The following is a 125012-nucleotide window of genomic DNA, read 5'->3' as shown; positions in this document are numbered from 1 at the left end:
GTGATTCTCAGCCTCATCATTGGAGTCCACTTTTTGGGAAAGATAGGATAAGAGCTTGCACCTAGGTGATTCATATTTGAGGGGAGGGATCTTTAGTCTATGTGATACCATGATCCCCTGAGATAATTTGTAGCTTGTGTGGCATTGGTTACCACTCCATGCGACTTTCATTAGCATATGTGGCAATGGTCTCTATGCAATTGGTCATTAGTCCCCAAATCCCAAGGGGAGGTTTTTTGGGCGTGCATACTTTGTCCTATGCACCAACTTGTGGCATGCACAATCCCTTGTTCAGCCAATAGCCTATGTGGCATAACCCATGTGAGAGCATGTGTAGCTTTACACCTAGGATGTTGATGCATTTGGTGATGTATTATCACATGACATATCCATGATGTCACCCTCCTTGAAGCCTATAAAAGAGGTTTGTACTTTCCCTTTTCAAGCAGCATGATCTAGTAGTTTTACTATGTGTTACATTGAGTCTTGCTCTATTTCATCACACACACACACACACACACACACACACACACACACACACACACACACAAACACACACACACACACACCATGAATGTGACACTCTTGCACCCACCATATATCCTAACAGTATGTTTGCGACAGTCAAAGTAGCTCCATTGTACAAGTGTAAAAATGCAGCTTCAAATGGGCAATGGAATCAATTAGGCCCTTGAATCTTCCGCTTTGATACCAATTGTTAAAGATGATCATTCTAACTACATCAACATGAAGGAATCCATTGTGTAAGTATGCCATAATTAAGTGTAAATAAGTTAACACATGTTTATTAAAAAAGACACACTTCCATAAAACAAGAAAAGGCTACGTGGCTAAGTGAAAGTGCATTTGCTCTATTACTACGTAACTTAAGTACAAAAGGAAAGAGGACTCTTATAGGAGCTTCCTATGGACAGTCACACCCTACATAAAAGGATCAACTAAGAGGAAATTTAGTGTGTTGCCTAGTAGAAATGAAAGGGTGCAACTAGCCAATAGAAAGCTAAGGGTAGGTGGAGGAGCACATTATATACGGCCAAGGCTAAGAGGAAAAAGCCTATTAGAATAGGTAAAAATATCATGGCTTGTTAATGCTTAGGGATCTTTGCATACCTAAAGATTAACTAGATTTTGGAATTTAAGGTCCTAATTATTTAATCTCTAGAAAAATTTGTCACAAGATCACCATAGACAAGCCAAGAAGCATGCAAGAAACCAAATGCAATAAGAGTGGCTACCTCCTAAAACACAACCGCATACGAGTGTCGTGTGCATATACACATGCTACAACCACCCTTAAAACATGTATGTCACCTAACCATTCTATACCAATCTTGTACAAAACTCTATTTTAAAACTCGTACCTTTACTTGGACAGATACAATGTGTGTGTGTGTGTGTGGCTATGCACACACATTGTGCTAAGACTAGAAGTAAATCAACACTTTAATGAAAGCATCTACATAGTAGCACCACATCTTACATACATGTTGCAACAAAACCTACAAACAAGTAGACTTTGCATGCCACCAATAGCTATCATTTGAATTGTTTCTCACATGGAGATGCCAAGTATTAATTTTTTTTTAAAAAGGAAGTAAAACCCTAAGATATCTATTCAAGATATTACTGGAATAACAACAACCAAACTTAACATTGGTCTCAAAAATGCATGCGCACATTAACATGAATGAGACAAAAACACACTAGTAGAAAAACACAACTAATCACTTTGAACGAATGAGATTCAAGATATGAAGCTCATAACTCAAGGAATATAAGAGAATGAAAGAGAGAGACAAGAGCTTGTATGGAGGGAGGGTTAACACACTTAGGGAATGTCCTTAAAGGAATTTCTCATAGCTTCTTTTACAAGAACAAATGTACATAGATAAAGAAATACGAATGTGCAAGTAATTGAGGAGGCAAAAATGTGAGTACAAAAGAAGGAAGAAGAGGTTAGCGTTTGAGGGTCTTGAAAGAGCTCACTTGTTGTGGAGAACTAAGAGCTTCATTCAACGCACTAGCATAACTCCCTCCCAAAAACTTCCACATTCAAGCGCATCCTTGAGTATTTGCCTCAAGATTTTAACAAATACTTTTTCCAAGCGCTCATCAAGGGTCCTCAAATCATCCCTCACTTGCAAAGGCAACAAGTGAGCACTACACTACTTCTATGCATTGCATCAATACTCAACACAATACTCCTCCCTCGAAGCTTTGCTTGGGTGGAGACAACAAATGAATGCATAATGGAGGCAAACATCTTGTCGCTATACACATTGGGATAATTCTTAACAAGGAACACCTATTGAGGTTTTGAAACACTAGATCAAGTTGTAATGGGGATCAAGAGGGACAATTGTAGAGAACCTATAGGCCTCTATCAAGGAATCACTATTCCTCTTTATCTATAAGTCATGTGAGACGGTCTTCAACATTATGGATGTTAGCTAGTGGGCCATAAAAGATCCCCCATTTAATTTCCTAATGAGAAATAACACATTATGCATATTTCTTCACTACAACTGATAGAAAATTTTAAAATTAGGCCATTTTATTTTCACACATGAATCCTACATGTCAAAATCCTCATTGGCTCAAACTCCAGAGCATCTACTTCAAAGTTGTATTTCTTGACTATAAGCACACCTAAAGATTAACTAGATTTTGGAGTTTGTCCTAATTATTTAATCTCTAGAAAAATTTGTCACAAGATCACCATAGACAGGCCCATAAGCATGCAAGAAACCAAATGCAATATCAGTAGTTACCTCCCACTCAAACACAACCGCATATGAGTGTCATGTGCATATATACATGCTACCACCACCCTAAAAACATGTATGTCACCTAACCATTCTATACCAATCTTGTACAAAAATCTATTCTAAAACTTGTAGCTGTACTTGGACAGATACAATGTGTGTGTGTGTGTGTGTGTGTGTGTGTGTGGCTATGCACACACACTGTGCTAAGACTAGTAAATCAACATTTTAATGAAGCATCTACACACTAGCACTACATCTTACATACATGTTGTGGAAAAACCTACAAACAAGTAGACTTTGCATGCCACCAATAGCTATCTTTTGAATTGTTGCTCACATGGAGATTCCAAGTATAAAAGGAAGTATAAAAACAACTTTAAAAGGAAGTAAAACCCTAAGATACCTAGTCAAGATATTACTGGAATAGAGTGTGGTACAACAACCACTGAACTTAACATTGGTCTCAAAAATGCATGCACATGAACATGAATGGGACAAAAACAGACTAGTAGAAAAACACAACTAATCACTTTGAAAGAATGAGATTCAAGATATGAAGCTCATAACTCAAGGAGAATAAGAGAGTGAAAGAGAGAGAAGAGCTTGTATGGAGGGGTAATACACTTAGGAAATGTCCTTAAAGGAATTTCACATCGCTTCTTTTACAAGAACAAATGTACATAGATAAAGAAATACAAATGTGCAAGTAACAGAGGAGGCAAAAAGGTGAATACAAAAGAAGGAAGAAGAGGTTAGCGTTTGAGGGTCTTGAAAGAGCTAACTTGTTGTGGAGAACTAAGAGCTTCCTTCAATGCACTAGCATACCTCCCTCCCAAAAACTTCCACATTCAAGTAGACATAGGCATCCTCGAGTATTCACCACATGATTTTAACAAATACTTTTTCTAAGCGCTCATCAAGGGTCCTCAAATCATCCCTAACTTGCAAAGGCAACAAGTGAGCACTACACTACTTCTATGCATTGCATCAATACTCGACGCAATACTCCTCCCTCAAAGCTTTGCTTGGGTGGAGACAACAAATGAATGCATAATGGAGGCAAACATTTTGTAATGGAGGCAAACATTTTGTCATTATACAGATTGGGATAATTCTTAACAAGAAACACCTACTAGATCAAGTTGTAATGGGGATCAAGAGGGACAATTGTAGAGAACCTATAAGCCGCTATCAAGGAATCACTATTCCTCTTTATCTATAGGTCATGTAAGATGGCCTTCAACATTATGGATGTATGCTAGTGGGCCATAAAAGATTTATTTTCCTAATGTAAGTATTTCAACCTTGAAAGAAATACCCCATTATGCATATTTCTTCACTACAACTAATAGAAAATTTTAAAATTAGGCCATTTTAGTTTCACACCCGAATCCTACATGTCAAAATCCTCATTGGCTCAAACTCCATAGCATCTACTTCAAAGTTGTATTTCTTGACTATAAGCTAATCACCACATAAAGAATCAATGTCAAGGACTACCTTCTGTATACTTCTTTATGTAGAAGCAATGATAGATTCTCCCCATATCCTTCAGAATTCATGAATCCATCAAGCTTGCGGTATCATTCTCTTGGTGCCTTGTTTAAACCATGAAGTCTTATCTTATGCTTATACACTTTTTTATCCTCACCTTTCTAAACAAAAACATTTGGATGTTGCATGTAAATGTCCTCGTGAAGATCGCTATGTGAGAATGTGGTCTAAACATGCATTTGAACTAGCTTCACACCCTCTCCAACAACCAAGTCAAGAAAGATATGTAGTCATTTTGACAACTAGAAAAAAGAACTCACCAAACTCTATAGGTGATTTTTGCTATCCTACACCTTATGGCTTTTTAAGGATAAGAAGATAATAAAAAAGGCTCACTATCCCTGCGTACACCTATTGTTAAGGGGACGATGGTCCTACACTCTTATAGAGATCACAAGACCTCACGAGGAGAACAAAATAAGAAAATTGTGGTCTATGTATGCATATCAAACATCACCTCTTCCCAACAAAACAAGTAACATTGGAAAAGAAAAAGCTTCTGTGTCATTTCAAGTATAACACCGCCCTTTGTTTAAGCATGTATGAAATCTCTCTAAAACATTTATGTCTTCAGATTTGAATATAACACCCTCCTCATTTCAAATATAACACTGTTTAAGAGTGTTGACAATGTCTATATAACATATCCATTCCTTCTCTTCTGAGGCAGTACGCCTCGCTACTACTTTTCTGTCTCGTGAGACGTCTTAGGCAGCGAATAAATAATCCTCAGAGTTCCTGATACCTGACAAGACGTTTTCTGAAAAGGTTTATAGCTGATAATGTCAAATAACCTTCAAAGCATGGCAAAGAAGCATACCTAGCCTTGGTCACAACACAAACTGAATCTTCTCTCTTTGATGCGACCCTTCAGAGCTAAAGCTAAAACATCCAATTCTTCAACAAACCACATTTCATTGATCACAGCCTGCAAGCAACATTGGCTCAACTTAAAATCCCTGAAACTTTGTGGCTGTGAATTAAGAAATATGGCGTTCATATGACAGTTAATTCAACAGCTTCATTGTCAAAAGATGACTCCGTCATTATAGAAAACAGCAGCCTGCATTCACTGATACAATTCCAAAGGTAACGGGAGTGTGAGCGCTCGTTGCTGCTGCTACCAGCTATTGCCAAGGTCAAGTGCTGGACTGGTCTAGTGGTCTAGCGCCTAGCTTATCCAGTGGTCAATTGTCCCCGCAGTCTAGCAGGTCAAGTGGTCTAGCAATCTAGCAGGTCGACTAGTTCAAGGAGGACAACTATCTGGGCACGGAGCTCCTCTCCCCACTAAGTTCGTTAGTTCATAGTTTGCTCCAGTATGACAATACAAGGCAGTCTAAAGATCATTCCAGTCCCCTCAAGAGTCCTCTGCGAGACTCCCACAGAAAGCGACAACCCTTCTTACCTAGTAGGAGCCCTCCACCCCAGCTTTCACTACCTCCTAAGGCATCCACCTCTTCGCCACCCTTGTCACCTCTTTTACCATACACTTTACAAGCTCTTCCGTTCTCTCCAGAGCCAGCTCTAGAGCACACTGAGCCCGTAACAATGGTTCAAGACCTAACCAGCATTCTTGCCAAAGTCAATATTACAATTCCTACCTTCAGCAGTTTCTCTGCAGAGGATGCACATGACCAGATTAGGAGGTTTGTTTCTTTGTGTTGAAGTCGTGGCATCAACCGTAAAGATGCTTAACTGGTGCTATTCCCTTCAACCTTGGACAACTGAGCACACAAGTGGTATACTCTGCCATGCTGTGTAACTCAAGTAGATATAGCCCAAGACATCTCTGATCCTCATAACTCATGACCCTAGAGAAAGGACTGAAACCCTCTCTGAATAAGCAGTGGAGACGGCTCCGTCTCTCATAGTACACTATGCAATGACATATGTAATGTAGCTTTGTCTCTAGCTCTAACTGGCATAAGCGACATATCCTGCTGTCTGCTGGTATCCCTCTAAATCTACCAGTCTCAATCTCCAGCTGATGTGAGGATGTGCGTATCTGAACAATGGCACACCGCAAACCATGAGACATATGTGTGTCCATGTAGCTGGGTCGAATCACAAACCCATCTCTTGTGAGGTGGAGAAGATGCTCTCTATGGAAAGCCATCTTCGTGCCCGCCACAGCCCAACACCTGTGGCGGCTCTATCCATATCCTCCTGGTATCCAGCTGGATCAGGTCCTGACGAATGAGTCTAGTAATCTCCACCCGTGTAAGAGACATTGGGGGTGCATGAAGAGAGTACTGGAAAGGGGGCAGCCTGTCCACGGTGAAACCATGCGTCTGAAACCATGATGTCATCTGTGCATACCAGCATGAAGTGTGCCCCTGAAGAGCTAACTATATGGAAGACTCAAGGGCCAGTCTAGCATATCTGTCTCTAGTAGTATCCCACAAGCTGTGCACAAAGGAGACTGATCTGGTAAGCGCCTCAATCTCCATAGGAGGGGCAGCTAGCTCTGCTCAAATGATAGCGTGGGGTACGGAGGCCTTGGCTCTGATCAGTCGAGAGATTACAGATACCAAGGGACTCTCCATATGTCTCCAACCATCCTCGCCTACAGAAGGTCCCCATGTCTGCACCCCCATACAACATAGCTGAGGCTACTAAGGTATCAAAGAGCCATTACTTTGTCCGAGGTTCCTGGAACTGAACCTGCGAACACATCCTCTCCAAGCCTCCCAAGGCCGCAAAAGCTCTAGTCAGCCTAGTCTCTGCTGCTCTCCCCAAAGAAAACCTCAGCCCAATGAAGACAACCCCAAGGTAAGTGTGTGCATATGTATACTCTACAATCTCTTGACCAAATGTGAAAGTCGGTGCTGATCTCATGATCCACTGTGGTGTGGTGTTAAACACCATAACCTTGGTTTTACCAAGGTTTACAGACAATCCACTATCCTCTGCAAATTTGTGTAATGCATCCGACTGTCGCTGCATACCCTCTGGTGAGTCAGAGATCAACACAATATCATCAGCATATAACAACAATGGGATCCACCTCCCTGCCAGCTGGGCACCTCTATCACCCTCTCTGTCAATGTAATCAGACACCTCATCAACATACATACCAAATAGAGTAGGAGACAATGGGCAACATTGTTTCACCCCAATAGTGGAGTGAACTAAATCAGATATCCCCTCCGGAGTGCGTACATGTCCCATCACTGATCTGTATAGAGCCATAATCCCCCAAATCAACACTATGGGCACCCCCATCTTCTGCAGTTTGCGCATCAATCGAGCTCTCGGTACCATGTCAAATGCTTTGAGGAAATCCACAAAGCTACAATAAATCCGTCTCCCATGTGACCTGCCCTCCTCAATGATGGCTCTGAGTGTTAGAATATGATCAAGAGTGGAGAAACCCCTCCTGAAACCTGCCTTTGGACTTGGTGAGCCTATAAAGCATCTTTGAATTGGAAATCAATCTCCTTTACAAGATTTAACCCACACCTCAACCTCAGCCTCATCTGAGTTTGACTCCCCGTCCAAGCCAAAGCTCTCATCTGTGTCTCGTGGTGAACTACCCTTCACCAAGCTTCTTGGGGGTGGGTTCCAACAAAAAGATGCTGCCTTCAGCTTGATGAGACACCAGATCATGAGGTCTCTCTACTCCTAGACGCGGCAACCTTTTCACCTACAGAGAAATCTTCAGCAATGCCATATCCGGCGGACCTAGTAAAGAAGACAACTTCGGCGGCTTGGATGCACACCCGGTGCTACTAGACCAGGTGCAGAGTAGACAATCCTAGTGGCTGTGGTCTATGTCACAGAAGATAAGATTAGAAGCTTTGGAAGTTCCAGAAGAGTCAAGACCAATGAGTGTGAGGCTATCCGATCCTCCCATTTCGAATCATCATTCCACAGAGAGTGTGCTTCTTTCAAACTTTGGAGCAGGTGGGCTTAAGCTTCCTCCACCTAATGATCTCTATGACTTTATTGAGGTACCTTGTGTACTACCAGAAGTGTTACCAGATATCGAGGTTAGCATAGAGTTATTTGGTGTGCCATTTCACAATTTGTCATCATCAAAGGAACACCTGCATTTCCTAGCCCTCTTTCCCTTACCCCTATCCACCCCCCTCACTCCCTCTCTCCTCCTCTTACCCACCCCTACCCTCGTCCCTACCCACCCTCCCTCCCCCCTCTCGTCCCTCACCGCCCCTCCCCTTGCCCCTACTCTCATCCCCTTGTCCCCCCCCCCCCCCCCCACCGCCCTGCCCCTCACCACCCTCCCTCCCCCTCTCAACCCACAACTCCCCCTAGCCCCTACCCACCCCTCCCTCTCCTCCTAACCCTACCCACCCAATCCCCCCCATCACCTATCTGGCCCCCCAACCCCCAACACCTATCTACTGTGTGTGCAGCCTTGCTTGGTGCGACGGCTCGGCCTTTTGGATCCATTTACAGCTGCAGCCTATTCTTGGAGCAGTTCTTGACCGTTTGGCTGCATTTACAGTTGATGACTATTCTTGGTGCAAATTGCTCAACCTTTTGGATGAAGTTACAGTAGCTCTGTGACTTTGTAAGATTTTGTTCAAGCTTGACCTCACTGCGGTAGGGTTGCCTGAGGCAGGTTGCCCTACCTGTTCAATTTCTGGTTTCTGTTCATCCTCCTTGGCTGTGGCAGGTTGCCATAATTCTTCACAATATTCTGCAAATCCCTCCATTTCATCAATTCTGCTCCACACAACTTCTTCTTCAGTCGAGTTGAACTACATTATTTACTATTAGTTTCAGTGTCTCTCTAGTTCAGTATTCTCTCTCACCGGAACGGTGAGTGGTCTTGTGGCGGGCAACTTGTAGCAAGGCTACAGTGTCATTGGCGCAGGACAGGCAGTTAGTTTTAGTTGGTCAAGAGTTCACACTGGACGAACTCTTGCCTGGCCAGTGACACGTGGCAAGTGTTATGGATGGTGGTCTAGTGGACACCGTGGCAGATCACCACCACCTCAGTTTGGAGATAGGCTTAGCTGGATTGGGATATTTGCTAGCCGTTGGTGACTCTTTAGGAGATACATATGTGTGGCTGGTTCTAGTCATCGGACTCTATCATTATCATCCACCTTGTATGGTCATTTGTCTTGAGTCTAGCATCTTGAGTTCATGCACACCACGTCGGCACCATCCCTGCACATATGAGCCTCGACACCCCCATTGTACCTGTGAGTTCTGGGCTGGAGCTGAGTGTGTTGCCATGGTAGAGTCTATACTGGTTTCTTTGAGCTAGTCGAGTCCCATGTTGTTCACGTTCTATTGTTGAGTCGTTTTGTTGTTGCCCATTATTCATTGTCTTCTGTGTATTCATTCTGTTGGAGTGAGATTTCACGCACGTGGACAAGCTACAGCACGACAAGGGTTTAGTCAGTCCAGTCAGTCTAGAATAGGAAGTGATCTGGCACTTTTGTGAGTCTGTTTGCAGAGCGTGCATGCCCAGTCACTTAGTATAGATGCATATCCTCTGGTTGCACACAACATGATCATAAGTATTCCCATCAAAATCCATTAAATTCCATCAGGGGAATTTTCTAGTGCATTTAACTTATTTTACCTATTTTTGACATTTTTCACTTATTATTTTTAAGTGACTTTTGTTGGAAAGTAGGTAGGGCAATTTTGCTAAGTTTGTATATAAGCAAACTAGAACTAGCACTATTTGGCACAAGAGGCAACAGGAGCCAAGCTCAGCAGGCAACTTCTCAACAAGACCTTGGTGGATTCCCTCCAAGCCAGAAGAACCCTTGCCCCTAGCGTTTTTCTCATCAACAGATCCTCGCCAGAAGAAAGTTCCAAATCCTAGCGTTTTGCATCAGATTGCTATCGCCAGAAGACCCCAGCCAACTAACGTTTTTGGAATGCTAAAACCCTAGCGTTTTTGGATTTCCCTAGCGTTTGCAGATTCCAGCATTTACAGCCTTCAGCCCGGCGATTTTCAGCATTAGAAGACCATCAAGATCAGCCTTAGAGGTAGCAGATTCAGCCCGGAAAGACCATCAGTTTTCAGCCTAAAGACACCTCTGTTTTCAGCCCTAAACCTGCAGATTTTCAGCGTCAAAGACCCACAGGAAACAGTCCCCAAATCAGCATTTTTGGACTAGTCGTAGATTTCAGCCCATAGCATTTTTGGACGGCAGTAGAAAGATTGCAGATTTCAGCCCTTAGGTCGACTTCATCATCACCGTCATCATCGTCGACATAGCCTAGACTTGCATCAGTCACATGCATTCCCATTGTACCAGATTGTGCAATCATAAGTAGACCACTCTCGCCAACGAGAGTGGGGCCTTCGGAGGAGGGTTTTACAAAGTCTCTGGTGTCATATCTCTTTTCTCTCTCTATCTCTCAGTCTCATTCACTTGCATGCACAGTGTCCATTCACTTTGTTTGTGATCATAGCATTCTCTCATTAAGAACGGAAGGCTCTACCTTCCATAAGAACAAAAGGAACCTTGAGCACAGTTCGGAGCACTCATCTTGAGCAAAGCGTAGACATTCATTCTGCTGCACCTAACATTGTTATCAGAGCTTTGACAATGTTGTGTATCACTCAAGGAAAGAACCACAAGAATCACAAGAATTTTTTTTGCTTGTTGAGGTCGCACGAATCCAAGTTCGCTTGGGCGTGTTGATTCCTAATTGTGTTTTCAAGAGTGACAAGAATCCCAGGAAAGAAGGGCTTGTCCAGCCTCCCCTTGTGCCTCTTTTCTCACAGTCAGATTCGCACATCCTCACACGTGCTGGAGATTGAGACGGGTAGATTCAGAGGGATACCACCCGAGTCTAGGATATGCCAACTATGCGATAGAGAGCCAAAGACAGAGCTACACTACATCTATGTATTATGAGATACGAGGGCGCTTCCATTGCTTATTCAAGTAGGGTTTTGGACCCCTAGATAGAGTCATGAGGTATCAGGATCAGAGATGCCTTGGCTTATATCTACTTGAGCTACACCGACATAGAGATAGTCTGCTGAGGAGACATGGAGTACGACAGTCACAGAGACAGATCACACACTTCTTTGGATCGAGGGAGCCAGGAGACCAACCACCAACACAGGGTTATATCCACATTCATACCAGAGGCACCCTCATTGACAAGGCGACTGAGCTCGGGAGATCGAGACGACCACAACCGAGACACAGGAGCACACTCCATCGACGCAGACTCCAGCAGAGGATCAGAGGCATTCTGGCACGACACCCAGAGTGTCATTGAGGGCCTATTCTACATTTTCACATTTCGCATTTCACATTTCACATTTCATTTTCACTTTTCATTTTTACATTCAGCACTTTTTGTACTTGTACTTTAGACATTGTATTAGATTCACCACTTTGTATCTGATGGTCTCATAGGTCATTTTGGCCTTTTGAAGACGTTAATATATCATTTCATTTCTCTCTCTCTCTCTCTCTCTCTCTCTCTCTCTCTTCCATGTCTCTATGTCCCATGGTGCCCTTATAAGCCGCGCCTTCGCAACATCACTGACCTCCCAGCCTGGAATGTGATTGTCAAATTCCCTCCCTCCCTCTCTCTCTCTCTCTCTCTCTCTCTGCAAAGGATTGCTGAGTGCGTGAAGGACTGCTGAGGGCGGGAAGGACTGCTGATGGCGTGAAGGACTGCTGAGGGCGGGCTGCTCTTTGCGCGTGTGAAGGACTGCTGCTGCCCCTGCTCTTTGCGCGCGTGACAGAGACCATGGCGGGCTGCTAATTCCCCTGCTCTTTGCGCGTGAGAAGGAGACCATGGCGGATTGCTCATGCCGCCCTGAGGCTCGCGCTCACACTGCCCTGAGGCTCGTGCTGCACGTCTGTCCCGCGCAGTCCTACGCGTAGCACGTCAAGCTATTCCACGCGTAGCAAGGCCAAGAGTCACCCCAGTTGTTCTACGCGTAGGAAGTCAAGATCCCCTACGTTTAAGTTTATTTCAATTTTAAGCCCTAAGGTAAAGTTTAAGTCTAAAGAGATTTTAAGCCTTCTCTTTGCGTCCAATTTAAAGCGATTTAAGGCCTTAAGGTAAACTGGTTAAGTTTGCTATACTCTCAGTCCCTCACCCTAGTACCCTAGTACCCTATCCCAGATTTGGAGCTCGGGTTCGATGGACCCGCCTACCGAAGGGGAAGGGCCGTGTGTAGATAGCTACACCACCCCAAAAAAAACAATAGCTACTTTCAAACGAAGAAACAAAGATACTGTACTATCACCAGGATCCTTACGCGTTGGGAAAACCTCCACGATACATGATGAGCTACTGATGGAGAAGGTCCAAGTGATGCTCAAATCAGAGCTAAACTATATGAGGGATGACATAAGGAAGGAAATGCACGCGAACGCCGAGAGCTACAGGAACCATGTATGGAGACATGATGAGAGAATTAAGGAGAGAGATCTGGGGGATACAGAATGAGGAAATTCAGATTGTGAAAACGGAATTACGAAACCTAATCAAGGCCGAAGTAAATGTAACAGAATGCGTTATGCAAAAGAAACTCGATGAGGCAGTAGCAAGTTTTGAAGCATGGAGAACAAATATGGAAAAGCACATGGAGGAAAAAGATGCAATAATCGAGGAGCTAAAAGGAGAACTTGCAGCTTGCAAATCTGCCACTAAGGAGAAGGGAGACGACCAACCTTCGGTGCTGAAGGAGCTCGAGGACATGAAGGATCAGACGAAAGCTCTACAGGAAGGAGATGTACAGAAATCGAAAACGGCATCTTCATGGGCGGAACGTCTTGTTAAGACACAAGAAAAGGTTGACGAAGCAGAGAAATGGATTGAGGATGCGAAGAAAGGGAAGGCCAAGATGCCTGAGACCACACCTACCTCCACCATTATTAATATGACCATTGAGGAAGAGCAGAAAAGGAAGAATCGGGCTCTGCACGTGCGGGTCACAGGAGTCAAAGACAAAGAGAATGTAGATGAAGAAGTGAGGGAGCTGCTACAACGCATGGGCATCACAGAACCTACTCACACAAGTGCGTGGAGAGTAAGCAAGAAAGGAATCGGGCTCTGCACGTGCGGGTCACAGGAGTCAAAGACAAAGAGAATGTAGATGAAGGAGAGAGGGAACTGCTACAACGCATGGGCATCACAGAACCTACTCACACAAGTGCATGGAGAGTGGGCAAGAAAGGAATCGATCAGAAAGGAAACGTAAAGGAGAGGGCACTTATTCTCCGCTTCCCAAATATAGAAATAAGGAAAGAATTTCTAAAGAAGAGGCCAACTCTTAAGAAAACCGGTATTTTCTTGGGAGATGACCTTACATTGGCACAAGTGGCACACATGCAAGAGTTGATGCCAGAGATCAAGGCAGTAAGAGAAAAGGGGAAAATCGCCCTTTATAGAGGAGGGAAAGTAGTGGTTCTGGAAAAGTGCTCATCATGACGGTGCGAGACCTATGGGGCGACGCTCCGGATAGCGGCGTGGAATTGTAATGGATCATATAGGCTAGATGTAGGTGCCTTTGAAGACAGATTTAGGGACAGAGACATAGTTTCCTACTCAGAGACACCAGATACCGGGACAGCTTATGCCACATGTGAAGGGGTATTTATGGGAAACAGCTGGTTGACCAGACAAGAGATCTCTACGAGGTAGCCAGGGTTCAGAAGGAGTAGCAGTCTTATTTAAAGAGGAGCTGAAACCACTACTACAGATTATCAGGAAAGATGAACAAGCAAGGTATATGTGGGTGAGAATGAGAGCTGAGACAGGTAGATTTCTATATATCGCTATATGCTACTTCCCTCCAAGTACATCAGTCTACTCCTCACCTAAAGGACAGTCCCCTTTCTCCATATTGAATAATGACAAATGGGAGTTCTCTAGAGATGGAGACATCGTTCTCTTAGGAGACTTTAATGCCAGAACGGCCAACTCTCAAGCAGTATTCTATGATACTTTTGAGGAAATGCTCAGAGAAGTGGATTTATCACAGGAGGGGCTTACTAGAAACTCACAGGATAAAGAACACACTGAATATGGGAGACATCTCATGGAGATGGCAACTACACATGGTTTGGCCATACTTAATTTCCCTTTATCTGGGGGATTCACATGCTTCGCGCACAGGCATGGGGCCAGCACAGTGGATTATGTCATGACTTCACCAAGATTTATTTCTAGTATCGAGGACTTTAAGGTGGGACCCAGACAGGTTGGGATTGCAGTGGATCATGCTCTCTTCACCTTATCAATCTCCTTCCAATACAATGCCTCTCAAGTACAAAGGAAGAAGACGCAGACAAGATATACTTTCACACCAGAGACTGATTCAGTCTATGTGGAACAGATCTATAATAGGATGTGGGCAGCCGAGCCAGTATATACTATAGAGGAGATTACTTCTGAGCTAACAGAGATACTACATGGAGCAGCACAAGAGGCATACCCACATACTCAGCCTGATCAGAAGAGAGGATCTGGGAACATGCCTCAAAACAGTTGGTACGACGAGGAATGTAGAGAGACGAGAACCCAGGTCCAGAAAGAGCTTACACTTGGGATCATCACATATAAGCACTCTCGGATTGCTCTTCGGCGTTTAGTACGTCGCAAGAAAAGGGCATTTTTAGCCAAACTGGAGAAGGATTTATATCAGCTCTTCTCGAGTCAGGACTCACATGAGGCCTGGCGTTTATTTCACGAGCACTCATCGCCTCCGACAATTACTTCTCCTGAGATTTGGGGTCAATATGTAACATCATTGTATATGGTATCTGGACAGCCTCCATTACCAGATCTGCTAGAGCCATGCCCTGCTACTAGTACTTTCTTTACTACGGAAATGGTGGAAAAAGCCATTGATAAGATGAAGACAAGAAGAGCATATGATCATGAGGGTCTAGTAGCAGAACATCTGATCCATGCAAGGGATCTACTTTCAAAAGTCCTTGCTCGTCTGTTTAATCGGGTCATGTGTGAAGGATTACCTGAATCTTGGAAATTATCTACTATTGTACCTATTTTCAAGTCAGGAGATCCTATGATACCCGGGAACTACCGTACCATTATGGTGGGTCACACATTGACCCAACTGTATGCATCCATTCTGGAACAAAAATTGAGTAGATGGGCAGAGAATGAGGGCATAAGGGCAGCAGGACAAGCTGGATTCAGGAGGGGTTATTCCACTCTAGATCATATTCTTACGCTCAGAGCCATTATTGAGGAAGGAAGAGCAAGCGGGAGAAGGATGTATTGTTGCTTTGTGGATTTTCGGAAAGCTTTTGATACAGTACCAAGGGCCAGATTGATGCGCAGAATGCAAGAGTTAGGGGTCCCCAAAGAGATTATCTCGGGGATCATGGCCTTATACGGGTCAGTAACTGGTTATGTACGTACTCCAGAAGGGGATTCCGACATTGTTCATTCCACCTTTGGAGTAAAGCAGGGATGCCCACTGTCCCCTACTTTATTTGGTATGTATATAGATGAGGTATCAGATTACATTGATAGAGAGGGTGACAGAGGTGCTCAACTTGCAGGGTCATGGATCCCTTTGTTGTTGTATGCAGATGATATTGTATTGATATCAGAATCACCAGATGGAATGCAGAGGCAGTTAGATGCATTACATGAATTCGCGGAGGATAGCGGACTGTCGGTGAATTTGGGTAAAACCAAAGTTATGGTGTTTAACACCACACCGCAGTGGGTTAGGAGATCGGCACCTACATTTGCATATGGCCAGGATACAGTAGAGTACACAGATGCATACACATACCTTGGTGTGGTATTTACAGGACCGAAGTTTACTCTTAAGAAAGCAGCGGAGGCTAGATTATCCAGAGCCTCTGCGGCCTTGGGAGGGTTGGAGAGGATGTGTTCACAAGTGCAGTTTCAGGAACCACGAACAAAACTTTGGCTGTTTGATACCGTGGTGGCTTCGGCTATGCTTTATGGGGTCCAGATTTGGGGACCATCTCTGGATCAAGATAATTGGAAGCCAATGGAGAGACCGTTGGTATCTATGATTTCCCGAATAACTAGAGCCAAGGCCTCCGTACCACATGCGATTATCCGAGCGGAATATCAAGAGGCATGTCCATTGATGAAGAGACATGACTCTAGACCAAAAGTTGCATCCTTTGACCAATAATTGTGACCAGTCATTGTAGAGACATGACCATTCGCTGTAAGGGTGCAGCCATTCGATGAAGAGGTATAGCCATTAGGTGAAGAGATGCACCCTTTCGAGGTCAAGGTGTCCATCTTCGAATTTGTATCAAGACTCATTCTATGATGTAAAACATAGTCACGACATCGTGACAAAGACGACTCCACAAGTGAGAGACTGTCCTCAAGGACCCACAGCACTTAGTAATACAGGCTTGTCTTTTCTTTTTTTCTTTCTTTACAAAAGGAGCTTGAGCCTATGGTTTGTATGGCGGGCCCATTGCTACAAAGGTTTTGAGGGCAAACCTGAACCTCCAGCAGTGACAGTCTTGTGCCTTTTAAGTGGAGCTGATACACACTCCACGGCCAATATGACAGGATACAAGGTAGCTCCAACAAAGCAAGAGACACCGCCAAGCTTTCATATGGCTGTTGCGGTCAGGGCCCTTCTTCACAGCGGGCCAGTGTACCCACTAGCACTATCGGCCACCTGTATGGCTCTTCACCCTTCCTATTTTTTGATTAGTTCATCATATTTTTAGCATGCGAGAGTCTCTCTTACTCTCTTGTACAATGTTCTTGCTATGGGAGATGTAGCCCATTGGGAGTTTCAAAAAACTAATACAAGGATCTTTGTCACCCCCCCCCAACCCCCCCCCCCCAAAAAAAAAACAGAAGAAAAAAGGTAACCTTATAATTATGTAGTTCCGTGTTGAGTTGTGAAACCAAATCCTGAAACACCACATGCAAGCTCTGCGTAATGTCAAAGCAGATACCAAATAATCAAGATTGACCATTTTGTAAAGCTATGTTTATCTAAGTGACTTGCCATGCCTGACTCATCAAACCTTGTCTGAGTTTGCTTTCACTGGAGGGCCTAGTAATCTTGCAAAGGATGTGTGAAGCATTACCTCATTGTACTGCATAAAAGAACCAACACAAGAACTTGATTAGCACTTCAACAACGTTTGACGGCAAGCAAAGGAAAAGAATTTACAAGTTGTTTCACAGGTGCATGGGGCAGATAATTTTGCAACTCTTTCCGGATTACAGCAGGATCTGTGCCATTCAGAACCTGAAGTCAAGCATCAACATGCCAAAATTACTATATCTTCATGTTCAGATACCTCAGCGTGGTTTAGATTCAATAAAGATCCACCTGCCAGCAGCCAAGCAACACCCCCGTCGATGTCAAGACTACTCTCTCCAAAACAATAGAGAGCTTACAACACCGCTGAGCCACTGATTCAACTACTCGTGCCTCCTCATTTACCTAGAGCACAGCACAAGACATGGCCAAGTCGCTTTCTGCTACAAAACGCTTGAAGAGAAATGAAACTACCAATAAAATTTTCTTTCAACAAGACCCAAACACTTGATTAAACTCCAATTTATACAAGCATCTTTCTAAACTCCTAAACCTCTTCAAAAAGCAGACTACCTCCAAAGGTGTTGCCAATACAGGTGCGAGATGGTGAGATGCATGGAACATGCTAAAATGGTAAAGATTTGAATCCTGATACCACACATCTGGACAACATTTTTAGAAGTACAAGAGAGACCCTTTTGAAAACAAATGGCCAGAATAAATCATAACAAGAAAATACCTCTTGGGAAAAATGGTGCAACAATCTTCCTTACAACATCCCTGTTTGATATGTAAGCCTTGGCATTAAAAAAGCAAGTTAATTGTGTGGCAGTTTTCAATTGATAAAAAGGCAGCTGACAACGTACGAGATAGGTTTTGCATACTGGGGTTCCAGGTATAACACAACAGCCCGGACTGCAGGATCAGCGGGCTGCTCCCAAGAGCAATGTCAACGGTATCAGCCTCTGTATGCATCAGTTTGTACCCTCACTTCAGAACATACTGGAACTAGTGATGTACCTTTAAGATAGGCTCAACATTTCCATCTTTCAGGTTGAAGATGTCTGAGAGCTGAAGAAAAGAACCAAGGACTTGAATTCAGTTAATGTTTCTCGAAAGATAACCGTCGCGTACATGCAATTTGTTTTAACGTCAAAGAGTGGGAACATGCGTGAACAAATACCCACTAAAAGAAGATGAGTGGCCTTTGTTAAGTAAATAAACTTTTTGACCCCAAACATGCTCCCACACTCACTCTCTCGACATGAGACGTAGCCCGCAGAAAGAGAAGAAAAAGAGACACTGTAACATCGTAGGAGCAATCCCGAGAGACCTCATAGATCTATGTGATGAGTCCACAGAGAGAGAGAGAGAGAGAGAGAGAGAGAGAGAGAGAGAGAGAGAGAGAGAGAGAGAGAGAAAGAAAGAAAGAAAGATTTTTAACGTCTATGTCAGGCCGAAATCGGCCTATGAGACAAATCAAATGTACATGGTGTGTATGTCATCCGTCTATCGGAAAGACAAATGAAACAAAACTGATATAAAACTGAACTGAATGTAGGTAGTGGAGTATCTGAGGAGGGATGGAGCTCTATCTCTAGGGGTATATGCATGTCTATATGCTCAATGTAGTACAATCATGAGAATGCATCAAGCTATCTAGCTCCATCCTGTACTAATGGGGGGATGTAAGATGTGGTACATGGGCGGGTCTGGTGCCAAGGCTACCCGGATGAAAGCTGTCGGGTCGGCCCTCATCTGAGCCACTCGCTCCTCAGTGGCGCGGCGCTCCCGGGCTCGGATCTCCTCGATCTGTCGGTGGTGGGAGCTCGCGCCCCTGTAGCCTGTGACTCGTGGTCGTCGTCTAGCTCAGCTCACCTCCACCTGTGGGAGTGTCACTCCCCTCTGAGTGTCTGGTGAGGGAGGGGCGGCAATCCTCTGAAAGAAGTCTGTGAGCTGCGACTGTCTCCCCTCTGTCTGTGTAGCTGTGTGTGGCTGTAGTAGTGTGTCCCGATGGCTCTGTATCTCTAGTAAGAAACGTCCGAGCTATCTCTGATCTCGAGAGTCCATGATCTCTCGGAGAGTGGGCTGTCCTCTGAATAAGGCCTCATACCTGCCTCTGATCTTAGTGTATGCACATCTACATACAAAGTGCTCCTCACTCTCCACCTCCTCTGTGCAGGCTCTGCAGACTCGCTCCTCCCTGGGAACACCAGTATGTCTCCCGATCTCAATCTCTAACCTGTGTGAAGCCACTCTCAGCTGACCAATCGCCACCCGTGAGCTATGTGGCATATATGTGTCCATGTAGCGTGGTCTCTGTATGAACCCCCCAGACAATATGGTGAGAAACTGGTCTCTGTAATCTGACATCCTCGTCCCCAAGCCAGGTGACTCCCAGACTCTCCTAGTGTATAGCTGCCACAGATCCTGTCTCAATACCAAGTTCCTCTCACTGCGAGAGAGGTGAACATATGGTGAGTGGGGGTCGTACTGGAATGGTGGTAGGCTCTCCATGTCAAGACCGTGTCCCTCAAACCATGCTCTGACCTGTGAGTACCATGCTCTCTCATGCCCACTCTCTGATAGCTGTATAGCTGCCTCAAATGCTCTATGAGTAAGTCTGTCAGGAGGTAGCTCTCTCATCCTCTGGATGAAGCAGACTGTCTGGAATAGTGCCTCTACAACCATAGGTGGTGTGGCGAGCTCGGCTCTAATAATGTCATGTGGCACTGTCTTCTTGCTGCGGAGCAAGTGTGAGATCATACATACCTGTGGCCTCTCAAGCTGTGTCCACTGGTCAGCTGTCAATCCTGGTGCCCATACTGCCGCCGAGTACATCAAGGCCGGGGTGACTAAGGTGTCGAAAAGCCACCCCTTCGTGCGGGGCTCCTGAAAGTGTGCCTGGTGGCATCTCCGCTCTAGCATGGCCAGAGCTGCATATCCTCGGGTGAGCCTGTCAGCAGCAGCCTGCCTCATAGTGAAGGGTCCTGGTAGGCTGGTGAATGTGATGCCAAGGTAGACATAGGAGGTGACTACATCAACCTGTCCTCCTGCTGCTGTGAAGGTGGCAGCGCTCCTCACTGCATTGGATGTGTGAAAGATCATAACCTTGGTCTTGCCAAGGTTCACAGTCAACCCCCTGTGTGTGCTGAATTCGTCCAAGGCCTCAAGATGGCGTTGCAAGCCCTCGGGTGACTCTGAAATCAACACAATATCATCAGCATATAACATGATGTGGACCGGAGTACCTGCCAAGTCGCTCCCCTCTCCTCCTGCTCGCAGTATGTAGTCGGAGATCTCGTCGATGTAGAGCCCAAAGAGTGTCGGGGAGAGTGGGCATCCTTGCTTAACACCAATGGTGCTAGCAATGGTCTCTCAAAAACCGCCTGAGCAACGAACTCGACCCGTCACCCTCTCGTAGAGAGCATATATGGCCCAAATCATCTCTGTTGGTACCCCAATGCTGTGAAGGCGCTGGAAGAGTCTCTCGCGTGGGACTGTGTCAAAGGCCTTGCGGAAATCCACAAAGCAGCAGTAAAGCCTCTTCTTCCGCGCCTTTGCCCCATCAATGAGGCAGCGCAGAACGAAGATGTGATCAGTGGTGGAGAAAGCTCGTCTGAAACCTGCCTGGCTTGGAGCTCGTAAACCCTCGATCTCTGCGTAGCAGCTGAGCTGTGCCTCAAGTACTGCTCCATATAGCTTGGCCATCGTGTGGCCAATCATGATAGTCCTGTAGTTCCCTGGGTCCAGGGTGTCGCCAGATTTGTGGATAGGCACTATGGTGTGCTGTGTCCACTCCTCTAGGAAGCCCTCCCCTATAGCCCGGTTGAAGACATGTGCAATCAACGGGGCTATAGTGGAGGCCGCATAAATGATGTGCTCACTCTGTAATCCAGTATGGTCAGCTGATCGTCTGTGCTGCATGCGGCGTATGGCCCTCTCTACCATCTCTGCTGTAAAGAAGGAGGAGCACGTGGGGCGTGGCTCGTGTGGCTGTGGGATAGGAGGCTGCCCTGGCACCTCATAAAGTCGCTCTGCATAATCATGCCATATTTGTGGATCCTCAATAGCTGTAGTCGGACGTGGCTCGCGCAGGGTGCGCCATGCCGTCGCGCTATCCATGCTCATGAATAGGCGGTATAGCTCAAGCTCCTGTGCCTCTTCGAATGCTCGCCGCTTTTGGCGTATCAGCGTCTTCATATGCCGTCTGGCCTCTCTCTCTGTGATCTCTCCTAAGGCTCGCCGTGCACGGAGGCGTCGGTATAGCTCTCTGCACTCATCATCATACCAGCGGTTCTGAGGCATAGTCCCGGGGGGGGGAGTGCGTCCTGTGTGAGTGGTGTGTGGAAAAGAGCTAATAGCTGAAGTGTGGAGAACGGAAGAGATATGTGATGTGAGAACTGAGAGTGGTGTGGATGGGTGAAGGAGGCATAGGCCATGCTCGACCTCGGCCGAGTAAAGAGAGGCTAGCTCATGTGTGAAATGGATGGTGGTGTGTGGAGTGTGTGCTGTGGAGCTGTGTGGGATGGTATCTCCGGTGATGGAGAAAGAGAGGTATGTGTGGTCGGCTCCGATGGGTATGGGTGGAATGGTGAAGGATGTGATAAGGTGTGTAGCCTCCCTGGGTCCCAGAATATAGTCGACTGTACTCCCCCCTCCCTCTGCAACTCCATGTGGCATACAAGTCAGGCCCCCTGAGGTGGGCCACTGGACCATCCCGTTATAAATAACGAGACGGTGCTGGGAGCCAAGTCGAAGTAGATGTCGTCCGTAGGCTGTGACTTGAGCTCTGTCTGCTGTATCTCTCATAGTAGCCTCCTCATCTAGAGTGTGTAGTGCCTCTGGGTCCTCGTGGTCATATGCCTCACACTGCTCACTGCGCGTACGAGCATTGAAGTCTCCCATAAGGAAGACTTCACCCAGTCTGGAGTACTCCATAATCTCCTCCGTGAGGCATGCGTACGGTGACTCCTGCTCAATAGGGGCGAATCTGGAGCCTGTGGGAGCAAAGTAGCAAAGGGCAATGTAGACGATCCTGTCTCGTGAGAGCTCGAGGCGAATCCACATGTAGCGGGCCTGTGGGTCCCGGGCAACAATCTGTAGTCTGCTGTGAAGCCCCTGTCTAAAGAGTATGGCCACTCCTCCTGAGCCGCGAGTGGTGTGCTGGCGCATACATCCCCGATGTAGAGACTCCCACTGGAATCCATGTATCCGTGGTAACCCTCTCTCTGGGCTCTCGTGTGTCTCTGTAAGTAGAATGATGTCTCGACCTCTCATCACCTCCTCAAGTCTCTCTGGGTGTGTCCATAGGTCTCCATTGCAATTCCAAACCGTGACATGAATCTCCTCGTGTGTCCCACAAGCCGCGAGTCCCTATGCGATGGTCTTGCCATCAATGATAACCCTACCATCTCGATATACTGCCTTCTTCCCTTCTTTGCGGGCTTGGTGGACTCCAGGCATGCACGCGCGACGGTGATCTTGTTGCATCTTTGTGAGGTCATCATCAAGATAAATCGGGGGGCCTTCTAGCCCTCTCAAGATGACCCTCTTTCGGAGGAAAGAAGTTCGAGACTCCTCGGAGGCGAATTGGAGGATGAGAGCTCTCTTCTTTGGATCTTTGCCGGCTCTCCAAACTTTGGAGAAAGGGATCTCTTCTTCCTTGTATCCCACTTTCTTGCATAAAGCTTTCCCATCGCTCTCGGGTGTAGACCCTTCTTCTTCTTTGATGCCGGTCACTCGCACATTGAGACGGCGAGCTTGTCGCATCTCCTCCTCCTCGATGGTTGTGTGTACGATGAGTACCTCATCTTTTTGGGCTTCCTCTCTTGCTACCTTCTTGATGTTCTTTTTGACCACTTCGACCCATCCTTCTTTGGTGGCCTCTAATTTGTCCTCAATGCTTGCGGTGAGGGCTTTGGTGATCTCCTCCTTGAGGGCTTCCTTAGCCTCCTCTTTTATCTCTCCTTCCTCGGGGGTGAGGGATGTGATGGAAGCATGAAGGAGATCGATTTGTGCCTTCATCTCTTCTTGCTCTTTCCTCCATCTCTCCCTCTCCTTCTCGTTCTCCCGTTCCCTTCTCTCCTTCTCCTCTTTGAGATTTTGGATTTCCGCTCTCATGTCCTCCTTCTCTTCGTTCCATAGCTTGATGAAGGTGGCTTTCTCCTCCTCCCATATCTCTCTCTCCATCCGCCATTCTTTCATGTCCTTCTCCAATTGTGCAAGCCTCTTGTTCGTGAGCATGAAGGTTGTCTTCATTGTCGATGTCGGCGTCTTGATGATGGGGGAAGACATGGTTGTCTTCGTAACTACCCTCTCTTCATATTGTGAAGAAGAGGGGAGAAGGGGAAGAGAGGGAGTACGTGTGTGTATGCGTGTATGTGTGTAGTGTGTGTGTGGGTATGTATCCGTGTGTGTGTGTGTGTGTGTGTGTGTGAGAGAGAGAGAGAGAGAGAGAGAGAGAGAGAGGCTGCGTGAGAGAGAGAGAGAGATGGCTGCGTGATGGGGAGTGAGGAGGGGCTGCGTGAGAGAGAGAGAGAGAGAGAGAGAGAGAGAGAGAGAGAGAGAGAGAGAGAGAGATGAAATGAAATGAAATGTTATATTAAGCGTCTTCAAAATGCCAAAATGACCTATGAGACCAAGCAGATATAATCCTCGTGGATCTAATACAATGCTTGCGTACAAAATCAAATGAAGTAAAATAAAAGCTAAAATGAACATAGTGTCCGAGGATGTACTGCATTGGCCGCTGAAGAATATCGTCAATGTCCGTGCTCAAAAAGAGAAGAAAAAGAGACACTGTAACATCGTAGGAGCAATCCCGAGAGACCTCATAGATCTATGTGATGAGTCCAGAGAGAGAGAGAGAGATGAAATATGAAATGAAATGTTATATTAAGCGTCTTCAAAATGCCAAAATGACCTATGAGACCAAACAGATATAATCCTCGTGGATCTAATACAATGTTTGCGTACAAAATCAAATGAAGTAAAATAAAAGCTAAAATGAACATAGTGTCTGAGGATGTCCGGCATTTGGCACTCTCCGAGGATGTACTGCATTGGCCGCTGAAGAATATCGTCAATGTCCGTGCTCATAAATAGTCATACTAGACATCTCCCATGCCGTGCTAAAATAGTCTTGATCCTCTTATGGAGCCGGACTTTGAAATCTGTTATGAAGCTTGCTCATTTGACTGTTGAGTCTCTGCTCTAAAAAAAATCAGTGATTTCCCTTTGTGAATGTCTCCTAGCGCTAGCAAAAACAACCCGAGGCATCTTTGATCCTGATATCTCACGACTCTAGCCAATGGTCCAAAGCCCTCTTTGATAGACAGTGAAAGCGGCCTCATATCTCATAGTACACTGGACAATGACATATGTGATGTAACTCTGTCTCTCGCTCTATATGACACAACTGGAAAATCTTGGCCTTTGCTGGTACTCTCCAAAATCTACCAATGTCAATCTCTAGATGGTGCGATGATGTTTGCATCTGACCAATAGCACATCATATCCCATGGCATAAATGAGTGTCCATGTAGAAAGGTCTGATCATATATCCCTCCTCAGTGAGCTGGAGAAGATGCTCTCTATAGAAAGCCATCTTCGTGCCAAGCTCTCGTGTCGGCTCTATCCATGTCCTCCTTGTGTCTTGTTGAATCAAATCCTGTGTGATGAGGCGGGTAATCTCAGTCCGTGTGAGGGACAAGGAGGGGTAGCGAGTACTTGAAGGGGGGTAGTCTGTCCATACCAAAACCATGTACCTGAAACCAGGATGTCATTTCTGCATACCAACAAGACGTGTCTCCCTGTGAGGCAAGCTGTCAAGAGAGCTCTAAAGCTAGGCGAGCATATCTATCTTTGGGGAGATCCCAAATACTGTGTATAAAAGAGACCGATCTGCTAAATGCCTCTATGACCAGCGGGGGTGTAGCAAGCTCTTCACAAATAATCTCATGTGGTACTAAGGCCTTGGCCCTAATCATCCGGGAGATCATAGAGACCAAAGACCTCTCCATACATCTCCATCCATCAATACTACCAGCTCAGCTATGATGGTCTATTAATGGTCCCCATATCTGCACCCCATGAAGCATAGATTAAGTAACCAATGTGTCAAATAGCCAAAGATTTGTTTGTTGTTCCTGAAACTGAATTTGCGAACATATCCTCTCCATCGTCCCCAAAGCTGCATTTGCTCTCGTCGGTCTGGTCTCTGTTGCTCTCCTCAAGGAGAACACTAGCTGTCCTATATAAAGCCATGACTCCCCACATCAGCTTTGTGGATACTCACATCTCCTGTAGTCTTTGCATCATTCAAGCTCTAGAAACCATATCTAATGTTTTGCAAAAATCCAAAAAGGTACGGTAAATCCTCCTACCATGTGATCACTTTCCTCGCTAACAAATCTAAGTGTCAATGTATGATCAAGAGTTGAAAAACCCCTCCTAGAACCTGCCTGGACTGATGCCCGAATGCCTGCTCTCTCTGCCCATCTACTCAGTTGCTGCTCAAGAATGGATGCATAGAACCTAGCTAGTGTGTGCCCAATCATTATAGTACGGTAATTCCCCAGTATCATGGGGTCTCCTGCCTTGAAGATAGGCACAATAGTAGACATGCTCCAAGTTTCCGAAAAACCTTCATACATGGCTCGGTTGAGCATTACTATAAGAAGCCCTGCAAGCATATCTCAAACTGCTCCGCCATCAATCCATGAGAGAGAGAGAGAGAGAGAGAGAGAGAGAGAGAGAGAGAGAGAGAGGTCTAATTAACGTCTTCTACGGTCTGAACTCGACTGCTCCATTCAAATCTGCCCCAAAGTTTCCTCCCGTTTGGAAAATGGACGTTGATCTTTGGGCTGTCCTTGCTACTGCCAACCAAAACCGTACCTGGGACATCTTGCAACCTTGCCTGCCAACCACCATTTTGTCCGTTCCAAGTTCATCACTGTCTGTCCATGGCCCCGTATGTGTGTTCCCTGGCCCTAGGCTACCGTCATATATCCCCTTGTTTCTATGGGGAGATTGGCTCACCTTCGCTCAAACCGATGCATATTCTTCTCAGAGCTTTTCACCCCACCCTCATTGATGTACACCATCTTACACTCCCACTATGATACCGGATGAAGATAGATAGATTAGGCACACCATGCATTGTATACCTGACACACTTAGTTTGCATTGTCAACCCCTAGACAAAGTTGTACCACCCTCTCTCAGCTATTGTGTTGTCTACTCCACTAAGTCACCCCACTGAGGTCCAGTTCTAGTTTCTAGCTTTTATTCTATTTTTGTCATTCAATTCGGGATGATAGATGAGCTTTAACAGTCGTACGTTGATATGTCTCATACATTTGGGCCTATTTTCACCAAGTTTGGGGAGACATTGGGGCCTCCCCATAGCCTACAAAAAGGAGGGCTCGGCCAAAGCCTCCTCAAGATTCAATTGCCCTCTCAGTGCTCAAGCTCTCAAGGTTCAAGCTCCCTCTCTAATCTCTCTAATTGTCTCAAGGCTCAATCCTCTCACAAGCTCCCTCTTTAATCTCTAATTGCTCAAGCTCGCTCTCTGTCTTACAATCCCTCTGTAGCAAGGCTACACTGTCACTGGCACAGGATTGGTAGTTAGTTACAGTTGGTTAGTTCACACTGGACAGACTCTCGCCTGGGCAGTGACACATGGAAAGTGATACGGATGGTGGTCTTGTGGACACCATGGCCAGATCACCACCACCTCAGTTTGGAGATAGGCTTAGCTGGATTGGGATATCTGCTAGCCGTTGGTGGCTTTTTAGGAGATACACGTTGTTGGGTGCATTTTTGACACTATAAATTTGTACATATGGACATGACGCCCAATGTCAAAAGGGTGTGTGGGATTTCTTTTCGTGGGGTTTTTCAGAGCAAGCACATGTACATGCAGAGCAAGTCACTTGCATAGCGTCAAGTTTCGAGTTACTGTATGTGCCTACTAGTGAGTTTTTTTGAAGTGAGACTTGTATATAACTTAAACTCATGTAAAAACTTAAAAAAGTTCAACCAAACTCCAGAATTTGCAGGTTTTAGCTCATTGTGTCTCCTTGATGGTTTCTGATGCAGTTTTTTCTCGCCTTGTCTACTCTACGTGTAGTCGTGTCAGGACAGCTCTCTGTTTGCGTCAATTTTGCATGTAGCAGCGTGTAGATTCGATTTCGGTCATCTTCAGCTTGCTCGCCAGCCATTTTCAAGCTTTTCTCAAGATTTAATGTACCCCAATTGGAGTTGTGCTCCTCAAGTTACGACTAGTTCTCTACAGGGTTATGGATATGGCAGCCTAGTGGCCAATTGTGTGCAGACAGAATGGGAGGGCATGTATCTGTGAATTGTGGAATTGATGTTGAAGTTGTGGGTTTGTGATGTTCAATTGTGAAAGGGGAGGCCCTTGTCTTCACATGCATTGGTCGGCATGTGCTGTAAATTCATGCTTTGACAAGGTTTTGTTCCTGTGTGCTATGGTCCTTTGGGTGGGCATGTGGCAAGGGAGCATAGGCCTTTTGGTTGGGGTTTACTAAGGGTGGTTTTGGTATACGTTTTGGTGTTGAGATTGAAGTTTCAATGCTCTTGGGCTATATAGCTATAGAGGTGTCCCACTTTTCTTTTGCCAAACAGAGTTTTGGTGCCCCCGCGGAGGAGTTACTTCAAGTGACCTTCAGTTTACAGGTTTCATTGACGTGATGACAAAGTTTCCGAAGTTTTATGGACCTTCAAATTACAAGTTTGATGGCAAAGTTTCCAAAGTTTTATGGTCATGTAGATGAAGATGCTTAGAACTTCATTGAGAAATTTGAGTTTGCTTGTTTGAATGAAAATAAAGAAGATCCAATGCTTATGCTGAATATTTTGTTCTTTTGCTTGAAAGAGGATGCAAGGACATGGTATGATGAGTATGAATCTTGGTTGAAATCGTCTCAACCTTCCCAAGTGATGACTTATAATGAGGTCAAAAAGGTTTTCCTTGAGAGGTTTAGGAAGGTAGAGGACCCAACGGATGTATGGTACTCCATTGAAGGGCTTGTACAGAGTGACAACCAAAGAGTAGATGCCTTTGTGCAACATTTCAATGATCTGTGGAAGAGATGGTGTGTTGCTTTGGGCAATGAGGTTCCTCTTCTTATGCTTAAGAAGAGAATGTTTATACAAAGCTTAAGGGCTGAATTGAGATTGAAGGTTGAACTTAAAAGACTAAAGACATTTGAGGATGCAGTTAAGGTTGCAAAGCATAAGGAATGGAAGAGAGATTGAGAGAGCTTGGATTGCAGGGTGATACGGAGCCCAAGGTTTCTCTATGCATTGATGTGGATACAAAGAAAGCCTCTAATGTAATATTGTATCATGATGGTTCTCTTGGGAAAGAGAGGAAAGCATATAATGAGGAGAAAGATGCTAAGATGAATGTACACATCATGCTATCCTTGTTGTTTATGCCACCCAATAGTGTTTTCACATGCGAAAGATGATGTTTCTACCAATGTGAAAGTTAATGAGAAGGAAAGGATACAATTAGTGAAGTCTTAAAGAATGATCACGATGAAAATCAAGTTGTGGATGCCAATGTTGATGTGTCCAATGTGAAAGATGAGCACGTAAATGATGTGAAAGTCGAAGTTAAGTATCCCTCTCTTTTATGTGAAGTAGTTGAGAATGATTTGCAAGTCAATGAGGATACTTATATGGAGTGAATGATGTGAATGAAGAGCTCTCTCAAATGCATGCTATTGTTGGGTCTTTTCTGATAAATGATGATGCTATTGAGCATCTTGTGGACCTTGCTAATGAGGAGATTGTCCATGAGGACTCTTGTGATTGCATTTGTAGTGATATATGTGTCCATCCCTTGGTTGATAAAGAGAATATTGAGGTTTTAGAGGATATGAAACATGATGGAGATGCTTTTGCCATGCCTCATGTGAATATGGTTGATGCTACATTGCTTGATCCTCTTGTTGAGGAGCCTAATTTATGTATGAAAGATGGATTACCTATCAAGCATGGTGTGGTTGAATCGATGGATGGAAGCTTGGTGAAGAGTGGGAATAATGAGATGGATATGCATAAGAATATCCAAATGGCTGAGGTAAAAATTGAAGACCTTTTGGGTGAGATGTTAAAAGCTTCCATGCATGTTGTAGTAATGAAAGGGTGTCTTTATGTGGTATCTCTTGAGAGTACTTTATGCTTAACAAGGATTTGGATTAAACATATGGTTTATGCTTTGATATTTGAAGTGGAAAAATTGATTTGGCTGATGCTTTATCATGAGTTTTTTGCTTATGTTATAAGGCCTTTTGATCCAGGCAGACAACATGTTTATGCGCCCGCTGAGCATGAATGCTCTAGCAGACTGAGGGTTTGGAAAACTATGTTGGGCGCATTTTTGACACCCCGTTTTTTGTAAATTTGGACATATGGACATGACGCCCAATGTCAAAAGGATGTGTGGGCTTTCTTTTTGTGGCTTTTTTTTAGCTTAATAGCTGCCCATGTCTCAAGGGAGGGTTTGTGAGTGTCTGGTCTGCAACCCTAGTATGCCACGTCACCAAGTTGTGACATTCACTTTGTTTGTGATCATTGCACTCTCTCTCTCTCTAAAGGACGGAAGGCTCTCCCTTCCGTAAGTAAAAGGAACCCTTGAGCACAGTTTGAAGCACTCATCTTGAGCAAGATCAACATTCACTTCCGTTGCACCTTACATTGGTATCAAAGCTTTGACAGTTTTTTGTATTCAAGGAATTCACATTGTTTCCTGATTGTCCGTTTTGTCAATCGCTTTTACATGTTTCTTCCTTGGTATGACACAGTCTCAGAAAGAGCACGAGCAAGATTATACATCAAGCATCGGCATTTCCGTTGTGATTTGCCACAGTTGATAGGTTTAGGTTGAAAGGTCAAGTTTCGATCCCACTTTTTGCGTGTGTTTGGTGAACGGTTTGGCACTCCGTCACTTTGTTTATATGCATTGCATGCACAGTCATTTAGGAAGAATAGTATTTTTCCAGTTACTCTACATGGAATGGGTATGATTATGATTTTGTGTAGGAAGTGGTTTCAAGAATTTTCCTCCTCGAGTTCTTCTAGTACGCGAAAAAACTGCGCGCTCGCTTCTGCTGTGCCTCTTCGCTCCCCCCCCCCCCCCCCCGTCAGCGCTGCCCGTCGCTGTTGGCCTCCCAGCTGGCTGCTCCCGCCTGCCCTCAACCCCCACTACCCCCCCTCAGGCTGTCCTTGTCCGCCCGCCTTCAGCCCCTGCTGCCGCCCCCACCCTCAGCCCCCGTTGCCGCCGCCCGCCCTCAACCCCACCTTTTGTGCACTACATACCCGCTTGCATCAGCCTGCCATAAAAAAGAAAAGGAAAAATCCCCCCCCCCCCCCGCCTCGGCCCGTTTGTCCGCCTGCTGGGGTCCTTCCCTCGATTACTCCTTGCAGTTCGGCACTTTCGGCAGTGCTTCAATTCCTTGGAGCAGTGTTGACACGCCCAATTGCAGTGCCATCCCGTCATCTCTTTCTTACGCCACAGCAGTAGACACAGATGGAGGCTCCAGCTTCACCACAGAGGGACTCGCCAGAAGCCCCCTCGCTCGACCCCGCTGAGCCCACCATTCGACTTGCTCTCTCGACTACAGAGCAAGCGAGCCTTGCCGCACAGGTAGAGCGATTACAGGCGACCTCGGTCATCTGCAAGATTCTCGGCACCCGACCTAGCAGAGGAGAGCTACGAGACCTTCTCGAGGCCCGCCTTCTCGCAGAGGTGGGCAAGATCTTGGATGTCCAGATTCTCGGACGGGGGTACTATTAGATCGAGTTCGAGACCTCCGAGATGGCTTCCAAGGTCATAGCTATGAGTCCACTGGCCATTCGAGCATCACGCGCCCACTTTCGACAGTGGCAACATGGTTTTGACCCGACTTCGGATGTTCTAGTAGAGGAGGCAGACATCTCCATCTCAGTCTGCTTTCCGGGTTTACGGAGGGAGTACCTACCACTTCTTTCCAGGATTGGCTCCGCCATCGGGACTGTCCTGGAGACATCTCGTACGGCAGCATCAGTAGCTGCCAAGGCGGCTGGCATCCCCTCAGTTCGAGTTTTGGTTAGAGATACCCACATGCTCCCGAAGGTCATCCTTCTGCCTGAGGTGAGTGGGGGTTGGTTTAGACAGAGTGTGGAGTACTCGGGCCTCCCGAACCAGTGCTTCATTTGCCGACAAATGGGCCACCTTGCGAAGGCCTGTCCACGGAGGAGGCCACGACCTGCACCTCAACCTCAGCCCCAACCTGCCAAGGCTAGGCCGCAGCCTCAGACAACGGCACAGCGCACAAATTCAGAGCCACCCCCCGAGCCTGGGGCTCCAGCGGAGGAGGGGTGGCAGCAGGCTCGTGGCCGTCGACGCCACGGGCCACAGCGACAGCCTGGTACTCAGAGTGGCCCTCAGGTGCCTACTCAGCAGCAGTGGGTTCCCACGGGGAACCGCTTTGGTCCTCTTGAGCAAGAGGAGTCCCCTACGCCAACCTCCACCTCCGCTTCACCCTCGACAGCCGCTCCCCCTTCAGAGTTCCCCTCCTCCTCATCCTCCCTCCCACCCTCTCCTCCCGTCGCCTCTCCACCTCGCCCCTCTACCTCTGTCACCCCACCCCGCTCGTCTTCTCCCGCGCTCCCCCCAGCTCCTTCCCCCCCCCCTCCTGCTCCAGTTCCACAGTCGACTCAGGAGACTGGTCCCTCGCCGGCGGCTAGGAGATCTCTTGGCAGCGCCTTTGCCACGAGTCGCCTAGCGAGAGAGGGTCAGCCGTTCTTGCGGCCCCCTCTGCAGATTCAGACATCTTTCCTTGCAGCTATCCCTCGTGGTCTGACGAGCATTGACCTCCGATGCCGTTGGGACTTCTTCGACTACGGGTTCACTCGCTTTCTCGGCGATCCCGCAGCAGACCACGAGGCAGCCTGCTTCAGGGTCCATGCTTTGTTCCTCGCCGCTAGGGGGACAGAGGCCTTGGACTCAGCAGTTGGTTTCTCCTTCCCCCTCTGTGGTAGGGCCGAGACAGAGTGGTCCCTTGACTCAGTTGTGGGATGGTTACACAGGTTCTCGAGTTCTCTCATCACATGGGAGAACTTGGAGTTACAGATTTGCTACAGACTTTGTGGCCACTGGCCAAGTTTGCGGTGACACCCCCAGACTCAGCAGGATGTAGGCACATTGTGGTGTACTTCTTTGCTGATACGCAGTGTTTGCCTTGCTATGTATACATTCATGAGGACTCCTGGACATAGGAGGTTGCTTTACGCACGGCTCGCTCAGCTTGGGCTTGGGCTAGGCACTCATTGCAGTCTCGCCTATCTAGAGGACGCTCGGATGCGGATTACTCCCCATCCAAGCCAGCCTCGAAGCCGCAACATTTTGACTCTCTCACACCCCATGAGGATCGTCTCGTGGAACGTGCAGGGACTAGGCGGGCCCCAGTTTCAGCGACAGTGGGGCCGATTGCGTCAGGAGCTTCAGCGTTGCCTTGTGGGAGGAGAGATTGATCTCCTTATGCTTCACGAGCACCATCTGTGTGAGAGCCGCATTCGGCGATGTGGTCAGATTTTGCGTGGACGATATGATACCTTTTGGTCAGCTGCTTTTGGACCTGGAGGCATCCAGGGTGGGGTATGTATGACTATTGTGGATTCATTGCAGCAGGTCATTGTGGGCAGAGGGATTATCGTGCCAGGCAGGGCTCAGTGGATTACTATGCAGGTTCAGGGTGGCATTGTGGGCTTCCTGAACATCTATGCGCCCAATGTGGCGAGTGCTCGTGCAGAGTTTTGGTCACAGATTGTTGAGTCTTTGCCGCAGGCTGACCATTGGTGTGTAGGAGGAGACTTCAACATGTTGGAGGACCCTTCTGACAGGATAGGAGGCAGCCATGCTACTGTGCATGGAGTCGAGTTAGCAACTTGAGAGAGGTTGTGTATGACTTTGAGAGTCTCGGATACATGGCAGCACTCTGGCTTTGTGAGGCCTCCAGCTAGTCTTGCCTTCTCTAGATCGGACCGCAGAGTGGGAGGAGTGAATCTATCGAGGATAGATCGCTTCTACACTAGTGACCACTTCAGTGACTTGGGGGGATCAGTGGGCATCCTGGCAGGGACATCCTTCTCGGACCATGCACCAGTGATCCTCATAGTGGCAGATAGGCAGAGGAGTGGGAGCATGATGCTTCGCATCCCAGAGCAGGTCTTGTTGGACTCAGCACTCAAAGAGAGGGTAGAGGCTCTCTGGACAGAGGGCATGGACAGCCAGGTTCTACCTGCAGACAGAGTGGCCTTAGGCCTAGCTCAGCTTAGCCACTTTTTTCTCCAGGAGTCTCTGGCTCGCCGGGCTGCAGCGAGAGAGGAGGAGCAGCGTCTCAGACGAGGCATTGCTTCATTACAGAGGATGCAGGAGCAGCATCCAGACAGTCCATGGTTGGAGGAGCAGTTACAGCAGGCTCGACAGGAGCTTGCTAGCACAGAGGAAAGGCGTCATGAGTTTGCCTTTCACCGATAGGCATCTCAGTGGACTCAGGTGGGTGACAGAGTGACAAGTGCTTTTTTTGAGACAGTGGGACCTCAGCACTCGCATGCCAAGGTCAATCAGTTGAGGAGACCCGATGGGTCAGTTGTTTGTGAGCCCGAGGAGATGCGTGCAGTTGCTACTGACTTTTATCGTGAGTTACTGTCGACTGAGCCCCAGTCAGAGCGGCAGGATGCATGCAGGGAGTAGGTTTGGGCACAGATGCCTTGTCTTGTGACTGAGGAGATGCGCCAGAGGCTAGAGATGCCACTTCAGCTTGAGGAGCTGCACACGGCTCTTAGGGCCCTCCCTCGTGGTAGCTGTCCAGGTGAGGATGGGCTGACTCCCAGCTTTTTCTTGGAGTACTGGGACCTGCTTGGCCCAGATCTGTGTAGTGCCTTCCAGTACATTTTGCACACAGGAGTGATGCTTGATAGCATGAGTGAGGGCCTGATTTACCTCATTCCAAAGGAGGGTGGCTCCTTGGATGAGATTCGACAGTGGCGCCCCATCACCAACCTCAACTCAACCTACAAAATTCTTGCCAAGGCTCTGAGTTTGAGGATTCAGCCACTTTTGGAGAGCCTTATACATGGGACTCAGACAGGTTTTGTTAAGGAACGCAGTATCCTTGACAACATCTTCACTTTCTGGGAGGCTTCTGCCTTGGCACGGCTCCGTGGGGAGGATCTTGTGATTCTTCTTCTCGATTTTGAGAAGGCATACGACAGAGTTGACTGGGACTTTCTAGAGGGCACTCTACGCAGGATGGGCTTCTCAAATGCTTGGATCAGAGGGGTGTCAGCTTTGTACAGACAGGCTCACTGTCAGGTGCTTTTGGCAGGAGGTAGAGGTGAGCGCTTCATGCTCACACGCTCGGTCAGACAGGGTTGTCCTCTTCCCCCCTTTCTCTTTCTGTTCTATGCGGAGGCGATGAGCAGATTTTTGGTGTCACAGCAAGTTGGTCTAAGGGGCTTAGCACTCCCTATTCGGGGAGATGAGCTACGGGACGCTGAGTTTGCCGATGACTCAGCCTTGTACTTAGAGGGCCAGGAGGCCAATCTTCACAGATGTGAGCAGGCTTTGGAGACCTTCTGTTGTGCATCGGGCACACTGATCAACTGGAGAAAGACAGTGGCTTTCTCGGTTGGCAGTGCTCCTGTGCCAGGAGAGGGTTTCAGATGGATTCCCCCAAGGACTGCAGTTCGGTACTTGGGTTGTCAGGTTGGTTTGGATTTATCCTCCGAGCAGCAAATTGCTCCTCTTCTCCTGTCCATCAGGAGAAAGCCGCTACATTGGAGCTCAGCACGACTTTCGCTGGCTGGCAGCCTGGCAGAGTAGTAGTTGCCAACCAGGTGTTGTTGGCGACTATGTGGTACATCACTTCTTGCTGGATCTTTTCGAGTTCTTGTATCAGCCAGGTAGAGAGGCTGATCAGGAACTTCCTTTGGTCAGGACGTGACACTCAGATTGCCCGCCGAGCCAAGGTGGCTTGGTCTCATCACACTTCCTTGTTCTCAGGGAGGGCTTGGGATCATTGATCCAACACAGCAGAGCAGAGCCCTTCTTGGGAAGTTCGTAGTAAGAGGACTTCTTCCAGGAGAGGAGCCCTCGAAGGAGTTCTTGCTGCAGAGGCTTCGTGCCAGGGTGCCTCAGTCAGGAGGCCCTTGGCAACCTTCGACCAGATGGATCTTTACAGAGATGCGCCGAGTTGGTTTGAGCAGGAGACTGGAGGACCGCTTCGCTGTGAGTTTGCTTCGATCTTGGGAGCTCTTACGGCGTGTCCTAGAGCAGACACAGCCGACATGCACGGAGGAGCGCCTACGACAGCCCCTCGTTTGGAACCCCATGGTTAGCACTCAGAGAGGCCACTTGGTTGGTAGTCGGCCTCATGTTTCTTGGGGTCCCATGGCAGCAGGTCCAGCACGCTCTCTAGGTGACTGGCTAGAGTTCACAGGCTTGTCAGAGGAGGTGCAGGGTTTCCAGCTCTACAGGGCATGAGAGGGGTGCAGAGCATGTGTTAGGACATCTCAAAGTCAGTTCCAGCTGAGTGGCTCACGCCTCTCGAGCCAGTAGCACCCCGGTGGATGGGAGCCTTCACACGACTGGAGGTTCTCATTTCAGTCAGGGCCTGCTCAGAGTCTGTCCCAGCCCTGTTCTTCGAGCTTCAGGGTGGGGGACGACTACAGCGAGTTACAGTAGAGGCCCCGCAGGTAGCAGAGTGCTGTTTTCAAAGGATCCGAGTAGTGGGCATCAGTGGGCGGACCTGCGTCATAGACCCTGACCCAGCAGTTCTTGAGACAGGACATTGGAGGCTATGGGCTTGGGAGTGTTGTCCGTTGGCACGAGTACAGTGGGATCCTGGTGAGTGGCTATGGAGGGACCCCCTCTCTTCTGCAGACCACCCAGGAGTCCCGTTCTTTCAGTACACTGTTCGACTGGGACGTCATATACTAGCAGCACAGAGAGAGGCCCTCCCCACTACAGCACGTCATTGGCAGGAGGTTCTTGGCAGACTTTTGGGAGAGGTTGTGGGACTCCAGACAGCCAAGGCGAGTCACCTTGTTTCAGTGGCTGGTCGCACACAGAGCCACAACAGTAGGGAGCTGGCTAGTGCATTGTGTTCTCTCGGCCACATGTGCAGCTTGTGACCATTTGGTGGAGAGTCAGCGCCACTGTGTTTGGGACTGTCCCTCGGCCCAGCAGGTGTGGCTACGAGTTCTTCGGCTGATGCCTGCTCTCTCCACGGCTCGACAGTACACTTGGGGGGCAATGGCTTGGTCCACCCTCACGGGCCCGGCACTTCAGTTTGAGCTATCTTTCACCAGCAGGAAGATAGTGATACAGGGGGGGCGACCTACACTCCAGCCTGCTACAGAGCTTACTCCACAGGAGTGGTGCAGTGAGAGAGAGGAGTGTTGGGAGCTCATCAGTGGCCTGACACTTTGGTTCATTTGGCGAGCCCGCTGTTTCCGCATCTTTGAGGCTCGCCCTGTTCCACCAGCAGAGATTGTTCGTGACTTTTGGCTAGAGCTGATCCATACTCTCAAAGGACAGCTTGAGGGACTACAGGGCAGCTCCGACCGCATGCGGGAGCGCCGCGAGGCTTTCCTTCGACTCTGGCACCCTGGGCCTTTCTACACCATAGTCCAAGGGGTGCTCAGATGGCACTACTATCCACCTGTGTGGCTCTTCCCTCCTCCCATCTCTTGATTTAGCCTCATTGTATATATGCTGTTTTTTCATTGGGAGAGTCTCCCCATCATGCTTGTTGTAGCCCTCTCTTGCAGAGGTGGTTGTAGCCCTATGGGCAGTTTTCATTAACTAATAGAAGGATCTTTTTCTCGGAAAAAAAAAGAATTTTCCTCCTCGGAGATCCTTGAAGAAGGTGGACCCACGTCCATTGAAGCAGTTGGAGCATTGAAGCCGCCACAGATCACTTTGTCGCTTTCGGCGCGGCCCAAAGAAGCAAGCATTGCAAACCTTCATGAAGTTCAAGTATCGCAAACCTTCATCAGAGTGGGCCGGCGAAGGGTTCTTCGCACGATTCCAGGAGTTGTTGGCGCACTCCCTCGACGCCATATAGCTCGGTACCAGTACCTCACTTTGAAAAGGAGGGGATGTCACGTGCACAACTAGCCCTATGTGCATGTGGACAAGCTATATCAGGTCTAGGGTTCAGGTCAGCCTAGGAAGTGTTCTGGCACCTTTGCGAGCATGTGCGCAGGCCGTAAACCTGGCGTTTTCTGTAGTAGATCAGCCCTAGGTTTTCTGGCGTTTCCTGTAGCAGATCAAGCCTAGCGTTTTGCAGTTCCACGACGTCAGATCAGCCAAGCACATCAGCGTTTTCAGTTTTCAGCACTTAGCCATTGCAGATTTAGCCCATAGCCTCGCAGATCTCACCTACCCGCAACAGATCCTCGCCTACCGTCGAGTCAGCCAGCGTTTACAGTTTCAGCCCGCTGTTTTCACTTTTCAGCATCTGCGTTTTGAGCAAATCATCGTCGAGTCATCGTCATCACCATCCTCGCCGACATAGTCGCAGAAGGTCAGCAGTTTGCAGATTTCAGCATTTCAGCCCTAGCGTTCTCAGTTTTCAGCCCGTCCTCGTCCTCGTCGTCGTCATCATTGTCGTCGACATCGTCGGCTAGACCATTGTACCGGATTTGTGCAATCTATAGCATAGACCTCTCTCGCCATACAAAGGAGGGCCCTTGGAGGAACCGCCTGGTGTCGTATTCTTCTCTCTCTTCTCTAGATCTCAGCACTTCCACTCACAGTAGCATTCACTTTGTTTGTGATGATTGCACTCTCTCTCTCTAAAGGACGTAAGGCTCTCCCTTCCGTAAGTAAAAAGAACCCTTGAGCACAGTTCGGAGCACTCATCTTGAGCAAGATCAACATTCACTTCTACTGCACCTTACACTCCTTTACAGGAGTTTACCCACACCTCAACCTCAGCCCTTGACTCTACGACCTCGCCTCGCCTCGCCTCGCCCCTACCCTCCCCCTCTTGCCACTCACCAACCCCCCTCCTTGTCCCTACCCTCCACCCTTCCCCTCTCGTCCCTCACCACCAAACACCCCCCCCCCCCTGCCCACTCCCTTCCCCCTACACTCCCCCTCTCGCCCTCACAATCTCCCTCCACCTCTCAACCCTCCCCACCTCCTCTCGTCCCTCACTACCTCTCTCGCCCCTACCCACACTCACCCTCGCCTGTACCATACCCTCTTCCCTCACCACCCCCTCCCACCCACCCCCTCTCCATCTCTATCCCCTACCCACCCCCTATCCCATATCTAATTTTTGCACATTTCGGGAGTTCTCCTCCATGCAGACCACTCTCGGTAGCCACTAAACCCCGTTCTCGTCCTTTTGGCTGCATTTCCACTAGCCTCCTGAGATTTTGTTCATACTTGGGCTTTCTTCAGTTTACAGCCTATCTCATTGTGCCATTGTGGCAGGGCTGCCCATACTTCTTCATCATCTTCTGCAAATATCTACATTTTATCATTGGTCTCTTCTTCCTCCTTGAAACTCAATATCTTCTGCACACAGTACCTCCTTCAGTTGGATTGGGCTGCATCTTTTCCTATTAGTTTCGGTGTTCTCTCTAGTTTCAATGCTCTCTCTCACCGAGACGGTGAGTGGTCTTGTGGCGGGCAACATGTAGCAGGGCTACAGCGTCACTAGCACAAGACTAGCAGTTAGTTACAGTTGGTTAGGAGTTCAAACTGGACGAACTCTCGCCTGGGCAGTGACACATGGCAAGTGATACGGATGGTGGTCTAGTGGACACCAAGGCCAGATCACCACCACGGTGTCTGGTGGACACCATGGCCAGATCACCACCACCTCGGTTTGGAGATAGGCTTAGCTGGATTGGGATATCTGGTGGCTCTTTAGCAGACACATGTATGGTTGGTTCCGATGGTTGGAGATATCATCATCATCCGCTTTGTATGGTCGAGCGTCTTGAGTCTTGAGTCTTGAATCCAGCACTGCACATCTGCACCCTCCCTGCACATTGGAGCCTCGACACCCCCATTGTACCCTTGAGTCTTGGGCTTGGAGCTGAGTGTGCTGCCAGCCAGAGTCTATATGGTGTTATGAGTTTATAGGCTCCACTGAGTTCTGAGTGTGTTGTGCTTTGATTTGTTGTTCCATTTTTGTGTGATGTTTTCTTTTGTTGGAGTGAGGTTTCTTGCATACTCCACGGAGGAGCACCCATTGGAGAGAGCACGACACACTTTCCCTGTTACACCCTCTATATACTACATAGTATCTAGATAGATCACAATGTTCTTTCATCCAGAGATTGAGCAGAGACGAGACCAGCCAAAGAGGGATACAGGGCACGCGCACATCACTAGCAGACGTATGCTGAGTGATCGAGCATAAGCACATCTCGGGAGATCCAAGAGGCCCCATGAGGGGATGCTCCCATGGAAGGAGGAGGTTGCAACAGAGGATCCGATCTATATTGGCGAGACATGGGAGACACCCTGTGTAGACTCTCACCATGGAGGACATCAACATGATCATGCAGTGACCGTTGCAATTTATCTCCACATTCTGATACACATATCCACCATTTTGTATCTGTTCTTTGAGATACACACCCACTTTTTGTATATGTACCTCTTGATACCCACCTTTTATAGCTCTAGAGTGTTTCTGTTTAGTTAGCTTCTTTCTTTCTTTTTATCCACACCTTGTATCAGATTCACCATGATGTAACTCTCTCGTCACATAGGTCAATATGGCCTTTAGAAGACGTTAATATAACATTTCATTTAATCTCTCTCTCTCTCTCTCTCTCTCTCTCTCTCTCTCTCTCTCTCTCTCTCTCTCTCTCTCTCTCTCTCTCTCTCTCTCTCTCTCTTTTTGCTCTTAACATTACTTCTCACTAGTACGGCCCGAAGGCGGCCTCTCTCTCTCTCTCTCTCTCTCTCTCTCTCTCTCTCTCTCTCTCTCTCTCTCTCTCTCTCTCTCTCTCTCTCTCTCTCTCTCTCTCTCTCTCTCTCTCTCTCTCTCTTACGCGAGCATCTCCTACGTGAGCTGGTCCTCCTGCGCGTCGCGCGAGCAAGTCCTCCTATGCGAGTTGGTCTCCTACGTGTCGCGCGAGGTGTGCTGCAGGCCGCAGGGTACCAAACTCTGCATGGGCAGCAAGTGAAGCATGTAAGGCAAGCAGCGTGAGCAGTGAGGCTCGTAGGGCTGGTGAGGCCCGGGCAGCATAGGCAACGCAGGGCAAAAGCCAAGGCACACGAGGCTAGGGTAGGATAAAGCCTTTTTAAGTTTAAGTTAAAGTTTAAGTCTTGCCCTATTCTCAGTCCCCCACCCTAGTACCCTATCCCACATTTGGGGCTCGAGTTCGATGGATCCGCCTACCGAAGAGGAAGGGCCGGGTGTAGATAGCTACACCACCCCAAAAAAAACAACGGCTACTTTCAAACGGAGAAACAGAGATACTGTACTATCACCAGGATCCTTACGAGTTGGGAAAACCTCCAGGATACATGATGAGCTAATGATAGAGAAGGTCCAGGTGATGGTCAAATCAGAGCTTAACTATATGAGGGATGACATCAGGAAGGAAATGCACGCGAACGCTAAGAGCTACAGGAACTCCATGTATGGAGACATGATGAGAGAACTAAGGAGAGAGATCCGGGGGATACAGAATGAGGAAATTCAGATCGTGAAAACGGAATTACGAAACCTAATCAAGGCCGAAGTAAATGTAATTGAATGCATTATGCAAAAGAAACTCGATGAGGCAGTAGCAAGTTTTGAAGCATGGAGAACAAATATGAAAAAGCACATGGGGGAAAAAGATGCAATAATCGAGGAGCTAAAAGGAGAACTTGCGGCTTGCAAATCTGCAACTAAGGAGAAGGGAGACGACCAACCTTCGGTGCTGAAGGAGCTCGAGGACATGAAGGATGAGATGAAAGCTCAACGGGAAGGAGATGGACAGAAATCGAAAAGGGTATCTTCATGCGCGGAACGTCTTTGTAAGACACAAGAAAAGGTTGATGAAGCGGAGAAATGGATTGAGGATGCGAAGAAAGAGAAGGCCCAGATGCCTGAGACCACACCTACCTCCACCATTATTAATATGACCATTGAGGAAGAGCAGAAAAGGAAGAATCGGGCTCTGCACGTGCGGGTCACAGGAGTCAAAGACAAAGAGAATGTAGATGAAGAAGTGAGGGAGCTGCTACAACGCATGGGCATCACAGAACCTACTCACACAAGTGCGTGGAGAGTAAGCAAGAAAGGAATCGGGCTCTGCACGTGCGGGTCACAGGAGTCAAAGACAAAGAGAATGTAGATGAAGGAGAGAGGGAACTCCTACAACGCATGGGCATCACAGAACCTACTCACACAAGTGCATGGAGAGTGGGCAAGAAAGGAATCGATCAGAAAGGAAACGTAAAGGAGAGGGCACTTATTCTCCGCTTCCCAAATATAGAAATAAGGAAAGAATTTCTAAAGAAGAGGCCAACTCTTAAGAAAACCGGTATTTTCCTGGGAGGTGACCTTACATTGGCACAAGTGGCACACATGCAAGAGTTGATGCCAGAGATCAGGGCAGCAAGAGATAAGGGGAAAATCACCTTTTATAGAGGAGGGAAAGTAGTGGTTCTGGAAAAGCACAAGAGAACCACCACCGCCAGCAAAGTGCTAGCACACCTATTGCATGAAGAAGGTCATGAGGTGAAGTTTTGCACACCACTAAGCATTTAGAGGACGAGGCAGAGGTGCAATCTGATCTCAGCCTTGATAGCTTCGACTTTCAGGATATTGAGATTCATATTCCACCTTGTGAGGCAAGCACTTCCAGAGCTTGATGTTTCATTATGGCATTGTGCACCCCACCCCTCGCTAGTTAGGCTTTAGCCTTTTCTTGCCTCTATCATTTGGAACCCTTGAGGTATGTATGTAGTGTTCATTATGCCATCGATGTGTATTGGTGTATTTTGTTATTATGAGTCATGTTTTTCGTTAATTTTGGTGCAATTCAACTCTCAAATTGTTGTTAGCTTTATGTGACATACAAGTAGTTCAAAAAATTCAAAAAAACGAATGATTTTTATTTTTGCCATTACGTGCACCGACCCTGTTCCCTAACTTTTGTCACCTTGACCCACACCTCAACCCCATTCCCCATCCCATGTTTTTCTGAATCTCTCCCCTATCTCCCTATGCTATCTAGCTCTATCTATATAAACTCTCTAGTAAAACCTAGGTGTGCAATAGTCTAGTGCTCATTGTCTACTAGCTCATAAGACTCTCTTTTTTGCGTAAGTGTGATTCCTAGCTATGCAGGTGAGAGGGAGACTTCAAGAAAAGAATTGGGATGAGCTCGAGAAAAACAGCGAGGCGTGGTGTACCACCACATAGTAGCCATAAGCACTTGATTGGACATTGCAACCCTACGAGCCAAAGAGAGCCTTGTTGATCTCTAATGTAACTGTTTCCTTCTAATAGAAAGGAGGAGAGCAAGCAGTATGTGTTCTATAGACAGATCTGAGCAGACCTGATAGCCCAAGCAAGGTATAGAATGTCTTTGAGGAGATCCACCTGAACAGACTGAAGCGAATCAATATCTAATAAACGCAAATCTTCACTTCTTCTATAATTGTTTTCGAAACAAAATGTTTCATTTTACTGATTAATCTGTTTTATTTAATTAAAATAAAACTTCTTTTTTTAGTTCTTTTCTTAATAATCATGGCTTTTGTTTTGTCTTTACTTTTTAATTAGAGAACAAAAAAACCCTTATCTGCTCCATAGACACAAGTTGTATTGTAGAAAACAAACTTAAAAACACAATAAATATTCTCTCTTATATTAACAAAAGAGCTCCTTTCAAAGCGTCGCTGCATCCTTCTTCTTTTGACGCCGGTGAGGCCGGTTTACTAATGTTATTCTTATCTTTTTTCTTTACTTCTTCTTTTGCTTTTTGATTTTGTAGCTTATATAGATAAAAGCCTCTATCTATGCTAGCATTAGCTTAGCTTTTAGACCAGTTAACGGAAGATCTCAAGAGTAATTGCCTGTCCACCGAGCTGGCTGTATAGCATCTTTTGAGACAAAATCGCATTGCCCTTGGCGGATCTGCGACTGACAAAAATGAATCATGCGCCAGCTCTACACACACTTGGCCCCAGCAATTATAACCATATACACATTTACGGTTGTGTGTACTTAGCGCGGGGCGCAGAAACAAGCATAGGCTTTTGCATTGGCTTGGTTATGTTTCTATAAAAAAGAAAATAATGATTAGTTTCCGATTAGCGTTTTGCCGTTTCCTAATCAACGTAAATAGAGCTTGATGGGTCCTTGGCCCACTCTAAAAGGAACTGCTAAGGTAGGAAAGAAGGTAATCTCGTCTATGTAATCGTTTGAGCCGAGCCCCTCATCTCAAGAATGTTCGTTATCAACTTGACTGCATCGGTATTTAGTAAGTCTAATGGTGTACTAGTTGGTTTAAAGTCGTTAGGCAGGGAAAAGTCAATCCAACGAAAAAGGTGGGTGGAGTAAGGGGAAGCAAGACTGTCTAGTCATTGCTGACGGTGTGGGTAAAAGAGAGAGATTTTGTGCACGCAGTTAAGGCCATTGTATAGTTATGTTGGTTTTTTTTAGCCTAGGCAAAGCCTTAAATATACGTTTCGCTATCTATAAAGGCTAACATCTTTTTTGAATTGCCACTTATTGGGATGGGAGAGGAAGGATTCGAACCTACGTAGAAAACCTTCAACAAATTTACAATCTGTCGCTTTTAACCACTTGGCACTCAGCCACTCTCCCTGCTTTTTCTCTTGCGTGTCACTTAATTGCCCACTGGAGCACTAGGCACTGTTAATGGTGGGTGGGATATCCGATAAGCAGGTCTTTTTTCAATACTCTTACACATGCATGCCCTTTGATATGCTTTTAAATTACACGGCTGACTTGGATTTGATACTCTTGCTTAAGCTTTTGCTAATGGCTTTTTTGGTTTTTTTTTATTCATAGGTTTGTTTTTTTCCTTAAACTTACGTGTAACTCCTTAAGAAAAGGAAACAAATTCGCCTACTACTTCATCTGAGTCAGCCATCTCAGACGACGTTAAAGAACTTAGTCTTTATCTATTAATTCATTTACGTTACCTCCACTTTAAGTACCTAAGGCTACTTTATCTTCAACCCCTGCTAAAGGCTGGCTTGTTCAATACCCGAAGAAGTTAAGATCAAAAAGGAAGACAAAACTACGTAATAAACAGCGTTATAGCTTTTTGGCCTTGGATTGGGTTAAAGGCAATTATTCTGGCCCTTTCTTTATGTCGAAAAGAGTTTCTAGCAAATACAACGATTCTGAATCTAAAGACAAAACGGAATCCTACGGGCCTAACATAGACCCTGAAGACTTTATTTTCATAAAGTTAATAGAAAATAGTAAAGAACTTTGAAAAGAAAGCCGACCTATAGTTTACATGCTATCATTGAGATCACCCAACGCGTCGGGATTGCCTTTTGGGACTGCACTTCGGGGCTCAACCAACTAAACTCTCGGTGTCTACGGCGTTAGAATGAACTTCGTGCCCAAACGAGCACACAGACACGAGGCATACCCTGATTAAATAGGGTGTTGTTTGTGTTGGCTGGAAACATGGTCAACGTGATATTACATGCGATGCAGGGATTTTATCAACGTTCATTTCATAGGGAATTGGTCGTGGGTTAAAGTGCCCCGCTCACCGGCCAGCGGATCAAGACTCTTCCATAATTCTTCCATACTAGTGTATGCTGTGCGATTCTATTGACTTAGATCATAGGTTGGAGATAAGTAAACTTGAACCGTTGGCATCTGCTATAAGGTAAGCTGCCGTTTCTTAGTCCTATCTAAAAGATTTTACCATACAGGCAATAGACAATGACTCCTCTCTAAACACGGCCTACGACTTTCATCGTACCGCATTCTCCAACTACCCTTGAATCAAGCAAGCAAGAGGGGCCTTTGAAAGAAAAGGAATAGGCTAGGGACAGAGTCGAACCGTCATTCTAGGATTTGCAATCCAATACATTGCCATTATGTTACCTAGCCAGTAAAACGTTAGAGGTGACCTTAGTAAAGGCCAAGGCCACCCGTTGAAATGATCTCAAGCTTTTTTTGCCTGCAATGCCGTTTTATGTAAACCACATAGTAGCAAAACAGTAATTAGTAATTAAGGAAGACTAACCCAACTCCTCGGGACTTGTAAAGCCAATGAAGCCCTCTCCAGGCGACCAATCGGGTGTGAAGCACTGCAAACCCAAAAAGCCATTTTCTTGCTCCAGTTGATCAGTGCTCCCAATGCACAACAAAACAACTCAAGAGCCTACTCTAGCCTCATGGGCCCTCCAAGTACATGCTTGAGTTGTCAGAAAACTCAACGTCAAGCAGCTCATCTCCCCTAATAGGAAGCTCTAAACCACACAAACCCACCTCCTTTGAAATCAAAAATCCGCTCAACACTTCAACATAGAAGAGAAAAAGGAAGGAAGCAAGAGGGCAACCCTATCTAACCAAACACGTGAGCATGAAGTGTTGCCCTCTTCCCCCTGACAAGGTGCACATTTCTAGAGAGCTGACACTCCTCTCATCCAAGCATGTGAAAACCCCATCTTGCCAAGAGTGCCCTCCAAGAAATCTCAATCAACTGCTTTTGAGGGTCAAGTGCCTTTAAATATGAGATAAGGGCTCACTCTTTAGCATCCTACCACACTGAAGGTGCACATCAATGCAGCCAGAGTTGTAACCAATTACATAAGATAAAGAAATATTTAAAGGTGCTTCGCCACTCTGTGTCGCATGTGTCGTGCATCTCTTTTCATTCAATTTTCTAAAAAGCATCTCAAATCTATTCAGTCTATTCTTTTCTATCGGAATTGAAACCACTGTAACGAGAGGGCACCACGTAGAGAAGAATAGATTGAATAGAATTTAGACGCTTCATAACAGCTGAACTCATAGAGCAACACTGCACAAGACATGGAGTAGCGAAGTGCTATCCCAAGAGAGCGCTGGCTTCAAGACGGTATAACTCATGGCTCTTGATATTTTGGAGTAGTAAAATTAGCCATCACACCGTGATTGCTTTGATCTATAACGGGTGTCCCAATGCACTAAAATTACATACCTATGCAATCTCACACAGTTAGGAATATTCAGTGGTTGGCACAGTAGCGTGCAGCACAAAAGATTACATATGCATGTTACAAGACACAAAAGCATATAGTAGCCCATGAACACTTGTAATATGCATCTGGAAAAGAGAAGAGCAAGCAATTTGTGTTCTAGAGACAGATCAAGCATGAAGCACTGTGAACCCAAAAAGTCATTGAATTGCTCTAGTTGATCATTGCTCCGAATGCACAACAAAACACCTCAAGAGCCTACTCTAGCCTCATGGGCCCTCCAAGTACATGCTTGAGTTTTCAATAAACTCAACGTCCAGCAGCTCATCTCCCCTAATAGAAAGCTCTAAACCACACAAACCCATCTCCTTTGAAATCAAAATCCCGCTAAACACTTCAACTTGGAAGAGAATAAGGAAGCAAGCAAGAGAGAAATCTTGTCTAATCGAACACGTAAGCATAAAGTGTTTTTTTCTCTTCTTCCTGCCTGCCAAGAGAATCTCATTAGGTGTACATTTCTAGAGAGTTGACACTCCTCTAATCCAAGCATCTAAAGATCCCATCCTATACAGATGCCCTCCAGGAAATCCCAATCAACTGCTTTTTAGGGCCAAGTGCCTTTAAGATGAGGGCTCACTCTTTGGCATCCTACCACATGAAAGGTGCACATCAATGCAGCAAGAGTTGTAACCAATTATAGAAATATAAAGAAATATTTAAAGGGGCTCTGCCACTCTATGTCTCATGTGCCGTGCATCTCTTTTCATTCAATTTTTTAAAAGCATCTGAAGTCTATTCAGTCTATTCTTTTCTATCGGCATTTTATATATATATATATATATATATATATATATATCTTGAATATTTTCTATCAAAATGTTTGACAAGCATAGGATAGATATAAAAGATACGTCATTGATGAGAAGCTTAAGCAAATAATCTTTATGGAGAAAGAGAAAATTATTTTCATGTGTGTCAGAACATTCAAAAAATTTGAAACTTAGTCCAACACATAAATTATCTCTTAGATATTGTAGGCCTTTTAAGATACTAAAGCAAGTTGAAAATATGGCCTACAAACTTTCTTTACCTATGCACTATTGTCTTCATCTAGTTTTTCATGTAAGTCATTTATGTAAACATGCTTGCGGCACCTTACAAAATCCATGTTTTACAGAAACAACCAAAGGGGCGCTAGCTTTTGGGGATGAGCTTTTTGAACCTAATCCTTAGAGCTTTTCATGGAACTGCTTTTTGCTAAGGGCCTTTAAAAGGGTGTCAAAGATGCCTCTAGTAGCAAATTAGCTTGGGAGCACTGCGGAGAGAGGCCCTCGGACCTTGTATTGTGGAAGCATAATAATAAAGAAATACCAAGAAGGGGCGTCAGCTTTTGTGGCCAGCACCTCTGGGTCAAGAACTCCGCCGTGCTGTGTCATCTCTTTCTCTCATATTTATTCAGTCCTTTGAGTTTATCTCACGTGTTGCATTAGATCTTTGGCTTGGGGTGTCCAAGTCTATTACAACGGTATCAAAGCCCAAACGATTCTTCTTCTACGGAGGATCGGATCCCTTTACTTGCAACACACATGGATTCAATCGACGAATCCCGCCAAGAGGAAACTGTTGCACCCAATCACTCGAGGACACAAGAAAACAACGCGGATTCCAAAAGACATTGACCTCCTTGTGACGAGTCCGGAGAAGAGTATGGTCCGTCTCTACCACAGCTTATGAAAGAATGGAGATACAACATCAGCAACACGTCGACAATTATGCTTGACACATGCTACGATACTCCAAGGATCCCAAGTATGCGAATTTTTTGGCGAAGCATCCACTTGACGAGGTGCATTCTCGATGGCGTGCCTCCATCCGTTCGCCTCTAAGATCGGCTTTAAAGAAGAAACCTACGCCGGTGGTACCAAGGCAAAGAGTGTACAATTTGATGAAGCTGTAGAGCGGAAAGTTAGTAGACTCATGAAGACTACGAGGCAGTCGTGGAAGAAGAGTGGAGCAATAGACTATCCCAACTACTGACGTCGCAAATCTATCTTTGAGGCCACCAGTAAACCAAAGAAGCGTGTTCGCTTCGAGGATGATCCCGGTTCGTCATTGTCCTCTTCTAACAGTTCAAAGAGTTCTTCTTTCTGTGACCGCAATGATGAGGACAGAAACGACTGGAAGCAGAGAAAGATTCAAAGAAATAACGAAGGCAAGAAGAAGGGCAAAGAAGAGCAGATCCTGCAGAAAATCTCAGAAGCACTTCGACAATTCGCACGAGGACTCCTCGTCCTTTGAGAATTCGGAATCCAATGAGCCGATGTACACAACGAAGAGAAAGTATCTATACTGAGCCAACCAATATACGACAACCTTGATAATAAGGGCAAGAAGGCCAGGGATTTTAAGGAGAGTGGGCAGGCTTTAAAGTTTGATACGTTTTTAGGCTTTAAAGATACCCATAGAGCCCTCGCTTTTATCCAGCAATTTGACATCGCTTTTTCGGGTGGGCATTACTAAGAGCACTCCAAATGCCTAGAGATGGTGATCTACCCTACTATTACGTAGGGAAGCATCGACAAAGTGGTTGCAGTTCAAGCATTTTTCACCTCTTCTTGGCTCACTCAAGAATATGAACAAGATGTAATCATCGATTGGAATCACCTGAGGATGACCAAGGTAGACACAGTGGATGATACTGTCAAATATTTCGGGATACTTTTCTACATGTCTCTTCCTTCAAGAAAATCACCTTGAAGCAACAAGTTGAGCGGTTCTGTTGTGGACTCCCCAAAGAGATATGGAGATCTTATTTGCAGAAGAAGTCCGAGTCCATGCAGCGACTCATGGGACATGCCAAACAAGGGTTTGCTATGCACGTAGGCACTCTTACCTACCCTACAGATAGACTTGTGGCAATCCATACCGGACAAGAACCGACCAACAGTAACAAGAAGAAGCCAAAGCAACAGAAAAAGAAACCATCAAGCCCTAGATTGTCAGCAGAGCAACAAGCCAAGTACTACAAAGAGGGAAAATGTTACGGATGCGGGAAACAAGGCCAAGTGCTTGCCAAGTGCCCCAACAAAGCATCCAATGATTAGGCACAGGACAAGCCAGAGAGTTCCAAAGCAGCAGAGGAGCGAGCAAAGAAAGGCAAGACAAAAGCATGACTGGTACCAGACTTTGTGGGGACCAATCTGAAACAAATGGATGAAAGTACGGAGCTCTATAGAGCGTGGGGCAAAGTACGAGATCAAAAAGCCCTTTATCTTCTTTGACGGAGAAGCCAAGGCCAACTTCATCTCGGCTGAATTGGCGGCTCGCTTGGAACCACGCCAGAAGAAATGGGACAACCGGCTGAGACAATTCTAGCGGCACCAGGACGGGATGTTGCCATTACACCTAAAGATCACACCATTGATTTGATTCCTGGCAGCATGTTTGCAAGCATAATCAAGCGTGATTACTCTTCTTTTAAGGGAAGATATGTCACGATTTTGACAACGTGGCAAGCTAGACATTAAAAGGCAGGACCTTTTGGACATTAAAATAACCCACGCAGCCAAAAACTAATGACGTGGTAGTTTTTAAGCGACGGGATGACATGGCAGCCACTTCCGTGATCTGCGTCACGATTTGCAAAACTCCCACATGGTAGTCCGTACGGCCCGTTTTGGTCTTGTTTTTGGGAGTAACTACTTTTGGATCTGTCACCTTTTTGGGGCGCCCTGTTTAGGAATCCCATTGCTTTTGCAACCCTATATAAGTGTGCCTAGAGGGGGTATCTGGCAGATCATTGCATGTTTGCAGATTGCACATACTCCCTCCGACAATAGTACTATGTGATTATCAATAAAAAAAGAAGTATCAAAAGGTGCACCAGACTTTGGGGCCGATGCATCTGGAAGCGGAACTCCCGCCGCTTCGTGTCGAGTTTACCCTCTCTTTTTAGTTCCAATGTTCAATTCCTGTTCGTGTGGTGTTGTTGATTCCCGCATGGGTGTCCAAGCCGATTACATGCCCCAGCTTGAGATGAATCCCCTTTAGGACAGCAATGCAACACTTGAGATGCCAAATTGGACTTGACACTACAGCAATAGATTGCCCCCTCCTCCCGAGCATTTAAAGGAAGCTTGTATATTGGAGCTCAGCTCGCCTATCCTAGGTAGGACACATTGTGGTCACCAACCAGACGCTTATGGGGACGATGTGGTACATTATCTCTAATTGGAGCTCCTGCATAGACTAGCTTTAGCTGCTCATCAGGAACTTTCTATAGTCTAGCAAAGCGGGACAGCCCACACATGCCAAGGTTGTAGTGTGATGTAAAAACGTGTTTCGTAGCTCTGAAGCCCCCAAACAGGCGAAACGTTTCGGCGAAACAGCCAAAACGTGAAACTTGTTTTCAGTCACTCACAGGTTTCGCAACTCTGAAACCCCAAACGTTTCGGTGAAACAGCCGAAACCTGAAACTTGTTGAAACAATTGACACTTCGAAATTGAAACCTGTGTAGCAAGATCTTGTATTCAACTATTTTTGAGCAATATTTAGCGACATGATGATACAAAAATATAGTGTTTGTAGACGCAAACGAAAGAATAGATTTGGGTTTTTTCTCATGCAAGAAAAATGATATTTGCTTTTTTTGTTTTCTTAAGCTTCTAACCCAATGGACACGTGCTCTGTCTATCTCTCCCTTCCTTTGTCTCTCTCATTATATGTATGTGTATATACCTATACTTAAACATGCACACACACCTACTATGTGTGTGATTCTAAATATAGATGGGAGTGTGCCCAGTATACATACACACACATATATATAGGTATATGTGCGTGCATATATAAAATATAAATATGAAAAATAGATAGATAGATAGATAGATATATATATACACTATTACGAACCCGTTTCACTTTTTTCTTGCCTTGGAACCGAAACATTTCAAAACCTCAAACCCGAAACACACGAAACCACAAAACGTTTCATCTCACATTGCAAGGTTGCTTGGTCAGTCATCACATTACTCACAGTTAAAAGTGGGCTTGGGCTCATGAACCTAGCCTCACAGAGTAGGGCCTTGCTAGGGAAGCTCATTGTACGTGGGCTCCTTCTAGGCGTTGAGCCATGGAAAGAGCTCCTTGGAAGGATTGAGGCTCTAGTTCCCTTAACAGGTGACCCCTGGCGCTCAAAGACTCACCGGATGTTCACAGAGGTGCGCAAAGTTGGTTTGAGTCATCGCTCGGAGAATAGATTTTCCTTGAGTCTGCTGAAGACCTCGGACATGTTGCGCACAAGTTTGAGTCAAAGAAGACTAGCTTTCTTGGAGGAGCGGCTTGGACAACCTTTGACCTTGAGCCCCTTGCTTCACACTAATTATGGACTTATGCTAGGTACTAGGCCGCATGTAGCCTACGGGCCCATGGCAATGGGACCAATGCAATTTTGTAGCATGCCTAAGATGTGCAAACTGACAGAGTGAGCCTCATTTGGGGAGACTTGACTCTGCAACAGGATACAGAGTTGGCATTCTTGGCTCATTTGCATGTGCCTTTCAAGTTGTAGCCCCGAGTGGGGATGGCCGTTTTTACATCTAATTGCAGCCAAAACATGCACAAAGACGAGGAAGTGCTTTTCTTCGAGGTGCGAGCAAAGGGTAGATTGTCCCGCATTTAGTGCGAGGTGGATGTGGTCTTGGAGTGCACTTTTCGAAGGATGGGAGTGGAGGCCGCACATGGACAAGTGGTTGCTTGATCCAGACCCAGTGGAGGCAGTCAATGGAGACTTGCATTTATCGGTCCTTGGACCTCGACCGTAAGCTCAGCTACAGTGGGACATTGCCAAGTGGTTCTCGCGAGATTCTTTTGCCTCTCCTACCCACCTTCGGACCCCTTTTTCTAGCACACAACCCAACTTGGGAGAGACATGTCTCGGCGACAAGCTACTCCAACAATGCTAGAGCATTGGCACTAGCAGAGATCATGAACGATTTCTTGACGTTTTTCTAGACTCGGCTATGGGCTAGACGCCAGGCTTAGTGAATTATTGTGTTTCAGTGGCTAGTAGCACATATAGAGGGACTGCAGTGGGAGTTCAGCTTGCATAAGGCGAACATCCCTCAGCTTTCCCTAGATGTGGACACCCTCGAGAGACGCAGCAGCACTGCCTTTGGGACTGCCCTTTGGCCCAGCAGATTTGGCTCAAGATATTTTGAGTGATGGCATCCCTCTTGGCGAAGACGACTTTCACCTTGGGAGGCACTTGCATGGTCAGCATGTTTGGGGCCTTCTCTTCAATATGAGACAGAGCATGATAACCTTGGGATTTGGCTCATGGTGGGTCGACCTCAATAATGCCCAATACTTGCCTTCTCGGTGGTAGCTTGGACCCACGAGAGAGACCTCAGATGGGAGCTGACCAATAGCCTTGGTTGATGGTTTGTATGGCGGGCCCCTACTTTACAGTGTTCAAGGGCAGACCACAGCCTCCAAAAGTGGCAGTGCGTGCTTTTTGGTCGGAGCTCATACACACTCTCCGAGGCAAATACGACAAGATTCAAGGCAGCTCTGATAATGCAGAGAGACAGCGCCAAGCTTTCATAGAGCTGTGGCTGCCAAGGCTTTCTTCATGGTGGGCCACGGCATTTAGCTGTACTATCGAGCCACCTTTGTCGCTTTTCCCTCCTCCCATTTTGTGATTTAGCTGTTGCCTTCTCATTCATCATGGGAGACTCTCCCCTTCCTTGTTCTTGTACAATGTACCCTCTTGCTAGCCCAAGCTAGTGATCCTTTCAAATTTATCCCATTCCTAATCGACAGTTCACCTATTCAAAACCTTGCTACATGCCTATCATCCAGCTATGAGCTATATATTCTGTTAACTCTTTCTTTTTTCAAGATTAGGCTGGTAAGGGTTTTCCCTTTTTAAGAGAGTAACTTTGCCCTACCATCTTAATTTCTTAGTCTTAGATGGTCTCCTTGCTCTTTTCTACTCTATGCCTCAAATGTTTCACTTTGTACTCTATGCCTCAAAGTGTTTCACTTTGTACTCTATGCCTCGAATTGTTTCTAGACCACAAAAGCGGGGTCGGGGGGGGGGGGGGGATGAGGGGAGCATTTTAAGTGCTTGACACCCAAGATAGACAGCCACAAACAAGGGGGCCTAAAACCTAGGCTAATATTCCCATCAAGGGATGGCCATTAAACATGAAGTGTGCATCAATAAAAACATACCGCAAGTCTTTGTGAGGTAGAGCCGCCATCCAAAAATCTAGCCCCATGCTCCTCCAAGTCTGTTGCCATAGTTTGGTATAATATAGTCCTCCTCTTAATATAGGATGTCTCCTCTGTGCAAGATTAAAAGTTGTGAGTGATAGAGAAACAAAAAATAAGTGCTTTTACAACAGAACAAAAGCACACGAGAGACAGAGAGAGAGCACAAAAATATTATTTAGCGTGGCCATGACTAAAGAATAAAAAACAGAACTTATGAAAACAGATTTTGGGTGTCCGTTCTAGAACGCCTTGCTTGCTGCTATTGCACGCCCCCCCCTCCCCGGGCCACGGTCAAATCGCATCCACACTTGCTGCCCCCTCACCCTTGCCTCCTCCCCTCACTTCCTTACACTACTGTTGTTGGAGATTTGTCATTCACCATATGGTGGCATCCTCGGTTGTATGCCATGATTGTATGGCCAAAGTGGCCCTGCCTATACATTTTAGTCCTAGCACCATTGGTGTGAAGCAAGGGTGTCCCCTTTCACCCACGCGGTTTGGGCCCTACATCGACGAGATCTCTGATTCTGTCCTTAAAGCTAGATGGCAAGGGGCAGATCTAGCAGGTACCGCAGTATATATTATGCTTTATGCTGATGATATTGTCTTGATCTCTGAACCACAGGAGGGGCTATAGTGCCATCTCGGCACCCTTGATGATTTTTGCCCACAGCGAGGTATGACAGTGAACCTTGGCAAAACCAAGGTCATGATCTTCCACACATCCAGAGGAGTCAGACATGGCACAGTTTTCAGAGTAGCTGGAGGGAGAGTGGAGGTGGTAGAGTCATATGTATATCTAGAGGTTACCTTCGCCAATTCCCCCGGACGCTTCACAATGGCTCGAGCTTCCACAAATAGGCTCACCAAAGGATATGCAGCATTGGCTATGCTAGAGTGGAGATGCCACTCAGCACATTTTCAAGAGCCTCGCACCAAAGGGTGGCTCTTCGACACTTTGGTGACACGCCTATCAGCAAACACCTCGACCCAGATAGAGAGACCCCAGATTTGTATGCTATCTCGCACGATCCGCTGAAAGCGCACAATACTGCATGATATTGTTTGAGCAAAGATGGCAACCCGCCTATGCTAGTAGAGGCTTTGTTCTAGACTATATGCTTCATTCACAGGATGCGAGAGTTGCCTGCAGACAGGCTCATACGTAGGGTCTTTGAGGTCTCCAGATAGCTCTCAAAGATTGGGGAGGCATGCACGTTTCCTAAGGCGTGCCTTCCCAAACCATAAGAGCACTCCAAATCATCCTCCTTCAACTGCAAGTCGCGTCGATGTCTATCAACTGCCTTGTTATGCCGTGTTTGAGACTTCCCAAGAGCCTCGCGAACCTTGGCAAAAGCAATGTCCAAATCTCTCGTATAGTGATCCGCTTCAAAAATCTTATCCTAGGTCTCGGGAATTCTCTGATCTATCAGCTGATGCCCTTTTCCTTTCTTTCCTTGTGTCCTAGGACCTATGGGTAGCTTCGCTAGCTTCCCCTGTCCAGTGACACATCACTCTCAATCATCGGAACCCTGAGACGCACTATCATCTGATCCCCTTCTTACGGAATCCTTTGATGAACTTACATATGGTTCCCTTAGTTCATTATTTTCACCAGCAGACTCTTGCTCTGTTGAGGTGGATACTATCCTGTCCGTAGGATAAGTCAATGAGCGGGCATGCATTCCAAATCGTTGTTTAGCATGTCCCATAAGTCTTTGAATGGGGTCAGACTTGTGGTTTAGACAATAGTCTCGAATCTCATTTAGCAAACCATAGCAAAACCGCTCAATCTGGTCTTTCAAAGTAATGTTCCGAAACGAAGACACTCGCAAATAAGTATCCCAAAACCTTTGGCAGTAGTCATCCAATGTATCTTTCTCGGTCATCTGATATCCAAGTTGACGTGAAAATTGTCTTGAATTTTAATTACGTCGCAGGTGCTTCTCGGCGTAACAACAGAGTAGACCACCATGTCTGTGCAGTTCCTTTCAAGTAAGATACCGCCTTTCGCACCTTAGAGTGTTCTATGAACCGTCCTCCAGAGAAGGCGACGTCATACTGTTGTACAAATTCAAGGGCTCGATGGGTGTCCTGGTAGCCTGAAAACGTCTCAAACCTGACAGCATGACTCCCTTCCTTGAACTCCTTGGTTTTCTTGTTGATCTGATCACTGTTAAGAGAGGACGAGCTCTCCTCCTCTAAACTGTTAGATGGCCTTCCATGCCTTCTAAACTCTTTCAAAAATCCGCTTCAAAAAAATCTTGTTTTTGGTGCTTAGAAATTAAGGAACCTTAGGAACCTTCTTAGCACCCTCGAATTCTTCAAATGGCGCCTTCCCCGTGTGTTGTTGTTGTAGGCGAACTCCACCAAGGGAAAATACTTTTCCCATTAAGTCTTCTGATCCGAAATATAAGACTTCAACAAATCCAAAACCATTGAATTGGCTATCTCAAATTGCCCATCTGTTTGCGGGTGGAACGAGGATGAGAACTGCACCCACGTGCCAATGCTCTCCCAGATTGCCCTCCAAAACAAACTAGTAAACCAGGGATCTATGTCCGAAACAATGGACTCAAGCATGCCATGTAACCGAAAAATCTGTGAAACAAATAGTCTAGCCAAATGATCAGACTTGATCGTCTTCTTTATTGGAATGAAGTGGGCCTGCTTGCTAAATCGGTCAATGACTATCCAAATGCCATCATGCCCACTTGGTGTCTTGGGGAGTTCAAAGATAAAATCCATAGCAATGCTTTCCCAAGGGCGGGAGGGTATGGGTAAAGACTGTAAAAGTCCTGGTGCCTTATGCCTGTCAAACTTGACCTTTTGGCATAGCAAGCAACTGCGAACAAACTCATCCACATCCTTTTTGAGCCTCGGCCAATAGAAATAACGCTCAACACCCTTCAAGGTGGTATCTATGCTGCGGTGACCCGAAAAAGGTGGACAATGGCACTCTATCAAAACCTTTTCCCTCAAAGACTATGTAACACATAACATCGTTTTCCGCATCAAATAGCCGTCCCATATGGAATAGCCTGCAGCTAGCTCCCCATTCTGTATCCAGTGAAAGACGTCTGCAAAGTCAAGATCTGTGGCATACGGATCTGCCATATCCTCGAAGCTTCGATGATGTATCACAGAAATAGCCAAAACCAAGGGCTTCCAAGACAATGCATCTGCCACTAAGTTTTTTTTTGTCCCTGAATGTGGACTATCTAGAAATGAAATTGTGACAAGATATTAGCCCATTGCATCTACTTTTCCGGAAGTTGCATCTTCGACAAGAAGTAGCGTAAACTCTCGTGATCTGTAAAGACTGTAAAGTTGACTCCGAGAAGATAGTGTTGCCATTGTATAAGAGCATGAAAAACTGCCAAAAGCTCTTTTCATAAATCTGTGCAACCATTTCAGGACGTAAAGACATTCTGCTCTCATAAGTAATTACATGGCCTTCTTCAACAAGACTGCTCCCAAACTGCGACCACAAGAAGTAGCGTAAACTCTGATGATCTGTAAAGACTGTAAAATCAGGTCCAAGTAAATAGTGTCGCCACTGCGTAAGAGCATGGATAATTGCCAATAGCTCTTTCTCATAAATCTGTGCTACCATCTCTGGACGTGAAAACATCCTACTCTCATAAGCAATGACATGGCCTTCTTGCATCATAACTTTTCCCAGACTACGACAACAAGCATTACAATAAACTTTGAATGGCTTTTGCAAGCCTAGCAAAGACAACAGTGGTCCCGTAGTCAATTTCTCTTTGAAAGTATGAAAAACGGTAATCTCTGTCGGTCCCCACGTAAAAGGGACTCCTTTCTGAGTCCGTAAATGAAAAGGAGTCGCTCTCTCTGCAAATTTTCGAATGAACTGCCGATAACAAGAGCACAAGCCCAAAAAGCTTCGAACTTCATAAACATTCTTGAAGTCAGGCCAATCGCGAATAGTCTCAATTTTGGCCGGGTTCTTTTACTTCTCATTATTTCTTCATTTTGGGCTCGGCTAACTCGATAAAGTGGCCGGTTCGGTGGTGTGCTTCCGGGAATCAAATCAATCGTATGGTTCTCACGATGAGGTGGAGGTAACTCGCCTGATAGGCCTTCAGAGAAACAATCAGCATGTGTGTGCAGAAAGTCTTGTCGTTCCTTTTCCAATTCAGACATATTTGATCTTTGTTCATCATTCAGTTCTTTCAAGAAGATCGAGTAAACAAAAAACACTAAATTTCATTAATTTGGAAATGGCCAAAGAAGATACAAGTGGGACGGACTCGCCCTTCAATTTTACATTAAGTACAATTTCTCTGCCCTTCTCATTCTTCAAAGTCGCTTTCCAAGCCCTATAATCGACCAAAACGGAAAGAGTGTGAGCCACGCACGCCGAAAACGCTGGAGAGAGAGAGAGAGAGAGAGAGAGAGAGAGAGAGAGAGAGAGAGAGAGAGAGAGAGAACACAAGTGCTCTGCAAATGATGCTCTCAATACACAATCTGTATGACTACAAGACCCTAAGAATTCTATTTATAGAAGCTTAGGTTAAGGTAGGGAAAAAATGTGTAATTGGTGCAAAAAACATAAAAGCCCAAAAATCGCTAAAATGGTGTGCACCCAGCCAGGCTCAGAAAATGACCGGCCGGACACGTGCTAAAAGTGTCTGCCCATGCAATCTACATGATGTGCGATGGGTTGCCAACCCAGGACAACCACTAGCCGTACAAAATGGTGACGCAACGGTGGTGTAACTCTTAACACCCCCTCTCAACACCGGATGCTGAGACAACACAGAGGAGTCAAAGGTGAGAAGCCAAAAGTCCGCTGAGGTACAGCCTTTGTGAAGATGTCTGTTGCATTGTCCGTTGTAGGAACATACTCCAAATGAAGATCTCCGACCAAAACCCGCTCTCGAACATAGTGGTACTGCACCTCAATGTGCTTTGTCCGAGCGTGAAAGATAGGGTTCTTGGCAATAGCAATGCAACTCTGATTGTCACACAAAAGACTAGTAGTAGCAGTCTGGGGAAAACACAACTCTCCCAGTAATCTCCGTAGCCATATGGCCTCACAAGCAGCATAGCAAGCTGCTCTGTACTCCACCTCTGTAGAAGATAGCGCAACGGTGGGTTGCCGCTTACTGCTCCATGAAATGGGTCCCGAGTAGAGTGTGAAAACTACTCCAGTAGTAGAGTGCTGAGTATCTGGGTTTCCTGCCCATCGCACTAACCAAGTAAGGAGCAACCCTTGGAGCGACCATAGAACACACCATGGTCCAAGGTGCCGCTGATGTACTGTAAAGTACGTTGGGCACACTGCCAATGTCGCTGACGAGGTCGCGTGTTGAAGGAACCGAGGACAAAAACTGTGTAACAAATGTCTGGTCTGGAATAAGTCAGCCATACGAGGCAGCCAACAACATTCCTGTACTGCTCCAAGTCAATCCGTGGGGAAGGATCGTGAAGTAATACGTTCTCTCCGGGCTCAAGAGAAGTGTCAATCGGTTTGCAACCTGTCATCTGGAATCTCTCCAAGATAGCATTCGCATACTTCCGCTGAGAAAAGAAGATGCCGTCTGGTGTCTGGAAAATCTGAAATCCGAGAAAATAGTGAAGAAGCCCAAGATCAATCATCTCGAAACGCGTCTCCATAGCTTTCATGATCAACTTGATCCTGCTGATCCAAGAGCCTCTGAAAATGAGATTGTCCACATAGACAATCACGATAGCAACCAAAGAGCCATCAGAGACAACATAACAGTTGGAATCTGATGAAGTATGCCGTAATCCCAGCTTCACGAGAAACTGGTCAAGTGTGAGGTACCACTATCGTCCAGCCTGCTTCAGTCCATACAATGCTTTCCACAACTGATAGACCCAATCCTCCTTGCCTGGTATACGAAACCCAGGAGGTTGCTCCATATAAGCCTTCTTTTAGGTACTCGGATTTCTATTCCTTTGTCAAACAGGGACGACTATCTTCTGAAACTTCTTTTTCCTTGTATTGTCGTTGGTCGAATTTTGTCCAGTCAAAGATGTCAATTGTTGGTTTGTTTGATAAGTCATGTTACCCGAATGCATAGCAAACCCTTGCTTAGCATGTCCCATCAGTTGCTGGATGGATTTGGACTTCGGTAGTAAACAGTAATCTCGAATCTCTTTATGGAGTCCACAACAAAACTACTCGATTTGCTGCTTAAAATTGATCTTTTTGAAGGCAGAGGCAAGTAGAAGAGCATCCCAAAACCTTTTGCACTGTAGATCCAAATTGACCACCCTCCGAAGATGATTCCAAGCTGTAATCACATCGCGTTCGTATTCCTGAGTGAGCCAAGAGGAAATGAAAAGTCTCTGGAGTTTAAGCCACTTGGTTGGTGCTTCTTTTCGTAAGAGAAGAGTGGACCACCATGTCCGAGCATTTCCTTTCAGATAAGATGTGGCCTTCTAATCTTTGAGTGCTCTGAGTAGTGCGCTCCAAAAAAAGCTATGTCAAATTGCTCAATGAAGCCAATGGCTCTGTGGGCATCTTTAAACCTTGAAAAGGTATCAAATTAGATTGCTTGTCCACCTTCCTTGAATTCTTTGGTCTTCTTATTCTTGTCTTCGAGAAAGTCGTATTGATTTGCTCTATAAAAATGCTTCCTCTTTGAATAAAACATATGGTCCTCAAAGTCCGAACTGTCAGAAGAGGAAGAATCCTCATCAAAACTGTCAGAAAATTGTTGGGATCTGCGGTTGGATCTGCTTTTCTTGGCCTTCTTCTTGTTCTTTCCATGTCTCTGGTTCTTTCGTCGTTTCTTGCCCTTTTTGTCCTCATCACTCGAATTAGAAGAGGAAGAGCTATCCGAACTGTTAGAAGAAGATGAGGACAAACTGGACAATCCCTCGAAGCGTACATGCTTCTTCAGTTTTCTTGCATTCGCAAAAGAAGATTGACGACCCAAGTAGCTAGGGTAGTCTGTTCCTTTGGTGCATCTCTTTAAATGCTTCTTGGCACCCATAAGTTGGTTGACTCATCTTTCGACACTGTCATGGAGTTTTCGACACTGTCATGGAGTTTATCTTCAGTGAACATCTGTGGGACAGGAGATTTCTTGAGGGCAGACTTCAATGGGAAGTCAATGGTTGTCTGCCATCGGGAATGCACTTCATCAATCGGGTGCCGGATCAAAAATTTGGCATACTGGGGATCCTTCAAAAATTGGAGCATTTGCTTTGCGCAATCATCAACCTACTGTTGACGATGCATCTCCATTAGTTGGTACTCCGTAGGTCAAGGTGGCCCGTACTCTTTATCTGTTGTTCCATTTGAATTTTCCGTGTTGCCACCCGTTCCAGAATTGTCGGGTGGGTTCGTCTGATTCTTGCGAGAATCATCACCTGAATCCATGTGTGTCGCAAGAAAAGGGATTGGATTTCCCAGTAGAAGAGAAATCGGATGAGCTCTAATACCACTGTAATAGACTTACGCACCCCAAGTCGAGAATCTGGCATGACACACGAGAGAACCACTTAAAAATACTTTACACTTTAATCAAAATTCAATTGAGTCAACACGGCCTGTAACAAACTTGGACACCCCAGGTCTAGATTCTGTAGCGGCACAACAGAGATTCACTTAAAAACAATTCACAATTCAAGAGAGTTGACACGGCCCGCCGACCGGCGTAGTTCCGTGCCAAGAGTGATTGGCCCCAAAGACTGCCACCCCTTTCGGTATTTCTTTTATATTAATCTTTGAGCAAAGTACAACTTCCTGCGGGTGCTCGCTCTCAGACTCTGCGTCCAAATGCCCTAAGAAGTGAGCCCCCTTGGGTCACTTATAAAGATTACAAGGGGGTGCTAAAAGCAAAAGCAATTCAATCCCAAAAGCAACTCGTCTTCAAAAGTTGTTAAAAGCACCAACGCCAATTGCGGAAATTCGTACAGCTAGGCAACGTCAGCAGCCAGCGTGAAACACGGAAGTCCGTACATTCTGCCACGTCACCACTTGTCAGCGCAAATCGTGGAGAGCCGTACTGTCAGCCACATCAGCTGCTACAACCAGTCCGTACAATTTACTACCACGTCATCTCTGTGTGTCCGGGCAATACTGCCACGTCATCAATTTGTGACAGACCCCCCTCTTGAAAGAATTGTAATCGCCCTCGATTACGCCTGCAAAACAGACACAGGCCATAAACCAATTTAGTAGACACTGACTGTAAGTACCGACGCAGTAGACACGACACATCTAGCACTTGTACAAAGACGATAGTCACATCACAAGACATCACAGGACATCACATGACAAATCAATCACAGAAAAATTCATTCCAAATCTCAAACCATGACTGCCAACAACGTATTTTTAGTAACCGCATCTAGATCCATCCCGGACCTCACTAATGCCTTCGGGTGCTCGCTCTCAGACTCTGCGTTCAGATGCCCTGAGAAGTGGGCCCCCTTGGGTCACTTATAAAGATTACAAGGGGGTGCTAAAAGCAAAGGCCCAAAAGCATGAAACTCAAAAGCAACTGGTCTTCAAAAGCTGTCAAAAGCACCAGCGCCAATTGCAAAAATCCGTACAGCCAGGCCACGTTAGCAACCAACATGAAACGTGGAAGTCCGTACATTCTGCCACGTCACCACTTGTCAGCGCAAATCGCGGAGAGCCGTATTGTCTGCCACATCAGCTAGTCCGTACAATTTACTACCACGTCATCTCTGTGTGTCAGGGCAATACTACCACGTCATTAATTTGTGACACAACCCAACATAGTTTCGTGCCCAGAGAGATTGGCCCCAGAGACTGGCGCCCCTTTCCGCATTTATTTTTATATTAATGCTTGACAATGCCAGCGGGTCCTCTCTGCTCTAAAGCTCGTCCGCAAATCTGAGCCAGAAAGTGGCCCTAGGGGTTCAATTTAAAGGCCCTGAGGGCTCTCAAAAGCAGTTACATTAAAATCTTCAAACTCAAAAGCACTTGGCCCCAAGAGCTGCCAGCGCCCAACGCATAATTGTCGTACATCTTGCCGTAAAACGCAGGGATCCGTACGGCCTGCCACATCATCAACGCAAAACGCAGTGCGTCCGTACAGCTGCCACATCCTCAGCCTTTACGCGATTTATCTCTCTTTTTAATGTTTAAGTGTCCCTAGGGCCCCATCGGACGGGACCCTATAAGTTGGAACAACTTATAACTTTAGGTATTGTCAACTCGACATGCCACATCATAATTTTGTGACAGGAGCAGTGAAGAGAGCCTCTCCAGTAGCAACAGTACCAAGCACCTGCTGTGCCAGTGTAGCAAACTTGGACACCCTAAGTCTCGATTCTACCGCGACACAGCAGAGATTCACTTTAAAACAGTTGACAAAAGACGACAGGGCCCGGCGTAGTTCTGTGCCAAGAGGTATTGGCCCCAAAGACTGGCACCCCTTTCGCTATTTCTTTTTATATTAATCTGTGTGCAAAGTACAAGAGCCCGCAGGTGCTCACTCTCAGTCTCTGCATCCAGATGCTCATAGAAGTGAGCCCTTCAGGCTTATTTATTCTTACAAGGGATGCCCCAAAAGCAGAGCCCCAAAAGTTAACTCAAAAGCTTTCAATAATTAAAGCAAACTGTCCCAAAAGCTTGCCAGCGCTAATTCAGTCAGTCAAAAAGCAGCAACGTAATTTTCGAAAATCCGTACAGCATGTCAATGCTTTTTACGAAAGTCAACGGAAATTGTGGACGTCCGTACATTTGGCCACGTTAGCCTGTCGGCGCATTTTCCGGGATCCTGTCAGCAGAGTGTGTTCGAGAGCCTGCCACGTCACCAGTTTGTGACATACCCTCCCCCCCCCCCCCCTTGAAAGAATTGTAATCGCCCTCGATTACGCCTGCAAAACAGACAAAGGCCATAAACTATCTTAGTAGACATTGACTGTTAGTACCGACGCACTAGACACGACACATCTAGCACTTGTACAGGACATTACCGAACATCACTTGACATCACAGGACATCACATACAAATTCATTCCAAATCTCAGACCATGACCAATCCGCAACGTATATAGTAATCGCATCTAGATCCATTCCGGACCTCACGGATGTCCGATTAACTAATCCTTATTGCAATAATGTCTATAGAGATTTATGAGACCGAAATGCTGCAGTCATTCCGTCTTTTAGTTCCTGCACTCAAACAAGTCAAGTACAAATCAATCATTTTCATTTTCCAGAATTCCAGTTATAAAGTCATACAGCAGAATACTACTCAGCCCTTTAGTATCCCTGAAATCCAAAGGGGACATAAGTGACTCTATTCAAAGTCGGGGTAATCCGTTGACAAAGGAGCGGAGTGACTCCCCTCTTGTGCAAACCCGCTTCACTAGATTCACCCTCGCTGAAGTCGGGGTTCTATCGGAGTAGACTATGCTAAACCAAATGCTTCAAGGTAAAGTTCCAAAATCTGAGGAGTATCTGCTAGGTCCTCCTCCTCCATCCACTTCGCATCCAATGCAGGATAGTTCTTGAACTTAACCAAGAACCACCTAATCACTTTACCTTTTATGTTTTTGTCCTTGTGTGCCAAAATCTGTTCTGGAACGAGTATCTCCTCGCTTTCCTCCACTTTGGGTTGCTCATCTAGCGCCCCATCATCGGGAACATCGCCTTTAAAAGGCTTCAATAGACTCACATGAAATGCATTGTGAATCTTCCAAGTATCGGGCAGCTTCAGTCTAAAGGAGACATCATTTATCTTTTCTTTTATCTGGAAAGGGCCGTAGTACCTCATGCTAAGCTTTGGAAAAAGCCGCTCCTTTTCCTTTCCCTTTTTCTTTCATAGGCATGCCTTCTCAAAACGTAGCACCCAATCGTCTTCCTTTAATTTCAAATCGCGACGGTGTCGATCTACTGTCTTCTTGTGTCGTTCTTGAGATTTTGCTAAAGCCTCCCGGACCTTGGCAAAAGCAATGTCTCAGTCCCTCAAATGCACTCGTCGGCTTCAAAAAATTTATCTTTCGTGCTAAGGGTGGAACCTTTGGAGCACCTTCAATGATCTCAAATGGCGCCTTCCCCGTCTCGAAGAGTGAACCGTGTTGTTGTAGGCAAATTCCACCAAAGGCAAATATTTCTCCCATTGAGTCTTCTAATCAGAGATGTAAGACTTCAATACAGAACAACTGAACTTGGAATCTCACATTGCCCATCTGTCTGCGGGTGAAAAGATGACGAGAACCGCAACCGTGTGTCAATGTTCTCCCAAATAGCCTTCCAAAACAAACTCGTGAATCGGAGATCTCTGTCGGAGACTACTGTCTCAGGCATGCCATGTAGTCTGAAAATCTGTGCAATGAACAGTCTCGCTAAATGATCCAGCTTTATTGTTTTCTTCAGTGGAATGAAATGAGCTTGCTTGCTAAATCTGTCGATGACAGTCCAAATGCTATCATGCCCACTCTGTGTCTTCGGGAGATCAAAAATGAAATCCATAGCAATACTTTCCCAAGGGCGGGTAGGATTGGGTAAAGGTTGTAACAATCCCTATGCCTAATGCTTCTCAAACTTAAAAAGGGATACTAAACAACTACGTACAAAGTCGTCCACATCTTTCTTGAGTCTCGCCCAAAAGAAGTAACGCTCCACACCTTTCAAGGTGTTGTCGATGCCGCGGTGACCCGTAAAAGGTAGACAATGGCACTCAGTCACAACCTTTTCCCTCAACGGTTGTGTAACGCACAATATCGTTTTCTTCATCAAGTAGCCATCCCGTATGGAATATCCCTCTACTACCTTCCCATTCTGTATTTGAGTGAATACATCGGAAAAATCCGGATCTATGGCGTACTAATCAACCATGTCCTCAAAGCTTCTATGATGAATCGCGGAAATAGCCAAGACTAGCGGCTTCCGAGACAAATCATCTGCCACCAAGTTCTTCTGTCCCTGAACATGGACGATATGGAAGTGAAACTATGACAATATGTTAGCCCACCGCATCTACTTTTCCGAAAGTTGCTTCTGTGACAAGAAGTAGCGTAAACTCTAATGATCGGTGAGGACTGTGAGGTCGGCTCTGAGTAGGTAATGTCGCCACTCAGTAAGAGCATGGATCACTACCAAAAGCTCTCTCTCATAAATCTGTGCTGTCAATTCTCGCCTTGAAAACAATCGGCTTTCATAGGTAATCACATGGCCTTCTTGCATTAAGACCGCTCCAAGACTACGACCACAAGCATCACAGTATACTTCAAATGACTTTTGCAAATCCGGCAAAGTCAATACGGGTCAAGCAGTCAATTTCTCTTTCAGTGTCTGAAAGGAAGTCACCTATGTGGGTCCCCACGAGAAAGTGACTCCTTTCTGTGTCAGAATGTGCAAAGGGGTAGCTACCTCTGCAAACTTTCGAATGAACCGCCAGTAGTAAGCACACAAACCCAAGAAGCTTCTAACTTCATGAACATTCTTCAAATCGGGCCAATCACGTATAGTCTCAATCTTGGCCGGGTCCATCTATACTCCTACTACTGAGACGATGTGTCCCAAAAAGTGTATCTCCGACAAGAAAAATTCACTCTTTTTGCCATTGATAACTAACTTGTGATCTCGCAATGCCGAAAAGACCTGTAGGCAGATGGTGTCTATGTTCTGCTTCATCCTTGGAGAAGACTATAATGTCATCAAAGAAAGTGCCGACAAATGATCTATACTCTCTGAAAATCCTATCCATCATTCGGTTGAAAGTCATTGGAGCATTGGTAAGACCAAAAGGCATCACCAAAAATTCATACAAACCGAAGCTCGTCGCTCGTCCAAAAGGCTGTCTTGTAGACATCTCCCAGCGCGATTCAGATCTGATGATATCCGTTTTTCAAACCAATCCTACTAAAACAAGAGGATCCCTGAAGTCGGCCAAGAATATCATCGATCCTTGGAATCGAAAATCTGTTCTTGATAGTGATTTTATTGAGAACTTTGTAATCAATGCACATTCTCCAAGATCTGTCTTTCTTTAAAACCAACAACACCGGAGAGCAGTAGTGTGAAGTACTCCGTTGGATAAGACCCTTTTCTAGAAGGTCTTTCACTTCGTTCATGATCTCTTCATTCTGGGCTCGGCTAACAAGGTAAGGTGTCCGTTTCGGTGGTGTGCTTCCAGGAATCAGACCAATGGTGTGATCCTCAAGACAAGATGGGGGCAACTCGCCTGGCAGGCCCTCAGAGAAGCAATCGGCATGAGTGTGGAGAAAACCTTGGCGTTCTCTATCAAGTTCAAACATGTTCGTTCTGTGTTCATCATTTAACTCTTTCAAGTAGATCGAGTAAACAAAGAGACTGGATTTCATTAATTTGGAAATGGCCGAAGCCGATACAATAGGGACAGACTCGCCCTTCAGTTTTACATCAAGTACAATTTTTCGGCCCTTTTCATTCGTCAACAATGCTTTCTTTGCCCGATAATCGACCACGATGTTGTTCTTATGGTACCAAGGGACTCCTAGGAGGACGTCACAACCTTCCAAGGCATTATGTAAAAGTCCTGGTGCCCTAAATACCCCTGACAATGCAACCGAAGTTTGCCAATGACAGGTGTAATGGCTATGTCCCGTCCGGGTGCCGCTAGAACTGCCTCTACTGGTGGTCCCATCCTGTCGAGTGTAATCTCGAGTGGCGCCGCCAATTCAGGTGAACTGAAGTTCGCCTTGGCTCCTTCATCGAAGAAAATCAAGGCTTCTTAATCTTTCACTTTGCCCCAAGCTCAGAAAAGTTTTGTACTTTCATCAATCAGGCTTGGGTCAGTACCCATGCAATCTGGTACCAGTTCTGCTTTAATCTTGCCTTTTCTGCCAGGTTCCTTTACTGCTCTTGAACTCTCTAGCCTGTCTTCAGTTTGTTCTTGCTGTGCCTTTTTGGGGCACTTTGCGGAGATGTGCCCATGTTCCCCGCAACCAAAACACTTCCCCTCTCTGCTCAGCATTTTCAGTTTTCAGCCCTCAAAACAGCTATCGTCATTGCCGACGATAGCGGATCAGCCTTCAGCCTTGCCACATTCGCAAATCCCCAGCAGTACTCATAGCGTTTTCAGATTTCAACCCTTTAGCCTCACAGTACCTCAAACTTCCAAGCATCGTCGTCGTCGTCGTCATCATCGTCATCAAGCACCTCAGCATCTAGAACCATTGTACCAAACTTTGTACAATCTAAAGCAAATACCTCTCTAGCAAGAGAAGGGGGGGGGGGGGGCGGTTGGGACCCCATCTAGTGTTGATCTTGTCTCTCTCTATCTATATCACTCACAGCACTTTCACTCATAGTTTCCACTCTCTTTTTTGTTGGTCATGCACAATCTCTCATAAAGTAAAGGGGGGCTCTCTCCCCTTCAGTAAAAGGAACCTTGGGCACGAACTGAGCACTCATCCTGAGCATACACCATCATTCACTTCCGCTGCACATTACACCTGACTTATTAGCATAGTCACAAGGGACGCATTCCAGGACGGGGGAACGGGGGACTGGGGACGGGGCTGAAATGGATTTTTAGTGTAAAAAAGAGAGCGGGACGGCAAGTGGGGACGGGAAGCCTGAAAAAGGGCGTCCCCTGTTACTATGCTTATTAGCCCCCGACACCGGACTTATTAGCGACTCCCACCCTCACTCCATCATGCATCGGGCACACTCCCATCTTCATCGCACTGTCTTACAGGGCATAAGCCATTGTTTTTCTCAACGATAGTGCCATGAAGTGGTGAGAGTCTATAGCTACCAAGCTGCACACTCCAAGGACTTGGCAAGCTTTCATGAAAATTTTTGCCCAAAGTTACATCTGACAGAGTGCAACTTCTGGCAAAGTGGGGTATCCTAAAATGCTTGCCACAGAAACCCTAGCAAATTACGACTTAAAATTTTTGGACATCTCGCAATAGGTGTCTCTTCTTGAGCTCATAACCTTGGAGGTCCAATGTGATTGCTCTGTCTTGGGACTACCATCACTGCCACAGAAACATTGTTTGTAAAGGCATGTTTTGATTATTCGAGAGCTTATGGACCATGATGCGGTCGGCTACAACCTTATGGAAGAAATCTAACCCTACTTTTGGTGCAGATCTCGGGATGGAAGCCCTGTCGACTTTCGAGCTCGACTGATTTTGAGAATGCTTTTGAACGGGCTAAATCTAGTAGCAGAATGCTTACTACTATTATAGGCAAACTCCAGCTGTGGAAGGTACCTTTCCCAATCAGACTGCCTGTGAGAGACAGGCTCTCAACATGTCCTCTAATGTCTGATTCAAGATACCGAGGCTCGATGCTGCTCGCGCTAGCCTTGCGCACCCTATCCCCATCGCCCCCCCCCCAACCCCCATCGCTCTCTCCTCCCCTCTCCTCCTCCCTCGCGCTGTGTGCTGCCTCAGCCTGCACGCCAGCCCACGCTGCCCGCTTCCTCAGCCTGTGCCACTGGCCAGTGCTCCCCCCATCCCTCTGCTCGCCAGCAAACAAACCCCCTCCGCCCCCCCACCCCAATATTGCTTGTGGCTTGTTCTCAGCACACCAGCTGATGTCCGTCCCTCCATCCCCCCCCCCCCCTTGTCCCTCCCTCGCCGCTTTATCCGTCCCCCCATCCCCCCCCCCCCTGTCCTCATCGTTCCCAAAGGTCTTCTGCACCTGGCTCTACAACACTTCATCTTCGGACAAGTGCTCGACGTACTCGGTTGCAGTTTTTCTTCACCGTCCGCTTCTTCGACTCACCAGTAGACACAGATGGAGGCTCCAGCTCCGCCACAGAGCGACTCACCTGAAGACCCCTCGCCCGACCCCGCTGAGCCCACCATTCGACTTGCTCTTTTGCCGACAGAGCAAGCGAGCCTTGCCGTAGAGGTAGAGCGCTTGCAAGCGACGTCTGTCATCTGCAAGGTTCTCGGCACCCGTCCTAGCAGAGGAGAGCTGCGAGACCTTCTCCAGGCCCGCCTTCTCGCAGAGGTGGCAAGATCTTGGATGTCCAGATTCTCGAACGGGGGTACTACCAGATCGAGTTCGAGACTTCCGAGATGGCCTCCAAGGTCATAGCTATGAGTCCACTGGCCATCCGAGCATCACGCGCCCACTTTCGACAGTGGCGACATGGTTTTGACCCGACTTCAGATGTGCTAGTAGAGGAGGCAGACATCCCCATCTCAGTCTGCTTTCCGGGTTTACGGAGGGAGTACCTTCCACTTCTCTCCAGGATTAGCTCCGCCATCGGGACTGTCCTGGAGACACCTCGTACGGCAGCATCACTAGCTGCCAAGGCGACTGGCATCCCTTCAGTTCGAGTTTTGGTCAAAGATACCCACACGCTCCCGAAGGTCATCCTTTTGCCTCGGGTGAGTGGGGGTTGGTTTAGACAGAGTGTGGAGTACTCGGGTCTCCCGAACCAGTGCTTCATTTGCAGACAGATGGGCCACCTAGCGAAGGCCTGTCCACGGAGGAGGCCACGACCTGCACCTCAGCCTCAGCCCCAGCCTGCCAAGGCTGGGCCGCAGCCACAGCCAGCGGCACAGCGCACAGATTCAAAGCCACCCTCCGAACCTGGGGCTCCAGCGGAGGAGGGGTGGCAGCAGGCCCGTGGCCATTGACGCCAGGGGCCACAACGACAGCCTGGCACTCAGAGTGGCCCTCAGGTGCAGGATGATAGTGATGCAGGGGGGGCGACCTACACTCCAGCCTGCTACAGATCTTACTCCACAGGAGTGGTGCAGTGAGAGAGAGGAGTGTTGGGAGCTCATCAGCAGCCTAGCTCTCTGGTTCATCTGGCGGGCCCGCTGTTTCCGCATCTTTGAGGCTCGCCCTGTGCCACCAGCAGAGACTGTTCGTGACTTTTGGCTAGAGCTGATCCATACTCTCAGAGGACAGCTTGAGGGACTACAGGGCAGCTCCGACCATGCGGGAGCGCCGCGAGGCTTTCCTTCGACTCTGGCGCCCTGGGCCTTTCTACACCATTGTCCTGGGGGTGCTCAAATGGCACTACTGTCCACCTGTGTGGCTCTTCCCTCCTCCAATCTCTTGATTTAGCCTCATTGTATATATGTTGTTTTTTCATTGGGAGAGTCTCCCCATCATGCTTGTTGTAGCCCTCTCCTGCAGAGGTGGATGTAGCCCTATGGGCAGTTTTCATTAACTAATAGAAGGATCTTTTTCTCGGAAAAAAAAAAGGTCTGATTCATCCTCTCAGTTTGTCCGTCGGACTCGAGATGGTCAGAAGACGACATACTCAACTTCGTCTAAAGATGAGCAAACATATCTCGCCAAAATCGGCCAGTGAATTTAGTATCTCGATCACTGACGATATCCTCAGGCAGATCATACAGCTTATAAAGCTGATCGACAAATAAAACCGCCAACTCATGGCTTTTTACTGTTGACTTTGTTGCTATAAATTTCGCCATTTTTGTGAGTCTATTGACCACAACCCAAATAGCGTCATTGCCCCGACTAGTATTTGGCAAACCAACGATAAAGTCCATGGAAATACTCTGCCACTTGGCATCTGGGATTTCCAATGGATGTAGCAGGCCAGATTTCCTAAGGCGCTCTGCCTTATTGACCTGACACTGAGCGCATCTCTCCACATAGCTCTCTATGTAAGAGCGCATCCTTCGCCAATAGAAATATCGCTTGACCAAAGTCAAAGTTCTCTGGATGCCTGGGTGCCCAACGCTAGGAACATCGTGGCATTCACACAAAATCCTTTATCGAACCTCATCGATTTTTGGCACACAGACTTGACCATTTCTGAACAATAGTCCACCTTTAATGGAATATTGTCGCTGTCTCGTCTCTCCAGCACGACTCACTTGGGTCTCCGGATCACCCAAGCTTGTACGCAAGTCATGCCCCGCTTCGACCTCGTTCCATATCTTGCCAAAATGGCCATCAGAACGACATAGCCCTCGGAGAGAGAGAGAAATCCGTCGAGATTTCAGCCATAGACAAGGCATTAACCTCACGAATCCTGCTGAGAGCATGAGCAACTCAATTGCTGGATCCTTTTCTATAACGGATCTCAAAGTCAAACTCTTGCATAAGCTCAACCCATCTAGCCTTCCGGCCTCTGAGATCACCCTGATCACACATATAGCGCAAGGAGTGATGATCTGTCCATGCAACAAACATAGAGACATACAAGTAGTGCCGCCATTTCCTCAGGGCGTGGACTACGGCGTAAAGCTCCTTGTCATACGTTGGATAACGCATCTCAATGACAGAAAGTTTCTTACTTTCAAACGCAACAGGACGTCCATCCTGGTATAATGCCGCACCAATAGCATAATCACTAGCATCCGTTTCAACCACAAATGGTTTTGCTAGGATCCACAATGTGCAATATTTGCGCAGTAGTCACCAATGCTTTAGTGTCCGAAAGCTCTCGTCGAGACACTCATTCCAAACAACAAGGGGATTACCTTTACGGTGAGGACCCAAAGTCTTCGGCCCTCTCACCCCTCCTTTAAAAAGTTGCGTAAGCGGAGCAGCAACTTTAGAGTAATCCTTGATAAATTTGCGAAAGAATCCTGTAAAGCCTAAAAAGGACTTTACTTGGCGCACATTCTTCAAAATGGGCCAATTTCGCACTTTATCCAATTTGTCAGGGTCGACGCGAGTAAGGATGTGACCCAAGTACAGAAGCTCTTTCCTAAAGAATTCACACTTAGAAGCCTTGGCGTAAAGCTTCTCAGTTCTCAGTACTTCGAGAACAGCACGTATATGCGCTAGGTGCTTAGACAAACTTCGGCTGTAGATCAAGATATCATCGAGAAATACAACAACGAAGGTGCCTAAAAATGGTCTCAACAAATCATTCATCATCTACTTAAACATAGCTGGAACATTGATCAAACCACAAGGCAAGACCAAAAACTCGTAGCGACCATAACGCGTATGGAAGCCTGTCTTGGGAACATCTTCCAATTTGATGCGTATTTAGTGATAGACTGATCGCAGGTCTATCTTTGTAAAATACAATGCGCCATGGAGCCGATCTATTAGATCTTCCATGCGCGGGAGCGGATACTTGTTCTTGACAGTGAGCTTGTTCAACCCCTTGTAATCGACGTAGAAGCGCATAGTGTTATCCTTCTTTCGAGAAAGTAACACTGGCGCTCCCCACGGAGATTTACTTGGCCGAACAAAACCCTTGTTGAGATAATCTTTCAGCTGTAACTGAATCTCGTCCTCCTCAGTTTTACTAAACCGATAGGGTTTCTTTGAGAAGGGCTGACTATCAACCACCAACTCAATGCCATGATCTACTCCTCTCGAAGGCGACAAGCCAAGAGGTAGATCATCAAGGAAAACATCCTCAAAATCAGTCATGATTTCTCGGATAAGGTTGGATTCATCAGAATCCCCAAGTTCAACAGAAGAACATGAAACATTTTTACGAAATTCGGTACCAAGCACTAACGAATCAAAGCAAGCAGATGGTACACATTGATAAAAGTCAACATCAGAAGACTTTGTTTCTTTATAAATTTCCAAAGCAGTAACAACTCGTATTGCAAAACCATTATTTATAGACTTCTGATTACAAAGCAACACAGATACATGAGGCATGTCCTGCTTAACAAAAACAAGAGAGTGATGTACATAGTCTATATACAATGAGTCTTGTTTATCATAAAACCATGGAATTCCTAAAATAACATCTGCTCTATCCAGGCGCATGATGTGGAAATCCAGGTTCTCTTTGTAATCAGCTAGCTCGAGCGACAAATCTGGAACCATCCGATTCCATATATCCATATCCTCGCCACGAGCCATCTTCACGCGATACTCACGGTCACTGTCCCGCGTCCACAGGCTCAGTTTCTGCACCAATTTTGCATCCACAAAATTGTGTGAGCTTCTATTGTCAAGGAGTACGGTCACATCGTGACCATTGATCTTCCCGAGGAAATGGAGAAGATCGTGCTTACCAAACACTTTGGTGCTAAAAGTACAATTAGTGCATGAACTGTGCGCTAGATGATGGATTTCAACTTGAATGACATCAGAGTTACCTGAGATCTCATGAATCTAAACCGAAGGACGACCTTGTGGTTTTTGTGTCTTCTTCTTCTTGGGGCAATCCTTGACTTAGTGACCCATGTGGCCACATCCGAAGCAAGCCCCCTTCTTCACTGCATCAGTAATTGAAGCATTTTTGGCTTTCTTCTTCTCCTGAGAAGATCTCGGCGGTGATGTGGACTTATGCTGGAATCGGGGTCGCTTCCTCGAAGTACCCTAAAAAAAAAGCGTGATTCATTAAATGAAATACGCTAACTGAATAATTAGGAATGCCGCGAGCAAGGATCATATAGCCTAATTAACTACAAATTGGATAAGCCGGATTGATGGTCTGCAGTTCTTTTCTTCTCATAATTCGCTCCATTTATTAAATGAAACGTCTTGGCCTTTGCTACTGCATCCTCGACGTCAGTCGAGGCTTTGTCCTTGATTAAGACCCAACGGTAATCTTCATGCAATCCCAGCAAGTACATGTGCACAGCGTGCGTGGAATCCACCTTGTAGAAGGTGAGCGTCTCTTTGAAAGTTGTCGGATACTTATCAAAAGATAGAGCTTTCATCGAAAGACTCTACAATTTGGTGTAAGCTTTCAAAGGATCCATTTTGGCGAAATCCCTCTTGAATTTCACACAAAAATCAGCCCACGTCGTAGGCTTCTCTGTCATGTCGCGCCACCAGGTAAGTTCCTTATTCCGCAGATAGAGAGGAATCGTCTGAATCCTCCGTTCATCATGCTCCCCATGGAGGTCAAAATACGTGGTCCACTAATGCAGCCAGTTGATTACGGCCAATTCCGTACACTCCTCTTCCCCTGAGAAATTTGTAGTTTTGTACGGAATCGTGGCAGTCGGACCACCCTGTGAACGCCCAAAAGCAGCAATCTACATCCGCAATTGCTAGAGATGGGTTTCCCCCTCGGAAATTCGTGCAGTCGTCGACTGAGCTATACTTTCCAAAGCGGTAAGTCGGGAACTAAGCCTTTGCACGAACCCTTCGAGAGAGGCCAAGCGAATGTTCGTCTGAACGTTCGCGTTTTCCAAAGCGGTAACACGTTGGTCGAAGCTTTGGAAGGTACTTCTAATCCATGTGTATAGAGCATGCGTGAACGGAATTTGAACATTACCTAGCGCGTCATCACGCTGCACATCCGAGCTAGAGGAATCCATGGCGAAGTCCGTGAAAATTCGAAGGTTTCACCCGAAACTGGGACCTTTTCTGTAAGGTGCAGCGGAAGTGAATGTTGAACTTTGCTCAAGATGAGTGCTCCGAACTGTGCTCAAGGTTCCTTTTACTACGAAAGGGAGAGCCTTCCATTCCTTTAGTGAGAGAGTGTAATGGACACAAACAAAGTGAATAGACACTGCGAATGAAGGTGCATGAGACTGAGAGATAGAGAGAGAAGAGAATACGACACCAGAATGTTGTCAAACCCTCCTCCGAAGGCCCCACTCTCTATGGCGAGAGCGGTCTACTATTGATTGCACAATCTCTACAATGCTTGGACTTGCCGACGATGTCGACAACGATGAGGACGACGACGAGATGGGCTGAAATCTGAAAATGCTAATGGCTGAAATCTGCAAATCTTTATCTGCTGAATTTTGACTCTATGTCGATGACGATGTCGATGGCGACGATGCGACAACGCGCTGAAAACGCAGATGCTGAAATCTGCGTTTTCCGGGCTGAAACTGCAAACTTCGCGGGATCTGACCGTGCGGCGAGCATCTGCTGAGGGAAAGTGAGATCTGCGAGGTTTGGGGGTTCTACTGCGGGTACTGACTGCTGAAAACTGAAAACGCTGATGCTAGTTGAGGTCTTGTCGAGAAGATCTGCAAAAACGCTGATGGCTTCAAGTTAATGCAAAAACATTAGGACTGAAAATCTTCTTGCGGTGGTAATCTGCTAATGCTGGGCTGATCTGCTGTGGTTCTATCGCCAAGCTGATGCTGATGCAAAAATGCTAGCCCATCTACGATGGTGCAAAAACGCTAGGGATCTTGGGGTCCTACTGAGAAGTTGCTTGTGAACACTCGTTCTTGCTGCCTCTTCTGCCAGAAAGTGCTAGTGCTAGGTTTTCTTATATACAAACTTAGTAAATTTACCCTACCTAGTTTCCAACAAAAGTCGCTTAAAAATAATAAGTGAAAAATGTCAAAAATAGGGAAAATAGGTCTATGCACTGTAAAAATGCTCCTGATGGGTTCTGATGGAAATCTGATGATCATGCTGTGTGCAACCAGAGGATATGCATCTACTCTAAGTGTCTGGACATGCACGGTCTGTGGACAGACTCACAAAAGTGCCAGAACACTTCCTATTCTAGACTGACTTGACTGAACTGAACCCTGGTCATGATGTAGCTTGTCCACGGACACATAGGGTTGGATGTGTCACGTGACATTTTATGCACTTTTCGGTGGCGAAAAGTCGAACTTCGAGGAGCTCTACGCGTCGGCGTCGGCGTCCGAAGGCGAGCAGGTGGTGGTGAGAGCGCGTGAGCGCGAGCAAGTGGGAGAGAGCAGGCTTGAGAGAGGAGCAAGAGAGCCAAAATTGAGTTCTCTGTAAGCTCTGCGAGTTTCTATAAGTGAGTTTTAATAATGTGCAGGTTTCAAACTGCACCTTAAAAAAGGTTATGGCCATGTTAAAACAAAAGGGCCATTTAATAAACTAAAAACATAACCCACCATATAGTGTTAAAATAAACATCCAGCGCTGGAAAGAGGCAGCGAATGAGCAGGGACGCGCGTAGAGAGAGAAAGCACCACGCGTGGAAAATCTACCCCTATCTATGAGCTTGTGCTGGCCTATGCCAAGCATGCGACTAATTGCCACGCTGGAGCCAACTCAGATCCTCACGCTGGGGAAAAAAAAACAATTCACCATTGCTCTGTCTTTCCACGCTCGCAGAGACAGTCCCTACTACAGAGAGGGAGGAACTTCTACAGAGAGGGAGGAACTTCTCTCTCTCTCTCTCTCTCTCTCTCTCTCTCTCTCTCTCTCTCTCTCTCTCTACGCTTCGCACAGAGGAACATTACACAGAGAGAGATTTGAAAGGGTACAATATGCTGAATTTCAATTTAAAACCAGTAATTTAATAAATAATCCTCCGATGTCCATTGAAAATCAATAGAATCCGCCAAAAAACTCTAGTTTTCAGCACTTGCACTCGCTATGTTGCTGAATTTTATCAAAAATCAGCAAAAAGCACATTAAATTTCACCCGCTTACACATATGAGAAGGAAAAGCAATTAATTAAACAACTTCATCAAAAATTGCATGAAACGATGATTATCCGACTTGAACCAGTCTATAGGTGTGCACACAGTCCTTCCCGTAGCCAAGCCAGATCTGATACCATGAAACGAACATAGGAGTGGATCTCCTGGCTACACGGACCGCCTACAAACACCCGTCGGACGAACCTCCCAACCATAGCCACCATCCGGCAGCTCCCCCATGCTGGGGCCAGCGTCCGAGAACGTAGGCGTGCACCTGTAAGACCGAGCATCCCATACCACCCGGCCTCACCTCCTCGAGGTGACCTTGCGCACTCCTAGCCTCGCGGGCTAACCACTGGCACTCTGCTAGTGGTGGTCGTCAGTCGATAACTGCAAATGAGGCCTTGGCCTCCCTTTTATAATAATGGCCGGCCTCACACTACGTCCGCCCGGACACTGGACACCCATCCCGACGGTGTCTGGGCTGGATCCCCTCTCCCATGAGTGGGACATAACACACAATCAATCTCTTACGTAAGCTACTGATGATGTAGCAGTTGTACGGATCTCCGCAAAACGTGCTGGCTTCTTTTGAGGCTAGATGCTTTTAGAACTTGAATCTTTTCATTTAAGTGCTTTTCATAGGCCAAGGGCCTTTAAATATGTGTAGAGGGCTCATACTCTGGCATGCTTCCGAGTGAAGGTGCAAAGCTTGGCGACCTGACATTGTATTGAGTTCAAGCAAATATAAAGAGATATTGAAAGGGGTGCCAACGTTTGGGGTCAATGCTCTGGGGTGGAACTCCGCCACTCCCCATCTCGTGTGTCGTGCATCTCTTTCAGTTTAGTGTTATTTAAAGTGCTTAAAGTTGTTCAGTCTATTCTTTTCCGTTGGCAAGTGGTGCCCGTCCCCGTGACAATGCGCGTAAAGACGCAAGCACAAGAATAAAGATGGCTTCTGAGAAGCTTTTTCTAAAAAGCGGAATACTTTTTTAAGTGCTTTCTCGGAAAAGCAGATGCTTTCCCACGAGGACTCTGTGTTTGCATAGCATTTGTGCCTAAAATAGCAATTAATGACTCTGTCGACGGGAAGCTACAGGAGATTGTGCGACGCCTATATGCTAAGATCGTTTTTCTTCACTCAGAGCGACAGGTACCAATTGTGAATTCGCGATACGATTCGTGTTTGTTTGTGCTTTTGCAAGAACTCCATCACGAAGGAGGAGCAAAGAGGCTTCGGCCTACGCTCAGGCATTCCAAGAATGCAATCAAGAACGGTTTGCGGAGTTCCATACTCTGTGTGCACACAAAATTGAGAGCTAGTCTCTCGGAATTTCCCACACGGGAAGGAATCGACCATCAAGTCTGAGATTTAGAACGGAGGCATTACTCCAATTCTTGTGCTTGTAAAAAGATTCCCCCTAATAAAGATTCTCTTTGAGGGTTCCCAATATTGTGTCGATCTTCTCCCTCATCTCTTTTGTTTGAAAGTTTATTTATTTTCAGCTTGTTGATTATTTGTGTGCGCTCCCGTTTGTGACAACATGCCAAACAAGGTTTGGTATGCATGCCGGCTCATTGACCTATCCTACGGAAAAGCAGTGTCCACCTCAACATGGCAAGAGTCTTCCAAGGAAGAGAAAGAACCAAGGGAACTGGATGAAAGTTCATCAAAGGTGTCACAATTTGGTGACGTGGCTGCCCAGTACACACACACACATCCTCTCTTGGCATGGAATGCAGCTTGGCTAAAAAAAATGCAGCACAGGAAATTGCGTTGTTTTGCTGACGTGGCAGGCCCATACAGACAGTCCCGGAAATTGCGGCGCATATCACGGGATTCCGTACTGCTCACGTAGCAGATTTTGCGTACGGAAAAACTGGCAGCTTTTTGGTGGCTTTGCTTTATTTTGGCTACGCAAAAAGAGGAGAGAGAGAGAGAGAGAGAGAGAGAGAGAGAGAGAGAGAGAGAGAAGCTCTGCTTTATTTTCGCTAAAAAGAGAGAGAGCTTGTGAGAGACAGAGAGCTTTTGCTTTATTTGGCAAGGCTTTTGATTTTTAGCTTTTGGAGCTCTGCTTTTGGCATCCCTTGTAAACCTTTAAATAAGTGGGCAAGCATCCCACTTCTCAGAGCATCTGGACGCAGAGTCTGTGAGTGAGAGCCTCCCACTCACTTGTACTTTGAGTTGCAGATAAATACAAAAAGAAATACCGAAAGGGGCGCCAGTTTTTGGGGCCAATGTCTCTGGGCACGGAACTCCGTCGGGCCAGTGTCGAATCAATTGTGAATTGTGAACTGTTTGAAGTGAATTCTTGTGGTGTCGTGGTAGATTCTCGACTTGGAGCGTCCAAGTCTGTTACAGTGGTATCAGAGCACGGCCGATTTCTCTTCTACGGGAAATCCGATCCTTTTTACACGGCACTTGTGGCTTTAGACAAAGATCGGTCGACTTCCTCTGCATCCGGAGATGCGGGAAGAGATCACAACGAAGATTCACGCAAGGAGTACGGCCGGCCTCGGCCTACTCAGCGGAAATCGAAGAGATGGAGCATCGACAATTGATCGGCGATGCAACAAAGATGATACTAAATTTTGCGAAGGACCCGAAATTTGCTTTATGACCCAGACCTCCTTCGACGAGGTGCATGCACAGTGGCGGCAAACCACAGAACCACCCCTCAAACCGGCACTAAAGAAACCTCCTACTCCTAGGATGTATACAGAGCAAGAATTAGAAGAGGTGATTGATGCACGAATTGCTCAGCTTTTTGACGCGCAAAACAAAGCTAAAAAGCATGACAAAAAGCAAAAGAAAGGCATTGATTCCTTGGTTATTTTGGTCGTCAGTCTACATTTGCATCGGCAAGAAAGCATAAGAAGCGTGTTTGATTTAAAGGAGTACCCAGTTCTTCTTCTTCTGACAGTTCTTCTAGCTCCTCTGACTCGAGCGAAGAAGACAGAAAGGGCAAAAAGCGAAGCAAAAAGCAAAGCTTCAGAAAGGGCAAGAAAAAGATCAGGAAGTTTAAATCTCGCCCAGTTGTTGACAGTTCTACAGAGGACTCGTCTTCGGATAGTTCGGACTCTGACAATAGCAATTTCTACGCAAAGAAGAAGAATTTTTATAAAGCAACCAGTATGACTTTCTGGAAGATAAAAGCAAGAAACTCCGAGAGTTTAAGGAAGGTGGACAGTCAATTAAATTTGACACGTTTTCTGGTTATAGAGATGCTTCGAAGGCTTTGTCTTTCATACAGCAGTTTGACATAGCTTTCTCAAGAGGGCGTTACTCAAAGCACTCCAAGATTCGGAGGGCTGCCTCTTACTTCAAGGGAGATGCTCGGACTTGGTGGTCCACTCTTCTATTAAACAAGACAGCGCTAGTTAAATGGCTGAAATTCAAAAGGTTTTTATTTCTTCTTGGTTGACTCGAGAGTATGAACGCGACATACGAACTACTTGGAACCATCTTCGGATGACCAAGAAGGATACATTGGACGCTTATTGCAAGAGATTCTGGAGCTCTTTTCTACCCGCCTCTTCATTTAAGAAGATCTTGTTCAAAGAACAGATTGAGCGATTTACCTCGGGTCTTCCTACAGAGATCCGAGATCACTGCTTAAAACAAAAGTCAGATTTCATTCAGGAGCTGATGAGTCATGAGAAACGGGGTTCTGCCATTCACTCAGGCAGTTTGACCACCCCACAGATGAGATCATGACGCACAGAACTGAACAGACTTCGGGAAATGAAAGTAGAAAGAGAAGAGCAACCCAGAAACGAAAGAAATGGATGCACGACCCCACCCCACTCGTCGAGAGAGGATTAGCTATATCAAAGAGGGAAAGTGTTTTGAATGCGGGGAAACTGGGCATATCTCCACGAAGTGCCCTACCTAGGCACCGAATGAACAGGATGAAGAAAGGCCAGAAAGTTCCAAAGAAGCTGAGGGACGTGGCAGAAAAGGCAGATAGAAAGAAACAGAGCTGGTACCACATTGCGTGGGACCCGAACCGAATCAAATGAATGAAAGTACAAACTTTACCGTTTTTAAGGCAAAGGGAAAGATCACGAAGCTCTTTTGAAGGAGCCAAGGCCAACTTCTTTTCACTTGAATTGGCGGCCCAATTTGGAATTACGCCCGACAGGCTGGGGCCACAGGCGGAGGTAGTTCTAGCGGCGCCCGGACGGGATGTTGCCATTACACCGATCATTGGCAAACTTCGTTTGCAATGACAGGGGTGTTTAAGGCACGAGGATTTCTACGTAATTTCCTTGGGAGATTGTGACGTCCTACTCAAAATCCTTTGGTACCACAAGAACAACGCCGTGGTTGACTATCGGCCCGAAAAAACGACTTTGACAAAAGATTGTACTTGATGAACTTCAGTTTCTTTACTCACTTTTTTTTTGGGAGAGAATTGAACGATGAATGAAGGTCAAATATGTTTTGACCTGAACAAAGAACGCCAAGATTTTTCTCGACACTCATGCCAATTGCTTTTCAAAGGGCTTGCCAGGCGAGTTGCCACCAGCTCGTCCTGAGGATTATACCATTGATCTGATACTTGGAATCACACCACCGAACCGGCCACCTTACCATGTGAGCCGAACCCAGAGATACACCTGTTCAGGACACATTGTCTCAGCAGCAGGAGTGCAGATGGACCCGGCCAAGATAGAGATTATCCATGATTGGCCCGATTTGAAGAATGTCCATGAAGTTGAAAGCTCCTTGGGCTTATGTTCTTACTATCGGCGGTTCATCAGAAAGTTTGCAGAGGTTGTTTACCCCTTTGCATTTGTTGACATAGAAAGGAGTCCTTTTCTCGTGGGGATCCACAGAAGTGACTGCCTTTCAGGAATTGAAATAGAATTTAATACAGGACCAGTGTTTGGCTTTGCCGAATTTGCAGAAGTCGTTTGGAGTATATTGTGATACTTGTGGTCGTAGTCTGGATGCGGTCTTAATGCAAGAAGACGAATGTCATTGCCTATGAGAGCCGATTGTTTTCAAGGCCGGAATTGACAGTACAGATATGTGAAAAAGAGCTTTTGGCGGTTATCCATGCTCTTACTCAGTGGCAAAATTACCTACTCGGAGGCGAATAGATGGTTGGAGTTTACGCTACTTCTTGTCACAGAAGCAGCTATCGAAAAAGCATATGCGGTGGGCAAACATCTTGTCACAGTTTTACCTCCGGATTGTCCATGTGTAGGGACAGAAGAAATTGGTGGCAGATACTTTGTCTCGAAAGCCGTTGATTCTGGCTATTTCCACGATACATCATAGAAGCTTCGAGGATATGGTCGGACAGTACGCCACAGATATAGATTTTTGCAGATGTATTCAGTTGAATACAAAAGGAGAGGTAGTAGCAGACTATTCCATTCGGGATGGCTACTTGATGAGGAAAACACGATGTTGTGCGTTACACAACCGTTGAGGGAAAAGGTTCTAACCGAATGCCACTGTCCACCTTCTACGGGTCACCGCGGCATTGCTAGCACCTTGACAGGGGTAGAGAGATACTTCTTTTGGCCGAGACTCAAAAAGGATGTGGACGAGTTTGTGCGCAGTTGCTTGGTATGCGAGAAGGTCAAGTTTGACAGGCATAAAGCACAGGGATTGTAACAGCCTTTACCCATACCCACCCACCCCTGGAAAAGTATTGCAATGGATTTCATTTTTTATCGCCCGAAAACTCAGTGTGGGCACGATGGTTTATGGCCCAGATCTTCAAATTGCATGGCATGCCTGAGACGATTGACTCCGACAGGAACCCTAGGTTCACAAGTTTGTTTTGGACGGCTATTTGGGAGAACATTGGCACACGATTGCAGTTCTCGTCATCATTCCACCCGCAGACTGACGGGAAATCAAAGATTGCTAATTCAGTGGTATTGGATTTATTGAAGTTTTCTTCGTTGGATCAGAAGACTACATGGGAAGGTCCCTTTGGTGGAATATGCCTACAGAAACACGATAAACTCTTTGATGGGGAAGGTGCCATTTGAGATTATTGAATTTGTTGCGAAGGTTAGCACGAAAGATAAGATTTTTTTCTTTTAAGCCAACCAGTTCACGAGGGACTTGGTCCGGAAGGCTTTCGAGAAATCTCAGAAAAAGGCAACAGATCGCGACTTTGGCGTGATTTGAAATAGAAGGAGAACTATTGGGTGCTCTTACATTTTGGGAAGGCACGCCCGACAAAGAAAAAGGGAAAGGAGCGGCTTCTTTGAATGCTTAGCATGAGATAGTGTGGACCTTTCCAAATTTTCTGAAAAGATAAATGATGTCTCTGTTGGACTAAAGCTGCTAGAATACTTGGAGGATTCACAATGTTTTTCATGTGAGTCTCTTGAAGCCTTTTGAAGGCGATGTGCCCGGTGATGAGCAACCCGAAATGGACGAAAACGAGCAGATACTCGTTCCAGAACAGAAATTGGCACAGAAAGAAAGAAGGTAAAGCGAAATAACGGTTCTTGGTTAAATTCAAGACCTACTCCGCATTGGATGCGAAGTGAATGGAGGAGGAGGACCTACCAGATACTCCTCAGATTGTGAAACTTTACCTTGAAGCTTTTGGTTTAGCATAGTCTATTCCAAATGGAACCCCGAATTCAGCTTGGCTGGATATCTAGTGCAGTAGGTATGCACAAGAGGGGAGTTACTCCGCTCCTTTGTCAACAGATGCCTCAATTTTTGAATACTAGAGTCATTGATGTCTCTTTGAGCTTCAGGGATACTAAGAGCTGTCAGTATTTTGCTGTATGACTTTATGAAATGGAATTCCTGAACATGATACTGACTTGTTCTTGACTTGTTTAAGTGCGGGAACTGATAGACGAAATGACTACAGCATTTCGGTCTGAATGATCTCGATAGACATGGTTGCAATAGGGATTAGTCAATCGGGCATCTATGAGGTCCTGAGTGGATCTAGATGCGATTGCTAATTGCATTGCCGATAAATCATGGTCTGAGATCCGAATGAATGTTGATTGTGATTTTTCATGTAATGTCCAGTGATGTCGTGTGATGTGACTGTTGATTGGTACATGTGCTAGATGGGTGTTCCTAGTGCGTCGGTACTAACAGTCAGTGTCTGCTAAGACAGTTTATGGCCTCTATCTATTTTGCAGGCGTAACCGAGGGCGATTACAATGCTTTCAAGAGGGGGGTATGTCACAAACTGGTGACGTGGCTGCCCCATACACACACACACACATCCTCTCCTGGCATGGATTGCAGCCTGGCTGAAAAAAATACAGCACCGGAAATTCCGCTGTTTTGCTAACGTGGCAGGCCCATATGGACAATCCCAAAAATTGCGGCGTATATCACGGGATTCCGTACTGCTCACGTGGCCTCCCACTTCTCAGAGCATCTAGATGCACAGTCTGAGAATGAGAGCCTCCAACTCACTTGTACTTTGAGTTGCACATAAATACAAAAAGAAATACCAAAAGGGGCGCCAGTTTTTGGGGCCAATATCTCTAGGCACGGAACTCTGTCGACGGGCCAGTGTCAAATCAATTGTGAACTGTGAACTGTTTGAAGTGAATTCTTGTGGTGTCGCAGTAGATTCTCGACTTGGAGTGTCCAAGTCTGTTACAAAAGGATTCCAAGGAAGTAAGGGAATCATCTGATAGTGCATCCAAGGGGTTCGAAGAAGCAAGGGAATCTATTGATGGTTCATCAAAAAATTCCGACAATTCAAATTGAAGTGCCAATGGATAGGGGAGGCCAACAAGGCAACCTACAAGTCCGAGGGCACAAAAAAAGAACAGCAAGGTGAGCTAGGTCCACCGGATAAGCTGGTCAAGCGCACTTTTTGGCCCTCTATGCGAAGTGGATGGAGGAGGAGAGCATCACAAATTCTCTTCAGTTTGAGCAATACCGAGAAGCGTTTGGAATATTAGCAATGTCTATGCCAAAAGTTACCAATCAACGAGTTGAATCTGGTGCAGTGCGGACTGCACAAGAGGGAAGCCACTCCATTCCTTTGTCACAGATTGCCATGATTGAATAAAGTCATTAATTTCTCCTTGAGATTTTAGGGACTCTTGCAAGTTGACAGTATTTTGCACAATGACTTTATGAAAATATGTGTACTCAATTGGAATTTCCTTGATTGAACTGAAGACATGTGCTCTTCCATGTGTGAGACATGTAGAGAAAGATGAAATGTCTGTAGCATTTTCTCTGGCAAGCTGACAATATTTTGCGGAATGTGTCACAAATTGGTGACGTGGCGTGCCCACAACACACTACTCTCTGCTATCTACTCCCGAAAACTGCAGGCTGAGGCTGACGTGGCAAGATGACGTGGCAGGCCCTGTACGGACTTCCGTAAAATCCGGCGCAGATTGCGGGCGTCCGTACTGCTGACGTGGTAGCGCTTTGGGGCAGCTTTTCAGCTACGCAAAACAGTTTGCTTTTGGCTACACAAGAGATAGAGAGAGTTAGAGCTTTAATTTATTAAAAGCTTGCTTTATTGCCAAAGAAAGGCTTGAGAGATAAAAAACGATGGAATTTGCTTTATTTTACTAAGCTTTTGAGTTTACCAGCTTTTGGGCTCTGCTTTGGCCATCCCTTGTAACCTTTAAATTTGTGGGCAGGGCCTCACAACTCAGAGGATCTGGACGCAGAGTCTCAATGTGAGCGCCTACCTGCACTCTTGTACTTTGAACACAGATTAGTATAAAAAGAAATACCGAAAGGGGCGCCAGACTTTGGGGCCAATATCTCTAGGCACGGAACTCCGTCGGGCCAGTGTCGAATCAATTGTGAACTGTGAACTGTTTTGAAGTGGTTATTTGTGCTGTCGCGGTAGATTCTCGACTTGGAGTGTCCAAGTCTGTTACATTGGTATCACAGCACGGCTGATTTCTCTTCTACGGAAAATCCGATCGCTAATTTTTTTCCACGACCTATGGCTTCAGGCAAAGATCAGTCAACTCCCTCTGCATCCGGAGATGCGGAAAGGGATTACAACAAAGATTCACGCGAGGAGTATGGCCCGCCTCGGCCTACTCAGGCGGAGCGTCAAGAGATGGAGCGCCGACAATTGATCAGTGATGCAACAAAGATGATGCTTAATTTTGCCAAGGATCCGAAATTGGCAAAATATATGAGCCAGACTTCTTTAGATGAGGTGCACACGCAGTGGAAGAAGAACACAAAGCCACCTCTAAAACCCGCTCTCAAGAAACCTCCTACTCCCAAGAAGTATACAAAGAAAGAATTAGAAGAGGTGGTTGATGCACGAATTGCTCAGCTTTTTGACGCGCAGAACAAAGCCAAAAAGCACGACAAAAAGCAGAAAAAAGGCATTGACTTCCCGGGTTATTTAGGTCGTCAGTCGACATTTGAAAAGGCAAAGAAACAGAAGAAGCATGTTCGATTTGAAGGAGTACCCAATTCTTCTTCTTCTTCTTCTTCTCATAGTTCTTCTAGCTCTTCTGACTTGAGGGAAGAAGACAGAAAAGGCAAAAAGCGAAGCAAAAAGCAACGCTTTGGAAAGGGCAAGAAAAAGGCAAAGAAGTCTAAATCTCGCCCCGTGATTGACAGTTCTACGGAGGACTCGTCTGCAGACAATTCGGACTCGATGACAGCAACTTTAATGCAAAGAAGAAGAATTTTTACAAAGCCAACCAGTTTGACTTTCTGGAAGATAAAAAAGAAAGTACGAGAGTTGAAGGAAGGTGGACAGTCAATAAAATTTGACACTTTTTTTGGTTATAGAGATGCTTCGAAGGCTGTCTTTTATACGCAGTTTGACATCACTTTCTCTGGAGGGCGTTACTCAGAGCACTATAAGATTCAGAGAGCTGCCTCTTACTTTAAGGGGAATGCTCGAACTTGGTGGTTCACGCTTCTATTAAACAAGACTGCGCCAGATAAATGGCTGAAATTCAAAAGGCTTTTTATTTCTTCTTGGCTGACTCAAGAGTATGAACGCGATATACGAATTGCTTGGAACCATCTTCGGATGACCAAGAAGGATACACTGGACGCTTATTGCGAGAGATTCTGGAGCTCTTTTCTACCTGCCTCTTCATTTCAAAAGATCTCGTTCAAGGAACAGATTGAGCGGTTTACCTTGGGTCTACCTACAGAGATCCAAGACCACTGCTTGGAACAGAAGTTAGCTTCCATTCAGGAGTTGATGAGTCATGCGAAACGGGGTTTTGCCATTCACTTTGGCAGTCTGACCTACCCCACAGATGAGATCATGACGCAAAGAGCCGAACAGACTTCGAAAAATGAAAGTAGAAAGAGAAAGAGCAACCCAGAAAAGAAGGATGCACGACCCAAGCTCACTCCTCAAGAGAGAGCTCGCTACCTTAGGGAAGGGAAGTGCTTTGGATGCAAGGAAACTGGACATATCTCCGCGAAGTGCCCTAAAAAGGCACAGATAGAACAGAATGACAAGGACAACGAGAGGCCTGAGAGTTCGAGAGCAGCTAAGGAACGTGGAAGAAAAGGCAAGATGAAAACAGGACTGGTTCCAGATTGCGTGGGTATCGATCCCAGCACGTTGGACAAGAGTACAGAACTTTGTCGAGCTTGGGGCAAAGTGAAAGACCAAGAAGCCCTGATCTTCTTCGATGGAGGAGCCAAGGCCAACTTCATTTCACCGGAATTGGCGGCGCGGCTCGAGATCACACCCAATCGGATGGGACCATTGGCAGAGGCAGTTCTAGCGCCACCCGGCACGGACGTAGCCATTACACCTGTCATTGGCAAACTTCGATTGCATTGTCAAGGGTATTTGGGGCATGAGGACTTTTACATAATGCCTTTGGAAGGTTGTGATGTTCTCTTGGGAATTCCCTGGTACCACAAGAACAACGTTGTGGTTGATTATCGGGCGAGGAAAGCAACTTTGACCACAGAGAAGGGCAGAACCATTGTACTCGATGTAAAACTTAAGAGCGAGTCTGTCCCTATTGTATCGGCTTCGGCCATTTCTAAATTAATGAGATCCAGTCTGTTTGTTTACTCGATCTTTTTAAAAGAGTTGAGTGATGAGGATAGAACAAATATGTCTGAACTTGATAAAGAACGCCAAGATTTTCTCCACTCTCATGCCGATTGCTTCTCAGAGGGCCAGCCAGGCGAGTTATCACCCGCTCGTCCTGAAGATCATACCATTGATCTGATACTTGGAAACACACCACCGAACCGGCCACCTTACCGTGTGAGCCGAGCACAGAACGAAGAGATTATGAACCAAGTGAAAGACCTCTTGGAAAAGGGTCTTGTCCAACCTAGTACTTCACCGTATTGCTCTCCAGTGTTGTTGGTTTTGAAGAAAGACGGATCTTGGAGAATGTGCATCGATTATAGAGCTCTCAACAAAATCACCATCAAGAACAGATTTCCGATTCCTAGGATCGATGATATACTCGACAAATTATAGGGATCCTCGTGTTTTAGTAGGATTGATTTGAAGAGTGGATATCATCAGATCCGAATCGCGCTAGGAGACGTCTACTAGACAATCTTTCGGACGACTTTTGGGTTATTTGAGTTTTTGGTGATGCCCTTTGGCTTAACCAATGCTCCTACGACATTTAACCAGATGATGGACAAGATTTTTCGAGAGTACAGGCTATTTGTTGGCACTTTCTTTGACGATATCATTGTTTTCTCCAAGGATGAGGCAGAACATAGAGATCATCTGCTTCAAATCTTTCAGGCATTACGAGATCAGAAGTTAGTGATTAATGCGAAGAAAAGTGAATTTTTCCTACCAGAGATACACTTTTTGGGACACATTGTGTCAGCAGCAGGAGGGCAGATGGATCCGGCCAAGATAGAGACTATCCGTGATTGGCCCAATTTGAAGAATGTCCATGAAGTTAGAAGCTTCTTGGGATTGTGTTCGTACTACAGGCGGTTCATTCGAAAGTTTGTAGAGATTGCTTCCCCTTTGCATATCTTGACACAGAAAGGAGTCCCTTTCTCGTGGGGACCCACAGAGGTGACTGCCTTTCAGACTTTGAAAGAGAAATTGACTACGGGACCAGTTTTGACTTTGCCAGACTTGCAGAAGTCATTTAAAGTATATTGTGATGCTTGTGGTCGTAGTCTGGACTCTGGGTGCGGTCTTAATGCAAGAAGGACATGTCATTGCTTACGAGAGCCGATTGTTCTCAAGGCCGGAATTGACAGCATAGATTTATGAGAAAGAGCTTTTGGCGGTTATCCATGCCCTTACTCAATGGCGGCACTACCTACTCGGAGCGGACTTTACTGTCTTTACAGACCATCAGAGTTTACGCTACTTCTTGTCACAGAAGCAGCTATCGGAAAAGCAGATGCGGTGGGCGAACATCTTGTCACAATTTCACTTCCAGATTGTCCATGTGCAGAGACAGAAGAATTTGGTGGCAGATGCTTTGTCTCAAAAGACGTTGATTCTGGCTATTTCCGCGATACAACATAGGAGCTTCGAGGATATGGTCGATCAGTATGCCACAGACACAGATTTTGCAAACGTTTTCACACGGATACGGGATGGGGAGACAGTAGCGGGATATTCCATTCGGGATGGCTACTTGATGAGGAAAACCATGTTGTGCGTTACACAGCCGTTGAGGAAAAAGGTTATGACTGAATGCCACTGTCCACCGTTTACGAGTCACCACGGCATTGCTACCACCATGAAAGGGGTCGAGAGAAACTTCTTTTGGCCGAGACTCAAGAAGGATGTGGACGAGTTTGTGCGCAGTTGCTTGGTATGCCAGAAGGTCAAGTTTGACAGGCATAAAGCACAGGGATTGTTACAGCCTTTGCCCATATCCACCCGCCCATGGGAAAGTATTGCAATGGATTACATTTTTGATCTCCCAAGAACACAGAGTGTTCACGATGGTATTTGGACTGTTATTGACAGATTTAGCAAGCAGGCTCATTTCATTCCAATGAAGAAAACAGTCAAGCCGGATCACTTAGCGAGACTATTTGTGGCCCAGATTTTCAGATTACATGGCATGCTCGAGACAATTGTCTCCGACAGGAACCCAAGATTTACGAGTTTGTTTTGGAAGGCAATTTGGGAGAACATTGGCACGCGGTTGCAGTTCTCGTCATCTTTCCACCCGCAGACTGACAGGCAATCTGAGATTGCCAATTCAGTGGTTTTAGATTTATTGAAGTCTTATATCTCAGATCAAAAGACTCAATGGGAAAAGTATCTACCTTTGGTGGAATTTGCCTACAACAACACGATACACTCTTCGACGGGGAAGGCGCCATTTGAGATTATTGAAGGTGTTGCGAAGGTTCCACCCTTCCTAAGCACGAAAGATAAGATTTTTGAAGCTAATGAGTATACGCGCGACTTAGACGCGGCTTTTGCCAAGGTCCACGAGGCTTTGCAAAAATCTCAGGAAAGACAGAAAAAGGCAGCAGATCGCCATCGTCGCGATTTGAAATCGAAGGAGGATGATTGGGTGCTCTTACGTTTTGAGAAGGCACGCTTGAGAAAGAAGAAGGGAAAGGAGAGGCTTTTTCCAAATCTTAGTATGAGATACTACGGACCTTTCTAGATCTCTAAAAAGATCAATGATGTCTCCTTCCGACTGAAACTGCCTGACACTTGGAGGATTCACAATGCATTTCATGTGAGTCTCTTGAAACCTTTTAAAGGTGATGCGCCTGAAGATGGGGAGCCCGATGAGCAACCCGAAGTGGAAGAAAACGAGGAGATCCTTGTTCCTGAACAGATTTTGGACATAAGGACACAAAGAATAAGGGTAAAGTAAGAAGGCGGTTCTTGGTTAAATTCAAGAACTATCCTGGGACCTGCATTGGATGCAAAGTGGATGGAGGAGGAGGACCTAGCAGATACTCCTCAGATTGTGAACCTTTACCTTGAAGCTTTTGGTTTAGCATAGTCTCTTCCAAATGGAACCCAGAATTCAACTTGGCTGCAGATCTGGTGCAGTGGGATGCACAAGAGGGGAGTTACTCCGCTCCTTTGTCAACAGATGCCTTGATTTTTAGAATACTAGAGTCACTGATGTCTCTTTGAGCTTCAAGGATACTGAGAGCTGACAATATTCTGCTATATGACTTTAAGAAATGGAATTCAAGAATATGAAACTGATTTGTTCTTGACTTGTTTTTAAGTACAGGAACTGATAGACGAAATGACTGCAGCATTTGGTCTAAATGATCTTGAATAGACATGGTTGCAATAGGGGTTAGTCAATCGGGCATCTATGAGGTCCTGAGTGGATCTAGATGCAATTGCTAACTGTATTGCCGATAAATCATGGTCTAAGATCCGAATGAATGTTGAATGTGATTTGTCATGTGATGTCCTGTGATGTGACTATCGATTGGTCCATATGCTAGATGTGTGTTCCTAGTGCGTCGGTACTAATAGTCAGTGTCTGCTAAGACAGTTTATGGCTTCTGTCTGTTTTGCAAGCGTAATCGAGGGCGATTACAATGCTTTCAAGAGGGGGGGGGGTGTCGCAAACTGTTGACGTGGCGTGCCCACAACACACTACTCTTTGCTATCTACTCCCGAAAACTGCAGGCTGAGGCTGACGTGGCAGGATGACGTGGCAGGCCCTGTACGGACTTCCGTAAAATCCGACGCAGATTGCGGGCGTCCATACTGCTGACGTGGTAGCGCTTTGGGGCAGCTTTTCAGCTATGCAAAACAGTTTGCTTTTGGCTACGCAAGAGATAGAGAGAGTTAGAGCTTTAATTTATTAAAAGCTTGCTTTATTGCCAAAGAATGGCTTGAGAGATAAAAAAAGATGGAATTTGCTTTATTTTACTAAGCTTTTGAGTTTACCAGCTTTTGGGCTCTACTTTTGGCATCCCTTGGAACCTTTAAATTTGTGGGCAAGGCCTCACAACTCTGCGGATCTGGATGCAGAGTCTGAGTGTGAGCGCCTGCCCGCACTCTTGTACTTTGAACACAGATTAATATAAAAAGAAATATCGAAAGGGGTGCCAAACTTTGGGGCCAATATCTCTAGGCACGGAACTCAGCCGGGCCAGTGTCGAATCAATTGTGAACTGTGAACTATTTTGAAGTGGTTATTTGTGCTGTCGCAGTAGATTCTCGACTTGGAGTGTCCAAGTCTGTACAGAATGACGTTATGAAAATATGTGCACTGAATTGGCAATTTCCTTGATTGAACTGAACACATATGCTCTTTCATGTGTGAGACATGTAGAGAAAAATGAAATGTCTGCAGCATTTTCTCTGATGAATAATTTGAACTTAGTGATCTAGACATCTGTTGAAGATCAGCAAGATCTGGATGTGATGGCTAAGTGAATGAGAACTGAATGAGATTCTATTGCATCAAGATTTTTTATCTGGATAAGATGACTAAATACTATTATGAGTGCATCAAGAGTTCCAGAAGGATGAAATGGCTGCACAGTAATCTAGGTTCATCAAGAGTTCTAGACGGGATGAGATAGCTGGATTGAATGATTGAAACACGGTGTTCAATGTGAACTAAGTGTGTGATTTTTTGAACTGCATACTATGTGGATGTACTGTCTTGTGGGGATTGTCATGGGCATGGGCATGGGCATGGGCATGGTTTGCTTGATTGAATGTGAAAAGAAAGGATATGAATCTGATAGCAACAAGATTTAGTAGCTCAAGACATCTGTGAAAAGATCAACGCAATCTGGATGTGATTGCTAAATAGTTACAATGCTCATGATTTGTATTTGAGAGCCTCAACAGAAATGTGATTGATCAGTGACTGATGTCTTTGTAAAAGTGCTAGATTGGTGGAGTCTGGTGCATGGGTACATAGAGTCAGTGTCTACTGAAGAAAGTTTCTCTCCTTTGGTTGTTTGGCATGTGTAATCGAGAGCAATTACAATTCTTTCAAGAGGGGGGAATGTCACAAAGTGATGACGTGGCATGCCCACACAGAGAGAGAGAGAGAGAGAGAGAGAGAGAGAGAGAGAGAGAGAGAGAACATTCCAATAGAGAGAGAGATCAGCAAGAGCAAGAGAGAGCACAACACTACTGGTAAAGTTTCCCATCTAGAACGAACAAAGAGACACAGAACCTTTGTTTTCAACCAGGGCAAGACAGTAGCTACTTTTTTGTCTTAACGCAATGCTACTTCTTCATTTTGTCTCTGTTTACGTGATTTCATGCTCCAATAGACGTAAAAGGCATTTTAATGAACCTAGAGGTCATTTTTTCTTCCAACGACGCACGGCTGCTACATATTTCATTCTAGAAGTGTCTTTGCACGCCGTAGTGCAATATTAGGTACATACAGAAGAGAGAGAGAGAGAGAGAGAGAGAGAGAGAGAGAGAGAGAGAGAGAGAGAGAGAGAGAGAGAGAGAGATTTTTTAACGGCTATAAAAAGGCTGAAGTCGGCCTATGAGACAAATCAAAGTACATGAAGTGGGTGTCCTCTGTGTATCCATAAAGGATAAAAGGTACAAAAGTAAAAGTAAGCTATCTTGTGTAATGACTGGGGGAGGAGGTAAGTGATACAAGGGTGGGGGGGGAGCTCCAAAAATGGGGAAAGATGCAAACCTAAATGCTGGGGTAAGTACAAACATGAGATGCTATCCTATCTCTAGCTCCATCCAGTCCCATAGTTAGGATGTAATACATAATGCATGGGCGGCTAGGGTGTGAACAATCCGCGTAAGTTGGCGGTTGGATCTGCGAAAGCTCGAATGCGTCGCTCCTCCAAAGATCTATAGTAGTGCTCCTCGATCTCCTGAATCTTTCTCTGGTGTAGGCGAGGTTCCATGGGTACGTGAGCGCCTGCGAGCTCGGACCTCCTCAGCCTGATGTAGAGTCACTCCTCTCTGGATGGTCGGAGGTGATGGTGCTGCTAAGGGCCTCTGAAAAAAGTCCGTGAGCTGTGTCTGGCGCTCATCTCTCCCACCTGATGCCGCCTGGAGGAGGGAGTCCCGATGCTGCTGTGCCTCTATGAGGAAGCGGCCGAGCTGCCGCGGGTCTTTGGACTCAAAAATCTGATGTAAGGTGGGCTGATCTGCAAACAAGGTCGGATATCTGCCTCTAATCTCCTCATATGCTCTACATCTGCAAACATAATCCTCCTCGCTCTTAACCTCTGTTGTGCAAAGTCTGCATATCCTCTCTGCTCTGGGAACATGTGCAGCTCTCCCTGCCTCGATCTCTAGCTGGTGTGATGATACTCTGAACTGTCCAATGGCGACCCGTGCTCTATGTGGCATGTATACATCCATGTATCTCGGTCTCTGGATGAACCCATCTGCTAGAATGGTCAGGAAGTGGTGTCTGTAGTACTCTCTTCGTAGGAAGAGACTCTTTGGGTGTGATCCATGTCTCCTTGATGTATAGCTACCAGAGATCCTGTCGGAGAACTCGATTCCTCTCGGTGTGTGAGAGGCGTATGTGAGGGGAGTCAAGATCATACTGAAAAGGAGGCAGGTCCGTGATGTCCAAGCCATGGGATGTAAACCACTCTATGACCTGAGTACCATGCCTTCGTGTCCCCCTCCTGATGCAACTGTATCGATGCCTCGAAAGCTCTGCGGGTGAGTCTGTCTGGTGGGAGCTCTCGCATGCGCTGGATGAAACAAACTGTCTGAAAGAGGGCCTCTACTAGCATCGGAGGTACAGCTAGCTCTGCTCTAATGATGTCCTGTGGTACTGAGGGTTTGTTGTGGAGCAAACGGGAGATCATGATGATCTGTGGGCGCTCTATCTGTGACCATAGAGATGTTGATAGCCCTTGTGCCCATACTGCGGCTGCATACATCATGGCAGGTGTGACTAGTGTCTCAAAAAGCCACCCCTTGGTGCGGGGCTCCTGGAAGTGGGCCTGATGGCATCTGCGCTCCAAGGTGGCCAGTGCTGCATATCCTCGTGTAAGCCAGTCTCGGGCTGCCTAGGCCATGGAAAATCTGCCAGTGGTGCCAGTGAAAGTCACTCCCAGGTATACATATGAATCAACCACATGGACCTACCCGCCTGCTGCTGTGAGTACTGCTCTGCTCCGAACTGTCTTGGAGGTGTGGAAGATCATGACCTTGGTCTTGCCAAGGTTCACTGTGAGCCCTCGATGTGTGAGAAATCATCCAAAGCTCATAGGTGGCTCTGTAGTCCCTCCTATGTCTCAAAAACTAGAATGATATCATCAGCATATAGCATAAAATGGATTGGTATACCTGCTAAGTCTGATCCCGCTCCGCCTGCTCGTAGAATGTAATCTGATATCTCGTCGATGTAGAGACCAAATAGAGTAGGGGAGAAGGGGCATCCTTGCTTCACCCCAATGGTGCTAGCAATGGAATCCAATAGTCCACCTGGGCATCGTACTCTACCAAAGACCTGTGCATACAAAGAATGAATGGCCCATATCATCTCAGATGGTGTCTGTAGCTCCTGAAGGCGCTGAAAGAGTCTCTCTCTAGGGATAGTGTCAAAAGCCTTGCGGAAATCCACAAAGCAGCAGTAGACTCTCCTCTTCCGTGCTTTAGCTCCATCGATCAGACAGCGAAGCACGAAGATGTGGTCGATAGTCAAGAAAGTGCGTCGAAAGCCTGCCTGTCCTGGTGCGCGTATCCCTGATGCCTCTGCATGTGTGCTAGGCTCTGCCTCAAGAACTGTCCCGTACAATTTGGCCAATGTGTGACCAATCATGATAGTCCTATAGTTCCCTGGGTCCTGGGTGTCGCCAGACTTGTGGCTAGGCACAATGGTGTGCATAGTCCACTCCTCTGGTAGTTCCTCAACCAAAGCGCGGTTGAAGAGACGTGCTATCAAGGGGGAGAGAGTGTCTATTGCATATATCAGGTGCTCACTCTGTAGTCCAGTGTGATCTGCTGAGCGGCCATGCTGAAGGCGTCAGATGGCCCTCTCTACCATGCTAGATGTGAAGAAAGTCGAGGTGGTAGGTCGAGGATCAGATGGTGTTGGGATCAGTGGTTGCCCAGGTATCTGGTATAAGCGCTCGGCATAATCATGCCGGACTTGGGGGTCCTCCAGGGGGGTGGTGGGGCGTGGCTCTCTAAGAATCCTCCATGCTGTGGCGCAGTCTGTACTCATGAGAAGGTGGTATAGCTCAAGCTCCTGCGCCTCCTCGAAGGCCCGCCGTTTACGGCGTGTGATGACCTTTATCTGTCGCCTGACCTCACTCTCGGTGATCTCCTCTAAGGCTCGTTGAGCCTGTAGCTGTCTGTATCTGTATAGATCTCTGCACTCCCCGTTCTGGGGTATCGTACCAGAGGGTGGGGGTCGGCCACTATGGGTAGTGTGTGGAAAGCAGCTGAGGGTTGAGGTGTGTAAGACTGCGGAGAGCTGGCTAGTGAGTGTAGAGAGTGGTGTGTCTGGATCAAGGGTGTAGATCCCCTCATATACATGTGATGAGTAAACTCTGGCTAGCTCATGTGTGAAGTGTATGGTGGTGTGTGGTGTGGATGTGGGTGGTGTATGTGGGATGGGTGAGCCAGTGAGAGATAGGGCGAGATATGCGTGGTCAGCCCCAATAGGTAGTGGTGGGATGGTGAGAGATGTAAGCAAATGGGCTGCTTCTCTGGAGCCGATGATGTAATCAACTGTGCTACCTCCACTGGCTATTGATGGGGGTATACAAGTCAGGCCGCCGGATGATGGCCATTGCTTCATCCCGTTATAAATAACGAGACAGTGCTGTGATCCCAAGCGAAGTAGGTGTCTCCCATATGGTGTGGGTGTGGTGGTATCTCTAGAGATCCTCTCTGCCCCTGTGTCCTCCATGGTGGAGAGTAGCTCTGGGTCGTCGAAGTCGTAAATATCACACTGTCTACTCTGTGTCCTGGCGTTGAAATCCCCCGTGAGGAAGACTTCACCCAATCTAGAGTACTCCATGATCTCCTCTCTGAGTCCATGATCTCCTCTCTGAGACATGCATATGGTGAGTGAATCATCCTCCTCCTCTCCTCTGTGTGTGGACCTCCTCTGTCTCTCCTCTATCTGTCTGTGCAAACCTAGAGCCGCTAGGTGCAAAGTAGCATATGGTGATGTAGACAATGTACTCCTCAGATAGCTCAATCCGTATCCACATGTATCGTGCTTCTGGATCGCGTGCTACTATCTGTATCTTGTTGTGAAGTGAGCGGCGGTAGAGGATTGCTACTCCGCCAGATCCTCTCGAGGTGTTGTGTCGTGTACACTTCCTATGTGTAGACTCCCATTGATAGTCCTGTACTCGGGGTAGACCTCTCTCTGAGCTCTCGTGCGTCTCTGTGAGTAGAATGATGTCTCTACCATGCATCACCTCTTCCAGTCTCCCTAGGTGTGTCCATAGAGAGCCGTTGCAGTTCCAAACTGCCATATGTATCTCCTCGTAGAGTGTCCCATAAGCCGCGAGTCCCTATGCTACCGCCTTGCCATCAATGATGACTCGGCCATCTCTATATGAAGCCCTCTTCCCCTCCTTGCGAGCTTGGTGTGATCTAGGCATGCATGTGCGTCGGTGTATCGCTTGCATCGGTGTGAGATCATCGTCTAGGTAGATAGGTGGTCCATCTAGTCCTCTCAAGATCACCCTCTTGCGAAGGAAAGTAGACCGTGCTTCTTCGGAGGAGAAGTGTAGGATGAGGGCCCTCTTCCTTGTGAGATCTTTACCCACTCTCCAAGCTTTGAGGAAAGGGGGTGATTCCTCTTCCTTGTATCCGAGTTTCTTGCATAAAGCCTTTCCAACAAGCTCGGGGGTGAGGCCTTCTTTTTCTAAAATGCCCGTGACGCGAATGTTGAGGCGTCGGGCTTGTCTCATCTTCTCTTCCTCAAGGGTAGTGTGCACAATGAGGACTTCCTCCTCTCTTGCCTCCTCCTTGATGTTCTTCTTGACCACTTCTACCCACCCACTTTTAGTAGCTTCCAATTTGTCCTCGATGCTAGCCGTCAAGGCTTTGGTGAGTTCTTCTTTGAGGGCTTCCTTCGTGTCCGTGTGCATCTCGCCTTCTTCGGGGGTGAGGGATGCAATCGAGGCTTTGAGGAGCTCGATTTGCTCCCTCATGTCTTCTCTTTCTTTGGTCCATTCCTCTTGTTTCTTCCGCCATTCTTCCTTCTCTTGCTCCTTCTCCATCTCCCATCTCTCCTTCTCTTTCTTCCATGCTTCCCTCTCTTTGATATATGTCTCCCCTTCTTTCTCTAGCTTGGAGATCCGGTTGATAACGGTGTTGAGAGTGGTATCCGATGACTTCTTGTATTCCTTGATCTTGTCGTCGAGTTTGCTCGTCTCCTTCCCCATTTCTTCCTTGCTCACTCCCTTCGTCATTGTTGAGAGAGAGAAAAGATGTGACTGTGGTTGTGTGGGATGTATGTGGCTGAATGTAAGTGTGAATGTGTGTGTGAATGTGAGTGTGAATGCGTGTGAATGTGTGTGTGTGGAGAGGGGGGGGATGTGGTGTGTGTGTATGTGTGTGGTTGGGGGCAACGGGCTCGGGGCAGTGGGGCAGCGCGCCTGGTGCAGTGGGGCAACGGCTTGCTGCGACAGTGAGGTAGCGGCAGGCAAGCAGGCACTGTGCAGTCACAGCAGGTGCAGCGGCAGTGGATGAAACAGCAGCAGCAGCGGACAGCACGCAGTGGATGAAACAGCAACAGGTGCAGCGCGCAGTGCATGAAACAGCAGCAGCGAGCAGCGCACAAGCAGCCACAGGGGGGGGAACAGCTGAAGGGGGGGGTTGCTGGGACTGCGTGGTGTGGCAGCGCTGGCGAGGAGGGTGGCGAACAGGCATGGCGCGACAGAGAGAGAGAGAGAGAGAGAGAGAGAGAGAGAGAGAGAGAGAGACGTGTCGGTATACTTGCAATGCCCACCTCTCTCAATTTTGCCACCACAATATATGTTGCACAGTTTGTAAGGCCCCCATATGAGGAGAAGCCAATGGTGTTGTCACGTGACACATCTAAGCCTATGTGGACGTGGACAAGCTACTTCATGACAAGGGTTCCGTTCAGTTCAGTCAGTCTAGAATAGGAAGTGATCTAGCACTTTTGTGAGTCTGTTCGCAGACCGTGCATGTCCAGGCACTTAGAGTAGATGCATATCCTCTGGTTGCACACATCATAATCATCAGATTATAGTCATAACCCATCAGGAGCATTGTTACAGTGTATAGACCTATTTTCCCTATTTTTAACATTTTTCACTTATTATTTTTAAGTGACTTTTGTTGGGAACTAGGTAGGGCAATTTTAGAAAGCAAGTACATAAAGAAACCCTAGCGCTAGCATTTCTGGCAGAAGAGGCAGCAAGAACTCCGGTTCAACAGGCAACTTCTCAGCAGGACCGAACAGCAGACCTAGCGTTTTTGCATCAGCAAGAGGCTAGCGTTTTTGCCTTGAAGACCCGGCCTTGGCGTATGCATTGCAGATCAGCCCGCGGTGACAGCAAGATAGCAGATTCCCACAGCAACACAGCAGATCAGCCCTAGCGTTAGCAGTTTTCCACAGAAAGACAAAAATCAGCCCTAGCGTTTTTGGTTTGCAGATCAACCCCTAGCGTTTTGCATATTCATCACGATAGGATATCAAGAAGCACCAGCGTTTTCAGTTTTCAGCAATCAGATACCGCAGTACAACCCCCGAACCTCACACATCTCACCTTCCCGCAACAGATCCTCGCCGCACGGTCAGATCCCGTGTAGTTTGCAGTTTCAGCCCGGAAAACGCAGATTTCAGCATCTGCGTTTTCAGCACGTCGTTGTCGCATCGTCGCCATCGACATCGTCATCGACATAGAGTCAGAATTCAGCAGATAAAGATTTGCAGATTTCAGCCCGTCTCGTCGTCGTCCTCATCGTCGTTGACGTCGTCGGCAAGTCCAAAGGATTGTAGAGATTTGTGTAATCAATAGTAGACCGCTCTCACCATAAAGGGTGGGGCCTTCGGAGGAGGGTTTGACAACATTCTGGTGTCGTATTCTTCTCTCTCTCTCTCTCTCAGTCTCATGCACCTTCATTCACAGTGTTTGCCACTTTCTTTGTGATCCATTGTACTCTCTCACTAAAGGAACGGAAGGCTCTTCCTTCCGTAAGTAAAAGGAACCTTGAGCACAGTTACTTCAACATTCACTACCACTGCACCTTACATTGGTATCACAGCTTTGGCAGTGTTCTGTATCACTCAAGGAAAGAACCACAAGAACCACAAGAATTTTTTTTGCTTGTTGAGGTCGCACGTAACCCAAGTCCTCTTGGGCGTGTCGATTCCTAATCGTGTTTTTGAAGAGTGACAGGAATCTCACGAAAGAAGGGCTTGTCCAGCCTCCCCTTGTGCCTCTTTTCACTCATTGAGAGCGGACCGTGCACTTAGCAGCCGGCCAATCGACGTGAGGTGGGAAAAAGCAACCTTGGTGTGAGCGCAAGGCCGCCAAGGGGTGCGCCCGCGGAAAAGAGTAGAGCTCGAGTAAAGAGAAGATCCTTCTCTTAACACAGATTGCAAGCTACAGAAGAACCTCAAGACTCGAGACCCTCAAGAACCACAAGAACCCAAAGAACCACAAGAACCAAACAACCCAAGTTCCTAATGAACTTAAGAACCCAGGACGTCAGTGAATGGTCATCACCCGAAGCGGAATGGATACTTCGCATAGAGGTGGTGAGCATCGGAGTGGTGAAGACGAGTTTTCCCCACCAGGAGGTTTTTGCGACCCTCCCCCTTCCCCATCTACGCCAAGGATTGCACTAACTCCTATGGAGGCTTTCGACAAGATGATGATGGACAGGAAGCTAGAAAGCGACGAAAGAATGGCCGTCATAGAGCGTAAATACGAAGAAAGAATGGCAGCCATAGCACGTGAATGCAAAGAAAGAATGGCAGCCATAGAGCGTGAGAGCGAAGCCAAAGAAAGACAAACCGAATTGGATCGTGAGCGCGAAGAAAGACCAGCAGAATTTGCTCGCAAGAACAAAGCAAGAAAAGAGAAGAGCGACAGACATGCATTGCAGATCGGCCTGCGATGACAGCAAGATAGCAAAGTCCCACAGCAACACAGCAGATCAACCCTAGCGTTAGCAGTTTTCCACAGAAAGACAAAAATCAGCCCTAGCGTTTTTGGTTTGCAGATCAACCCCTAGCGTTTTGCATATTCATCGCGATAGGATATCAAGAAGCACCAGCGTTTTTAGTTTTCAGCACTCAGATACTGCAGTAGAACCCCCGAACCTCGCACATCTCACCTTCCCGCAGCAGATCCTCGCCGCACGGTCAGATCCCGCGTAGTATGCAGTTTCAGCCCGGAAAACGCAGATTTCAGCATCTGCGTTTTCAGCGTGTCGTCGTCGCATCGTCACCATCGACATCGTCATCGACATAAGAGTTAGAATTCAACAAATAAAGATTTGCAGATTTCAGCCCTTAGCGTTTTCAGATTTCAGCCCGTCTCGTTGTCCTCCTCATCGTCGTCGACATAGTCGGCAAGTCCAAAGCATTGTAGAGATTTGTGCAATCAATAGTAGACCACTCTCGCCATAGAGGGTGGGACCTTCGGAGGAGGGTTTGACAACATTTTGGTGTCGTATTCTTCTCTCTCTATCTCTCAGTCTCATGCACCTTCATTCACAGTGTTTGCCACTTTGTTTGTGATCATTTGCACTCTCTCACTAAAGGAACGGAAGGCTCTCCCTTCCGTAAGTAAAAGAAACCTTGAGCACAGTTCGAAGCACTCATCTTGAGCAAAGTTCAACATTCACTTCCACTGCACCTTACAGGTGCACATATATTTGGAGGATTCCAGCTTTGGACGCTGATGAGATCTTTATTTGTGATCGTGGATGGTACGAAGCAAATTCAGGGCCGGAATATCACGGCCGGCAGACGGTGGTCGGAAGACAATCGGAAAATGGGGGTCCGGTAGCCGATTGTCCGTGGTCTTTGGCCGGTGATCAGATTTCCTTGGCTGTTGGCGGAGTCCTAGGCAGACTTGACTACCCAAAAGCGACTACATATGGGTGCATGGGAAAGTCCTACTTGGACGTCGTTACACAAGGGTGGCCACACATGGACGCATGGCCAAGTTCTACTTGGACTTGGCTATCTAAGGGTGACTACATACGGGCGTTTAGAGGCTCCCTTACATCTATATAAGGAGGTCTTCTCCATGAGTATTTTGAGCACTACACATTAGAGGTGCGCACACTTGATGCACACACACACATCCTTGTTAAAGGATTGTTAGCCCCTTGTATTTCCTACTTGCTTTAGTTGTCTAAATTGCCATCTAAGCTCTACCCTGAGAGCACATAGGTGGATGACACCATCACTTTGTAATATTGTGCTAATCTAAAGTTTTTGATTTGCCACTAATCTACTTTGCATCGTATCTCTCTCTACTCTCCTTGCTACTAGATCCTTATTGTATTCCGCATTTCTTACAAGAGGCATATTCAATCAAGCTTGTTGGTGCGAGAGAGAGAGAGAGAGAGAGAGAGAGAGAGAGAGAGAGAGAGAGATTTAACCAAGCTTGCAGTTTCCACACAGAGAAGGGGTTGGAGGTTTTAGAAAATCTAACTCTACTCCAACTTATGGAACACCAACCAAGGGGCCTATAACCTAAAAAGACAAAAGCTTGAACTCTGAGGCTGAAATCCATAAATTGCGTTGAGCTGCCATGCAGCACTGCTGTATGGATTTTTGTGATTTGCATTTGTTGAGTTGGCAGTTTGCGCAAGCCCTTCGGGTCAGAGCTTTTGGATGTGAGTGCTTTTGGATGTGGAGTTTTTGAGGCTCGCTTTTGGGCATCCCTTGTAAGTTTATAAGGACCCTTGGGCCACTCTTCTGTAGAGCATTTAGACGCAGAATCTCGGAGAGAGTTGGACCCTCGAGTTGTACTTTGCGAACAACAATGATAAAGAAATATCGTAAGGGACACCAATCTTTGGGGCCAGTGCGTCTTGGCTCGGAACACCGTCGTGCCGTCTCTCTCTCTCTCTCTCTCTCTCTCTCTCTCTCTCTCTCTCTCTCTCTCTCTCTCTCTCTCTCTCTCTCTCTCTCCATTTCAGTTATTTACAATTTTTGTTCGTATGTTCCTATTGATTTCTCGCTTGGAGTAACTAAGCCTATAACAGCCGACTCATGAAGAGATGGCATTGTTTCGATCCCAAGGCAGGTGTTACATCATCCATAGCGATATTTCTCGAGATTGTCCGACAACCCCAAACAACAAATACCCACTTCTTAACACAAAAAACAATAAGCCCCGACCTTCAATTGAATTGATTTCTGACTTGATAGGGGTCCCTACTTTTGATCCATCCAATGAACCATATAAAGCTATGGAAAAAGTTAGAGATCAAAATGCCCTTATCCTCTTTGATTCAGAATCCATGCAAAATTTTCTCTCACCACAATTAGCTACAAGATTGGACATTGACGAATGTGCCAAAGGAACTCAAATTGAAGCACAAATGACCAGCTTGACTTACACATCATCGACACCGTTGAGGAATTTGCATATCTAGTTGATTTCTACATTGAGTTGGCAGAATGTGATGTTTTATTGGGCATGCCTTGGTTTTATAAGTACTATGCCAAACTCGACATAAGAGAACAAATGATGCAATTGAAGCACAGAAAGAAGGAGTTATTGTTGGACTTGAGTATACCAGCAGATCGAGGAGCGACAGCCGCTTAGGAATGAATCCTATAATTTTTGGATTGCAAACATGAACCATGAACTTTGTTTTATGTTATAAAATTTGTATGAATTTATGAAATATGATGATTATGATTATGATATGATGATCTTGGGTATGCAATGAGCATCCAAGCATGATCCAATGTCGTTTATAAGTATCCGCTATAATACTAGCCCCATGACATACTCGAGGTTGCTATTGCTACCTTATCCCTCCCACGTGCATTGCCATCATTGCACATGTATGCATGACTGAATGATCACTCTCGGAATTTACTTTGGAGATACAGTGTGTAAAAATCAAGGAGTGTGGACATTCTTTTATTACTTTCTCTTTCTTTGCCATATCCCGCAATTGAGAACGATTGCTTTGATTTTAGACGGCGATATGTGACGTATTTCACGATTAGGGTTGAGAGAGAGAGAGAGAGAGAGAGAGAGAGGTGGTCCGTGCCAATCTCATTGTCAGAGCCAAAATCCTCTACGCGCAAATTTTCTCTCTAGAATCTAATCTCTTTGTCAAAGCCAAAATCATCTACGCACTTATGTCTCTTTAGAATCTGTTAAAATTCTCTTGAAACCTGAATTTTTTATTCTCTCTAGAATCTACATTTTTCTCACTAGAATATTGTAGAATTTACTACATTTTATTCTCTCTAGAATCTACATTTTTCTCACTAGAATATTGCGAAAATTTCCGAGCATTGAGGAGGGAAGGGTGCTGATTTGGTGCGTCAACGTTTTGAGAAGGCATGCTATTGTTCTGGGTCCTCATGGCCTATAAAAGCATCACTACCCTTCACTTGCAGACACACAAATCACTTGCAAATTGACATTGCATGATAGCATTAGCACCAACTCTCGAATTTCAGCCCTCTGACTCTTGTATGAGAAGACTTCAACTAATAAAGAAATACCCAAATGGGAGCACTGACAGTGGCAATTCAGGGCCACCAATTATGTAAAGAGGCACATTGCTCTCTCTCTCTCTCTCTCTCTCTCTCTCTCTCTCTCTCTCTCTCTCTCTGTCTCTGTGTGTGTGTGTGTGTGTGTGTGTGTTACAATTCAATCGTTTCAAGTCCTTTAAAGTGATGAAGTGTTCCAAAGTTTTGCAGATTGTAGTTGTCTCTGTGTTCCACCAATTATGTAAAGAGGCACATTGCGCTCTCTCTCTCTCTCTCTCTCTCTCTCTCTCTCTCTCTCTCTCTCTCTCTCTCTCTCTCTCTCTCTCTCTGTGTGTGTGTGTGTGTGTGTGTGTGTGTGTTACAATTCAATTGTTTCAAGTTCTTTAAAGTGATGGTGTTCCAAAGTTTTGCAGATTGTAATTGTCTCTGTGTTCCATCCGATCCCTCGCTGGAAGTGATTACATCAATTTATATATTGATCGGTTAACTTTTTAATGAAAAATGCGTAATAGTTCTTGTAAAAGAAAACTATTACTTTATCGTGCCACAACCGGAGAATTACTTTGATGTTAAGAGGTAAATGAGCCAAACGCAATTGGGCTATGATGAGGGTGACAAGGAGGCAAGGCACAGCAAGCTTCTCCTTGTTCACATTCTAGTTTTGCAGCATGAGAAAGATTGCAAAATAAAGAACAAGGAGAAGCTTGCCACTTTTTCTCTATGGCAAAGCTCTCTATGGTGCCACTTGTTCTCTTCAAAATACATAATGTAGTAGTCACTTATTTGTTATAAGTCATCACCAGCTCCACAGATTTTTCATCGTGCTATGTCTTCAGCCACACAAGGAATACAAGGATCTTCAACACTCCTGACACTCTCACTGCAGAAGCAGGGTAGAGGAAAAAAATGCAATGTCAAATGCGAAAGAGATGGTTAAACTCACCCATGTGGAAAGGCGCCCTGGGAAGAGTGAGGATGGTGAATACAATAAAACAGAGACCGAGAATGATGGAAAGAAAAAGTGCGGCCGATGGGCTGCATCCTCCCTTGCTAGGCTTCCACGCTTTCATGAGACTTTGCTGCAACCTTCATTCCTAGCTGCGCTCTCTCTCTCTCTCTCTCTCTCTCTTCTCTCACTCACACACACACACACAGATTACTTTTAAGTCGACAAATGCTTGGTAAATGACACGTCACAGGCAGATGCTGGGTTAAGAACTTCTCACACGTGTATGTCTGAACGATTTTACAAAATTGTTAAAAAGAAGGGATAATCTCTTGAATAACAAGTCTTAAGCTCAACGCTCTTCAAATAGTCTCTTCGAATTGTTTAGAATCTCTCTTCTCATGTGTGTGGTGTGTGTGCGCGCATGCGTGTGAGTGAGAGAGAATAAGAAGAGAAATTGGAATAACCTGTATATCTTCCAAGGGTTGTAGATTAAATGTTCCCTCATGAGGAAGAGTGCTTAAATTCAAGATTTGTCATATAGCTCGGGAGGATACTTAATAATTATGCTATTATCACGTGGGTGCAACAAAAAATTCACTTGGAGATGTTGCTTGTGTTCCTCCAAGGACTTGGAGTACATGATGATATCATCAAAGAACACTCAAGTGAACTTGCGATAGGGTCTAAATATTTTCTCCATCAAACGATTGAATGTGGCTGGTGCATTGTCAAGCCAAAAGGCATGACTAGATATTCATAAAGACCAAACATTGTACGAAACGCGATCTTTAGGATATCTTCATCCACTATCCTAATTTGATGATAGCCACTTCACTCGTGAAAAAAACCTCCTAGTGAGGGAAAAATTGCCCCGGTGGTCCTAAGTGTATTCACACATATCAGTACCATGTATATAGTAATAGTGTGGTGTGTGCAATGCTGCAATTTTGAGATTCTCTTTCTGTCTTCATCGTTGTATGTATGCACCCAAAATAGAAGTGGTTGCTTTTCAATTAAACTCTAAGAATAGTAGGTTTAAAAAAGTTCTATTTACATTTCTTTTTTAAAATAAAATATCCAAAAGTAGTAATAGCGATAACAATTTTAGATATTGACATTTGGCATAAGCATAGTGGACATACAAATGTGTAAAAGCTATAACTATGCAAAATTAGGAGCTTGTGGTAGGTTCGCTAGTGTTTAAGATGGCTAAAATATATAAGATATGTGAGCTTTGTTAGTTTGCAGGAGAGCAGCCAAAGGAACCATTTCCTCATGACAAGCATGTAAGCAAAAATGTGCTAGAGATAGTGCATTCTGATGTGTGGAGCCTTGTAAAGATTGCATCTATGGGTGGATACATGTTTTATGTGAAGGAGGAAAGTGAGGTGCTTACCCATTTTCATAATTTTACTTTTATGGTTGAAAAACAAACAAGAAAGTATGTACAACACATGAGGTCAAATGGAGAGGGTATTCCAAGCATTGAGGGAGAACAAGCTTCTTCTCAACAAAAAGAAAAGCGAATTTTTCCTTCAAGAGATTTAATATTTAGGTCATATTATCTCTCAAGAGGGTATCCGTATGGATCCATCAAAGTTAGAGGTAATAAAAGCATGGCCTAATCCAAGGAATCTACATGAGCTAAGAAGCTTTATTGGTATGTGTGCATACTATAGACGTTTCATAGCAAAATTTTCTCAAATAGCAAGACCATTACATGACTTAACAAAGAAGAACGTTAAGTATTCATGGACTGCTAAGGAGCAAAATGCTTTTGACAAGCTCAAAGAGAAGCTTACTTCTCAACCAGTCCTCATGCTTCCGGATCTCTCAAAACCATTTGAGGTCCAATGTGATGTTTGTGGTGATTGCCTTGGAGCAGTCTTGCTTCAAGAAGGGCATGCCATAGCATATGAGAGCCGAAGGCACAATACGGATGAACGGGTCTTGGGCATTTATGAGAAAGAGATTTTAGCTGTTCTACATGCCCTAGACACATGGAAGCACTATTTATTGGGGACTCCATTCATTTTATGAACATACCACTAAAGTCTCAAGTACTTCATGACACAAACCAAGCTTTCCGACAAACAAATGAGGGGGAAATTTTTCTTTTGCAATTTTATTTTCATATTGCTGGTAAGCACAATCAAGTGGCCAATGCAGTTTCACGATGATCAAAAGTTAATGTGGTGTCTATAGCAACTTACAATGATCTATCTTCTATGATAGATGAGTATGCTATTGACCCTGACTTTAAAGATGTAGTGTCACCCCTTGCTTTGGGGAGGAAAGAGGAACCATTCACCTTGCAGGATGGTTATCTTCTCCATGGCAATAGGCTATGTGTTATCCACTCCCTTTGTGAGAAATTCGTGTATGAATCCCATGCTCCTCCCTATGCGGTGCATAGAGGTATTCAACCTACTCTTCGAGGAGTAGAGACATACTTCTATTGGCCTACCATGAAAATGGACATAAAAGAGTATGTTTCAAAATGTGTGGTATGCCAAAAGACTAAGTATGAAATAGGAAAGAAACTTGGATTACTCCAGCCATTGCCAATCCCTAATTCACCATGGGAGAGTATATCCATGGATTTTATCTTTGGATTACCCAAGTCTATCCATAGAAATACGGGAATATGGACAATAGTTGACAAGTTTAGCAAGCAAGCATACTTTATTTCTGTCAAAAAGACTATTAAGACACACCAAATGGCAACCCTCTTCATATATCATATTCTCAAACACCATGGATTACCAACATCCATCGTGTCAAATAGAGATCCTAGAATGACTAGTAATTTTTGGAAAGGTCTCTTTGAAAATCTAGGTACAAAATTGAATTTCTCTTTGGCCTATCACCCACAAACGGATGGCCAAAGTGAGATAGCCAATCTTATCATACTCTATCTACTAAAGACTTATGTTACAAAAGTAGATCAATGCTCACAATGGGAGAAGTATTTACCCCTTGTAGAGTATGCATAATACCGTCCATACTACTATGGAAAAAGCACCTTTTGAGATCATAGAGGGAAGACCTAAAAGTCCCTCGCTACTTAAAGTACATGGGAAGATCTTCGTTGTTGATGAGTATAGCCGTGACCTACGAGAATCTTTTCAAAAGGTTAAGGATGCTATATCCATCTCTCAACAAAGGCAATAAGCTACTACTGACAAGCACAGAAGGGCCTAACATTCAAAGAAAATGATTGGGTCTTAATTAAGTTTCCCAACGCTCAATTGAGGCAAACAATAGGCAAAAATCCTACAGGCCATCAAAAGTATTATGCTGAACTAGCAAAAAGATACTATGGTCCTTTTCAAATCTTGAAGCCAATCAATGACATAACTTATCAACTCAAGTTTCCCAACCATTGACTCATACACAATGCTTTTCATGTGAGCCTACTTAAGCCCAACAAAGGAGAGCCACCAAGAGAACCAATTATTGAAGACCTCCAGAAATCGAAGACCAAGAAGAGGTGCTACAACCCGAAGCTATCCTTCGACATGAAGACAAGGTACTATGACATGGTAAGATTATCCGACGGTATCTTATTAAGTTCAAAAATTATCCTTTTGAAGATGCTAGATGGATGCAAGGAATACAGCTTAAGGATAGTATGAACCTTGTCAATGCTTACAATGCTACACTAGAGTAAGCAAATGTAAATGCTTTCTAAATGAACAATGTTTTTATTGTATAAAACTAATCCTCTTTTGTGCACAAATTTAAATAGTATGCATGCTTAGAATCATGTTTCTAATGATGACATCACTCAAACACCAAGTAGAATTTGTCACTCTACTTTGGGAGTATGATATGGACTAAAGAGCAGACATGCTTGCGGCAGCTAGGTCTCCCAAGAACCAAATGGACTAGTCATCCATTCTAGAATGATGTTGTAGGCTGAAAAGGGATCCTCTACCCGCTAAGAAACGTAGACTAATGACTAAGACTTTATCTCTCCTACCTCATAGTCCAAGACGACTATGATTTCAAGAGAGAGGTAATGTCATAAAATCTAATATCTAACCAACCCAAATGATTTTCTCATATTAAACTGATCATTTGATGTGGGAGAATAAATGGGAACAAGGGTTAGAATATAGACATGTGCTTATGGATATGTCTCAACACGGGGCCAAAGTTAAAGGGGTCCAAATGAGTGATGGTATGTTAAAGAGCAATGCTATCTAATGGAGCTTAAAGACCTTAGGGTTAGATTCATTAAAAACCTCCAAAAGTTAGTGTTAAAAAGTCCTTTAACCTTAGGCAAGCTAGGGCTGATCTTGATGTGGGAATTCTACCCAAGCATAAGGTGCTTGTCGGCTTGCTAACTAAGGTGGGAATTCTACCCAAGCATGAGGTGCTTGTCGGCTTGCTAACTAAGGTGCTTAAGATGTTTGTGGGAACCTTGCTGAAGCTTGAGGTGCTTCTCATGCTTAAACGACTAAGGTTCTTGAAGTGTTCAATTCAAACAAGATCTCTCAAGAGGCATAAATGATTTTCATGCTTAAATGACTAAGGTGCTTGAAGTGTTCAATTCAAACATGATATCTTACGAAGCATAAAAGACACATGTCAAGATCCTCCCCATGTGGCCCTCATGATGTGCTTGAATCCTATTGGATAGGCTTTAAAGGGGTCCAATGAGAATTTAGAAGCATAAAAATAAATAATCAAGTTCTTTCTCTCAAAGAGGAAAAAGAGGGCACATGTCCAAATGATATAATTAAATAATACGAGAGAGAGAGAGGTGGACCAAGCATGAGAGGGGGTATACTCTTCCAGCACGCACACACACTCTCTCTCTCTCTCTCTCTCTCATTTTTGGTGAAGTGTAAAGTGCAAGAGCTCCATCTCCTTCTTCAAGCTTGTTGAGAAGTTGAGAGCCTACACAAACACTCTTGGCTATGGAATGCAAATCCAACCAAGAGCCATGCTTCAATGCTTAAGCTTGCCATCTTCTTCATCTTCATTGCTATGCTATTATGCTATGCTAAGCAAGAAGAGTGATGATAAGTGAGGAACTATTTCTTTCTCCTATGAATGATTCTTCTTCCTCTTCCCTACCCTCATTCCCCGCTAGCTCTCTCCACCTTCGAAGGTGTTTGAGGCTTTGGGACCGAGGCTTGGTATAGTTAATGATTTTTGCAAAGTTTATGTTATGCTCGTGATGCATGAAGCTTTCCATCTTCATTGCATCACCCAGGTCACAAGGAACACAAAGATTGTATTGTACCAAGTCGCTCTTGATGGGAGAATCTATAATACAAACGCCTTTTGCAGGGGGGACCGGCTCCAAGTAAATCTGGTCCTCAACTATTGTCATGTTCTCTAATACTCTCTCTTGCAAAAGTATTGTTCATGCCAAGTTAATTAAGTATTATGTTTATGTTTCTAACATCAATTAATTTCACCCTCTATGTTCTCAAAGTAAGCTCACAAAAATGCTCACTCTAATTCTCTTAATTCCGCTATTCTCAAAGTTCATATGCCATTTCCATTACACTATGTGTGGTAGTACCCATGATCACCTCCCTCTGCAATCTGATCCTCATCTATCTACACTCCTCATCATACCAGTTGTTCTGGGGCATGCTCCTCGATCGTCTCTTGTATAGGCTCACTGTGGGGATATGCCTCTAGTGTTGCATCATGGAGCGTCTTTGTCAATATCTAAGTGAGCTCATCTACTAGGCGTCTTGGCTCATGAGTGCATAGCTTCCCGTGTATCTCATCCATGTACACAAAATTTGTCTCCGTCATGAAGGTATACCGAGTGTGTGTGGAGACCTCTACCATCAAAAAATTCCACTTCAAATTCTCTATAATCCACCCTTAATTTTTTTTTTTTGTGTTCCAAGATATATGCGTGTTGCTACAAATGGAGAGGATCATTGTTGGCTAGATTACTTGGATTTGGCCATGATTCTATAATCAAAAGTGCATTGATGTGTGTCAATCTTCTCTACCCTGAAGTTGCGACCTTTAGATCATGTTGTCGTGCATGAGTTGTATAGTGGCAAAATGGAGAGATGAGTATGAACATCAAAAAACAACACACCACACCACATGGCAAAGATTAGAGATTTATCTTAGGGCTACAACCCCATGAAATACTCCTACTCGTCTCTTATCACATGCTCACCTTGTTATGTAGCCCTTTCCATGGCATCGTACAACCATCTTAGACTCATGAATGATGGCAAGATCTCAAGATCTTCATGGTAACACAATGGTAATTGCTTTCCCAATCTAAAGGCATGTTGTGCAGCGGGCCACTCATGTTTTGCATCATCGTATTGTGCAAGCCACTTTTGCATCACTAGATTGTGAAGCATGAAGAATTGATTGATCTTTGCTTCCAAGTCCATGGTCATTTTCTACTCCATGCCCAGGCCCACCATCATAATCCCAATCCTTAATTGTCTGCCAAAGCATGTCATCTACACGATCCATCCCAGAGAGCCACTCACCTATCAAAGGTTGTAAAGTACATAGATTAAGGGGAATAGATTAGGTTTGCATTCATGATGATGATGAAAGCATTGTGTACAAGCACAATTAGGAGAATCTGAAGGAGTACGAGCGGAAGTGCGACGCGAGAGAGAGTGTGAGAAGAAGAGCACGACGATATGGTGAACTCGCTCTACTGTAATGTGTAGAGCATAGTGAGTTCTTATTAGGTTTTTACAAAAGAATATGTGTACATACCTGGCGGCCCGCCCACTTACCTGGGCGACCACATTGGGCTTTATACCCCAACAACCTCCCACTTAAAGTCCAATGTGGTACTTTAAGTGTGAGAGAAGCTACTATACAAGCTAATATACAAGAGATGTAGAGAAGTGATGTACTACCCTACACCTAAATGCTTGCCAAAATGCGCAAAGCTCTTTGAGGGAAGTCCTTTTGTAAGTGGATCAGCAGGATTTTCTGTGGTGTGAACTTTGACAAGCTGAAGTTGCTTATCCTCGAGCATTTCCCTGATGAAATGATACTTCACATCCACATGCTTTGTCTTTGAGTGATAAACTGGATTGCGAGCCAATTGTATAGCACTTTGACTATCACAATATAACACAGGCATCTCTTCATTGATTCCCAAATCTGTTACTAGTCGATTAAGCCAAATTGATTCTTTGCATGCCTCTGATGCTGCAACATATTCAGCCTCTGTAGTAGACTAAGTAACACAATCTTGTAATCTAGAACGCCATGATACTGCTCCACCAGCCAATGTAAAGACATACCTTGACGTAGACCTTCGGTTGTCTAAGTCACCTGCATAATCTGAGTCTATAAAACCCTTTACACTTAGCTCCTGACTCCCATACAATATACGCAAACTCTTTGTAGCTTTCAGGTATCTCAATATTCCTTTCACTACCTCCCAATGTTTCTTGCCTGGGTTTGACATGTATCGACTTACTACTCCCACTGCAAATGCAATGTCTAGGCGAGTAGCAATCATTGCATACATCAAACTACCCACTGCAGACCCATATGGAATCTTATCCATTTCAGCCTGTTCTTCCTCAGACACAGGACAATCTTGTTTGCTAAGTTTCACATATGGTGGCAATGGAACACTCAGTGCCTTTCCCTTCTCCATATTGAAACATTGCAAAACCTTGTCAATATACTCTGTTTGAGATAACCAAATCAACTTCTTTGATCTGTCTCTCTCAATGCGCATACCAAGTATATGACTTGCCTCACCCATGTCTTTCATGTCAAACGATTTTGCCATCTTTGACTTCAAAGCTGAAATTTCTTCCAAGTGCTTGCCAACAATCAACATGTCATCCACATACAAAATAAGGATCAGCCAACTACCATCCTTAGATTTCTTTGTATATAGACAGTGATCGAACTCACTACGTTTGTAGTCTTGAGAAAGCATAAACTTGTGGAATTTATGGTACCATGCCCTCGGTGATTGTTTTAAGCCATAAAGACTCTTTAACAACTGGCATACCCAATCTTCCTTGCCTTTCTCAACAAACCCTTCTGGCTGCTGCATGTAAATTTCCACATCTAAATCACCATGCAAGAACGCTATCTTGACATCCATTTGGTGCAACACCAAATCTAATATGGCAACCAATGCAAGAAAGCATCTCAATGTAGTCATCTTGGCCACCGGAGAGAAGACTTCATCAAAGTCAATGCCTTGTTCCTGCTTAAAGCCCTTGGCAACAAGCCTTGCTTTGTACTTTTGCTGACTATCATGAGCGGTGATCTTATACCTGTAAACCCATTTACAAGGTACAGCCTTTTTGCCCTGTGGTAATTTAACCTGCTTCCATATCTTGTTTTTATGCAGAGCTGTCATCTCTGACTGCATGGCCAATTGCCAATTCCCGGAGTCCTTCATTTGCACTGCTTCCTTGTAACATGAAGGCTCATTGCAATCAGTCAACATGACATAGTTCATAGATGGAACAAACCTATCAGGAGGTCGCGTGACACGTCCAGATCTACGCACAATAGGTGGCTCAGGCTCAGCCACAACCTGTGGTTCCACTCTATCCTGCCCTTGCTCCTCTTGAGCCCTGACATTTTCTCTTGCACGTGCAGGTCCATCTTCTTGGAAGACAACTCTTCTAATCTCCTCAACCCTCTCTGGTTTAGAATGATATTTGGATTCATTAAAGTGAACATCATTGCTGCGGACAACCTTTCTGGATTCGGGATCCCAAAGTCTGTACCCCATCTCACCAGAATTACCATAGCCTAGAAAGATGCACTTTCTACTCTTTGGCTCAAGTTTGTTCCTAAATTCCTTTGGAACGTGAGTATATGCCTCACAGCCAAAACTCTGAGATGCTTGTATGAGGGCATTTTGCCTGACCATACCATCTCTGGCACTGAATCCTTCTGCAAAACCTTGCTAGGAGATCTATTTACAAGATGAACAACTGTTGATACAGCTTCAGCCCAAAACCCATTTGGCAGCTGTGCATTAGACAACATACTTCTGACCTTCTCTTGTATGGTCCTATTCATCCTCTCAGCAACACCATTTTGAGGAGGATTGTAAGGAGCAGTAAGTTCACGTTTTATACCTTTTGACTCACAAAAGTCCTGAAAGGCCTTTGAAACATACTCTCCACCATTGTCAGTGCGTAAGCATTTAAGCTTCTTGCCACTCTGATTCTCCACAAGTGTCACAAACGTTTTGAAAACACTAAACGCTTCATCCTTGTGCTTGAGAAAGTAAACCCATACTTTCCTCGAGTAATCATCTATAAATGTCATAAAGTAAGAAGCTCCCTCTAGAGATAGGTTAGGCATAGGTCCACACAAATCACTATGAACAAGTGCCAACTGTGTATCTCTTCTACTGCTTCTATGCTTATGTGGCTGCTGTGTTTGCTTACCATACAGACAATGTTCACAGAATTCAAAATCATTAAATGAAAAGCCAGGCAAATAACCAAAACGAGACAAGATTTCCATTCCCTTCTTGGACATATGTCCTAACCGGCTATGCCACAAAGAAACGTTCGGCTGCTCGGTTACATTGATTACATTTTTAGAGACATTTGATACATAAATCATGTAAAGTCCTCCAGACTTTACTGCATGTGCTACTGTCATAGAACTCTTGGATATCTTCCACATGTTCTGTCCAAAAGTGGTGACGTAGCCAGCATCATCAAGTAAACCTGTGCTGATCAAGCTCTTTGTAATTGCGGGAACATGTCTCACATTCTTCAGCGTGAAAGAAGAGCCATTCTGAAACTTCAATTGAACATCTCCAACACCTAAGATCTCACATGTCTGCCCATTGCCTAGCCGAACATGATCTTTAGTGGTCACATAAGAGGTAAACCACTCCTTGTTTGGAGACACATGAAGTGATGCCCCTGAGTCTATAATCCAGTCACTCAGTGCATTTCCATCAGATGCTGTAAGAAGAGCTGAGTCCATTGTATTCTTCAAGAAGTAGATGTCTCCTGACACTAGACTGTCATCCTCTGCAACAGTGTTTGTCACATTTATTTCTTGAATCTTCACTGAGGACTTGTTCTTCTCACCATGGTCTTCAGCTTTCTCTTTGCCTTTTTCTGCTTTCCATTCTCTGCAGTCTCTTTTCATGTGACCCTTCTTGCCACAATGGTAGCATTCTATGTCACTCTTGCCTTTAGCACTGCGGGACTTGCTACGAGACTGATTCCTCTTTCCACCTTTGTACTTTTCTTTGGTCCTTCCCCTGACAACTAAGGCTGTTCCTTTGCCTTTGTCCATTGTCTTTCTATTGGTTTCTTCAGTAAGCAGACTTCCTTCTACACCTGCTATGTTCAAACCATCTGGAGGTGCAAATTACTCAAAGCTGTGCGAAAAGTGTCCCAACTTTCCGGCAATGTGATCAACAGGAACATAGCTCTAACAGGTTCATCAAACTTGACACCTTGAGCTGACAACTGACTATAGATTGTGTTGAATTCATTCAGATGATTGGACATAGGTGTCCCTTCTTTCATCTTCAAGTCAACAAGCTTCTTAAGCCAGTATACCTGTGAAGCTGCACTCTGCTTCTCATAAAGATCACTCAGCTTTAACCATGCTTGATAAGCCGACATCTCGTCTGGTACATTGAAGTAAACGCTTTTTGCCAAAGTCAGCATAATGGTAGAAAGTGCCAATTCATCCATTTCGCTCCATTCATCTTCGTCCATATCTTCTGGTTTTATCCCCTTGAGATTTATAGGTTTTATCTGCTTCTTTTGTACCAACACGTGCCAAATCTGCTTCTTCCACAATGGGAAATTGGTTCCATCCAGCTTCTTGATATTGTAAAGAGCAGTGTCCTGTGATCCAGCCATAGCTACGCTTCACAGTAGTTTACTTTCCTGGGAAAAATTCGGCAGAGTTTCCCCTGTAAACTGACCTCTGAACCAATATCAACCTATCAAATGAACCAAGAAAGCTTCAGATTCTGCAGAAATTTTGGCAGAGTCTCCTTTGTAAAATGGCTATGGTGTACTAAAAACAGACCAAAAAACAGCTCAAAAAACCACTGTCTCTCTAACACTGTAAGCTGTGGGTAAACCTGTCCTGCACCTGTACTGTCTCTGACTATCCTGTCACTGTCCTGTAAGCATAGACTGCGACAATGCCTCAACGGCAGTAAAGCAAAGATGCAATCCCAACTGTCTAACTCACAGTCAATACATCCTAGCTGCCTATCTAAGGGTGCTTGAGGGATCGCTCCAAGACCTGTATCACCGAAAGGATCTCAACATTCGAGAATCCCCCAGCTCAATAAAACCTCACTCGACCCTCAACAAAGGCTGCAGTAAATCTGACAGTACATAGACTTCCCACAAAGTCATACATCCACAAATTTCCCACTGTATGTTGTAACAGCTGCGGTGGTTGTTTGCTGCGTGACTCACAGCCAGCAAACCCTCAACAGACATACATCATCTCTGACAATACATCCCATGTGGAAGTACCTGCAATGTCAGGATGAAATCTGGAATATCAAGCAGCAAACACAAGCTACCTGATGAACTAGTGGATGTCGCCTACACTCTGTGTGTAGATGCGCCCGTGTCGTATGTGACACGCCTCCAAGAACTGTGAGCCGTCCTTCGATGTGTAGACAGCCACAAATCAACACTCTGAGAGTGTCGATATCCTCAGCACCTGCAGTCGTAGGCCAAAAACCCCAAATTTGCAGAGTTGGATCTGCACCTGCTGAGACCACGTAGTCGAAAATGACCTGCGCAAAACTTTGTCGAAGCTGAACGGTGACCGAGATGACCGAGATGACCGAGATGACCTCGGGGCCGTGTCTTTGCCTGTCGAATTTCACTCCAATCTGAGCTGGGGACTCTAGCCTCCTGCAGTGCTGCCCCAAGCCTCGATCTGAGCTCTGATACCAGTTGAAGGAGTACGAGCGAAAGTGCGACGCGAGAGAGAGTGTGAGAAGAAGAGCACGATGATATGGTGAACTCGCTCTACTGTAATGTGTAGAGCATAGTGAGTTCTTATTAGGTTTTTACAAAAGAATATGTGTACATACCTGGGGGCCTGCCCACTTACCTGGGCGACCACATTGGGCTTTATACCCCAACATAATCAATGCACAAAGATAACAAGCATAAAGTGGATTGATTATTGAACTAGAGAGAAAATACATAGTGAGCCATTATATAGGCTTCTAGAGGGAGCATTGAATGACATCATAGATAATGGAAGGCATCACGATCAACCCAAATTTCTTCTTGGTTGTTCATGCTTCTCCATGGGTGTGTGTGTGTGTGTGTGTGTACCTGTGTGTACCATGTGGAGTCAATGCAAGCATCAACTAAAAGTGGTAAGCAAACCTAATGGGAAGATACAATGAATCTGAACAAAGTGAAGTAAGAGGAGGGCTCCATGGTGTGGGCTTTAAAAATCCTCCCCTTTTTGTGTCTCAGTACATTAAATATCAAAGAAAACTTCTTGTGGGGTCTATGTCTCCCATCTAGATAGGTGCACAAAAGAGAGCATCCCCTAGAGAGTCGTGAGGACAATAGGGATACCAGTTGAAGGGTAAAGCCTATGGCTTCCCTAATAGACATAGCTAGTAGATAGTGAGGGAGGAGATAAGAGCAAGGCAATGAGCAAAAGATGAGAGTTTGCATTTAGGTTTTCAAGACTTTTAAGGGCATACATCTTGTTCATATTTTTTGGCTGCCCAAATTGGGCTTATCCCCAACAAACACCCCCTTAAGCCAAACTTGGGGCAAATTATGGAAATCACTCAAGAGTTCTGTGTTTTACAAGACGTGATCTTATGGATATATCGTGACAGTTCTATTTTTTGGTTGCCCAAATTGGGCTTATCCCCAAAAAACACCCCCTTAAGCCAAACTTGGGGCAAATTATGGAAATCACTCAAGAGTTATATGTTTTACAAGACGTAATCTTATTGATATATCGTGACAGTTCTCTTTAGATTTAACACATCACAGTTCCTCAAAGGGTCCAAAACATCACAGTTCCTCCATACTCACACATGTAGACTCGTCACAAGTGGAGGGAAGGTCTTACCTCTGGCTTCCTTTTCTTCAACCGGGGTAGTGTTTGGTCCCTTACCAATTTTGGTAAACAAATAAACATGGGGACAAATGTTGCCAAACAAGCATACATATCAAGGCATACACAATAGAATATTAGTGGTCATTGAGAAGCCAAGAAGATACCAAGGTTTGTACTTGAGTGTATGTGTATGCATTAGGAAAGCACAGAATGCAAAGCCAAAGCCAAATGAGGAATGTCATTGCCAATGTGGTCAAAATGTCAGAGAGAGTCTGATCCTCTCTCTCTCTCTCTCTCTCTCTCTCTCTCTCTCTCTCTCTCTCTCTCTCTCTCTGTGAATGTTGCCACTACAGGCTCCTTGAGCTCCTTTGTGTGTGTGCGCATGCCTGTGTGGTATATACACACAATGCTTTCCAAGTCTATGTTGCACTAATTTTTCCCCTTTTGGTTTTTGCCAAACTTTGCAATGTCTTGTAGATCTTCAATGTGTTGCAGCCAAAACTAAAAATGCATCCTTTTTTCTTCTCTTGTAGCTTTTAATTTTGCGCTACACATTGCTTTGACTAGTGCTACACCTTGGCTTGTTTCAAATTTGAAACATTGCATATCTAGTGCTGCTATGAAAAACTTCCAAAGCTCCATGATTTTGTAAAAAAACTAAAAATGCTACTTCCCTACACACACTTCAACGACTCTAATTTGTGGATCTAATAACACTATATATTTTTTCTCTCAAATTTTTGTTAGAGATGAAAATTAAACTTTGGCATTGCCTTTTTCTTCTCCTCCAATACTTGATGGAGATGAATGTAGCGCTACACTTCCCATGTCCAGCTCTATAGTGCTATTGATCAAGGCTTCATTTATGTTTATTTTTTTACTGGATCCACAAAATTGCACTACTTTAATGTTTTTAGATCCCCTTGTTCTTGTTAATCCTTCTGCTCCAAGTAAGCCTCAAAGGTGCTGCACGTAGTGGGAGGGAGGGTGAAGACTATCGTGGCTCTCATACCACATATAAAGTACACAATTTAAGGGGGATTGATTAGGCTTTCTTTCATGATGATGGTGAAAGAATCATGTACGGCCACACGAAGAACAATTAGGAGACTCAATGCACAAAGATAACAAGCATAAATTGGATTGATTATTAAACTACAGAGCAAGTACATAGTGAACCATTATATAGACTTGGATGACATCATAGATGATGGAAGGAATCAACATCAGCCCAAATCTCTTCTCGATTGTTCATGCTTCTCCATGGGCATGTGTGTGGGTGTGTGTACCATGTGGAGTCAATGTAAGCATCAATTAAAAGTGGTAGGCAAGCCTAGTGGGCATATACAATGAACCTAGACAAAGTGAAGTAAGGGAAGAGCTCCATGGTGTGGGCTTAGGCACAAAACATAACAAAGGTGTTAGTTGAAGATGCAATGAAGACAAGAGCTGGCTCATTATCTAGTGGACACCTCAGATCTGATCTAGAACACCTGCAATGTCACATACAAGAACAAGGCACCTGTGGAGAAGAGAGATCACTGAGGTAGAAATAGACAAGACATTTGAGAGAGAGAGAGAGAGAGAGAGAGAGAGAGAGAGAGAGAGAGAGAGAGAGAGAGAGAGAGAGAGAGAGAGAGAGAGAGAGAGAGAGATTTGGGAAAGTCTCTCCATGATGATAATAAGCTGCTCATACAAGTGACCAAGGGTGGTCCGGCATAGAACTGACATGCCCAATGGATAGACTCGATGTACACACAATTGTGACTACTACTGATATTGCTAATTACTCTTGCACATGAAACCATTGACATAGTCTCCACATGGGCTACCCTAGCCACTTTAGAAAGCAAGGCCCTCGTGGGATCTCCTCCTAGCAAGAGAATTAATTTGGATGGAGAGGGACATGCCTCATGGAAAGAGCACCATCTAACAAGAATGGAACATCTCCTCCAATGCTTGCACTCCAAATGTGGTGCTCTATATTAGAATGATCATCACATTTTTTTGAGTGCTCTGAGAACAAAAACGCAAGGAGAATGTTCTTGCTACCCATGCCACTTGTCTTCAATTCCGTCCTGCTCATGGTGAACAAAAACACTGGGATGGGAGCAGCCAACAAAACACAAGGAATCCCCCCCTTTTTGTTCCCCTACCCACACCTATATGGTCCCAACTATCTAGTCAGCAAGCTATCCTCGACAAGCTATCGACAAGCTATCCACCAACCCCCATGACCTTGTAAATGGGAAAATACGGAAATAGGTGAAACCCATGCACCGGAAGCCTTGTGGGCTATTGGAAAAAATACCAGCATGGAGGAGCCTAATGGCCATGGAACCAAGCCAAAAGACAAGCTAAACACATCCCAACATGAGAAAACAACCTCACTTAGCCAGCATAGCCACAAAATAGTCTGCACTCCCTAACACCTCTCCTTGGGAGAAATTGGGACCGCCAACTGGAAAAATCCAGCAAGATGCTTGAACTCTAATACCCCCTCTCCGCTCCTAGAAAGGGAGATAGACCACGAAGTTGGAGTGGGCAAACTGCAACTGTAAAGAGAGAGTTTTGTGGACAAGGATATCTACTACAGAAGTTTGAGGTTGAACAATACAAGGCACCGTAGTATCATCCAACTACTACCCCAAAAGATGTCCGAGAAGTAAAATGTTGTCTGCTAAAAGTAAATCCTACTCTAACAAGAGCCTCCTCAAATCAATCAACTCACAAGTTGCACAATTAGTATCTACAAAAGGTACTACCGATGACATCTCCAAGAGAATGCAAAAACATGCACTTCCGATCATATATTGCATGCCAAAATCTCCAAACTGCTATGATAAGTCCAAACAATGGGACAAATGAGGCTACTCAGAAATCAACTGCTTGATGATGAAGAACTAGAGAACTGCACCAACCACCATATACAATGATGAATTACAAATTGTATATTATGGAACTTCATTCAAAACTGAGAGTGAAAATGCAACCGATCGTCATCTATTTGAAACACATCTATCCCACTCTTAGAGTGAATCGGGAACTAACATCCAATAGATAGAAACATACAACAATACTAAGACTGTAGCTAACACGACGAGATCAAGAGACTCTACACCCAAGCTTTGCAAGAGAAGAACAAGGTGCTATAGAAAACCACCAAATAGACTGTCAATCCTATCTGTTGCTACACATGGAACCCCTAAAATTGAAAGGAAGTAGTCCATGGAAACTAAATCCTCCCAAGCTGGCTCCACATCCCCTCCAAACCATGGATAAGTGTCATAACTCTCTAATACTCTCTACCTCTGTAACTGGATCACCCAAGGTAGGTTAATCCAAAAGAGAATATACCTATGGAACTTGGAACCAAATCTAGGAGAACTAAGAAGATAGTCTCCACACAGTAAAGAATACTGGCTAATTTAATTAGTTTCTAGTTCGAGAAGGACCACTATCCACCTATATGAAATAACATATAGTCTAAGGATAAGAGAAGTAGAGGTGTCCTAAATGGAATAGTCTATAGGGTCAATTTGGAAGAAAGGAATAGGAACTACCACTTGGATGCACTAGGAAGAGCAACCATCACACCACAAATTCAAAAGACAAAGCAACCACCAAAATGACTCAAGAAAACATATGCCAAGGTACTAACTACACTACCGGCTAAAGTACACCATCCAAAGCCATAAGAAATGGGCAAGTAAACCAAGGACTAAAAGGCACCGTGCATGGCACTCCACTGAATGAAGTATCAATAATCAAATGAAGATAATAACCTAGAAGTCCTATCTAAAAGAGAAGTATCCTCAAAATTATGCTCTGAAGTAACAAGTGACTCAACCCACATCGAAATAGAGCAAAGACTATCATTGAAAGCTCAAGAGCTAAAGCCGAGAACTCCTTCTAAGATAGGAAGCCCCCTTCCCACTCAATCATGAGTAAAGAGAATAAATACCACCAGAAAGAAATCCGAGACAACCTAGAGTAAAACTACTTCCTCTGTACTGAATAGAAAAACTTGAATCTCACAGATCTCGAGACTCAAAGAGAATCACACCATCAATAAACTCAGAGTGCTAAGAATACGAAGACTTGATGGGTCATCACTTGAGGATCATGTTTGCCAAAAAAGCAGTCTGGGTCTAGCAGGACCTAGCTACTCAAGGAAACTCCTTGAGATCAAACCAAATGTCCGCCACATCTCTGCATCTTCCAAGATCAAACCTGTAGGGGCAATCCAATATAATATGCCAGACTCAGAAGAGCACATACACTCTTACTGTTGTAACTCGATTCCTTAAAATATTCACCAAAACTATCCTTTTCCACTTGTGATGAAGAGAAATTACCCACAATTGAACTGTGCAGTCAATATCCAATACACAACACGACACCAATACTCAAGGGAAGAGTAAAGGAACTGGCTTGGAGGACTATAACAAGCTCATGAAGAATGCTAGGGTTGATCTGGAACATGCCTAAAAGCTAGACAAAAAACCATGAGGGAAGGACCCGCTATACTTGCCAGCCATGGCCAGATCTGCACTCGAAGGACTGCCCCCAAGGTTGGAGCTCTCCAAAAGATGGTATGGAAGAAGCATCCAAATGTTGTGAACTATAGGAGTAGGTATCAGACTAAGTGTTGACACTATGTGAAAACTTGTCATCCAAAGGATCTTGAAAAATCTACTGTCGAACATCAAGAAAGTTGCCCATGAAAGGTTGTGCCTTGTCCCACAATTGGTGTTGACAAGCTCACAAGAGATCGTAAACTTGTCCCACAATTGATACCGACAAGCTCACATAAGGGGCAAACGGGATGAAAAACTTTGTTGGGCCACACTACCACCGAGGAAGGAGAGACCATGGAGATACAAGAAATCGACACTCCAACAAAACCTCCTCAAACTATTGTCATTGTGGAGATTAAAAAATCCCCCCTTTTCCTGTCACATTCAACTCCAATAGATGCACTTGAACATGCACCTAATCTACTGCATACTGGATGAACAAGAGTCAACTGAAGCTTGAACTAGAACTTCCACCCTTAGACGGACAATTAAATCAAAGATCATCCACTACTTCAAGAAGGAAAGAGATCCCCCTTTGTAATCCATAATCCACAATCTGATACAAAAGTGCTACCAAATCATCAGTCTGCTACCCATCGGACAGGTAGCTCCATCGACAATTCCAAGAAAGATGTGCATTTGCAAAAGGCACAACAAATATGCCAATCCATCTCCTCAAAGAAAACACAACCATAGAAACCTACTCTAGAATTGTTGAAGAGGATCCTACTATTGTCCAAAAGCGTCCCTATGAAGAAGCAATTGGAAGAGTAGGGGATTGGAGAAAGCTTTATGAGGGAGCTTTTCTTAAAAAACAGAACAATTGATTATTTTTTTGAAAAAGCTTTCTCTATGCTTGTTTTAGTAGATTGAGTCGAATAGACAAAAAAGCTCTCTTTTTGCGGACAACCATAGTGACTAATTGAGCTTACAAAGTAGCCAAAAACACACATAGCACTCAAGAAACAAAAAACAGACAAATTTGACCAAAAATGCAATGATCAAGTTTACCACAACAAGCAAAAGTCATCTTTACAAGTATTTGCGAGCAAACGGAACACATCTATTTATTCATTGCATGTTCAAAGCATGCGTATACAGTGGAAGATCACAAATAGCATCATCTACATAATTTGAGGTATCCTGCTACTAGTCTACTGTATGGGATGGGCTAGTGGATCTAGCTCCACAATGTCTGGATGCGGCTCCACAAGAGACGCTGCCTTTAGGGAACGCTCGACCTCATCTGCTAGTCTCTTGTCTCGCCCCTGAATCTCTTGCAGTTGATGGGCTTGCATCTCTAAAACATTATTTAGTCTGCTAGAGACATTCTCATTGCTCTCAAATGCTGTCATCATTCGTCCCATCTGCCTACCCATTAAGGCCAATGCACCGCAATCACCCCCCTATTGAACAACAACATCATTCTCATTAGTGTATTGTGCAAGCAATTGCAAAAGGAACCAATGCTCACGCTTCATGCCCCCTACAAAACAAATATTTATTAAAGGATTTACTTACATGAGAAAAGAAAACTATAATTGGTGAGGTTCATAAATGTTAACACCACTCACAAAGACCTTAAAGAAATATTAGAAAAGAAAGTTTTTTGCCATGTGGCACTAATCCACAACCTTTATCCAATGATCCACAATTGCACAAAAAATTCAACACTATGTAGTCAAAAAAACGTATAGTGTGTTCTGCTTAGCTCCTCTCCCCTTTTGGTGTTGCATAGCCACTAGTTGGTTGCATGTCTGCAGTGCCACCAGCCATGCCTCTCAACTCCCTTCTCCAAC

General features: G+C 45.5%; 3 protein-coding genes across 4 annotated transcripts; all 3 read right to left on the bottom strand.

Annotated features, from left to right (window-relative positions):
• Positions 1-4556: 4556 nt before the first annotated feature.
• On the bottom strand, positions 4557-105791 carry LOC147443117 (uncharacterized). 2 transcript variants are annotated; one of them, XM_086529044.1, is made up of 12 exons: positions 105569-105791; positions 53814-53926; positions 18364-18414; positions 18210-18274; positions 18083-18123; positions 17917-18005; positions 17635-17748; positions 17473-17550; positions 17324-17395; positions 17166-17207; positions 5164-5271; positions 4557-5088 (listed from the first exon to the last, which is right to left on the bottom strand). In XM_086529044.1, exons 1-11 carry the CDS (start codon positions 105693-105695, stop codon positions 5164-5166), a joined length of 900 nt encoding a protein of 299 aa, XP_086385170.1. In that variant the 5' UTR covers positions 105696-105791; the 3' UTR covers positions 4557-5088. The 2 variants fall into 2 exon arrangements, with proteins under 2 accessions (XP_086385170.1, XP_086385169.1); XM_086529043.1 differs by having other exon boundaries at positions 17166-17228; positions 105569-105790.
• On the bottom strand, positions 95950-97391 carry LOC147443119 (uncharacterized). Its single transcript, XM_086529910.1, has 2 exons — positions 97053-97391; positions 95950-97015 (listed from the first exon to the last, which is right to left on the bottom strand). The coding sequence occupies exons 1-2, from the start codon at positions 97355-97357 to the stop codon at positions 95950-95952; spliced, it is 1371 nt and encodes a 456-aa protein (XP_086386036.1). The 5' UTR covers positions 97358-97391.
• LOC147443118 (uncharacterized) lies at positions 97457-98154 on the bottom strand. The gene has a single exon (XM_086529909.1). It carries the CDS (start codon positions 98099-98101, stop codon positions 97457-97459), a length of 645 nt encoding a protein of 214 aa, XP_086386035.1. The 5' UTR covers positions 98102-98154.
• Positions 105792-125012: the final 19221 nt, after the last annotated feature.

Source organism: Adiantum capillus-veneris, chromosome 14, assembly GCF_014529385.1.
Source record: "Adiantum capillus-veneris isolate H3 chromosome 14, ASM1452938v2, whole genome shotgun sequence".
Lineage (NCBI taxonomy): Eukaryota > Viridiplantae > Streptophyta > Polypodiopsida > Polypodiales > Pteridaceae > Adiantum > Adiantum capillus-veneris.
This window is presented reverse-complemented; position numbering and strand designations above follow the sequence as displayed.

Excerpts from the sequence above, each read along its gene's own strand:
- LOC147443119 (XM_086529910.1), bottom strand. The coding sequence starts at position 97,357 with ATGCATGGTAGAGACATCATTCTACTCACAGAGACGCACGAGAGCTCA. Across the intron at positions 97,016-97,052 it reads AGGTTTGCACAGACAGATAG|GGAGGATGATTCACTCACCA; the intron begins AGGAGAGACAGA and ends CAGAGGAGAGGA.
- LOC147443118 (XM_086529909.1), bottom strand. The coding sequence starts at position 98,101 with ATGAGGGAGCAAATCGAGCTCCTCAAAGCCTCGATTGCATCCCTCACC.
- LOC147443117 (XM_086529043.1), bottom strand. The coding sequence starts at position 105,695 with ATGAAAGCGTGGAAGCCTAGCAAGGGAGGATGCAGCCCATCGGCCGCA. Across the intron at positions 18,415-53,813 it reads CTACCTCACAAAGACTTGCG|CTCTCAGACATCTTCAACCT; the intron begins GTATGTTTTTAT and ends TCTTTTCTTCAG. Across the intron at positions 17,749-17,916 it reads TATTGGCAACACCTTTGGAG|GTAAATGAGGAGGCACGAGT; the intron begins GTAGTCTGCTTT and ends GCTGTGCTCTAG.